This window comes from Limanda limanda, chromosome 9 (assembly GCF_963576545.1).
Source record: "Limanda limanda chromosome 9, fLimLim1.1, whole genome shotgun sequence".
NCBI lineage: Eukaryota > Metazoa > Chordata > Actinopteri > Pleuronectiformes > Pleuronectidae > Limanda > Limanda limanda.
This window is the reverse complement of record NC_083644.1, coordinates 10,423,891-10,566,732: the sequence shown is the minus strand read 5'-3', so window position 1 is coordinate 10,566,732 and position 142,842 is coordinate 10,423,891. Positions and strand designations below refer to the sequence as shown.

The 142,842-nt window shown below is 41.0% G+C and overlaps 8 protein-coding genes, 1 long non-coding RNA gene and 2 other non-coding genes across 12 annotated transcripts; 6 read left to right on the top strand and 5 right to left on the bottom strand.

Moving 5' to 3' along the window:
- The first annotated feature begins 18,222 nt into the window (after window positions 1–18,222).
- On the top strand, window positions 18,223–18,357 carry LOC133011245 (U11 spliceosomal RNA). The gene has a single exon (XR_009680732.1). It is a non-coding gene; the product is annotated as a U11 spliceosomal RNA (small nuclear RNA).
- Window positions 18,358–21,955: 3,598 nt separating this feature from the next.
- Window positions 21,956–22,090, top strand: LOC133011244 (U11 spliceosomal RNA). The gene has a single exon (XR_009680731.1). It is a non-coding gene; the product is annotated as a U11 spliceosomal RNA (small nuclear RNA).
- Window positions 22,091–37,784: 15,694 nt separating this feature from the next.
- Window positions 37,785–81,428, bottom strand: kdm4b (lysine (K)-specific demethylase 4B). Of its 2 annotated transcripts, none has more exons than XM_061078480.1 (22): window positions 81,320–81,428; window positions 77,918–78,334; window positions 76,384–76,559; window positions 75,570–75,684; window positions 74,892–75,085; window positions 68,435–68,484; window positions 63,875–63,978; window positions 61,443–61,580; window positions 55,645–55,841; window positions 54,863–55,122; window positions 54,376–54,611; window positions 53,966–54,086; window positions 52,912–53,072; window positions 52,165–52,363; window positions 49,607–49,683; window positions 49,290–49,345; window positions 48,270–48,378; window positions 44,869–45,057; window positions 44,484–44,660; window positions 43,850–43,969; window positions 40,744–40,836; window positions 37,785–39,888 (listed from the first exon to the last, which is right to left on the bottom strand). In XM_061078480.1, exons 2-22 carry the CDS (start codon window positions 78,305–78,307, stop codon window positions 39,358–39,360), a joined length of 3,693 nt encoding a protein of 1,230 aa, XP_060934463.1. In that variant the 5' UTR covers window positions 78,308–78,334; window positions 81,320–81,428; the 3' UTR covers window positions 37,785–39,357. The 2 variants fall into 2 exon arrangements, with proteins under 2 accessions (XP_060934463.1, XP_060934464.1); XM_061078481.1 differs by having other exon boundaries at window positions 54,376–54,608.
- Window positions 81,429–83,028: 1,600 nt separating this feature from the next.
- uhrf1 (ubiquitin-like with PHD and ring finger domains 1) lies at window positions 83,029–92,446 on the bottom strand. Its single transcript, XM_061077975.1, has 17 exons — window positions 92,371–92,446; window positions 89,904–90,066; window positions 89,355–89,621; window positions 88,739–88,893; window positions 88,017–88,232; window positions 87,641–87,756; window positions 87,342–87,528; window positions 87,029–87,152; window positions 86,710–86,817; window positions 86,476–86,580; window positions 86,227–86,333; window positions 85,978–86,140; window positions 85,729–85,866; window positions 85,295–85,406; window positions 85,046–85,194; window positions 84,492–84,590; window positions 83,029–83,944 (listed from the first exon to the last, which is right to left on the bottom strand). The coding sequence occupies exons 2-17, from the start codon at window positions 90,054–90,056 to the stop codon at window positions 83,798–83,800; spliced, it is 2,346 nt and encodes a 781-aa protein (XP_060933958.1). The 5' UTR covers window positions 90,057–90,066; window positions 92,371–92,446; the 3' UTR covers window positions 83,029–83,797.
- Window positions 92,447–94,224: 1,778 nt separating this feature from the next.
- On the bottom strand, window positions 94,225–99,872 carry LOC133010631 (small conductance calcium-activated potassium channel protein 1-like). The gene is made up of 9 exons (XM_061078224.1): window positions 98,748–99,872; window positions 98,188–98,622; window positions 97,456–97,551; window positions 96,538–96,956; window positions 96,173–96,314; window positions 95,756–95,866; window positions 95,143–95,270; window positions 94,938–95,007; window positions 94,225–94,512 (listed from the first exon to the last, which is right to left on the bottom strand). The coding sequence occupies exons 1-9, from the start codon at window positions 99,870–99,872 to the stop codon at window positions 94,225–94,227; spliced, it is 2,814 nt and encodes a 937-aa protein (XP_060934207.1).
- Window positions 99,873–102,636: 2,764 nt separating this feature from the next.
- LOC133010630 (small conductance calcium-activated potassium channel protein 2-like) lies at window positions 102,637–103,827 on the top strand. The gene is made up of 4 exons (XM_061078223.1): window positions 102,637–102,645; window positions 102,731–102,858; window positions 103,013–103,082; window positions 103,540–103,827. Exons 1-4 carry the CDS (start codon window positions 102,637–102,639, stop codon window positions 103,825–103,827), a joined length of 495 nt encoding a protein of 164 aa, XP_060934206.1.
- A 2,607-nt stretch (window positions 103,828–106,434) lies between these two features.
- Window positions 106,435–108,769, top strand: LOC133010925 (uncharacterized). Its single transcript, XR_009680703.1, has 4 exons — window positions 106,435–106,621; window positions 106,709–106,876; window positions 107,366–107,467; window positions 107,838–108,769. It is a non-coding gene; the product is annotated as an uncharacterized LOC133010925 (long non-coding RNA).
- Window positions 108,770–115,728: 6,959 nt separating this feature from the next.
- Window positions 115,729–118,638, bottom strand: ccdc124 (coiled-coil domain containing 124). Its single transcript, XM_061077849.1, has 5 exons — window positions 118,570–118,638; window positions 117,587–117,764; window positions 116,626–116,815; window positions 116,394–116,499; window positions 115,729–116,258 (listed from the first exon to the last, which is right to left on the bottom strand). The coding sequence occupies exons 2-5, from the start codon at window positions 117,743–117,745 to the stop codon at window positions 116,054–116,056; spliced, it is 660 nt and encodes a 219-aa protein (XP_060933832.1). The 5' UTR covers window positions 117,746–117,764; window positions 118,570–118,638; the 3' UTR covers window positions 115,729–116,053.
- Window positions 118,639–119,668: 1,030 nt separating this feature from the next.
- smim7 (small integral membrane protein 7) lies at window positions 119,669–121,878 on the bottom strand. The gene is made up of 5 exons (XM_061077902.1): window positions 121,806–121,878; window positions 121,546–121,587; window positions 120,653–120,705; window positions 120,467–120,557; window positions 119,669–120,350 (listed from the first exon to the last, which is right to left on the bottom strand). Exons 1-5 carry the CDS (start codon window positions 121,829–121,831, stop codon window positions 120,335–120,337), a joined length of 228 nt encoding a protein of 75 aa, XP_060933885.1. The 5' UTR covers window positions 121,832–121,878; the 3' UTR covers window positions 119,669–120,334.
- A 1,504-nt stretch (window positions 121,879–123,382) lies between these two features.
- tmem38a (transmembrane protein 38A) lies at window positions 123,383–130,413 on the top strand. Its single transcript, XM_061077822.1, has 6 exons — window positions 123,383–123,562; window positions 126,466–126,622; window positions 127,346–127,530; window positions 128,287–128,374; window positions 128,983–129,100; window positions 129,743–130,413. The coding sequence occupies exons 1-6, from the start codon at window positions 123,439–123,441 to the stop codon at window positions 129,944–129,946; spliced, it is 876 nt and encodes a 291-aa protein (XP_060933805.1). The 5' UTR covers window positions 123,383–123,438; the 3' UTR covers window positions 129,947–130,413.
- A 4,067-nt stretch (window positions 130,414–134,480) lies between these two features.
- Window positions 134,481–142,562, top strand: comp (cartilage oligomeric matrix protein). Its single transcript, XM_061078221.1, has 19 exons — window positions 134,481–134,541; window positions 136,613–136,686; window positions 136,871–136,922; window positions 137,121–137,269; window positions 137,532–137,669; window positions 137,778–137,855; window positions 138,179–138,331; window positions 138,618–138,722; window positions 138,992–139,099; window positions 139,204–139,363; window positions 139,554–139,672; window positions 139,957–140,009; window positions 140,099–140,292; window positions 140,370–140,548; window positions 140,658–140,706; window positions 140,879–141,075; window positions 141,321–141,493; window positions 141,945–142,084; window positions 142,504–142,562. The coding sequence occupies exons 1-19, from the start codon at window positions 134,511–134,513 to the stop codon at window positions 142,560–142,562; spliced, it is 2,211 nt and encodes a 736-aa protein (XP_060934204.1). The 5' UTR covers window positions 134,481–134,510.
- The last annotated feature ends 280 nt before the right edge of the window (window positions 142,563–142,842 follow it).

The window sequence follows — 142,842 nt, the reverse complement described above, 5'->3', positions numbered from 1 at the left end:
CCTGCTGTATTCTCACATGGGTTCACCCGGATGTTTTCTGGACATCTTACCAGGAGGCTGCCAGGAAAAGCTCTGAAAGATGTCTGCAGCATCTGACTCAGACATTTGCGTCTTCACAAGCAGACCCTCAGGAAAATTGTCCAGACGTCAGTGACTGTCTGAAAGTAGCATCTATATCTTTTATCTTCAACAGCTTGCCCAGTTAAAAGAGACGCACACACACACACACCAACAGACATACACACACACACACACACACACACACACACACACACACACACACAAGCTGATTCATCTGAGCACCTAATCAGACACAGTCATAAAGAGTGACTCAGAGAAAGAGGAAAAAAAGACAATCTGTGGCTGAATTTCAGGGCGTCCGATTACCAGGAGTGGTCGACAGGGCTGAACTTAAACGATTTGAGTGTAAATCTACTTTCAAAGTTATTTCCTTTTGTATAAAGCTTTCTGCCATCATCTTTAAATGCTTGCATGGTTAACGCAGCATCTTGCAGTGCTAAATATATTCTGGAACAATCTGACAACAACCCTACGATGTTTCAAATCACATATTAGAAGCTCAGGATGGTTTGGATGGGGAAGTTTTTGATTTGCAGCATCCTCCTCTGTTGTTATCACCCTGTATCTGAGCTGATACAGTCTGAGAGACTAATTACAGGACATTGCAGCGTGATGCAACGGGAAACTCCCACCTCTCTTCTATTTATTCCCACTTTTCCCCTTTTTTCCCCTCAAACATCCCGCTCCCATACTCCCACACCTCCAGCAGCAATGAGCTCAGAAGGAAGAAGTCGCAATTATCTGTCCGCAGCATCCTTGTCTTCCTCTCTGTCTTCATCTGCTGTGCCCCGCAGAGGAAAGTCTTTTCGAAGTGTTAAGGTCCATACAGGGAGTTTTTTTTCCCCCCCAGAGCAGTGTTGAGGTGGGCTGCCACCGACTCCTCAAACAGGAGGCGCTGAGGCTAAATGCCTGTTCCTGCCAAGGGAACAAGGAAACAGAAGAGACAAATCCTGGACTTGAGCAAACAACACATCACTGCCTCCTGCATTTAGGTTCTTTACAACTGTAAATGCGTTTCGAAGCACTGAAAAGGTTGAAACTATTAGCGTGAAAATCCTGCATTTATCCTGCCTACATCTTTACACTATGTACACTGCACTCGTTTTTCAAACCTCCATCTTCTCTGCGTTTATCTTTCATTATTCGTACATCAGTGCTTTGGCTGGTTATTTTTCTTAGAATAAAATGAGCTGTAAGAAGAATTGTTGTCTCTCTCATCCAGTGTATTAGTTCACCACTATCCCAATACATTATTTATCATCAGAGTTGTGCAGATTAATTTCTGCTTGATAAACATAACTTGCATTACAATGACCTTCTGTAGGTTTATTTGTAGTATTACAGTACTTCTGATGTTGTAGCTGTGCAGTCCATTTGAGCACTACCACAAATGTTTTTATGAATGTATTACAGCTATTTCCCAAAATACAAGTAAGTACTGTAAATGACATATTGCACCATGTATTTTACCCATAATGCCATGCAAATTGCAGTAACTTTCCTTATTTTTTCTGTTTTTGTTATTAAACTGTAATACTACAGCAAATGTTAACATTGTGCTATCAAGGCCAAAACTAAAGAGCGACACCTAGTGGCCACCTGCAGATCCCTCTCTCTCACCTCTGCTTTGCAGGGATCTGTGAATGTTTACATCTGTGTGCCTGACGGTGAACAATCCCATCTGTTGAGCCTGAGCGATCATTAAAGATGCATTACTTTATAAGAGCGATCGCTCTCAGACTGTGATCATCATGCAAACAGTCCGTGTCCTCGTGTTCATCACATACTCATCTGCTCGGGTCTGTCCTCCTTTTTTTCCTCCATGCTCATTCCTCGGTTTGCCAGCTATTTTCATCACCAGCCTTCTGATGCAACAGCTCAGCATCCATCTCGTCAGTTCTAACTATCTGAAGTAACACATGAATCGAAATCGATGCTGTTGAATTCCTTGCTTTGATCTATTATTTCTAACCTTAAGATGAGCTCACATTACTTAAGATCATTTATGCACGTCGCATGTGAGCTGAATTTTAACTTATTTTGCTGAACACACACGTTTATAAACGATCAGGCCTTTTGCATCTGTAAATGTATATGACCTTGGTAATAACAGCTACAAACTCTCAAACAAATCACTGGCCATTTTTTAATAGTCTGCGACAGTAGAGGGCAAAAATCGAATAAAGTTTTATGACAAGTAATTATACGTTGAAAAATGATGTCGCCCAGAACAAAATGAATTAAGTTTATATACAGTTTATAATGAGATGTGCAGTAAACAGGTTGCATTTAAATATTTCACCTAAATATGTTTTAAGGAATATTGCAATTGGATGTTTGTTTTTAGTTCGTTTTTAGTCCTACTTTATGTTATTAAATCCCAAACCCCTGACCACCTATCCACAATTTTATGGAAGATTCATCCTATAAAATAAATGTTAGGGTTAGGGTTATTTGTGTCTCAGGATGATGCTTACAGGGTTTAACAATATCTATCTATTATAAGGGAATAAAACGCTTAATAGAACATTTTAAATCCTACTGCTTTCAATACACCTGTGCTCAAATATGTGCATTGGTTATTTTCAGGAGTGATCACCTTTAAATTCTCCTCCTGACCTCGGAAAATAGTCTTATATGAATAAGCAAGACCTCTAAGGTTTACATCATTGGCCTAATAGCTGGACCTCAGAGTCCAGTGTTCAAATCCTGGTTATGGTGTGGAAAACTCTATGTAGGAAAACCTATACAGGTAGATAAATATGGATTTCGCCCAAGCTAGTGGCAGAAACTTGGACTATGGGCAGAAAAGGTCTCTGGTTCATCTCTGGTTCGACTCCACGGAGAAACAACAAAAAGACGAACCTGGATTGATCTGTCCAAAAATCCAAGAGGATTCTCCCTACCCTGTCTAGTGCCCCTGAGCAAGGCACCTTACTCCCCCAACATCTGCTCCCCGGGCGCTGTACATGGCTGCTCACTCCTCTGTGTGTCCTGCACCAGATGGGTTAAAAGCAGAGGTTAAATTTCCCTACAATTGCATAAGTGTGCTTGTGCATGTCTGTGCATGTGTTTGTTACAAATAAATGTATCTTAATCGTAATCTTAATCTTAATACTTTGATGTCCCTAACCTAACCCTCCAACCCTGTGGTGTATTATTTCTTTTGACGGGTTGTTCAGGTCTAACTTTCAGGAATTTCCACCACACGGCGCGTCTCAGTTACCTTAATTAGTCTGAATTGTGCAGTTTAGCTCAGTCAGTTGTTGATCAGTCTTTCAACCAGAGGGTTGATGGTTCAAAACTCAATGAAGGCAACTAGCCCCTGACCCTATTGACATAAACAAACTCATCTGGATATCTTATTATTAACCTGTAACCCTTTTAGGCAATAATCAATTGTGATCTTAAATCATCTGTCTCAATCACACAACCCTAACCCTAACAGCAACCACAACCCCGATCTCTGTCATGGAGTGAGCCCATGACAACATCACGTTTTATTAGATTTCTATGCTTGGTCCAATCTGTGCATCAAAGCTCTATTCATTAATTTAGAAGTTATTTATGCATGTAAGTCAAGTAAACAATGCAGAGTTCATAATTATAATTTTTTTTAAGTAGTGGCGGCATACGTTTTTATTAAATTACCCTGGAGTGGTGCCTGGAGCAGTTTGGTATTCTGATTTATTTTGCCATCAATATATTTCGATAAATTAAAATGTTGCGGCTGTTTGAAGGAAAAGTTCCTAATAAATTTGTGTCTTTGCATATTTTGAATAAATATTTTATGTTGTGCAATAGGAGTAGACTTGACGTTGGCTAATTATTAATTATCATGAAATATGATTATTAAAATAATAAAAGATTATTTATTAAAAATAATTAAAAATGATAAGGCCATAACTTATCGTAGAGGGGCACCACCCTGGTTTCCAGAGACCAACGATGTCAAGCTATAATTATCATAATGATAAATGTCAAATTAATAATGTCAATATTTTAATATTAACGATTACTTAATAAACAGTGAAGGCTTCTAAGTTCGAGCACAGGCAGTCATAATCCAGCTGTATTCACACACTTATGCACAAATAATCACAGACTACAGATACTTTAATTACAAAAGTATTTATTAAAAAGGGGAAATAAAGTTATAATGTTATTCAATGATTCATCATTTTAACAAGCTCCAATATTTCAAAGATAAACACAGCAGCAGCACTTATCACAATTCAGAAAATACATGTAAAACCTGCGGTCTACCTATGTATGTCTGTCTCTGTGTGTGTGTGTCTGTGTCAAAGTGTCTCTCTGTGTATGTGTGTCTATGTGTGTGTATGTGAAATAAAGTTAGTGTTATTAATGATTTATCATTTTAACAAACTCCCATATTTCAAAGATAACAACAGCAGCTTATCACAATTTATAACACGCATGTAACCTCTGGTCCATCTATGTGTCTCTGTGTGTGTGTATCTGTCTGTGTCTATCAATGTGTGTGTGTGTGTGTGTGTGTGTGTGTGTGAGTGCGAGAGAGAGAGAAAAAGAGGGGGCGTGGCGATGACGCAGTCACGTAGTGACATCACATCTAAGATGGAGGCCGACAATGTTAGGCTTAAAACTACAAAACAAAATGGCGGGTTCGTTATGAATTTAGAGCCAGAATTGAGGGCGGGTCTACCGATGAATAATCTCCAATGGCCGCCGGACCACGTGTAAGACACAAGGAGGAGGCAGAACAAAGGGGTTTTTTGTTCTAGCTCAGTTTTGGCTTCAAAATGGCGGCCAGATGCGTTCAGGCCCTTTAAATATAGATTTAACTATGTTACATGAACTGTATTATAAATACAGATCGGAACGGGTGTATAGGTCGGTTTAGAAGGAGAGAGAGAGAGAGAGAGAAGGCATGCAAGGAGAGAAAGAGAACGAAGCTCTTAAAACACGCCAGAGATAGATTAACAGTGATTTAACCACTCAGCCCCAAGCGGACGTTGTGGGCTGAGTTTCTGATCGGTAAACTCACTGCAGACTAACACAGACGTTATCAGCGTGGCTGGAGGCTTTCCTCGCGGCGCTCAAACACTAACACAAAACCAGGAAATGAACCGGAAGTAGCGGCTCGTAGTAGCCGGTTAAACAATGAGACTCAGCGGTCTCGCAACAAATACAAACAAATATTAAACAATATGCTACGTATCTGCCCAGATAATCAAGTCTCTTACTGTACAACCCTCGCGATGTGCCTGCGCGTCTGCGCGAATGTGTCGGGGGCCAGTGAATTACGTGGTCTCTCTCACGAGCGGAGCTCCGGGCTCGGCCGCTGGACCGGAAAAGGAAGCGAATTATTCGTGCTGCTTTGATGGAATGAAACTTCGCCTTTCTTCTGTAACAGCGGAGATCGTGCTGCTTTACAGGAACGGAGTGAATTGTCTCTTACTCCTCAGCGGGATGAACGTCGCGCTTCTGCAGGGAACGGCTTTGTGGAAGCCGTTTGTGGGTCGTGGAAAAAGAAAAAGTCTGTGGAAGTGCCGTCCCGCGGGTGCTTCCTGTTTCGGCCTTTCAAGTTAAAACAGCAAAACGTCCTATCAAAATAAAAACGTCGACTGAGATAAAAGAAAATGAAACGACTTCAAATAAAATGATATTAAACAAACGTCTAATCGCCTCCTTAGTTACTGAGTCGCGTGGTCGGCCTCGGAAGGTCTGTTGCAACTTGAGTAGGGTGGAAAAGAGCGAGGACAAAGAGAGTCTCTTAAAAATACCGAGTTAACTAGTAAGACCCCTAGGGGTCTTGTTGTCGCTTGGGCATCTGGGTGAAAGAGAAAGGTTTCTGGGAGCACAACGGTTTTGTTGTACCTGGGAGGTACCAGCCTCCTCAGGAAGTGGTCATGAGCCTCAGTTGGCTCTCAGCCAATGAGAATGTCAGGGTCCCGACCTTAGTGGGCGGGGATTCGACCTCAGTGGGCGTTTCAGAGTCACAGTGGGGGTCACTGAAGGACACAGGAAATGCCCCCCTGCTGGGCGAGGCTCCAGGATGTCTGAAGAATGTGGGGATGCAAAGCAGAAAACTGGCCAAACTGGTTTCAGCTTGGCCTGGCAGGCCGCAGTCTTATTGCTCCCCTTTGTCTCAGGACTCTTCCCCAATATTTATTACCTCCCCACGTAAAATGAAGAAGAAATCATTTGTAGAACTTGTTGCAGTACATTGTAATCATTTAGAGGACTGAACGTTTTTCTTGTCATCTTTGGATTGGAATGTTTTCTTTCCATTTCTGTCTGCCTGTATCTCACATCTCCCCCCCTCCCGCTCTGACCCTCCAAACATGGAGAAACCTAGAAGCTGTTCCTCCTCTCAGGCGCAATGGAAGCCATCTGACACGCTCCATTACGTTGTGCTTGTTCCAATTAAAGCTGACACCATTTGCTGTCAAGAGCCCAGTGATACCCTGCAGAGAGGTAACCCACCCCTGCTACACCTGCTGCCCACGGGCTTTAAGTGTTTCTGGATGTATATTATGTTGTTACAAGGAGATCTATACCGTCAGATGACTGCCCAAAGGTTGGAGCGCCTCACATCTCCCTGTGGGGGAACGTGTGCTCGTGTGTCTTAATGAAGTTTTAAAGCAAAATCAAAGATTCGTCATTTGGAAACTTTGCTAATGTTGCAAAACTTCATTGCCACTTGGGTTCAAGGAATTATGATGATTTCTTAAATGTCAACATTGATCTCTCACTGGCTTCCCACTCACAAGACAGAGAATAAATACGATGTTCAACTGAACATTTAGGTTTTCATTGTGAGAACAAATGTTCCCCTTTTGAAAATCCTGATTCATGTGTTATTTCAATCAAATACACGAAATGTCCACTTTCTTTACATTTCTAGAGAAATTAACAGATTTCATGCTCTTTTTCTCATCGCGTGAAGAAACACAAGATCGATGAAGCCTGAAACTACAGAAGGAGCGAGAATGAAAAGATCATCAGCTCTAAATATACGAAGGAACTGGGCCAACAGGCCAGACACTCAGTCTCTGAATCCTTCATAAAACATCTGAATCCTTCATTAGACGAAAGTTGTGTTCCCTGAATCAGCTTTTCGACTTCAGCTATATTTCGTGACACTTTCTGCTGAAGCTACTTTTAGAAAACTCATCCGTGATGACTGTTTGCATAATTTTCTTTCGGCTGGAACTTTTCCTCTGAATGTCTCATCAAGCAGAGTAATGTTAATGTACAGAATCAGGGGACAGTGGCGCCCCCATGGAAACTATCTGTTGGGTACTCAAAGCAATGAGGCTGAGAGAAAATTAATCAGAGGGCCCCTCCTTTTTAATGAAATGACCCCAAGTAAAGTTGTGGAGAAGCTCAATATGTTTCCTCTGCAGCGGGCTGCAGTCCGCCGACCATCCAGAACCAATCTGGGGCTTATGACGGCAGCAGGGGAGAAGATACATTAGGCCTCCCTCCAGTGAGTAATGAATGGAACTAATAGGAATAGGCAATCCGGGTCCACACCACTAATAATATGTAGAAAAAATACGGGATGGGGCCCCTTTTGTTTGTTCCTAAACTAAACTGCAATGCAAGTTTTGAACACCACTTTCTACTTAAGAAGGTGTCACTTTGATTTATGCCTTTGGAGTTATAGTGAAGAAGTGACAGGAAGCAGGGTGAGAGTAGTGGAAGACACGCAATGAATCTGTATGTGGCGTGAGAAGTTAGGCTCTAGGATTGACAGAATTTGATTATTACTCAGATGATTGGAACAAAATTTGGTCCATACATTCAGTGTCCCCAGATGATGTATCCCAATGACTTCAGTGATCCTCTGACTCTTCATATAGCGCCACCATGAGGATAACACGTGTAGTCCTGAGTGAAATATCTCAATAAACATTGGATGGTGTAACGGCCGCAAACAGAAAATAAAAACCCAGCTCAACTTTGTTGCCACAACATACAATAAGGACTGAGTTTAAAAAATAGAAGTTTGAAGAAAATTACAAAAAAACAAACAGTTTATCATAATTTATCAAACTATGCTCCCATAGTCAATGGAGGTCTGGCCAAAAATAGTCTGGGCCAACCCACAGGGACCATAGGACCCAGAGCTTCCTCCCCTATACTAATAAACCCAAAGGTAAACCTAAACTTAAGCCCGGAAACTAGACTACTAGACCTCCAGCCTCAAAGCAAATGTTTAATCTGCTGCTGAGAGAGAGAGAGAGAATGCATCTTCCCTGCACCCGTACGTTAAGTTGAGCATTGAACTTTGAGGCTTTTAGGAAACAGCCACCTGGCAAAAAATTGGTTAATGTAAGTTCAAGTTGGAAGCACTCAATACAAAGTGTAGGGAAGTTCTAGGTTTTCTTATTTCGTCGAGACAAAAAGGAAAAAGAAAACACCATTTAGCATTAATGATACATCTTGGTTCCATATTTTAAAGATGTTCATACTCCTCATTACACTTTCTGGACAGTTCAATCCAAAACACACCCTAGACCATGTTATATCCACATCACATGCTCCTCATCATGCTCTTAAAAAGTAAAAATACTTGGATTCATGTCCTGTATCCACAGCTATGATATACATATATATGTTATGAACCGATGGGGCTCAGCTCTGCAGGTGAATTGGCAGAAGAATCAGATCCGGAGGAAAGAAGAAGGAACATGGGGAAGATAACATAACCCTGCCATCATTAGATATGCCTCCAACACGTACGCTGCTCAGAACCTGTCGACCTCTGACCTTTCTGCAGGGGGCTGTGGATGCATACAAATAAAACCCCCACAGCGTTCAATGAACTATCACATCGATATAATTGAGTGCAGCTCATGACACTGGACCTGACCAGAACAGGGGAGAAACCACAGCCGTGTTGCAGAACTGGTTATAAGGGATCAAATCAAACAGGTTACCTTAGCAATTTTTGTATCTAAAAATGAATGTGATGTAATAACACCTTTTATGAATGAATTACAACAAACACAATGTTATTGAAGTCTTCAAACATGCTCCACGATGTTTAAAAATACTTAAAAAGAATTGATTCAACCTGATAACTGTTGTTTCCCACTGGAAACGTTTTCTACAAGTTGGATTCATTTGTGCTGATGAATATTTCCCCCGATGCCCATGCAGGGTGGAACTCCGCTGCATAATGTACAAGCTCTCTTCTGAGATGTTTCTCTTCCTCTGGCTGCCTGTCGAGTGATGTAACCGATCTCTGAGTCAGGCAACTCAGTTTCCACTTTTTATTTATGAAGGCTCATAAAAGGGAATTTAGAATTGTCACTGACCGTTTGTGCGATTAGATATTTCTCTGGTTAATCTGACTCAGGCTTTTACAAAGAATGTTTCATGAAGCTCTGGTGGTTATCAGCTTGTGACCACGTGCTGCCCAGAAAACCAGTGTCTGATCACAGTATGAGAAAAAACAGCAAGAGAAAAACATGACTAGATATTGACTCCATCTGTAAAAATAGAGCTTCTCTGTTTCAGCAGGAACCTTCTGACCATTGGTTACTACTCAGACTGGAAATCCAAGATTATATTTAATCATCTCGTTCCTCATGGACAATCAGGGACCATTTCTGGTCTGATGTGATCACGAGAACCTCCACATCCATTATAGCCATTACAGCTGCAGATATGTTGATAATGAACGTATCAGGAAAACGTCCACAGACATCAGAACTGTTTCCCACCAAAATATCAGAACTTGTCTTGTAACAATAACTAGAACCTTATGAAACTTTCACATTGTTATATTTTCGTTTGAGAAGGACAATAGTCTTAATACGAAAAAACGAAACTAAAACTAAATAATATTAACCGAAACTAACCCTATTCAAAATAAATAAATATTTACCCCTGAACTTAATTCAGCCAGCTATTAGATTTAGTAAAAATGTCATTGTATATATGTATATACATGTAATATAAATGTAATTTTTTGAAAACGGGACTGAAAAAATCTCTGATATATATTTGTTTTTGGATACAATTTTTGCTCCATATTTTGACATTGATATTTAATATGCATTGATAAATATCCAACAAGATTTAAAAGCCATTTCTTTACAAAGCTCATAGTCAGTCCGTGGGATTTGCTTTGTTGCTTTTACAGGAATGTTTTTAATCAGGCGTGCAAACACTCGCGTGGCTTCACCATACTACGGTCACATCCTGCGTAGTCACATTCATGCTCCTCTGCAGAGGCGAAGAGAACTGATGTGCTAAAAAAAAATGTTTGTGGAGAAAATCCTTCACAGCAATTAATGTCCTGGAAAACCAGGAAGAGGAGCTCGTCAGTGAAGCACGGACGGCATCCTTAGGGCCGGCGGGTGAGCTCTGAATAATGCAAGGCCATGGACTCCATCACGACGAGCTTTAGTTGCATCCCCAACCCACCCATACCCCCTCCCCCGTTCTCTCCTCGGTTTTGCCGGTGCAGGAAAACAGCTTTGAAATGACTTGGGGCCAAAATCAATCGTCTTCCACTCGCAGGGAGGTATAAGTGTGCGTGGGTCTACAATATGCGCGTGTGAATTCACCTGCAAGTGTGGGCATGAATATGCGCGAGCCTGTGTTTAGCTTTGTGTGCATGTTCGGTGCCTAAACTTGCCGGAGCACAGATAAAGGCACCGCACCATCTGCCACCAGAATTAAAGAACAGGAACCTGCTTCTGACAAAAACTTTTTCTTGTATTTTTCATTTTTTGCACCTTGCACAGCCACAAAGCAATCCCTCAGCATGCGTTCTGCTGACTGGCTGCATCTCTGAGCAGTGGTAGGTAGAGAAGTTGAGGCAAAAAAGAGGAGGAATCAGTCCTTTGAGAAGTTGATGTCTTCCCTCGGCCCCTCTAGCTCTCAGTCTCCAGCCCCTCGTTCCCTCACACATGCAGAGAGGCTGAGCTTTATGGCTGCTATGATATGTGCATGCCAACGAGCTGCAGTCTTAAAATGAGACAAATGAGTCAAGGGAGGTGGCACTTTTAATAATGTCTACAACCAGGGGAACAGAGTGGAGAGTCCCCCCTCCATTCCTGCAATAAGAAAAACAAGGGGGATGCAGCGGCATTGCTTCTTCACCATTACACCCACTGGAGATGTGACTGAGGCTTGGTAGTCAAAGGGGGAGTTGAGTTGGGGGACAAGAGCTGTAGAGGGACGACTGACTTTGGGAATACGATGATCAAACCATCAGAGGAATCTTTGGTTTTAGCCTCTGCTTTTGGATTGTTTGATGCTTCCACAAGAAAACTGAGGCCACACAGACAGAATTCTTGATGATGTAGAATCATGGTTTTTAACCGAGCCCCAGTAACAGTGTGGCTGTGCCATGTCAGAGCAGGAGTCCCAGTGTTGAGTCTGATAGCTCATTGTTTATCTTTAGACAGGGACAGAGAGGTTGTTTAGCTGATGTACTCTCTCCTGTTTCTTCAGCCTCCTAATAACAAAGATATAGGGGGGAAAGTTAGTTCTTTATGTCGGAGGCTACTCTTTTTCCGTTTTGTTGTAAATATCTCTTGTTGTATCTGACGCGCTGAAATAACACCCTTTATCATTTCCCTAAGACGCAAGTTTAACAAGTGCTAGGTGACTGATGTTATGGTAACCATAGTCTGTATTTGTCTATGGCGCTTACATGTTCATCTAACAGAATAGACATGGGCAGTCAAACGTCATGTAAGCATTTGTCATTGTTAGCTTGTAAGCATGCCGATGTCAGCGTTTTACTTGAAGCTCCTGTGCCTAAGACACAAGCCTGTTCATTCAGTTTTGTTAAATATAATCAAATGAGAAGATAGAAAAGAAGAAGGAACATATGTCTGATTTGCCATTTTAAGTGGACAGAGGTCCATTAACAACCTGGTAATTAACTCTCGAAAAACCTCCTGACACTCACACCAGTGGAGGAGTGAGGTTGAACAGTTTGAATGTCAAGCAGGACGTTAGATTAAAAAATAATTCCTGCATCCTTCACAGAGGCAGAGACGTAATCCTGCCCTGCGGACTTTCAGCCCCGATGCATCAACATATACATTCATGAAAACGTCCGCCGTCGTCTCCGTGTTTTTGCCGCTGCCGAGCAAACCCTCTCTTGACATGTGAGACTGAGTGCAGTGAAACCGGGGATCAGCATAATGCAAACACTTATGAGGAAAATAATGAGCCAAACAGGAGAGCCAAACAAGAGAGATCCCCACTGAGAGGAGAATTACAATTCAGTATCACAAGTACGAGCTGATCGAGCTCTCACTTTCCACCACATTACTGCTCTCACCTCACCACAGGAGAGACACTTCAAATATAAATTGACTCCAGCGGTGTTTCCTTTATTTTGCCAGCAGCAACAGCGGTTGAGTAACAAGAGATTTAGTTTACAAAGTCTTTCAGCCGTCTTGTTACGTGTGGCTCTGAGACGAGTGGAAAGGCAGAGGTAGAAATCGATCAGGGCGAAAAGTCTCAATACAAATCTTCGGAGTTGACAGTGTTTCATAAAATCCACACGAACGGTAAAACCTGCATTGACTCATAATAGGAATAATGAATGAAAAACATCAAAACAAACTGTGACTCACATGAGTCCAAGATTGCGAATATTCTGTTTAATTTTTATCTTTAACTCCACTCCAAAACTGTTTATCAGCTTGTTATGGCCGTGAGTGATTCCTGGATATTTTATAAACATTTTAATGAGACCAAAGTGGCTTATATTGTTTTTATATTTCATTTGAATATCAGAATAAGTCTACATTATACCTTTATTTCTATCTATTCTTATCATTTATTTATTATTTTGTCTTTGTTATTTTGTGTAATTTGTGTATAAAACTGGTTCAGTATTGTCATTTTTTAGAATGAAAATGTTTGTTTGTAGTTTAAATAAATAATCTGAAAGCTCAGTTCATCACCATTCATTTATTTCATTTTTTATGTTAAAAGTATTACACACTGGGACTAAGCTTGAAGTACTGACGAGGATGCTCTTCCCCTCTTCAGATTGATGTCAAACCTATAGTACTGCACCTTTTATCATAAAAAAAGAAACATATCTTGAGGTTTTCATTTGACCTCTGAAGTCCATCAGTCACTGTGGCAGATGCAACTTTATCATTTCCTGTTTAGCTTATCGCCATCCCAGAGGGTTTGTTAAATCTCCGCCAAGGCAAGAAGCGGTGGATGATGCTTGGTCGAGGCTGATTATTCACAGACACACTTCAACAGCTCACCTCAGTAAGTGAGAGCGATCACATCAATATCACATCCTCCAGGTTGTCGATACCATCCTCCTCTCCAACACTTTGCACATCAGGTAAAACACGGAACAAAATGTTCATTTCAACTCGGTAGAATAAATGGATTGACTGGTTTGTTTAGTAAATTTGATAAACTCAACGTGCTCGAACTGAAGCAGAGTTTCCTGCTCCTCCTGTCAGCTGGTACATGCATGTGATTCATCGGGATCATGTCTTATCTTTGTGTTTGTTTCCGAACGACTGGTGTCAACAGAAGAAAGACCTCATGTATGGAGCCGCCATTCATCTGGATGACGTCCTCCTTAATTCTGTAATGAGTTGTGATGATTATATCAATAAACCAGCACCAGCATTATGCAAATATTGGGTATCACACTAGTGTAGAAGTATGGACTGGACTACTGATGAGGAACTTCAGGAGTTACATTCACAAAGAAATATATAAAACACACTAGAGGAAAGAAAAAGTAAAGTGAGAGACGTCTGGTTGGGGAAAACCTGCAGACAGGTTTTTGTTGCAGAATCTAACGGACTCTTACAATAAATCTTTTAGCTTTTTATTCTTTTTTTTTTCGTACCGCAGGAATATTGGATTCATCATTTGTTTGTAAAAATATTTATTTATTTATTCATTCATTCATTCATTTATGTATTTATTCATTTATTTTTTCATTGTGCCATGGAGTTTATAAAACAGGTAAATTTATTCAGCTTTTATCTTTCTACTACTTCTCTATGGAGAAAAAAGACAGTTTCAAACAGCCATAGACTGGCAATAAAGATGGAAGACATTACAGGTCCCAAAAGTGAAGCCAAAGAGTCTCAATCGCCCCCTGGAGGCTGGTTGCAGTACAGGTCATAAATCCTGCCTCCACCATGTCAGAAGATGGATCTAAAAAGTCAAAGTAAATGTCAAAAAAGGATTTTCCCAAAGATGTGTAGTTCAAACGTCATTGGTTTTAATCTGGTATCTGATGCCAATAAAACGGGGTGAAAAGTCATGATTGACAGCTGAGACTGACTCGATAATGGTGGGCGGCGCTAAAACGTCTCCATCCCCCAGTCGCTTCTGGTTTGAAATGAATTAGTTGACGCAGGCCTTCAAATCCAGGATATGTTGGCTTCCTCCCTGGATAGTGGGACGTGGAGACGTGTTGAAAATCTTCAATAACAGTGTATGGTTTAGAAACATGCAAAAACTGGTTCCTAACCGAGAGCAGTTACAAGTTACTACAGCGCCAAACAGCATTTAAAATGAAACTACATGATTCAGCAAAAATTATACAATAGTGACAAACAATATTTATATTACTATAACTTTGTAGAAAGCCTTTTTGTGACAGATGCTTTAAGGTTGGATTGTTTTTATCTGAGCTGTGTCTTCATTCATTGATCAGGTCACAACCACAACAAAATGATTTTTAATTTTAAGAGTGTGCGAGAGAGTTTCTTCTGAGAAGCCAGCGGAGATGAAAGTGTGTGTGGTGAGCTGGAGTTGTGTATCGTGTGTCGTACACACACACACTCACCTCACATGAAATTGCTGTCGACCTGCGGCAGCCAGTCGACCTGTGACACAGGCACAGTGTGAGAGTGACGGCAGCTGGCAGCTCCTGTGCAGGCGGGTCACCTCCAGTTCAGTGGTGACAGAGAACATTACCTGATGATGTGACACTGAGTTTGAACCAAGCTTGAATCCAAAACTCGAAATTGCTCAGCTATGATTTTTTTTCTGTGAACAAAGAATACTTACTGGCTTTGTAAACTAAGCAAAGTATTTGCCTCATTTAACTTTGGTGGGTTTCATTTGGAAAGTAACCCTGAACAACTCTCCTCTCTGGACATAGACATTCTCTCTTTGCAGTAATGTGCAGAGGAGATAGAAGGCCGTCCACCAATCAGAAGGTTCTTTCAATCCCCTGCTCCTCCAGACATCATGCCCAAGTGTCCTTTGGCAAGATGATTGCCCCTGAAGGCTGAGTCAGCAGTGTGTGAAGGGTGTTGAATGTGGCTGTATATATGTGGCTGAATGTGACTTGAAGTGGTCAATGAGACTAAAGAAACGCTTTGTAAATGCAGTCCATTTACCATTTACACTTAAAATTTAATTTGGCAAACTACAATGTTGATGGTGAGAAACAAATTTACTACATGTAGAATAATCTGGTTAAATTCAGCGGAATGTTGGTGATATTCTTAAATTCAGGAGATTGCATTGACCTCAAAATAAGAAAATCTAGAGCACTGACGTTTCCAAGAGGAGACTGAAACATTAGAGCTGCAGCATTTACACAACGATCTTTATCTTTGACAAACCATCTGCTGAATGGTTCATTCTTAATAATAATGGATACAGTGCGTCTCCACTTTCAGGAAGAAGGGATCACCGGGGCTTAAGGCACAAAAGAACTTTTAAATTTAAACCACCAGGACTTCGCTGTGGATGATCTCATTAGTGTCTCGACAACTTGTGGGACAAATTGTCCAGATAAGTCAATCTCCACTGCCGAGAGGAGGCACCGTGAAGCATAACTAGATGTTTTAAAAGGCTCCCGTCTCATCCGGGTGAGTGCCTCGACAAATAGGGAGGAGAGGAACGACGAGGGAAAGAGATGGAGGTGAAGACAGAGGTGGCGGAGGAGGGGGAATCAGCCTGGCGGAATGGAAACCCTGTCGAAGGTTAATGAGCAGAAAGATAATGTTTTAGCTCCAAATTCGACCCTGTCACTATCTGGAGCCCCGGCAGGAGGGATTAAGGGTGTCAAGATAGGGAAGTTTATGAATGTGTGGGTGTGCTGATGGGTGTGAGTGCATGACTGAGTGTGAGTGTGTGTGTCTGCTAGATATTATTCGTTTTGCGGGGACCTGAATCGGTTTACTCTGTTTACTGCAGCTTTAAAAATGTTGTAAAAAAAACAACCTTTTAATATGTTTGGACATAAAAAAGCAGAATTCTTTAATACATATTCTGAACTCCGAACACTTTCCTGAAGTGACCCGGAGTTGTTCTGTGTGAGAACTTGAATCTCTGAGTCAGTGGCTGTGGAGTTTCCCCTGCCAGACCTCCAGTAAAATGTTGGAAGAATGTCTAATAAACCCAAAGTATGAATATAACAGAAATGTCTGAACATTTCGCAGCAAGTGTTTTGGTATTTTGATGATGTTTCTAATACAAAAATGTAAAAAACTAAAAGAATGCTAACATCTCATGATGAAAAGTAGGAGAGGAAGTATACACAGAGAATATGTTGATAATATGAAAGACGATGAGATTTAAGAGCTTTTGGTGAAAATCACCATATTATAATATAACACTGATGTCGATGTTGTGAACAAAAACAGGTTATTTATGTAGTTTCTACGTCATGTTCCTGCCTCCTGCTGCTCGACCCAGACGCCCCCCCTCCCGTGAGAGCCTGTTGTTCTGAGCCCGTCTGACCCCCGACGGTGTCCTGCTGCGTTCTTCCCATGTGAAAGACAAATTCTGTAAAATGTCCTGACGAGTTCATGTGTGAAACCAGCGTTTTATCAGGATTTTTTACAGGTTCGTGTTCATATAAGATAACTTTCAGGTTTCAGGTTTCCTGGACAAGCTAAATAAATTGAATGAAATAAATGACATGACTTGTGGAGTTTCACCAGAGGATTGGACTGAAATGTCAGTACTGTTTTATGGTTTACTGCGTCCCCTGCACATCCAGTTAGTTGCAGTAAATTCTACCAACAGGCATGTGGACTCTCAGATTACCAGACAGCAGTAATACACTGTGCCGGCCATATTTTCTTTTCACTGCACCTGCCATAGCAAACACAGTTGGACACTGTGTTCCTTAGCATTTATTCTGCTGTTTTCCTTTGTCTTATGCTGCTGATTTGTTGTTTTGGGGGATTCATTAGTGTTGTTCGGTCAGAAATGCAGGTTTTTGCAGCTGCGCCACTCGGCTGTTTATTCATGCAGATGCTATGGTGTTTTAAAATACAGCAGGGAAGATAGAAAAAGTGAATACAAATGAGAAGACTGAGGAAAAACTCAGATAATGATTGTTGTGCTTTGTTTGTGTTATACTGTTTGCCTCTTACTACTATACATAGAAACATCGGAATTTGGATGTTGTTGTTAATATTGGTATAGCGGCTCTAAATGTTTTGTTTAGTCCTTTCGTTTTATAAGTTTATATTTTTATTGCCACCCAGGAATGAATAATGTTGACATTTCAATCGTATATTTCGATGTGCAGAATCAAAAAAGGCCTTCAATTGAGTTGAATTTTTCCGACTTAAGACTCATTAATGCTTAATGTTAGATACTTATCTCGTTCACTAAAAGCTTACAAATACGGAAGAAAGAGACTAAATGGAGCAGTACCAACCGAAATCATGGGGGGGCACTGTAGCCAATAGGGATTAAATGGATTATCTTGTCATATTTTACACTTAAATTCTTAAATTTATAGACTATAAAACACTTCAGTTCAGATATAAAAACACAATGTGTGTTGATCATACCATTTAAATATCAGACAGTTCTCAGAGATGTTTGCAGTCGATCAGAAGTAATTTTTCTGGTTCCTGTTGATTTACCCACATGACCTGAACACATCAGTAATTCCTAAACCCCGCCCCTTTTACCCATCATGCTCTTCGGTGACCTGAGCCCCACAGACCGTTGTTCGCAATTTTATTAACAATAAGAACTAACACGTATTTGGGATAATAATTGTTATTATCACAGATAATAATAGTTATTATCCCAAATACATTCAAACTATAAGAAGCTCCACAGTGTGAATGTAAAAGATGATGAACCTCTGACTGAAGAGCATGTTTCCCACACACACATCACGTGGTCTTCACCTGACTCATTAAAAAGGGCTTCTGCTTTGTTTGGCACAGGAGATTTGGCGAGTGTCTCGTCTCCTGCGGAAACTACATCAAGAGATTTCGGAAGCACAATTTTTACAACACGGGGCAGCTAGTGATCGATCGTCCTGTCGCCCCAAACATAAATGTTGAATAGAAAAACAAAAACAAGATATTACTTGTAGTTTCGTAAGCAAGATGACCACAGGACAACAGGAAGACATTTCAACAATCGCAGAGCTTTGTGAGTTGGTAAAAAGAGTACAAATACCTATATGATGTTACTTTCCAATACTGTCCTGAGAAGTACTTCATCACAGCCTACTCCATCATCGCCAAGTTTTTTTCTTTCGGAAACTCTCAACTCTGGACACATTGCTTGCGTTATATCATTTGAAACGGACGTATTTCTTCTCTTGAATGAATGACTCTTTCATCCCCTCTCTCTTCTCTTGTTTTAAAGCCTGGCCACAAAACTCTTCTGTAAAATCTATAAGGGAAATGGATTATTAATGGAGTAGTAATTGCTTCTCGGTCCTTATATGAGAGCGAGTTTCAGTTTGTAATTAATTCAACTTCCGCTCTTGGAAGCTTCCTCATCATTTTCCACTTCAGTTTCATCCTGACAGAATCTCGTGACAGAACATGTCGCTCGCGCACTGTCAGATTTTAAGATTTACGGTTAACAGCTCCATGTATTTTACCTTCTCTTGCAGGTTTCTGTCTTGCATCTCATTGATCGATTAAACGTTCTTAAAAAGGGCAAATTGAGATGGACCTTCCAAACGTTGTCTTTGTATGTGTAGGACTGAAGAATGTGTTGTGGGCTAATGTTTGTCAGGTTTGTCTGAAATGTGAAGTTTGGTTCGAGTTATTTTTGCCAACCAATTTGAGCCGGCCACAGAGCAACAAGCTTCTGACCTCATAAAACGCTGATCCTCCAGAGACACGGAGGGAAAGAGAGGTGGAGGAAGACAGAGAGGAAGAGGAAGGAGACACAGAGTCAGCAGAGGAGGAATAACACAAAGATTTGGTCAGATGTGTGTGTGTGTGTGTGTGTGTGTGTGTGTGTGTGTGTGTGTGTGTGTGTGTGTGTGTGTGTGTGTGTGTGTGTGTGTGTGTGTGTGTGTGTGTGTGTGTGTGCGTGTGTGTATGTGTGTGTTTATGTGGACATTTGGAAACACAACATAAAATGAGAGGATGGAAAGTTGGACTATGAAACGCACGCACAAACTAGAAGTGGACAATTTCAGAGGATTGTGCAGACGTCTAAGCGATATGATTTCCTTCATTCTCTACAGTAACACACACACACACACACACACACGCTGTAGGAATGACAGCAGGGTAAATATTATAATGCTGTAATCAATGGAAACATCTCAGATGGCTTCAGCATGTTAATACTGAAAAGTCACTCCTTCTCTCTCTCACTTTCTCTCTTTCACCACCCCCCCCCCCCCACACACACACACACACACACACACACACACACACTCACACACACACACAGATGCAAATGCACCCACACAAACTCTATCTCTCCAATGTATTGATGGAATGAAAATAAAAGCTGCTAAAAGAACAAATTAGAGGGTTGGAGAGGGAACACTTCCCCTGCGGGCGAGGGGACTTCAATAACAATAGAGAGCCGTGTTTGACGAAAACAAAATAAATAAATAATCATAATCATAATTCAAAAAACTATACAATGAAAATTGTTTGGTGGATTTGCTGCTCGCCTCTCCGCAAGAATCAATTTGTTGTATTCAGGGACGTACGTATATATGAGAAGCAATCTATATCACATTCTGAAAGAATTACTCTTTTCCAATTTTTCTTGTTGACATTTGAGCCGTAGGGGCGGGGGCACTGTGTGTGTGCGTGTGTGTGTGTGTGTGTGTGTGTGTGTGTTTGTAAATAGCTGGAGTCCCTTTTTGTAATCCCTTCTCATTTCTATTTTCATCATCAAAGATACACCACTACACTCTCTTGAACACAAACAACCACAGACACACACACACACAGACACACACACACACACAAACACACACACACACACACACACACACTCTCTCTCGCTCTCTCTCTCTCTTGTCCACTGCAGTCCAGTACACAGCAGAGTAATTCAGTGAATGAACAAAACCAGATGACAAAATGAACATCACATAAAAACAGGTTTGTAGTTTCAACAACACATTAGAGTAGAAAATATATGATAATTAATATTTTTGTGCACCTCAGACACAACAGATAAGATTAGTGCAGAAAGGAAATCACATGAAAACATATGTCTGCATGTCACTCACAACCTCGTACAAGTGGAAGTGACAGGATTTCGCCGGGGTCATACAATTAATTTGATAAAGATTCTTCATTAACCTCATAACGAGAGTGAATTGCCACCTCATTTTCTTCCATCGTTCATTCTAACATGATGTTCATGTTCCCAGTTTTCTGGAAAAGGGAAATCATTTTTGCCTTAACCCATCATTCACAACCTCAAGCCCGTCCCTCCCCACGGAGGCTGCACCAGCGGTTGCTAAGAGACACTAGTGTTTGTCACCTCAGTAAAAGAAGAATGTGTTGATTTCATCTCTGCAGTTTTAGTCTTAATCCTCGACGACTAAACTCTGATTGGTTCAGTTTTTGGGGAAAATCATGAATCACAGAGCACAGATCAGACGTATTTTCAAAGCCGGAATCAAAGGTCTGGTCACTGGTGCACTCAAGTAGGAAATTATTTACATTTAATATATGATGTAAATCAATCAAACAAACTTGATTTATACAACACCATTCAAGCAGGTTAATGCATTTCAATCACATGTGGCTTTTTTGAAGCTAATGTACTTCCATGATTCTTGCTGCTCTGGGTTTGTTGAACGGTTGAATGTACTGATCGTGAGTTGCTTTGGATAAAAGCATCAGCTAAATGATATGTAATGTAATTATATGATTACACATGAACATAATGAGGAAAAAACAACACAAGCAAAGAAAATAAACAATTAGAATAATAATGATAACTAATGCATGGAGATAAGAATAATAAATGAATAGAAAAATTTAAAAATTAATGTAAAATAATTAAATGAATCAAAAACTAAATGAAGGAACTGAAATAAAATAAGATAAGCAAAAATAGGAAGATAAAAATTATAAAATAGAGATAACAGTCGAGATAAAAGAGATATAGATGTAGGTTTTATGTTTAAAACCTACATCTATATCTGTTAAGCTGATTCACTAAAGTTTGAGTCCGGCACTTTGGAAAGACTAAAATGTAAAATCTAAAGTGTAATATGTAACAGTTTGTCAGTAAAATGTGTAAAACAATTTCGACAATTCCAACAATCTTCAAATCCCAAATTTCATTCAAGGTCATGTGTCATAGTCGCCTTTTAATTGCATCATATCAGCTTCACCCGTGGCTTTGTCCGTCTCAGCTGTAACAAAGTTGTTTTTCTGGTTCCTGTTGATTTACACACATGACCTGGACACAGCAGTAATTCCTAAACCCCACCCCTTTTACCCATCATGCTCTTCGGTGACAGATTATTAACAACAATAACTAACACGTATTTGGGATAATAATTGTTATTATCCCAAATACGTTCAAACTATAAGAAGCTCCACAGAACACGTGTGAATGTGTAAGACACAGCAGATGATGAACCTCTGACTGAAGAGCATGTTTCCCACACACACACCACGTGGTCTTCACCTGACCTAATAAAAAGGGCTTCTGCTTTGTTTGGCACAGCAGATGTGGCGAGTGTCCCGTCTTCTGCGGAATCTACATCAAGAGATTTCGGAAGCACAATTTTTACAACACGGGGCAGCTAGTGATCGATCGTCCTGGCGCCCCAAAAATAAATGTTGAATAGAAAAACAAGATATTACTTGGAACATCTTAAGGAAGGTTACCACAGGACACCAGGAAGACGTTTCAACAATCGCAGAGCTTTGTGAGTTGGTAAAAAAAGTACAAATACCTATATGATGTAATGTAAAACACACAGTTAGCCACTTAGCTGTTTTTACTTCCACTGTCTGTATTGGTCACTGACAATGGATCACGGTTATTCATTGATATTTGCTGGGTAATATGAATAAGACTTTAATTCATAATTTACATAATTTACATATTGTACATTTAAATGATTCATGTGAACAGATAAAACATTACTATTCATTCAGCTCACATGTCAACATCATCTGTAACGTCTTCCTCAGAGACAGTGTGTCCTCTCTCCGTATTTCACTGGCTGGACATGCAGTCGTTTAACGCTCATGACTTTCCCTGACGTCCTCTCCCTCACACCTCTCAGAGTCTTCTTCTCCTCCGCCGCCTGTTTCTTTCTCTGCCTGCACTCTCTCTCTGTCTCTCTCTCTCTCCCTCGCTCCCCCTCTGCTTGGCTGCACCGCCAACTGGGGTCAATTAATCATCAAATACTATTTGCATATTTACAGTGTGGCCGAGCTAAGCTGATTACCGCGAGTGCAATAGCCGCTGATTCAACAGGGCTTATGCTGCGACATAATGTGATGAGGATTTGGGGGAAAACGGCTTTAGAGAGATCTGATTGGATCTCATCCCTGAAAGCCGAAACAACAGAAGGCCGCAACATCAGCGACCTTCACAGACCTCACTGTCGCCCAAACCTCACGAACTAAGGAGTCGATTCCCTGTGAAAGGATTTGATGTGGTGGTGGTCGTCACAGGTCCGCTGGGGTGCTGCTCAAATTATATCAGCTCTGGATCCCAGTCTTTCACTTTGGGTTTCAGCTCTGTGTGTCAGTTTAAGTGCTCTCATGAATTGCAAGAACCGCATATATTTTCCTGTAATGTCCTCGAGCGGCTGCACGTGAGAACACATTCGTCCTAGTCCGTTGCTTCGAACTTTTCCCGCCAGCCCCCAGAGTAAAGTGAGAAACGTCTGTAAAATTCAAAGCAATATTTCAGGATGAAGAGGAGGAGCCGTACACGTAGAAGACATGAATGATGTCAACTTGGAAAGACGAGATTTTGTTGTTAAGGTCAATGTGCTGTAAACAAAAACATGTGATTTCCACAGCTCTTCCTGGACGCCACCCCTCACGGGAAGGTTACAGACATTGTCCTGTTGTTGTGACCATGCCTGAAAATTTCGAGCTGCTTGCTTAATATATGAAAAGCACATTTTCAAACCAAGCTGGTCAACTATATACGTGCATAATCATGGTCCATAGTAACGTCTCTCATCAGAGTGTATGCTAATTTGGAAATTGTTTATGGGGAAATCACATAGGTGCTCAGTGAACTGCGTGTTGTGGCAGACCTGCATCAGTAGTAATGTGATTCCAGTCAACGGTCGTTACTTACAGGAAAATTAAAAACCAGGGCCGCAGAACCAGATGTAGCTCTTCTCCTCTGGTTCTCATCCCCCCTTCTCTCTCTCTCTCTCTCTCTCTCTCTCTCTCTCTCTCTCTCTCTCTCTCTCTCTCTCTCTCTCTCTCTCTCTCTCTCGCCCTTTTCACCCCTTGCCTTTACTCACCTCTCCACACCTCCAATCACTCCCTCTCCCTCCTCTCCCCTGTTTCCCTGCTTCATAAAACGGGACGGGGAGATGGGGGAGGTGGGGGGTATTACGCTGGGATTAGGTCTCAGTCGGCTTTAATTCCAACCTTCTGAAATGAGATCCTCAGGCTGCTCACAGACCTGAAAAACACACACACACACACACACACATCTGTATGTGTAATAGATAACTAAAGAGTGAAGAGAAAGTTGTAATAAGAGAATTCACTAAATCACTACATTTCATTTGACTTCCTCTCTTGGACAGTTGGACTTACAGTGACATGTTGTCCTGAACAAAGTCAAACCAATTTATTCAATATTATAACTAAAACTAGAGTATCTTCTACTAGTACTAAATGTTAAAATATATAAACCATTTTTGGACAAAAGTTTAAGAAGTGTTGATAAGAACAGTTAAAAATTATTTGATAAATCCCCTTTACTTGAATGAAGGACGCCGATCATCTGGTTAACGTGAACAGCTTCTAATGTGAAGCTTTGTTTTAAACACAGAGACGCTGAAACAAACCCATTGGACAACACTGTGTTCAAATGAATAATGTAGTCAAAATGATCACCCGCCTTTCCAGTGAAAACATGTTGACCCTGTGATTCATGATTAAAAGAGTTATTTTTATTTCATTTTTATTTTAAATTCACACAACAACATATATTTTCGGTTCCAAAGTGTTTCTCCTCTTTATTCACTGTGTGTATGTGGAGGTTAGTGAGAGAGAGAGAGCGAGTAGGGTGGGGACACTTCAGAACTGTTATCATGGGTCAACATATGGAGTTTTACTGCCCCCTAGTGGCAACATATGTAAGAGAGAAGTGACCAGTCATGAAATGAGCACGTGGGAGTCTGTGTGTCAGAAGGTTGGAGCAGGATGGAGACAGAGGAGGTGCGGTTAAAAAAAGAAAAGAGTTCCCTGTGACCCCCAATCACTCGACGAATTCAAGACCGTGTTTCCAGTTCGTTCAGTTTGAGTCACGGGTCGAGGCTGACCTGTGGTTCAGGGTTTGTTTTTATTTAACTTTGTGCTCGAAGAAAACATGCAGCACGACAGAACAGATGCATTCTGGGTGAATGTGGGGGCAGGGACACTGATAACCAAACGTGTGTGATTTCCCCTTAAAAAGTGCATGGTTCACATTTTGGAACCCAGATTTGCTCACGACTCCACTGATGTCTGTTTTTTTTTATTTTGGCCCGAGCGCAGGAGAAAGATGAGAAGTATCTGAGACAGCAGGCGGCAAAACATATAAAGCACGAGGCAAAGAAGAGAGGAGAGAAGAAGAAAGAAAGGTGACGCTCACAGAAGCTGAGCCAGAAAAGGGCTAAATTTAGAGGAGATGGAGGAAGAGAGGGGCAGAGGCAGAGAGGAGGGCGAGCCAAAAATATAAAACTGAGAGGAAGAGGAGACAGAAAAACTAGAAATGCATCCGAACGAAACCAGTGCAAGCAAGTAACTGTGTTTAGAATTAAAAGAGCAGAGAGTGAGGGTGTCAGTAAGTAGCACACACACTCAGACACTCACACACACGCACACACACACACACACACACACACACACACACACACACACACACAAAGACACACACACACACACACACACACACACACACACACACACTGCACGACACAGGTCACACTTCAGGTTATTCGTTCAGAAGTTTTCCATCATTCGTGTTTTTTTACCCTGATGCTAATTGAACGAAAAGCAGACGCAGAGAGTCTGGGTTTACAAGTTTAGAGGAAGGTGGGTAAAAAGTTAAAGCAAAGAAATGAAGAGCTGAACTTTTCTTTATGCAAATCCGGAGTCAGCTACAGATACAGATACGGCAGCAGATATGTTCTGAGCCTGAAATGAACACGCAAACCTGATGCATTTTTATAGAGGTACATAAATACTGCAGTGTGAGTTATTAAGAATCCGGGTTGCCGGGGAATTTCCTGGCGTCCTGCTGCGATTTAACATTAATCTGTGCTGACTTCAAGAGAGAAATGTAATGATCCTCAATGAATTTCACACATAATTACCATTTACTCTGCAAAAGGAATCGTAAATGAGGCCGTCTGAAGGTGTTTCCCCCCAAGATTTCATTTTCGTGTGCTCAGGTAAGTGTTATTTATTTTGAAAACTAAATCAGTCTAAAAATAAAACTGTTACAGGACCTCATTTGTTTAAATTCTCCTCTTGGACGGGTCCAATGTTTTTGCCAAGTGTCAGAGGTCAAACTGTGCAGCAGGTTGGAGATGCAGCGCTGGCGGTTGTGACCGTTTGGTTTTGGACGAGACTCCTCTCTCCGCCGAGGCTTCCAGCCATCACTCCACGTCAAGCTGTGTGTCGCCTGTGTGTCGCCGCTCTCCAGTTGAGACAGCTGGTGGGGCGGGACTGGCAGCGACTGGTGGCCTGATTGGGTGCAGAGGTTGCCAGGTTGAGTTGTGATGTACGGACCGGCGAGCAAAGCCAACAGACAACCTCTACTTACTGGGCCAAAGAGCAGCTACCGTTCTGGAGCGTCCACGTTGGCAGGAGAGGACGCCAGGCTGTCGATGAGTCTCAATAATGAATAAATAATCGCTAAATATATAAATAAATATTACTGCAGCACCAGTCACCTTCAGTTGTCCTTCTCAGACCTCTTCTCTATTTCTGTTAAACCTCTGAAGTCTACAATTACACCTGGCATGTTTAAATCACGCTGTTGTCTGTTCATTGGAATGTGAACATTTATAATTTGACGTGTCTCCACTTCTTCGATTATCCAGAAATGAAGCCAAAATATCCTGGATTCGAAAGCTGCCATCATGAGCCGAAGACATAATTTGAGTCTGAGGGAAAGGAGCCTGATACACTCAGTGTTTTCATTACCTCAAGTTAGTAGAAGAATTGGAAAATCTGTGAAAATGTTATTTTACTTGAACTTTAGCTTTGGTCAAAGTAAAAATCCACTAACATGGAGGAGGCAGGGTTCATGACCTGTACTGTACCCAGCCACCAGGGGGCGATTGCTGCACTTTGGCTTCACTTAACAAACTCAACAAATCCTGCAGCTTATGGCCGCCCCAGTTTTTAAAGCTTGACTCAGTTGAATATTCAGGAAGGAAACAGCAGTAAAAACTAAGCCGCTTTGTTCTTCCACTGATTTAACGGATTTAGGAGGTTTGAGGATGGATTTTCCACGAAAGCTGCAAATTCCTTTTTCGCCAGGAGGTGAAATTAACATTTTCATTAGAGCAGAGAGGACAGGAGGTGTCCTGGCATTTCCTTCTTCATGTGGTGAGTAGCACAACAGTGACAGTCGGGATGTTTTATCACCTTGAAAATAATATTACTTCAAAAAGTATAAGAGAAATTAAGCATTTAATCCAACAAAACAAACATTTTGAATCATTTAGGTTTTCAGTTAAGGTCAAGGCTACTTTCTCTTTCACAGCTTTGAGGTATGAATCACATTAATCCCCATGAATGAATAATCTATGTATTCTAGTTCTACTTCCACCAACATGGATCCAAGGAAAGATTTTACTTTATAGAAGTTCAGCTGTTGCAGGTTTTAAAAGCTCATGTGCCAGCAGGTCTGTTTGGTTTGAAAGCGCGGGTGATTGGGATCAATAGTCGCAACTCGACGTCCAGCGATGAATGCAAAACACTTCCTGTCGGTAAGAGGAACTCGTCATCAGTCCAACAAAAGAAATCCCTGTGCAAAGTGCATTTCTTCCCTTTTTCCACTAGTTCGTACAAACCTAGCATGCATGAACGAACATGTGATATGTACTTTCTAATGTATAAGTACGGATGGAGATTATTTCCGATACTGAGCTGACAGTTTAAAACGTAGACTCATTAGTGTAGATGCATCCTCGATGATGTCGCCCCCTATGGGACGATCTCCTCACTGCAACACAGCTCTGTTCTTAGTCTGACTGGTAATTTGCAACCAGCACAAAGTTTCAATCTTACAGTGGATCAGCTCTTTGCCTCAACACCTCCAGAGGGTTTCAGGACGGTGGTTAGGACTCTCAGCCTTGACAGCACAAAACCGGGGGAAAGTGGGTGAGAATATTTCAGGCCATGAGGACGAGGTTGAGGAAAAGGAGGAGGAAGAGGAGGAGGAGGAGTATCAGTACGCTACCTGCTTCAGGGTGACAAGTAACAATTACAGCTTCGACTCATTAAACTGATTCCTTGGCATGAGTGAAAGAGAACAAGGTTAAACAAGGTGCTGTTCATCACGTCTGAAAATCTAAGTCGTCGGATTTCTGAGAGTTTCTCAATCCAGAAAAGATACTTGAAAGAACAGTTTACGAGCAGATTATTGGGAGGTATCCAAGTCTAGTTTGACACAATAGTAATGATGTTTTCACTGGTGTGTTTCATCTAAATTGTACAAATTGCTGTTTTCTTTACCCGAGAATAGGCCCTCAATATTTAAATACTTTATATTTACATTATGGGGGGACCCCTCTACGGAGGCCGCCATGTTTCTTACAGTAGCCCAGACTAGACAAACTAAACACCTTTTGAGTTTAAAGATGACTGAAGGCTTCCACAGGTTCTTATTCATGTTTGGAAGGGGAGGGTGAGGTGAAGGGGTACTCAGCTGCAACCCGCAACTTCACTACTAGAGGTCACTAAATTCTACACACTTGACCTTTAACAGGTGGCATATAGATATAGATACTATAGATCAACCCCATAGATCAACACATTCAACACGTTGATTCAGATTTAACTCATTTATCTAGATGGAGAAAACATCTTCATCACTAGGACACAAAATGTTTCACGATAAAGACTTTCTCCAACTCAAGGTGCACCTCAGCTCATTTGTTAAACTGAATGTAAACTTTTTGTTTGCAAGAAAAGTTCCGAGCTCTCACTTGTTTTAAGTTTCTTACCTCGCTGTAGTGATGCAGAAGTTTATCTCAGGAAACCCACCAGCGGCACAGAGGAGCCTGATGTTGAATACATTTATGTAGTGACCTTTAAGTCTGGGTCTTAAACCCATCACCTTACTGTTTGTGACAGCCTGTGCAGGATGCCTGCTGTGCTGCACATGGTATTCTGAGTTAAAGAGCTGGATCTTAATCTCTTCGGACGTTAGATTTTGCTATTACACACTTTTCCTACAGACGGACGATATCACATTATGTTCCGTGAGCAGCGCAGCGCTCCACGACAAGCAGTGTCCTGCTCTACAGCTGGGAGGGACGACCAGCCAATTACATCTTCTTCCCTCTTAAGTCCATTAATCACCTCATTACAAAGGCCTTCTTCCCTTAAAGGAGAGTTCTGTCCTGCTATCACACTTTATCACATTAAAGCTTAATTAAGAATTATGTTCGAACATCTTGGCTTTAATTATGTGAATGCCCGGCTCCATTTATGTGTGGTTTCATGCAGCAGCAGCCACAGCGAGGCCTTTACAGGCTGCGGCCTTTAATTGAAGTAATGAACTTGGTTTAATGATGAAGGAACGAAGGGCAGAGCTTCCAGGCAGCTGTGGCTCATTTGATAGAGGTGACTATAAACATTTAAAAGTTTAAGGGGGTCGTGAAGTATGCAGGACGTCACCTTACAAGGCCGGCGCTGAATATAGACTCCACAGGCAATAGTTTATTTCACTGACATCAGCTGCTGCGATACTATCATGACAGCACAAGAGGATCTTCATCGCTGCTCCCTCTTCTTCACGTCGACATGTCTGTTTTGAGGAGCGGGGATAAGGGTAATTCCCAGGGAGGTGGAATAACGCTGCTGCGTCTTTGTCCTCGAAGGGTTTGGACTCCTGCTGGATTTGGTTTCCCGAGCAACGAGGTTCACTCTCAGGTCGGGTTGACACGGCAGAAAGAGCAGCGTCATTTAGCAGACACGTGTTTTCCGATGTATCTCTTTTACAGTGTTAATACAAGATGGGTCCAGTGAAGATGATTCACTTGGGTGTGGGGGCTCTGTGTACAAAGGAAGGTTAACAGCAAAGAATTAGACAAAGGTTAAAATTGACAAAACTGCAAAACATGAAAATAAGACCAAAACAACTTTAAATCTATAATTCTCTCGAGTCAAAGCGTCTTCAGATACTGGCTCTGAGACAAAACTTTTGAATAATGACCTCAATGTATCTCCACCGTATATAAAACAGCACAGTACAAAGCAGCCACTGGTCTTTTTGTTTGCAGATTTTTGTTGAAATGTACTCAAGAGGCTTATGTCTCTATGATTTGAGCCACATTATTTTCTCATTATCCACCAGAACGACGCTCTGCCACTGTTTTTCTCCCAGTGAGGAAATAGAGTATTGAAATGCGCTTGAAGATCCAGTCATTAATTAAGTCATGTTAGCATATTAATGAAAAACGAATGGAACGGTCAAAGTTGACGTGGTGACATTTAGGGCGTATTGATTGACTGACATTGTCAACTCATGAATTGAGTTTCGACAACATTCAATGTTGACATTTTCTTCTTCTTCAGTCTCTCTCACATTTGAACGTTCGTCAATTACTGTTGACTAATGATCATTGATCATATATTTACTTCAAAAAATGCTTCACACGTCTGTGGTTACCAGAAGGGTAAAGAACTAGTAGCGATGATTGACTTGTGGATGTTTGCAGCAGAGAAGTGTTAAGTCGCTTTCAATTAACACCAATAATAAAGCTCCTCGCTGAAGGGGGCGGAGACTGGAGTGTTGGATGTGATAATGATCCAGGGGATGATGATCTAAGGGTAGGGGGGGGAGTGTTTCCTCCCAGGGTGCACTTCTGTTATATGTTAAAGGAGCTAAAGCTGATGTCTGCATTCTCAGTTTCCTAACCGGCGGCTCATCATCGGTTGTGTTTGCACAGACCGTCGTTCACAGGAGCTTTGAAAACAGTGTGGATGGATCGGATGTTTTCTTTGTTGAGTATCAGGATCTGCCATTTGAATGAGATGTTACCTTTTAATACATTAGACATGCACTGACCCCGGAGAATGTCCAAATGAGTAGATGGGAGAACTCATCGCAAGCAAGTGGGTGTTGATTATGATTCATGTGACAGACACACAAATGGATCGATGAGATGTTCATCTGCTAAGTTCACTTCTTTCTTTCTTCCCTCCCAAATTGGAGGCTGATTCAGAGTAACTATTGTTAAGTGTTAACTTTAAATATAATTAAACACCTAAAGATATTTAGTGACTCTGAATCACCCTCCAATTCTCTCAGACAATATCAAAGACACGACCTCGACTGTTTTATCTTCCTTTGAGAGGAGTGTGAAGATGTGTTGCTGTTGCTTTGACGTAAATCCTTATTATAATATTGTTTTGTTCCACAGCCAAATCAACACCTGCTGAAATCTTTATTTAATAAACGTTCTCATTACCAATTAAATAACTCAGGCACGTTGGGGAGGTCTGATCATTAATGTTCACTGCTTCTCAGAAAAGATGCCAATTGTGTGTATGTGTGTGTGTGTGTGTTTTTTCACATGTTTCTTTTTCTCCACATTAATGTGTGAACTGTATATCTGTGTTTCTGAATATTAATGCGCCCATCCTTATGGGTAAAAGTCTTTTCTGTACGTAGGTGTGTTTGTGTGAACATGCAGTGGTTGTGTGTTTGTGTACGTTTGACAGCGGCAGCGGCTGCAGAGTGAGATTTCCTTCCTATAATTAAAAAAGCTGAGATGGAAGAGGAGAGGGAAGAGGAGAGGGAAGAGGAGAGGGAGCACTTTAAATGGCGTTAATTATCCTCCTCTTCTCCTTCACCACACCTGCGCTGTCGTCGGAGGGAATTCATTTGAATAAAACTAAATTAAATCAGAATCACTGAGAAAATGTGTGTGTGTGTGTGTGTGTGTGTGTGTGTGTGTGTGTGTGTGTGTGTGTGTGTGTGTGTGTGTGTGTGTGTGTGCGTGTGTGTGTATGTGTGTTGTTGAGTCTCCTAGGGTCAAAATTAACAACCAGGGAATTAATACAAGAGAATATATTTGTTCCTATTGAGAAGACTGTGACAAGCGCTCATCGATTATTTGTCATTATCTTTCACCCGGAGTGAAAAGCTCTCCGTCCTCCACGTCTTCTCCCTGTGACATCACTCATTGACTTGTGAGCTGCAGTAATGAAGCCTCAAGACATTTTGACTAAAGGGCCACACACAAGTTTCCCATTTGGCTTTAGGTCTTTTATATTCTCTGGGATTCTTTTAACATTTCATTTTTGGAACGAGAACTAGAGATGATATTGTGACATTGTGACATTGTGATGTCAGTACGACCCTGTAAATAATCCACTTCACTATGATCCTCCATGTTGAGGATTTTCAGATTGCTGTATAACAAACATTATCAGGTAGCTGAGTGACTTCCTGCTCAGATGCTTTATAGACAAAGGTAGAAACAAACAAACACAGACACACACACACACACTTCAGGCACTTAGCCAAACAAAAATTACCCAAATGTGCATTTGAAAAATCAACCAATTTGCGTACAGCTGCAGAGCAGATGCAGTGAAATTATGCTGTGACTCGCCTGCAAAGTAAAAGTGATGAGCGTCATCGTTCTGCAAGCTCTGCAGTTAAGAGTTTCCTAAAGAATAAATAACAGCGGCGGGGCCTGGCTCTGCTTCACCGCACAACTCTCTCTCTCTCTTCACATGTAAAATCGTATGGCAAAGGAGTGAATGAAAGTGTCACAGTGTCGATGCCCCTGGTGTGGCAACAAGCGGAGGTTTTAACAGTCTCCTAATGGGCCCTTTAATATGTTTTCTCTCCTGTTAGTGATCAAAACTCCTTTTCACTAACCCCAATAATGATCCTTATCGGGGAGAGAAAGAGAAAAATTTCACAAAGGATGAGAGAGAGAGAGAGAGAGAGAGAGAGAGAGAGAGAGAGAGAGAGAGAGAGAGAGAGAGAGAGAGAGAGAGAGAGAGAGAGAGAGAGAAACACAGGTGACGGCACATCGCTTGGGCTAAAGGCTAATTGTGTCTGAAATGAGATTTTAAGCGGCTGAATTAGCAGAGGGTGCAGCGAGAGGCAGCTGAGAAGTGGGAGAAAAATGAAGGGAAAATAAGCGCAGGTCACATGTAGATAAGCGAGCCAGTTCCTCACTGAGCCTGCCTGTGTTTGTGCAGCTCTTTAAGCCGTGCACGCCGCCGCCCGGTGATTAATTAGGCTGACTTAGAGCAGCAAACCCAGTCATTACTCAGCATATTCATCTTCCTTTCCAGCCGTTTAGACACTCGCTTTACAGTCACGGAAATGAACGGGATGGAATTCATGTATCAGCTAAAAAAAAAAAAGGTCACTGCAGGGAATACAAATATTTCAGAAAACAATCATGCAGGTTAAAATAACAGCGGGAAAAAAGCGGTTTCACAGGAGGTAGAAGAGAAGCAGACGTGATGGAGCTTCTCTCCGACGGATGAGTTTCCAGGTCACTCGTGAGGAGGAGGAGTAATGTGAGTGTTTAAATGAAGGAGAGAGAAGGGAAACAGGCCAGAGATGTGGAGAACAGTGTTTATTGCGCGAGTAAGGGAGTACATATGATGTAGCGTCTCCAGCTGTGCACTCAGCTCCGTCAGCGCGTGTGGTCCGCATGCAAATACGAGGTGATGGATGTATCTGGACTGGTCTAAAAGGGAAAGAGTCACGGAGAGAGAGAGAGACAGAAAAAAAAAGAAGAAGAGGAGGAGGCTGTGGTCGCTAGAAGACTAATGGGCCGATTAAGAGCTTCAAGGGGGCGGCCATTTATTTGTCGTGTGTGACTGGATGAAGATTCACTTCGTTAATAAGGCCCGGCACTTAGCAACGCTGTTTTGTTTTTTTCCTCCCTATCCCTCTCCAAAGAGTGTCTCTCTGTCAAATCAGTCATTTGTGTCTGAATTAGAGGAAACTTTACTTTGAAAAATGTCTTAATCTAAACAGTAAATATGTTTGATATTCAATATGTAGGTAGTCAGAGAGGTCCTGAACACAGGTATATCAGTCTCTCTCTGAATTTATTGAGCAAAGTGTTTTTATAGTACTTTGAAATATCCAGAAATGAACAAATTTGATTGTACACATGTTGGACTTTACTTTGAAAAATCTCCATATCTATACAGTAAATATGTTTGATATTCAGTATGTAGGTAGTCAGAGAGGTCCTGAACACATGCATATCAGTCTCACTCTGAACTCATTGAGCAAAGTGTTTTTTACAGTACTTTGAAATAAAAATGTGTGACTTTTATTTTGTAAAATCTCTAAATTGATACAGTCAAAATGCTATTCATAAAAAAGACACTTGAGACAATATATACTTCTATGACTTTATCCAATCCATTTCATTTTTAATAATGCACTCTGTATATGCTCCATGTCAACAGTTAATTTTGAAAAAACGCTTTGGACGCGTTTACCATAAATGTCAGTGTATGCGCACAGTAGAATTGCTGTGTCGGCTGATTTGACCACAGTTGTTGTAACCATAGGTTGTGTCCGAAATCACCCAGTGACCCACTATCCCTTCTTCACTATATATAGTGACTTCTAGAGGATTATTATAATGAGTATATCTTGGCCTCATTTTGTACAGTGGGAGGAAGTGGAGACATGCGGTCCATGTTTATATATCATCTGTGGTTGCAACCTTACCATCCATCAGACTGGATGAATGGTTATAGTTACCAGGACATCTTAATGGACAATGTTTCCATGGTTACGCCACTTGTGTCTGTGGGAGTTCATAAAGATCAGCCACCTCCGACTACCCGTCCCTGTCCCCTTCAAACGGGGGACACTGTTGACAGATTGAGCTCCACTAAGTCATTATGATAATACTCCCTCCGTGATGTGATTTACTAGGCAGACATGTAATAAAGGCTTAAGGCAATAATGGAGCCTGTCATATCAACCAGCTTGTCAACATAATTGCCACTTCCATCTGCAATTAGATCCCACTGCATTCACTGATTCCCATTTCCATGTGAGCCGCTCGGCTGTGTGAGAGCCATCCAGCAGGTTGGAGGTTTTAATGTGATCCTGAAGGACGTTTGGGTGGAGACGGTCTCTCACTGGCTTTCACCACCTTTTGAACTCGTGGTTTCTGTCGCCTCGAGGACGCACACTTTTGAGCTTCTTGGTTACTCGTCTCTGAAGCGATGAAAGTCCCGGGCTCCTTTCCTCGTCTTTCACTACAGTTGGGTCAGCATAAACTTTTGTCCTTTGGAGTCCTTTCCCTCGTGTTTCTCCTCAGTCTTACCCCTGGCTAGGTTCAACTGAATAAAGAAATCAAACTCTGGAGTTGTTAAAGTAATTGCCAAGCTGGCACATCCCCAGTTCCTCTGCAAAGACACAGCAGGCACTTCAGAATGTTAATGGCCGCCCTGATCCAGCGAGGGCAATGCAGCCTTGGCATATGCACAGCTCGTAGTGTTGAGAGTGTGTGTGTCTGCGTGCACGTGTGTGTGTGTGTGCGCGTGTGTGTGGGTGAGCTCATGCCCACATTAACAATTTGTCCATAAGACACAGATTTCTTGTTCTTTCTGTGACCTTCTCCCGCTCCACTTCTATCCTCTTCTCATTGGGATTCCAGATTTAGAAGGTCTTAACACCGAGGAGTCAAAGTGAATCCCGTTAGTGCATCAGGACACAGAGGAAGGAAACGCCCAGTGATCACATCATGTCGAGCCGTTGTGTACTTTTGAGTCAATGTCAAACATATCACGTAACTTTCTGATGTTTGATGACAGAGAATGCTTCAACAACAACAGATTTTTGGTGTTGTTCGAAGTATATAGTATATATATATATATATATATATATATATATATATATACAGACCATTTACATTCGTATAAAACATTTTTTTCAGGGAATCAGTGCATCCTGTACAATTAAAGACATGAAATAGGGTTTAAATCGAAAATAAAGATTCTTGTGACCATGTGATGGCCGTGTAGTGAATTGTCATCCGTCATTCGTTGGGGATCTTTGGAAAGCAGCGCTCACATTTAGATATGAAACACTATGAAACGGTTGGATTTCAGATAAATCAGTAGAACATCAATGTGGAAAACACAAGCTGAGGATGTGTTGGTATGTAAATGAAGACAGAACGGTGTATCTGAAGAATGAGCAGGTGGTGTTGCTATTTAAATACACTGCTTCTGCTGCAGTGACCTCTGCCCACCCGTATGTTGTTGTGGTACAGAATGTAGAAAGCGAAGAAAATATCTATTACATTCTGGACTATGTAAAAACACAGGTCTTATTGCACGTTCCTCTTCCTGGTGTGGAAAAATAACATGGACTTATAAAGCACCGTCCAATATAACCAAGGCCTCTTTACAGAATAAGGAAAATAAAACAAAATCAAATCAAACAAAGGACAGAAAATAATAAGAGCGGTACTCAATGGAGACAATGGATCTATTGGTCAAAAGCTTTTGTGAACAGACGAGTTTCAGTTTTTGTAATAGTCCAGAGATGTGGCCTTGTGGATGTCTGCAGGGAGAGCTCCAGAGTTGTTCATCTCATCTGGAGTCCTGGGAAACCGAGTGAAGTAATTTAATGAATTCTACTTCTGAAAATATAATGAAATTGCGGAATTAATTTCGGGTGGGGAGGGGGGATTTCCGCTGGTCTGGCTGCCGGTTCCTGCTAATTAAGCTCTAAAAATAACTTGCACGATGAACCCAGCAAGCCAGTGCAAAGACATACCTCCCCGCTGCGTGCTTAATGTGCGACGCCAGGATTCCTGCCAACGAGACGCCGCAGAGAGGAATAAACAGCACTGCTGCTGTTTGCACTGCCAATTATTGAATATACACTAAACTCTCTTTGTCTGAGGAGGCGGCGACAGAGGATCTTGTCTTAAACATGCGATTACATGCCACAGACCCGGGGTCACCCTGGTGGCCTTAATTAAATTTCACCATTAGTAAGTGAATAAATAGAGGAAAATAAAAAAATTCCCCCGAGGCCTTGCACGGAAAGCTTTTCAACGCTGTAAATGTCACGCTGAAACTGGTGATATTCTCTTTTGAGATGCAAAATATGGGTTTCCCACAGGCACAGTGATGGCTCTGACAAACCATTAGGTTGGGTTATTACTTTAGTTTTAAAATGGTAATTCATGAAGACGGCTTTGTTTAGACTGCAGGGCCTGAATCTATATTCCTGACATGCACACTGAGACTCAAGTCAAACTTCAGTCACACAAAACAGAAATTGGAGACTTCATCTGATGCGATATTTTCAAAGATGCCAAAAAAGTTTCAGGTGTTTTGTTGTTTGGACCAAAAAACATTGAATCAGGTTAAAAAATAATTTATATTTCATTACAAACTTCTACACGGCTTATTCCTCTCGGCTGGATTTTAGGATTTGGGTTGGAGATTTAATTTGTGCTATTTAACTTGAAATCTCCTGTCAGGGCTGGCTAACATATGAAACCTCTCCGTCATCAGGCTCCATGACGTCAGGGCCCTGTTGATTTTAACCTCCTTATATTTACAACCTGTGGATTAGAATGTTGGGTTTTTGTTCGGATTAAACGAAATATAAATGCATGGTGTTTTTTACCTTTGGACCGAGCGGATAATATTTTGCTATATCATACACTGACAATTCTCGTTTTAATATCTTCGGCTCATATTAAGGCTTTGACAATAAGATAGGACAAGAAAAGTACAGTTTAATGGTATGATTGGATTTATGGGATTATTAAATCAATCACAATCATCCTGATTCATTCAATTCACTGGATTAACCAAACCAGAGCTGTCCGTCTGAGTCTTTTTGCTATTACTGAGAATTTGAGTTTCCACAAAACTGGATCGGTATCTGGATATAAACTTACATTAACAGTGATTATTTTAATGTATCTCTGTAACATATAATCATCAGATGTTAGTGGTTATTTAGGAAAGTTTGACTTTATCTTTCTATCCGAGGGTTTCGACTCAAACGACTTATTCAATCCCTGCGCTGTTGAACACACAAAACACAGAAGAGCTGGCAACTAGCAACCCACTTTAATCCCTATGAAATACGATTTCTTGATGGATTTCATTCGGATACAGGAACACGTCTGCGTTCCAACATTTCAGTTGATGTGACAGGCAAGAAAAGGAAAAGAAAGTTACAGTATATTCAAGACATTTACAAATTTGATTCACAATAAACGAGGCCTGCGATATGTACAAGGTGACAGTGTTGGGAAGTGTAGTCCGTCAGTAGTTTTAATATCTTTGTAGCACCTCTGCAGCACAAATCGGCCACATCCGGAAAAAAAGCAAAGAACCTGTAGTTGTCAGTACAAACTGAGAAATATGCCTGAAAAATTCTGTCAAAAATAAACATATTTTTGGTTCGGCCAAGTTTGTGAAGTTCAGAAAATGAAGATAGAAAGAAAACAGTTATAGAAAAACAACAACATTAACAATATAGATTAATACAATACAGAATTTCAACCAAGAATGGTACAAAATATCTCCAGATTGGAGGGTTCCTACGTAAGTTCCTCTTTCCAAATATCATACCTTCAAGCTCATAGAGATAATGTGACATATACAAAAAGAAATCACTCAGTGTCGCAGAGAAACTGTCGCCAGAAGCAAATATGACGAAGCAACAGATATTCATGTGCCATGTTCTTCCTCGACTGTGTGACTTGTTACAACTTAATTTATTTTCCACATGTAGGAACCCTGAGACAGTTTTGGGTGAGAAGCCGTGGAGCCGTTTGAATGACGTCAAATACATAAAGATCTCGTCTGTTACCTACGGTGACACAGCTTCACACAAATTTAATGCATCCTGCAGACAAATCTACCCGTGTTTGCATTCAGCATGTTTTTTCCTATTACAAATAATTCTTTCAATATTTGACTAAGACATTTAAATACTGAGTTCACCCCTACAATACCTTTTTTACACCCTTTCCCTCCTGCAATCCAGAAATAAAACCTCACAGTAAATATCCTTTTGTTCCACCGTGCCACAGACCCGGGGTCACCAACGTCACAGGAGGCCTGGATTGATAGATAGATAATTTGCTGCTGGTTATTTGATTTAAAGTAGAAAAAGAAAGAGATCAGGATAATTATCTTCCTGTCGAAAAAGAAAACGGGAGTGTGCCGTTACTAGATTAATGCAATGAGGTATGGAGTTGATACCACCCAGAGACGTATTCATATTAAGATGGAGGAGAAAAGCACAGCAGCTGACCAAAAAACAAAAAGAACATAAAGACCTTTGCAAAAAATAAACCGACAAAATAATAATAATAATAACATTGTTAAAAATAAAAAGCCGTTACCTCTTTAGCGACTGCTGCTTCAGAGCAAGCTAAAGCACCACTGCAAATACATTAACTCAAAAATGGAAAAGCAACATGCATTAAGAGTGCTCATGTGTCCGTGTCTCTTCCTGCTCCTGCCCTGAGCGCAGAGCTGCTTCCGGAAATGTCTTTTTGTCCATTAATACAGCACTTAGCACAATCCAGCTCCATTAGCTTACTTCCTATTGGCTCAGCCTCCGTTGACCAAGCCATAATTTTGTGGAGTTCTATTTATTTATTTATATATTTTTTTAATACAGGGGTCCGGACCCGTCATCCTGAGGGAAATGTGAGTTGAGCAGAGTCTCCATGTAGGAAACGTAGCTGCTGCTCGGCGTGTAGCTGTCGGACATGTGCTGGGGCGGCGGGGGAGGGGACGGGGCGGACAGGAGGGGGTCAGAGTTTAATGTCGACCGAAAGGGGGTCGACTGAGGAGTCAGCGTGGGGTCCGAGGCCAGGGATGACTCCCTTAGAGCTTTCCTGAAGAGGACGCTCGTGTCCATTGGGGTCTCTGCGTCCACATGAATACTGCTGGTTGGGGCGGGGGGCTCCAGTTGGTACATGCCGGACGGGGACAGATGTTGTGAGGTCTGAGGCGTAGTAATACTCTTGCGTGTTGCTGCTGGTGCGTCAACCAGGGCTGTCAGTAGAGGGCAGGAGGGCGGACTGATTATATTCGTGGGGGTCTCAGTAGGTTGGGCTGGGCCAGGCGGCAGACAGCGGCGTTTGGCTGCTTTGACTTCATCTGCTGGGGGGGCCTCCTGCTGGGGGGCATTAATCGCCTGCAAACAGACAAGTACATACTTAGAGAGGACACATCACATCCTATTTAGTGCTCTGCAATAACAGTCCTCTGTGTTAGAGTGTCTGAACGAGAGGATGTACATTTATGCACTTTATCGAGCAGTTAAAACCTCCACAATGGAAATGGCAGGTAAACTGTTCCACATTCCCACAATGCAATAAGATGCTTTCTTAAATGTGACGCTGGACGATCACGATCAAATTAGTGTCAACAATTTCAATTTACTTCTTCTTAATATCAAAGAGTTTCAGTAGCTATAACTGAGCGTTTGAGACAGAGGCTGAAAAGAGGAGCAACTGTTTCTAGCGATAATTCCAACTAAAATGATTAATTATAGATATGTGTCCTTTTCCTGTCCATGGGAAGAGATGCATCTGTTCACCTTCCCCTGTCCTCACTCAGAACATGTTCGTGATCATATTACTCTTTTTGAATGAGGGAGAATCACCTATTGTATAATCAGGTTCTAACCAGTTACACTTTAAACAAGCTGCATCACTGTGGCACTTTTCTTATTCACTCGGTTTGAATAATATAAAGCAATGAATATATTAAAACACATTGATGTTGAACTGCATGAGTTACTGTGCATGTGTTAATGAAAGATCAGAGCTCATGATCAGTCCTGTCCGATCAGTTATAAAAGTGAACCCAGCCTTCATTTCAATAAATATTCAAGGACTGTGGCTATTCTGTGGGCTGCAAAGCATCAGCCGTTTACTTGAATAAAAACTTGAGCTTCTTAAGTCTTTTTATTGAACGATACAAGCTGTGGGCGGCCTCTTCTTCTTCTTCTTATTTGCAGAAGCAGAAATTTCAGCAGAATACTCACAAGTCGGGCTCGGACCCTTTTGGGCAGCTCCAGGTCCAGCTGGTGGATCTCTGAGTGTTTGAGCATCAGCTGAGTCTGGTCCTGAAACTCGACCTGCACGGATGAAATAAAATCAGGTATTTAAAACGTACAATATGTAATTTCATGCGTTAGCGATCTCTCATTCAAAACAATATCAAAAGACCTAGTTCAGGAGCTAATCATGTTCACCGATGATGTAACAGATTCAAGTTTTAACCTCTTAAGAGACGGGTGAGATTCGCCTAAAACGCCTGTCTGAGGAATACCCAAAGTAAATTGAAAGCTGTTCTTGAACCATTTGGAGAACATGCATGGTCTTGGTTTCTTTTGAAAGGTAACAATCTGAACTCCCCCCCCCAAAACGTTTTTATGCCGCATTTTAACAGCAGAAAAGTCGTAAGTTTTTTTATGCCGCTTTTTAACGGCAGAAAAGTCGTACGTTTTTATGCTGCTTTTTAACGGCAGAAAAGTCGTACGTTTTTATGCCGCTTTTTAACAGCAGAAAAGTCGTACGTTTTTTTATGCCGCTTTTTAACGGCAGAAAAGTCGTACGTTTTTATGCCGCTTTTTAACGGCAGAAAAGTTGTACGTTTTTATGCCGCTTTTTAACAGCAGAAAAGTCGTACGTTTTTTTATGCCGCTTTTTAACGGGAGAAAAGTTGTGCGTTTGTATGCAGCTTTTTAACGGCAGAAAAGTCGTACCTTTTTATCCTGCTTTTTAACGGCAGAAAAGTCGTACGTTTTTATGCCGCTTTTTAACGGCAGAAAAGTCGTACGTTTTTTTATGCCACTTTTTAACGGCAGAAAAGTCGTACGTTTGTATGCCGCTTTTTAACGGCAGAAAAGTCGTACCTTTTTATGCTGCTTTTTAACGGCAGAAAAGTTGTACGTTTTTATGCCGCTTTTTAACGGAAGAAAAGTTGAAGGTTTTTATGCTGAATCACTCTAAGTGCTACTGGCATTGAGTAATAGCAGTTGGAACACAGTGAAGTAAAAGATTTTTATTTCCGCCTGAATATTTTTTGGTGAACAGATGCCTGCAGATGACTCTAGCTGGGACTTATGAGCTGGAAAACACAATGGGACCCTAGCATAAAGCCTTGACTAGCCCAAGTTCAAATTTGATAACAATACCACAGAAAATGAATATTTGACAGATTTTTTCTAAGGCCATGTCTAGGCATTTTCCACAAAGGCCATTTGGAGACTCCAAAGGACCCTTTGTTACCAACCAGGCTAAAGAGGCTATTTTTACACTAAAAATCATACTTTTATATAAAGGAGACAAAACATGTCATATGGTTTAAAATGTATACAAATAAACATCTTTCCTTTTTCCAGCAACATGTAGCAGTCACGACGGGGACGATTAATATGATTATTCTTAGGTAAGTGACGACAACTTTGCGATCGTTTTTTTCTAATTTCCGGTCTGACTGACGCTGAACTGAGACGTTGATTGTACCGGCTGTGGTGATCGGATCTTGAAATCAGTCAAATCAGAAGAATCTTAGCTTTCTAACGATATGTTGCATTAGTACCTAGCTGTACGACACAGTTTTGTAAATAACAATGTTTGACACTGATCGGTAAAACAGCGAACCTGTAGGGCGCCCTCGGGCGGATGCTGCTCAAGAATGCCTTTAAGCAGCAAACCGCAATGAATAATCATGATCCATCACGAGCGACCGATACAAAAGTAGGAAAAAAAGCCAACTACAGTAAATATGTCCTTTGCCACGGAAGTTACAGCAGAAACGCACAGAAACACGAGCGAAACAGAATGAAACACAACCAAAATGACACGTCCTGTTACCTTGATTGAAATTGGGAAACAGGACACATCAGTGAGTTATGAAGAGAAGAGATTAATGAGTGAGAAATACAAACATGTACCCAGAAAGTCAGAGGCTGGATCTCAGCCATGAGAAATGGTTCGTCAACAACTGTGTGTTCAGTGAAAATGTCCTTGACCGTGGCACTGAACCCCAAAGCTGCTCAGTGGCTGAATAAGACCATCAGCTCAGTATTTTAAATGTAAATGTAGATATTTTAAAGTCTTAAGCAAGGTCAGGGCTGCGGCTGTGACACAGCGACCAGCTGGAGGATTATTTTTTAACTCATGGTCACAGTGTTTCTCATCAAACAGGACTCTCAGAAATGCAGCGACTGAGCAACTCGGGGTCATTAACACAGAAAGATGCAACACTGACATAATGAGGGGACACAGATTTGATATTTTAAGAAAACAAGATTGAAACAGTAAAACTAGCCTGTAACACCCCCCCCCCCCCCCCCTTCATAATATTTTTGGCATTTAACTTATGTGTTTAATGCAGGCTGTTGTTCAGCAAGATATCTCTGGGCTGCCTGTATAGTGTACAACATTTCTGAAAAAATAAAAATTAGGAATTAATCCCAGTTTCCGAGTTCAGAAGTGACTTTCAACACTTTTCTGACACAACTTCCAAATTCGTATGCTTCAATTCTGAAATTTCCACTATGCATGCGCTCATCATATTTGCCCCATGAATCCCACAGCATGCTCCGGTGAAATCTCCACTCTACGTTTTGATGCTGCGCTGTTTCCAAATGTTTGGCCATAATCTGTAGGGGCAGCCGAGCTATTTCTCAAGCTGATAAACACAAGACCCAGGACACCAAAGCAGAATGTGGTAACCACGAGTTAGCTCACAGGTTCAATCACTTACATTCACACTGCAGAAGAGCATCAGATGAGACATTCAAATTATCCCATTACTCAGTTTTGTCTGCACCACACCTGAGTTGAGGTGCAACTGTATTTGGAAAATTATTTTACAGCTTGACTTCGAAAGGTTTTTACATTTACACAAACTGCAATTAGGAACTTACAGCTTGAACGTTTTCTGTTTTATTCTCACTTGAATCTACCACTCTTCTACGTGATTCACAGATTTTAACTATGATTTATATTCCAAGAGAATCATTAGGTAATTTAAAAAAGTTTCTCGAACCTCCAGTTGACCGAGTTTAAAATCACTTTTTAGCAGGTTTGATTGTAACTGAATGAGGCTCATTTCCAGAGGTGGTGTTTCTCCCTCACCTGGTAGAGCTTGTGGACATGCTGTTTGATGAAGTAAGCGTTGAGGACCTGACCCTCGGACGTGCAGACCACGATCAACTCCCCGATTTCGGGGAGACCGTTCCGCAGGCAGTCGTGACTCTGGAGGAGGAGCGAGGGAAGGAGAGGAAGAGAAAAAAGGAGAATGTGAAGGAGATGGAGGATGGAAAATTACTTTTAAGAAATGTACTTATGTCATTTAACTGAATATTGTTTTTTAAATTCTGATGAACCTGTGATTCATAAAAATCATTATAAGTAATTTATCTGAGGCAGCAAGCAGAAAGATTCAGTAAATAGAATTATGAACTTTGACTTATTACGTTTTTAGTACGATTTTCATAATGTTCTCAAATTTTTCACTTTTACACAATTTAAACTGCTCTTAAGTGTTTTAGTTGGCAGCAGAATGTTAAGTTTAAGTTCCCTGAGTGCTTATGTTTTCTTATTTTCCAACATTAGATTGCTTGGGATCATCTTGCATATATTTTAAGTGCAACCAATTTCTTATAAACATAAATGTCATTAAGTTATGCTTGTGGCTACAAAGCACTTTATTTGAGGAATTGTCTCGATCAATTGAATCAGTGTGTAACTTAACTGCTAGAGAACTCACCAGTAGGTTTTCTGGGTGCAGGTTGTCACAGTATGAGCCGTCCTCAAAGTTGACCTCGTAGAACGTCTGCGTTGCCGTGCCGATAATGGTACAATGGTAGTACCAGCCGTCAACGTTGCGGCCAATCACTCTCTGGCCCAGGTTCGGACAGGGTAGGGCTCTGGTTGCTGGCCGCGACTGGACGGAGAGAAACCAAGACAGAGGTTGAGGTTTTTAACTGGAAAATCAAAACTTACTAAAGAGCAGCGACATGTTCAAATATCAAGTGAAATGTCTAAAATATAGATGTGAGGCAGAAGATTGTTTTAACACAAGAGATGATGGTTGTAAGGGGCCCAATAATATATATCATCATCACCGACCCTTTCCCTGGATGTGCACTTACCTTCGTGGGGACCTTGGTATGCCTGTGGCAGGTGACAGACACCACGTAGGGCCAGTCCGCAGGCTTCATGACCACTCCGGCGATTTGGGCGCAGGTGACGTGGAAGGAGGTGGCGCAGTTCTCATTCGAGCACTGGATGCAGGCGCCACGGTTCGTACTGGAGTTCTTGCTGTGGCAGTACACGCACTTCTGCAATGAGATCAAAAAATAATGTTGGTTGGTGATTCATGTTGGAGACAAATCCCCCCTTGACCTCATTAGCTTTATTTTTTACTTCTTACAATATATTTTCATGGATGTTCAGAGATCACAAGAATTATTTTCTGTCCCTTCAGCTCCAATCTCTCACAGCTAAAGGTTACTTATGAAGCCAGGCAAACATGAAACTTGTTTTTTTTCCTATTCAATGAAAATGCGCTGTAAAAGATTCAAAGTTTAATATATACTCAAATCTAAATCTTAAATGTGTGAAAGGAACAAAGCCGAGTAAAAATAAAGCTTACATGCCTACAGATGCTTCTCTAACACGCATTTCTTGTTATAGTATGGAGAAACACATGACATTTAGAAATGATGAATGCATTCACCTGCATTCACTGCCTGGGTCATATCAGTCATGATAAAGGCAAAGCTTTGAAATAGTTCCACATTGTTGATCTATAAACAAGAATCCTTCCATTTAGTTTTCAGCACTGTTGTTTTAGTTTGTTCCAAGCACTGACAATCTGTTTCCTGTCTCCACTGGGGTGCTGGTGTGTTAGAATGGATGGTTTAGAATAGCATTGTGAAATAGAAATGTATAGTATGGATGTAGTGTGGCTCATTGAACCTGCTGCCACACCTGGGATGTTCTTCCAATGGCCAAAACATGACACCAAGTGGATGAAAGACCAACCACAACAATTTAGCTACAAAAAAATATTACTTTTTGTTTCAGGTCTTAAAATTCCAGGTACTGAAACAATGCCTATGAAGGATTTACCAACAACTTCTCTAAGATTTTTGATTTTGTTTGGTTTTATTAATCACTACAAATGGAAATAACTATTTTCAGGCTTTGCCCACAACATGTTTGTTCATTTCTCAGCGTCAGTGCTGTGGTGAGTTTCTCTTCCTAACTTAAACACAGCAACTTTGTATTTGTTAACAGCAGCCTGAATTGTCGCTGAGGCATTGGAAAACAGTTTTTCCATCCTTTTTTTTTTGTCTTGCATCACTTGCTCAACCTCCCCCCCTGCATAATCGTACAGGGACATTTCCGTTTTCCCTCGGAGCCCTTTCACTTTCAAATCCTCCTATTCCGTCCCCATATCCTGACTGTGAAATTACCACCAGCCGACCACATCTGTGAACCAGGTCTGCTTTTCTGCTGAGCTGACTCCACATGTAGCACAATGCACAACTTACAACCCAGTCCCCTTCCTCTCATTCACTTCAAACCCTTCAATCCTCCATGTCTTCAGTGGTCTTTACACCTTCCCTCCCCCATCTCTCATTTGTTCCCCGTTTCAGTTAAGACAGAGAGAATAAGGGAGAGATGGATGAATAGCCGAGACACAACAAGGGAAGAGAGGACCATTGTGTAAGGGAATTTGACCTGTCAAACTGAGTTATAGTCTCAATACAGCAGGGCAACCTCAGGTGTGTTTTAGAAAAATCATCTTCCCTCAAAATCCTAATATAAGGATTTATTTTTGAGAAATCTCTGGCAGATAAATAATTTTAATTTGAACAGAAATTATTCACATTACACTCATTACTCAATGCTTCAATCGAACAAACAGACTCAACCCTCTTTCCCAACAGCTGTGACAGCTGCCTCATCTCCTGTGACTGGTATCTTTCTGTGTATTTGTGTTTTTTGTAATCATCTATCACATGGTGTCTACATCTTCCCACTCGCTCCTTTTCTCTCACGCCCTTCCCTCTCCATCCACCTCCTTCTGACAAATCACACGGCCAGCAGCTGTAGTGCAGCGCTTGGCCGATCAATACAAAAAAAAAAATTCTTTATTAAAGTGCCAATACTTCATTTCGGTACCAGTGCAGGAAAAATATACAACTGCTCTCAGCAGAGCTTTACTGAGTGATATTTAACCTACTGCTGCAGATTAAAGTTTTCGCCGGCTGCAGTAGTTTTCCACTGGTGAGATCAACGACATGAGAAATGAGACCTCAACGTCATGGGATGAAATTACGTATACAAAGTGTATGTCCATTTTGTTTATTCTCATTCCACTTCGCAGTACAGTTAACTGCAATTCAAAATCCAAGGGTTCTGCTGGTTTTTAAGACAATAATAAATTATATTTAAGATTTAACGACAGTTATGGATGAATATTGGAGGTCCAGTGTTACTCCCACTTGCCAAAATTGAAGTTAATCAGTTTCGTGTTGGTCTTGTTTGTAGTTTTAAATGTAAGTATCGCTGAGAAAGAATTTCAACACAAGGAGACATTACACACTGTGTATACAATTGAGATTATTGAATTTTAGACTTTTTAAGACGTATTTTTAATATATTTTGAGCGTATTTTGAGCATTTGTAGAAAATGAGAATCTATGACTTTGGCCCTGAAAACCATAACTGAAACCCAGGGATGGAGAAACGATGTTAGACTGCTGAATAGGGTTCGCGTTCACTTTTTAACAGCCCAGCCATCCAAATCTTTAGACTGCAGAATTTCTTCTCATGGCATTTTAAGGAGAGATGGGAGAAACCTGCTTTGACAGCACTTGGATGCAAATGTCACCCAGCTTGTCTTTGATAGATTTTCAGGGAGAAGGAGAGGGAGGTTTGTAGATTTGTGATAATGCACCAGCAGCACTGCTACTGTCTGTGAAGTGGGATGGGAGGGGGGGAGCAGAGACTTAGAAGGAGGGATGGCGGAAGGAAAGGAAAGGGTGGGGGACTACTTGTGTTCAAAGACGCGGCAGCAATAGGGAAATTGCCTCCTGCCCACGGGATCAATGCAGTTCATTTGGCACAGTGAGAAATGACAGCTGATTATTCAGCCATTCCCCCTCAGCACATCTGTTTTACCCCGTGTCATCCACAGCTCGCAAAAACATGATCTATCCATCCACCAGGGGAGGAGGGGGGGGTAATGGAGAGAGTGATAGATACAGAGGCAGCGGGCGGGAAAGACGGGATTCGCCTAAAGGTGGATGAAGACTGTCGGGGTCAAAGAAGGAAATTAAGTGAAGGAGGCAAGACAAATTAAATGAACAGCTGCTGAACAACGAATACCGAGAAGTTTTTTGAAAATGTCTTCAAAGAGAGATGTTGATATAGTTAGTATTAACCTAACGATTTTAACTGTGGGGCTGTTCAACATTAACTTGCCTGACTGGCATCACACTGTACACCGTATACAAATGAATCCTTTTTTTTTTCTTACCAGATTCTTGCGTGTTTCTGGAACAGCGCTGATGTCCACTGGCTCCCTTTCGATGGCGTTGACAAAGCGAGCCTCAGCCACAGCGATGGCACAGATGATGTGGACCCAACTAGTGACACACAGACAGATTGCCATCAAAACCTTGTGAACACCAGCAAATGTCAAAGTAGCAGACAAACCATGCTCATACCAACGTCAGTCATGGCACTCTTTCTTCGAAAACAAAAGTCAATCTTAATTTTCCATGCTGTCTCCTATGAATCCCCGAAGCAGTCCAGCAATACATGATAATGATTTGCTCTTTCAGTCCCACAACCTCTCCATCATGCTTTCTGCATTTCTTCAGTCTGTTTAAGTGCTGGAGTTATAAATGATCCTTCCAATTAAACTCTCTAAGACAGTGAACATTTATCCACTCCTTCACTGACATGGAAAAGTTTCCCTCGCTTTCCCACTGTTTTATGTAGGATGTATTGACCCTGCTCAGATCTTGAAGACCCTTGTATAATTTAGAAAATTGTTCTTCGACCTAGGTCAGCTCTGTATGCTGAATTAAAAACTCTTAAAATGCCTGGTACACAGATCATCATTAGGAAATACTTTATAGATATGGAAAAATTCTTAAATAAATAATTTTAAGCATTTCTACATGTTGGGTTAAAGGCAACAGACACCATAATAAAAAAGTATCTGAAAGAAAGTGATCTCCTGACACTGTATTTTTGTTTCGACAATGTGTGGACTTGAAATCCACAAAATCCACATCAGTTCTGTTAATTCTGTTGCTAAATGGGTCTTCAGCTGGGAGCACTATTTCCTGATTCACCACAAGAACACTGAGATGCTATCACAAAAAGTCAATACATTTGAAATCATAATTTTGTCATTAGAGTACCTTCTCTAATTGTTTTCAGAAGCAAGATATTTAAATAAACCCCTTGGGATTTTGTTATGAGAGAATTTAAAGCCAATTTAGAATGTGTAAAAAGCCATTTCAAGAACCAAGTGTGTGCCACTAACCAGTTGTCCAAGGTCCTCTTAAAAGCTCCTCCACGCAGGTTGCAAAGACAACAATTCTGAAAAAAAGAAAGCAAGCGAGGATTGAGTTTCAGGCAGCGAGGGACTCAGATCCACATAATTTATTCTATTACACAAATTGATTTTGTACGAGTAAATAAAGACTGAAATTCCCGTAAAATTAAAGGAGTGGTGGCCTCTGAGTTTTGGACCCCACAGTATTACAGATTCAATAATTATACTTGGAGTTCTGGGAAAATATAAGGCCGTTTTTGTTGATTTGAAGAGGTGGGTTTATGTGAGGTGGTTCTGCAACTCACCACTGTCCAGGCTCCTGCTGCACACCTGGAGCACATCCAGGAATCACTGACAGACTCTGGTTTGACACCGTAACAACCTACAAGAGACAAGAGATTAATGACTCCACATATCAAACCATCTCGCATTTAAAGTTTCAAAGGTATCATCTAGAATCACGTGTAATAATGATCTCTTTAGCAACTTGACTTGAATATATATTAAATACTTCCTACATTTCTACAATTATTTTGTTTTTTTGAGTCATTTTCTGCAGAGACCATGACACAGAACCTGCTTGTTTACGTTTCTCATCACTACCTCCAATTTGTACTTCTGGACCAAAAGACTGGCACATTCATGTAACACCTAGGCAGGTGTGAACGATTTTTAGTTGGATGCCTGCTCAGAAACAATGGAGAGTACGGTGCTGGGCTGCAGGGCTGGTGTTTTTGACAGGAGTTCTTTCTGCTTCATGTCATCTTATCAATAGCAGCACTGCTTCCCCATCTGAGCCCAGCTCATCCCTGGATGACTAATGAACTGGCCTTTTTGAAGGTGCACTTCAGCTTTAGGGATAATAAGAACCCAGGAGGGTTGGTGTGTGTGTGCGCTGTGCGTTTTGCTGGCTGCACATGTGAAATTATGTGGTTGAGTGTGTAGCCCAATACGAATCTGCCACACATGAAAAGGTTTGAAAAGTAGATACTTTATTCCTATAAAACCACGATTTAAAAATACACAACCAAATATAACTTTTTGTTATAGATTTTGTATAGATAAATAATGATGACATGTGGTGATGAGAAGCAGAGCCTGCAGAGAAACACCGATGCTAACACACTCTTACACACTGTTAACAAGCCGCCAGTTCTTTCACACTTTGCTGTGACGGAAGCCAAATGCCCTTGAAAGTCAATTTGCTCGATTTTGCAACGTTTAAGTGTGGAAACCAGGTTAAATAAGTGCCGGTAAAGTTTGTGTTCTGGCGCCTGCAGAGAGGTCTCTGCGTTGCTCGAGCAGCCTCTTAGCTGGTTTAACCCGAGTCAAGGAGAGTTAAACTACGGAGCCTCACTGAGCGCTGCAACAAGGGAATTGGGCTGACAGTTTGTTGCACTGTTGTAGTGGAGTCTTATCTTCGGTGTTTCATATTTTTCCAGGACTGTTCTCAGGGGTCCAGAGACACAAAAAAAAGTTGTGAATAGAGAGGAACAGTGGAATACCCAGTAGAGCTTGTTTGTAAAACTTGTCAGCTCATGTTTGGGCTTATAGCTGGCTGAGACCAAGATTCTGAGAGTTTTAAATCAAACGCTGCAGTGTGCCCACAGCTGCCAGCGTCTTACTGTTGACACTGAATCAAATCAAACTTTTCCACAACTTCTTACTGTTTATTTAACCATATCAAATTCACAATATTGTTACCAAAAATACCTCAGTTTTTAACATTCATGTTTTCGCAGCCATTAGGCCTTATCAGGTTAGATTTGTATAACTTACTTGTTACATAAATAGAATAAATAGAGATATCCAAACACCACCTTCTAGCATCCTTAAAATCCTGTTATCTATGCCTCAGTGGCCGCACTGACTTCCTGCTGCTGCTGCAGTGCAAAAGCTGTAATTACATTTCCTCTGCTAGAAAGCTTCATGCAGCTGCAGGACTGTTGACTTTTCGTGAACAGCATACAAACAATGTGCTGTGCTAAGATTTACTTTTCCTGCTCATCTAAAAAGAAAATATATATAACCAGTACTAGGGATGAGCATTCGATTAAATTGTCTTAATCGATCGTCGGGAGAGTTAATGACGAATTTTCGATTAATCGTTAATATCTTTATATCAAAATTCACTATTTATAGGCTGTTAAAATGCAGTGAAAATAGAAAAAACACAGTGTGTTTCCTCATTGAGATCTTTATTACAAGATGAACAACTCTTGTGGCAGATAAACGGGATCCGTTCAATGGTTACACTTGAAAATATGCGCTGCTGTACTCTTCAGCCCCGCTGAGAGAGCAGCTAGCCGCTGAGAGCTAGCTGGACTCCGCGACCCTCGACCTCTTACTCCGGTTGTTGTCGCGTCCTCACTCCCGGAGCCCCTTAACCAGGCCCGGCTTTGTCCGGACCCTCAGTCTACGGGGAGGGAACCCGTACAGACCCGGGTCTGGGTGAGGGGTTCCGGGATTGAGGACGTGACAACAACCGGACTGAGAGGTCGAGAACCTTCAAATCCAGCTAGCTCTCAGCGGCTAGCTGCTGGTCTTCCAGCGGGGCTTGTAGAGTATAACTCCGGGCTGCTTCCTACAGCTGCTAACATCCTCACTGTGCTGCGTTCAGGCAACTCATATATTCCGACCTCCTACTTGAAGAAGAGCAGTGGACTCCTCATGCGCTCATGGAGACGTATAGCTTCGTAGTGTTGGCAGTGAACGCAACAGAATTTCGTCGATGACAAAATATTGTCATCGACGAAATTCTTAATGATCAATTAATCGATTGTCGATTAATTATGCCCATCCCTAACCAGTACATTAACCATATGTTATTGCTCCTTTGCTGTATTGAGGGTATTTTACTTACTGGCGTGAACCTGCATTTTGCAAGATGAACAGCAAAGTAGGAGACTGGTTCCATCCTCTCCAATGTGATGGTTGGTGGGTGGAGGTTCGGTGTTTCCTGACCCAACGCTGAAGCACATCTCTGGGACCAGTGGGCGAGTCATGCTGCCTGGACGGGGGAGGGGGGTGACTGGGGGCTCAATGGACACATCTTTATGGGGCTGGAAAAGTTCAGAGTAGGAGTTTGTTTCTTTGTATTTATTTCCCACAGTTGTTGTCCTGTTTGTAGATTGATGGTGTTTTCACACCATGATGCAAACCAAACTTCACGTCTTTAACACATAAACATTGTATGAAACAGAAAAAAGCAGTCTCTCTGTTTAAATGGAGATGATGAACAAACCAGTTCCTTTAGTTAATTTTGTTGCCACTGCAATATCATCATGGTATCACAACCCTATCCTATTTGATCGAAAACCTTGCGAGCCAGCTGTACGTCTTTTTTTCAAACTATCCATACAAATATTATTATACTGCAAATGATTAGAACTATGATTCAGTGTGAAATCCAGACCAAAACAACTTCTGTTGGTCGGACTAGATTTTGGTCCGTTGGTCCGCATCTTTGAATAGTCAACTACTCTAAAACAATATTAATACGACCCCTAACCTTAGGAACTACTGCAACTCCTGGCTTTGGAGCTGTTTAAACTATCAATACCATCACTGCATCTCTAACATGTATGTACTCTTTAGTGTGAGGCTTTACCGAGTTGTAGGGACAGAAGAGTGAACAGACAGCACAGTAAGGTGGTAGTGGTGCCACTGCAGCGTTGAAGGACTTCTCTGCAAGGAAGTTGGGTTCGTGATTCTGCCACAGGTGCTCCTGTTTCTTCATGTCCCTTTCCAGCGGTCTGGGGGAGGACAGATCTGTGGGTGAGAAATAAGATACATGAGGTTTCTGCTGCACAAGCAGGCCATCATTCGTGGAAAGCCATCATTGGTATTGATTTCGTTTTTCTAGTAGATGCATAAAGTATAAAGTATTTTTGGGAAAGGGCAAGGATCCTTTCAACATGAGAGCCTTTGCCAAAAAACAAAAATAGCAGCATTCTGTTCCAGACATCAACAACATGACCACTTCTAAATTATTGGCTGATGAACACAAATAGCAGAGACATCAGCAACTAGCTGCTGTGGGTCTGAAATCCATTTAGCTGTGAAGCCCTTAAAGCTACTGATCCTTGTTAGACCTGAACAGAAGGCAGGACAATCTTTTCACAAGATTCCCATTTAACTCGCTTTTTTCCTCCCAACACTGGTCCTCTCTTTCTCCTTGTCCCCCCTGCACTCTCCTGAAGGACAGGCCCTCCGAGTCAGGTCCCTTGTTGCCGACTTAAAGTGACTTTGAAAGCAGGTAATTGGAAGTCGTGATCCCCAGATCAATAAGTGTCAATCAGAAAATGAAAAAAATCAGAAGGGAGGGGAGGAAAAAGAAGCCTTGTTGCCTTGATTTCATTATCCCCACAGGGAGCTTTAGTCCTGTTGGTTTTTCTTTCTCCAGATCGATAATCAAAACATAATGGGGGTTTCTTCATTTCAAGTGTCGTGGTGGAGAAGGGAATAAGTGGGATAAATAGTGACGGGGGCAGAGGACAGGAAGAGGGTGTGCATGGAGAGATAGATGAATAACAGTGGATAGAAGTTTTACCCATTTCACCATGTTTATGCAAATGAAAATGTCACACTTTCCATGCAAATGTTTAAAATAACACATACTAGAGTTTAAATAAAACTGCAATGACAGACACAGAGCCACATACCTTTGTCACTGGTCAGCTCTTGCTTAACGATGGACAGAGGAGAAAGCATGGGAGGTTTGCCGAGGGGATGTCGCCGACTCTTTTTCACCTCAGTTGGCATCTTCATCTTGGGGTAGCATGCCTGATAAAAGTATGTGCAAAATATATAAGTTTGTGGCAAAATGTGGCAAAAGCATCCAATGTTCAACAAGTTGATTGCCCCATTGTTTCATGAGGCAAATATATATAATATATGTAGAGACTAAAAATAGGCTAATTTGTTATGCAGCAACCCTACTTTGAATAAGGTACAAATTTGTGTAGTAAAACATCAGAAACTGTGGTTTACAAACAATAAAGTTTTTTACAAATAAAAAGGACTCTATCTATTGACTCTCAGACATGAGAAATATGACCTCGGTGTCACTCACATCCAGATTGTTGTCTGCTGTGATGTCCCTCTGCTGTGGGGTAAGAGGGTTCCCAGCCTGTGGATCACTGACCAGGGCGTTGTCTGAATCACTTGAGCCGCCTGTCGCAAACTGCTCAAACACCGCCTCAAATCCAGTGATGGCGTTTTGAACGTTTGGAATCTTTTTTAGCCTTTTCTGCTTCTTTTTCTCACCATCTTCTGTCAGGTTCTGCAGCTTGGCCTCATGTGCTTCTGCTGACAAAGAACAACAACTGAATAAAACTTCAGAAAAGGGTTAAGGGTGAAAGGGTAAGAAAGGGTAACTGGATGAGCAACAGTAACTGGATTTTTAGGATTCAGTCTGATTTATATATTCAATTAAAACAGCTTTTTAGATGATGCAAGTTTAAGAAAATTTGAGAAACAATAAAAGCAAACATCTGTATTGATTTTGATCTTACATTAATCTAGTGCAGTAGCTGTAAAACTGCTCATACCGTCCTCACCTTCAATGGATGGAGTCTCAGCTGCTAAAGCTGCCTCAGCTGCAGCTGCCTCAGCAGCCTTCTGGTCCTCACGCTCCATGGCTTCCAGGGTCATCATGGCCTCTCTGGCTAAACGCTCCTCCCTCTCCTGCTTGCGCTTGGCATCGCGTTCCTCCACCTGACGCTGGTACTCGGCAGCGTTCAGCTCAATGCCTTCTTGTGCCAGCACCTTCACTTCGTCCAGCTTCAGACGACGGAACAGTTTCATCTTCTGCATGGCCCTGGGGTAGTGCAGAGAAAGGTGAGTAAACACTTCATATAATATCCTTCTGAGAGAAGACACACAGATATTTTGCTTTTGGATTAGTTACTCTAGCAGTAACATGACAATTTAGCACATATCCATGTGGAGGTGAGGGAGCTGGGAGAGAACCCTCACCTGCACCACAGAGGATCAATCAGCGCAGGTGAGAGCTGATTGGTCCTCACACTTTAAATGGCAGCGGCTTCACTGCCTCATGGCGCCTCAGAGACTCACAGACGGAAGAGACTGAGAGAAGCCGAAGGAAGCTGGAAAGCTTGTCACTTTGTGTGTGTGATTTAAGTATTTGTTTGTGCACGTGTGTGGTGACAAAAAGATGTGGAAAAGCAATCGTTACGTCTCTGGCTGTGTGTTGGAGAGTCCCGTGGCAAGCACCACTGCCACAATCCAAAAGAGTGTGCAGTTACTATGATATGCAGGTAAACTCTACATGTGAATTAAAATCGCCAAACTAAGACAATGATATTATTTATATTCTCACCTTCGCAGAAGGTTTTCTCTGAAAGTGACGCGATGTTCCCTCCAGCGCTCGAGTTCGGGGCTGTTGAGCTCAGTGGCCTTGAGATGGTCCAACACCATGGAGTCCTTGCCCTGCTTCCACAGCTCGTAGCGATCGGGTTGCAGGCTGCGCACAAACACGTCCATGGAGATCTTCACCATGTCCTTACGGCAGGTGCACTGGAGGAAAAATACAGAGAGAAGAGGTGACTGTAAGATAAGACTGGGTAAAAGCTGCAGGAGGGAAAGGCAGGAAGGATATTTAATATTAATTAAACAGCTACTGGGAACTGGTGTAACATTACACAACATTCAAGTGTTTTAAGTGTACTCCTTCACAGAGCTAGAATACTGGTGTTTGTTTACACACAGGCCAGGTGCTACACTGGCCACTTTCAGCTACACTTCACAGATTTATGACTCTGTAGAGAGTGATCAAAAGAGGAGGTAATGTACCGTGGTGAACAACGAAAAACAAGCACGGAAGAGGCAGAAATCACAAAGTAAAAGAGATTTTATGTATTTATATGAATAATTTCTAATGTTTCATAATTATGAGTACTGTGTTATGCATTCAGCCAAGAACTTGTCTCTATTCTTCCTTTATGGAGAGGTTAGAGTGTGAAATGGAAGAGAAAATGTTCTCTGCGTTTGCAAATCACTTGAATTCTAATACCCCTGACTTTAATGTATGGAGCATGGACCAAATAAAATAATCCAAGTGCACATCAAACAAATGGTTTGACAGTCTTAAAGCTGGTTTCCATCATTTAAGGTAGTTCTTATCGTACCGATGTATGTTCAAGTGTTCCATTTTCTAGTTTGTTTTGAACTAGTTATTGCTTCAAAAACTGAGTGAAACTAAATGATTGACAAAGATTGGACTGGGACATTTTAACGGCAGGTTTTTGATACTGCGGCTCCACGCTACAATCCCTGCAGCACAGACTATGGCTCCAAATGCATCTGGGATATTTTAGCTTAATATTTGTTTAGCGGGAGGAAGTGGAGACGAGTTGTTGAGATAGACATATGGTTGCAACTATTGAAGCATCTCGCATCAAACAAGCAGGTATCTTAGATTGAAAGAAGTGGTCTTGAATGTTTTGATGGAAAATTACTTAAATCTCTATCTTTGTGAGCTACTGGTGCCTTATTGGAAAGATATAACACAAATACCACCAGACAGGCTGTGAGTGAGGAGAGGGGATTGTTGTTTACACGGCATGAAGGAAAGTTACTCCAAGGTATGGTAGAGCGTAACATACAGCACGTAAATTTGATATTGCGCTGGTAGTTCAGATGCAAATGAAACCGACATCTGCTTCTGGTAAGCAAAATGTCTACACAAACCTTCATTATGACAGTATCGCTGTATGAATCATTCTGCTGACTACGGATGGAGGAGCAGTATAGTGACAGAGCTGTTAAATGAAACCACCGTGCTGCATACGAGCGGGGGGGAAATGGCAAGTACAGCAAAAAGAAGTTTGGAAATGAAGGAAACAAAAGCAGGGAGATGAAACAAACAAGAGATGGAAGAGGAGAGAGAGAACTGAGATGAAAATATTTTCTTTTGTGCCTTGCTTCCTGTATTACATTCTGGCCCTATTATTATTTCCCGAGCTGCACTGAGAGCCTTATGTTCAATTACTGGAAACACAGCGGTGCTCCCTCCCCAGCAAAACAATATCCAGCCTACATTTCATCCAGACACCACTTGACAGACGGAAACATTAAAATATGGTGTCGGGTGGAGGCTGTTGGAGCCGAGAGTGGGAGGGCAGACACGGGCAAGTGCACATGGTTCCAGCTGATTGATGCCATCATGAAACATCATGAAAGTGGAAATAGCATCAGGCCAGGGAACTTCAGACGCAGAAGAACACCAGATAAATATTACACCTACACAGATTGTACTGGTTAAATTTGCTATTTTTTTTAATTTGTAGATGGATAAAAATACTTGTTTTATTTTTTCTGAAAGTATTAAGTGATTATGGAGATTGTTGCCATCCTCAAGGGCCAGGATGAGCAACACTTAATTATCATATAAATACTTAATTAAAGAATGGGAACACATTTTGAGGATGCAAAAGATTTAGGAAAACAAAAACTCACCCTGAGGCAGGCAGTCAATGAGCCCTGAAGTATACTTGGGCTCCTAATGAAGCTAAATTGCTGGAGCCACAGAAAACCGAGAGTGTGGGGACTCCCTATAGAGCTGACTGCATGTGTTGTGTACTAATGACAAAATTGGCCTCGAGTCTGGCCTGTCTGCCTTGACCCACGGCAGCCCTCGACTATGCTAAATTCTTTATGACTTCTTTCATCTTGCCGATACTGAGGTAGATGATTTAAAGAATGAGGAATGATCGGAGAGGTAATTAAAAATTGTTAAGATGCAAAATGCAGAATATATTTCACAGCAGGGCTTTGCATTACCCAGCTGCTAATGTTATTAAAGCCTGCTGTGAAATAGTAATCCTTATTTCTTTGTTTGTCTCTTCCTCAAATGGTTGAGGTTTTTAAATGAGATGAATATTGTAGAATTTTTTTGGAAAAGTTTAAATCCTACAAGCACTTCAAGTCTAATGTGTAGTAATAGGTGAGAAATCACAGGTTTCTAATGTGATAATGAACATGTAAGCTATATACTGTGAACTTCGCTTCCTATTGAACATGTGAGTTTTTTTCTTTGTGCAGTGATTGCGATAAGACGAATCCTCCTCTCTTACCTGTTTAATAATGCAAAAAGGAATCTACATAACTGGGAGAAAACATTGTGTTCATCAGGTATAATGGATAGGTTGCACCTAAAGTCTAATAAAACCTCAGTATGTCCAATCAAAGCTTGTCTGGGCCACAGCAAAACAAGACAAGTCTGCAAGCCCTTCTAAAAAAAAAAGACAGAGTGAGTGATCTGCAATTCACTTTCAAGATGAAAAAGTGATGTCATTTAAACTGTGAACTGTGAGGATGATTTCTGCACCTCCACCCAGACAGAAAGAAATCACCCTGGGAGCCTCGGGGAGCGGCAGCAAAGTGTGACGGAGCAGCAGAGGAACGGAGAAAGGCTTTCATGGAGAATACTACCAACCCTGAACATGTAAACTGTTAAGAATCACTGATGCAGATACAACTATTTTTAGAAATAATCAGCGAGATGCTTTTTGCCAAGCTGTTTTCTACCAAACTTGCCAAAAACAGTAAATATCCTGCCAAGACATTTTCCTGTTCCATCCAAACAAACATGTTCACACTTAAGGGTTTTTCTAAGCCCTGGTTGACACTGGGTAATCAGAAGTAAACAAATAACTTTAGTAAGTGCACACAGGCAAAGTGCAGAGTTATAGGTCTGCTTTGACTGCAGGTGTGTTCGCTCAGCCAGGAGAAAGATGGGTCTGCAGTTGAGGAGCTTGTATTTAAGAAGACTGAGACATGAAGCACACCCAAGCCGTCTCTCTTTCTCTCTTTCTCTCTCTCTCTTTCTCTGTGGTGAGTCGGCAGCCCCCAAACTGTGACAAATTCAATACCGGGCTCAATCTTTCACAGTCCTGTTTGGTGCTGACTGATCAGGGCTCGGTTGGGGAGGGGGAGGAGAGAGAGTGTCAGCGTTGGGAAGTGACTGCTTGAGAGAGAATGAGAGGGAAGAGAGAGGCCGAGAAAGAATGATAAACCAAGGAGGTGGATGATGTAGGTGAACCAGCATAGTGGTGGGGGTGGGTGTACTTGTACGCTTACATAGAGTGAGGCTTTGATTTAGTTTTAAACCATTGAACATTTTGTGTGGTCCTCTTCTTCTGACTTTTATAAGGGCTGTTTGAGTGTGAAGACTTGAAAATGTGGTTACGTGACCTTTTCAAGAGCTAAATTGTACTCAATGTACTTATTTTAAAACCTAGTGTTCAAGAGCCTTGAAAACATGTAATAGGACTCATGTTTTTACAACAAGGACATTTGAAAAAAAATCCCAAAGCAAGTAAATACAGTTACTAAATGGTCCACCTTGAAAGCAGTACTCAAAATCCACCTTGAAAAAACTGCTTTTAATGTTTGGTTATCACATGTATATTATAATTGAATGCATGATTATGATGTGTATTTTTAAATATTGTTTTGTATGCAGTGTCTGTGATTTTTTTAAAGCGCTATACAAATAAAATGTTTAATTGTTATTACTTTGTATTTGTTTCTTTAGATAGATGTGTCTGTTGTCACTGGTCACTGCAGAACTAGAACCACAGCAAAACACCTTATTATAGCGATTCATGTTGCTGCCCTCGGCCAATGAGCTCAGGCAGGCAGGCTAGCATTTTATGTTGCTATCGTTAAGAAAAGATAGAAACTTATACCTGCCCCAAAAATGTAAATGGTGTAAGGAGGTAAGGAGGAGCAGAATTTGGGAGGCATTCAGGGAAAAGCCTTAAGTAAACTTTCAAACCCCACTGTAAAAACACATTGAGCCAACCTTCAAACTCAGAATTATTCACACTGAGGAAGCCTGGATGGCTTCAGCATTCTGCTACAGTACATACAGAATGACTGCTGCTGGGACTGAATTTAAGCAGCACTGGTTACAAGACAATATAGGTTACCACTATGCTACCACACCAGCCCCACAGAATGAAAATGTGCGAGTCAGAGACAAAGAGATGGAGTGAGGAAGGTGGACGGGCAGAAAGAGCCCGTCTCACTGGCCTTGCTGCTCTCTCCTGACTTGCTGGGTGTGGTGCTGCGCTTTCGATTTGTCAAGTCGGATTACCAGCGCAGAATGGGCCACTCTTCTTTATAAGATGGAGAGTGAGGTGGAGAGTAGTGGTGATGCTCCCTTGGGCACTGGGTTGGGCAGAGGGGAGACTGGTGGAGCCTGGACTACTGGCTCTTAAATTACAACTGGCCACATGGGAAAAGTAGTAAGGCCGAAAACGAGAAAGAGGGAGAAGGGAGGGAGATGTACTTCTGCAAACTGGCACCTAATAAATCTGACATGCAGCCAAGTAAAGAGAAAGCAGGGAGACGAGGGGCGTGCACATACACACACACACACACATATTTGAACACTCGCACTGAAGGGAAGTGAACAGGAAAATGAAGTGGAATGTATTAAATATAGAGACAAGGGGGGAGGTTCTTCCAAGGGACATTGTAGTTGCGCTCCCGTCCACAACCAAACTATGCTCTGTCAATTTCATGCTCAGCAGCCCTCGAGCAAAGAGGCAGTTAGCATCAATGGAAGGATGCGAGGGTATGGTTAGTGTCGAGGGGGACCCCGGGAACCAGATGAGACTTGTATATTTTTAAATGATCTATTCAAAGAAATACGCCACTGCTGATTCACACATCAACATTTGTTAAGAGTTTCACTTAAAGGTTTCCATGTGTTTTATTACACGTTTTACAGACGCTGCTAGATTACTGACAACTGACAAAAATAAAAAAATCTTTAAATGATGGGTTTTCCAACTTGCCAATATAACATACCAACTGCACATGGCCAAAAGGCAGGGCTACATTCCTTTACTAGTGACAACACACAACAACACAGTGTTCTCTCTGTTCATATCGTTAAATCTGGATATTTACTTGAATGTACTGTATGAAGGAGATTATGCCAAAATAGTAAATCACTCTTCTTGTGGGGATGTGGGCACTGTGCAGTTAAAACACCAGTTTGGATGTCGCATTGGCAGTGCAACAGATAACACTGCGCTGTTATCTCTGTTGCTCTGATATCATTTCATTGCTACATGACGGATTAACCAGTCGGTCTTATCTTACCTGGGTGGCCATCTTGCCGTAGTCTACCCAGCGCAGGGTGGCAAAGTTCGTGGACTCCGCACAGTTGAAGCCGTGGTTGAAGCCGGCATGGTAGCCATACGGAAAGGTGATCATGAACTCCCCTTCATTCTGAGTAATCTATGGATAAAATGGAAAAACAATCTCAACCAATATACAAGAAGATTTAATTGAATAAATTGCTAATTAGTTCAATGGCCATGCATTTTCTGTGATGTTAATTCCACCAGAATCCCTGTCAATTCCATGAAGATGGAGGATAATACTTAATTTATATGAATCACTATTACATACACATTCTGTCTAGATCAGATTTTTTTTACAAAGGTTATTTTACTGATGAAACTAATTGAAATTGTCCAATAACTGTAATGGATAACCTCTCAGCCCCCACTTACTTAGAGAGGCCATTTTGCATTTCTCCTTAAAAGTGTTCACAATTTTATCATTAAAGAAGCGTATTTAGGCATTGGTATGAAGAGTTGGAGGAATACTAGGTTCAATAGAGCTGTAACTCTATGTCGGCCTGGCTACAATGCCGAAAACCAACCTGGGATTGTTTTTATTTTCTTCTATTAATGCGGAGTGGTAGGCAGCTCTTATATTGCGGAGGGCCTTCTCATATCTTGTTATGATATATTACATATATTGTTCGTGAAGCTTGCTTAGATTTGCACTTTTCTACCCCGGGTCTCCTTCCGGATGGGGGTGCCCAGTAAACCTCCTACAGAGGGCACCCAGGAGGCATCCTGACCAGATGCCTTTACCACCTCCACTGTCACCTTTTAAATTGAAAGAGTGGTGGTTCTACTCCGAGCTTCCAGATGTCTGAACTGCTACCACTATCTGTACGGCCCAGACCAGCCACCTGATTTATTTTTAACCATTTATTACTTGCAGCTATGCTATTTTCTCTCATTAAAAAATGGTCTGATCTCATTCTAATTAATAAAATATATTCCACTATTACTAATGAAGCTTATCGCCACATCAGTTGTCATTAAGGTTTTAAGGCTATACAGGGAGTTCAACTTCTCAGGAACAACTTCCCTCTTAACTTTTCTGACTTGTGAGCAAAATTAATTCAGTCTAACATGACTGCTTCTTCTCTCGCGTGCGTTCCCATGAGCTCAGTGTTACTCTGAGAATGTTTAAAAATGCGAGGACAAGTTAAGCACATTCATTTTTAATGTGTTGGCCCGAACCTTAAGCCCTCCATGTCTGCCGCGGATCTCAGAGTCTGTCTCGACATCTCTGTGAAGCCGGGATCCAGGCAATCAAGAGACACATCAAGCCAGACAAGGTGACAGACATGGAGGGGGAAACAGGGGTAGAGGCTGCGAGCGGGATATAAACTTTCTCTGCTAAAGGCAGTGGTTCATATATCAAACGTCCCTTTTTGCTCTCACAAGAACGGAAGAAGGCGGTTTTATTTTTACACAGAATCGAGAGAGGTACTGTAGGTGTGTTACAAGTAACATGTTCGCTGTGATAATGAAATCCTGAAGCGGGGGGAGTGAAAAGATAAATGGGATGGAGGGATGGAGGGGGGGGCCTCTGCCGACAGTGGAGAACTTCGTATGCCTGCTCTCTGACAGTTCTTTTCCTGTTTAATCTTCTATTAATTTTTGCTATGTGAAGATTTATTTTGTTGCTGAACAGAACAAAAACAGCAAGGTGGGGAAAAAATGCCAATTAATATTCGATGACAGACAAGAGATGATCATTACTCATACTGTATCATAACCACAGCCTCTAGCAGTTGTGGTGTTTTTTCGCAAAGCTGAGCCAATAACCTCCCTTGCGTAGTCATTAATCATTCAGAACAAGCCCATCGCTATTGTGAATTACGCAAAACACACTTCTGTGGGTTTCAGAGAATAGACGGTATCAAATGCATATATTTCAAGCTCCTTAATTATTTATCATCAATGCCAACGTCAATGAACCCAATAATGATCATCCCTTTTAATGATAAGTGTTTTTAAATGTTCAGGTGTATTGTCCCTTGGCTCATGTCGAAGAGCACTGGAATCATAAGGGATACATTTGTTTCATTGAATTTGTTTCCCGTTATTTTACATGGTAAAGTGATGAGAATGACCGTGACCTGTTTATTGTGAAGGACTTTATATTGAAAAACATGCAAGTTAATGTTGTAATGAACAACTGCTTCCACCGTTCAACTCAACATTTGAGTTAGCCCTCGAGTGAGGCATAACACTGAATGATGACTAACACTGTGTCAAGGCTATCCAAGCATCTTGACGTCATCTAACACAGAGTAAAGTAAAAAGTTTGTAACAAAGACTCTAATTAACTCCCTCTACTAAGACCAAAATGAGAACTAATTGCTCAAGGTGACCTTTAAAATGTCCTATACCGTCATGCACCATGGAGACGCTGCCACTTACCCTGTCAAATGGAATGCTGTATTTCTTTAGGATGGATGGAGATAACAGCGTCATCTTGTGGCGAAGGAAAGCATCGCAGCCTTGGGAACTGCCAGGAAAGAATCCTGCAGAGGGTCACAAAGAGCACATGACGTTCAGGGCATTTTACTGAACCAATTCATCAAAGCATTGAATGACAACAACAATACAAGAAGCAGTGGCTACGCATGACAAGATATCAGGAAATACGTGCTGCATGCAGGACTTAATCAAAAGTAAGAGGCAAATCGCAACAATAAAAACCGCTTGGTTCAACTTAGAGCCCTCGCTATTAAAAGCGTTCATTTATCATAATCAATTCTTGGTTCCTCAGTTTTTATAGTTTATTGTTGAAATGTGAAGTGAGCGCAGTGGAAGAGTGGAGGGAGGACACCTGAAACCTGAGGCAGCGGTGGTCATAATTATACAGCGCTGGGACATCGCAAAAGAATTAACGTAGTGTTCCGTCTCTGCACGTCCACCTAGCGATGCATCGAAAAAACAAAACATTTCTGCACCTCAAACTTTAGGGCAGTTTTGGAGGAGAGTTTAATTTGCTGATAAGTATTTGATGAATGCTTTTTTAAGTATTGACTGACACATGTTTCTTCAGCTGAAATGTTGTTGTGTTATTGTTAATCCCACAACTTGGAAGAGGAGACCTGGTTTTCCTTTGACATCGGCGTAAAATAATTTATGGCCTAGAGTGTGGCATAATCACATTACCTCAGTGCATAAAAATGCATTGTTTGTGAGCCTCCAGGTTGGATTTCAGGGGGAAATCTCACGGAACGCATTATGGCACAAAGAAAAACTGGAGGCACTTAACTGAAACTGGGGGCTGTCACTTCCAAAAATTGTTAACCCACTGAGCGCAACCAAAGAGAAAACCTTGCCTGGAGATGATCTGCTTTGCTGTGGAACGGCTGCGAACATTCAAACTGTGCAAGTAGGAGCAGCAGTTAAATTGAAATATGGAGGCATACAATTGTAACCATGATCCTATTTGTTTGCTGTGTACTTAATCCCAAGATAATACAGCGAGGTCCTTTAACTGTCCATTAACTCTGTCCACACACAAGAAATTCTGCAGTCGCAATACATTACAAGACCATTAATATCGTGTATTGGGCCAATGCGTGACTGCAACTACAACTGTTCTCATCTGCAGAAGCAACTCACAAAGCTGCTGGATTTGGCAATGTTACCGCTCGTGTTACAAAACAAACCCTCTCCTTAAAAAGCAGAGACCGCTTTGAGATCATAATATTCCCCTGACATTATGGGTTTTCAAAGCCCCGAAACTCTCCCTCTCTCTCTCTCTAAAACGAATGACTTGTGCTGTTGCAGACTGAGAAACTCAGATGGTCTTTGCATAATCAAAAGGGAGAGTTTCTCCTCACTTACTCTCCCTCTCTGTACTGTCTGTACCCACCAGCACCTCAAAAAGGGGGAGGGGAGTGGGGGGTCACCGAAGCATCCACCCAGTTAAACTTTAATGTGACTGACAGTATAATCGGTACCCATTTCATCCTTGATTTTCGCTGCATTGTTTCAGCCTCTGTTCTACTCTACAAAGCCAGAGAGGCAGAGAGGGTCTCTATTCTCCCGTCGCCCGCCTGCTTGTTGGAGCTGATAAAGGTGAATAATGTGCCGACACAGCCCCATTAAAATGCAGCTGGCTCTCTGAGCCCTCTGCGGGGTAATATTAACTTAAAGGCTTCATTCCGTCCTTTCGAGTTTGAAAATTAAGTTCCCACTTCCAACCTTGCTCCCTCCACCCCCCCTGCCCACTCACACCAAAAAACAAAAAAAAGTCTGAAGTATTGAATGAAGTAACGCGGAAATGAGGAGTGATGAGAGCAGCGTCTGTCGCTGTGTCAAAATTTTTGGAGAGGAGTTTTCAAGTAACAGGACCAATGTGCCAGCCACATTAGGCATTCCTACTACACTCATAACTGTCTTTTTAGGATCTCGTTAACAGTTGGCTGCCTGCGCTGACGATGGCTTTGATAGGTCAGTGGGTGCTTGTTAAATAACGTTGGTGCTGCTTCCCTCCCACTGCCAGCTGCTTAGATAAGAGAGGAGGGCTGCGATCTGACTGTGAGTGAACACTGAACGCCGATATGGAAAATGACAACAGATGCCTACTGCATGTATTTAAAGATCAGCATTTGAGAGCATTCTATCATATCTACAGTTCCAGTATGGAATTCGCCTATCAAATCTGAACGTGTTCAAATCCGATATCAAATCACTTTGTATCTTTATCTATTTATCATTCAACAATCGCATTGAAAAATCACGATTACTATGATAGAACATATTATCTGAAATTGGCGTTGGAGAAAAAAAAACATCCTAAATCTTCAATTTTACTATACTAACAACTACAAACTATAAAAACGTTAGTTTGGCTGATTACTGTGAAATACTCAAAAGGTTCAGCTGGATGATTTGACGACAAACAGTGAATAAGCCCATATCAGCTTGGGAAGATGAACAGTTCTCAATGACTTATTAAATTATCAGTATCAGTCAAACTGGCAATTTTTTTATGTATTCCAACCAAATTTGGAGGTCAGATTTTCTCAGTTGAAAATTACATTTCCAGCCAAAAAGTGTTTCAGGTGCACTCCAACCAACCATTGATTCAATGTTAATATGACGCGCAATTCTTTGAAGGAATGTTAAAAGTTTCAATAACAAATATTTTGTGTTCAGGGTAGTGAAGATATTATATATTACTTTGGGTAAATGTTGGCAAAAATAATTAAAGTCACCTTTTAGGGGTTTACATTTACAGAATAAGACAATGTTGTGTGACGTCAGACAACTGCTTCTTTATGGAGTACGGGTAAATTGATTCGACCAGAGTTCACCAGTGGGAACGTGGACTTTGAGACTTTAACAGACGTTCAATTGTACTATTTCAGTTGTCTGTCAGAGGGGCGGTAAATCAACACAAAGAACACAAGGGCTGTTGAACTGAGATAAATAAATAGAACCATCCGTTTTTTTTTAATGTCTGATACTAAAACTGGTCTAATTTATCCAAGGCAGTGGTTCTTCTTAATAGTGTTTTTGAAGTGTTTTTATCGTGTTGAACAGACACTAATGACAGTCAGAGTAACAAATGGGGCTTGCTCACTGCTGATGATCAACGTGGCTGCTTGTCTTTTAGGTCCACCACTTTCAAAAATGATTCTGTCACAGAAACATTGCCAAAGTTATGAGTTTAAACATTAAATCACTTCATAATGTTGAAGCCACAGGACTATTGACACTGTGAAAGGTGCTTCATATTACGTGGACTGTGCTGTTTTTCCTTTTTAAGGGAGGCTCACTTGTCTGTCACATATTGTGCAAAGCATATGACACACACTCTCGTATAAGTGAAAGATAGCAACTGACTGCGGCTCTGCATTGGTGATTATTGATTTGCTCTGGGCTCTTCGCAGTAACAAGGACAAACGATGTGTCTATTTCATGTAGTTTGGATTGAACAACTCTCTCTCATCGTCCCCACGTCTTCTACCGTGCTCTGAACAACATGCCATACACAAGTTCATCTTCAGTGATAAAAACAAGGACTAGGAGGATAATGTCTGTTGAAGAGAGTTGCAAGGAGACATCTTGTGCCAAAGAGAGAGGGGGGGGGCAGATGGTTGACGAAACACTCAGGGCAGAATGACTCAAGACTATCTCACTTCAGACCCCATTTATCTGACTCAGACACGAATGTATAAAAAAAACTCATGTTAGAACCATTCAGCAAAGCTTTTAATGTTCAGGTAAACTAGAGGTGAAGTCTGACACCGTCATGCTATCTGGTTGTAATGGGTTGGATTTGTCTAAAAAGAAGGTGTTTTGATCATCCCCAGGTGGCTGGATGCAGTATAGGTGATAAACCCCATCTCCTCTATGTTTGTGGATGGCAGCATTCTTATCCATGATTCATTTGATCTTCATTTCATGACAGTGGGAGGAGATGGGGGTACGTTGTCCGTCGATCAACGCACAGATCACCATTTTGCTTGGACTTTGTTGTAGAAGCTTTGTAGGTTTCATCTTCTTTGTGCCGAACAGATATTTGATTCTGTTGGCCTCAGCCTGCCTGTTCTCTAAATTTGGCATCTACAATTGGCTGCTTGTCCTTTCCAAGCTCCATTTTAGCACAGCCAGGTGACTAACAAATATATGTCTCTATACGTGGTTAGAAAAGCTGAATGTAAAACTTTTTCATCCAATGAATGCAAGCAAAACATTTTTTTCCACCGTGTATTCTTACTGTTCACTGTGAGGACCACTGTGTCAGCCAGACAAGAAACTGCAGAGAGGTTGTTTATTGTGAGTGGTAAAGCGTTCTTAAAAGCGTCACGCGTGCTGTGCTTAAGGGGGAATGAGACAGGATGTAGCTGAGAGCTGCTACTTTACTTTCTATTCTCCTGTGGAAGGCAGAATGGGGAAGTGTGCTTGAGATGTGTGCTATTGTGTATGTTTTCCAGGTATGAAGGATTTGAACTGAAAACAGTTCCTCACCTTGTGCCAGCCTCTCCAGCCTCTTGCCGTGTTCAGGTGGGATGGCGTACCTGCAAACAGAGGAGGGAAAAATCCTGATCAGATGGTTGAAAGATTGTCTTTCCTTAGATTTACTAAGGCAGAAGGACAAGAGTTTGACATCTGCATTGACATCAAAAACAATCTCACCCTAATTTCTAACCTGTTACATTTATAAATCTTCCTCTTCCAATATTCCCTCAAATCCCCACTGAACATTTTCCATTATTCCTCTCATGCAACTTCTAAAAGGTATTAAATAAAGCAGACTAAGAAATACATAAAGAGTCTTGCAGCTGCAGATGAGGCAAAGACACGACCATCTGAGCAAGACAACAATACTGCAATTATCAGAAATGAGAAGAACAAAGCAATGGTACTGAGACCAATAACAAAAAATTGAAAAATAAATATAAAAGAGCTGCACGATCACTCCACCAAATTGGATTTTCTCAAGAGGACACAACTCTGAACACACCTTAAGAATCAAAGCTAATACAATAGTATGAAAACACAAAACGCTGCCCAACATAACAGCCTTAAAACAAGTAATAAATTGCAGGGACGGAGGAGGAGAAACAGGAGGTTTGGTGGGAAAGATAAAAATGACTGGTGAAGGGCAGGACCAAGAGAAATGACTGTTTTGGGAGTGCTGGCTTATTTTACAGCCCTCAGCACTTACCGTTTTAAGAAATGAAATCACCCGAGCTCTACACCTCACCCCCCCTCCCTACCCAACCTTCCATTTTAGCATGCCATGCACACATCATGCACACCAATCACTGCCTTGGTCAATGTTTGCAAGGTGCAGAGGGAGGAAGGAATGAATTGTCTTTGTGTTTTTCCACTTGGATGTATTACTGTGCAAGTAAAGAAGCCCTGTGTTGCTGTGAAAGCGGAGAGAATATAAACATTACCAGGAAGTCAACATGTCTGTGCTGTTAATACAATAGATGGGAATTGTAAAGTCTGTATCATTACACCAAACATCAGATGCTGCATTTAGACAGCAACATTTAAAACAGCACGAAGCGATGGAGCCAGCAACTCTCAGCTCTCATCCCTTTGAGACGTTATTACAATGTTTTTGATTACTACAATTATTTCCTCTGGGTTGCTGAAGACTCCAGAGACCTTAGGCAATGAACTATGGGTGAAAGAAAAAGTCTACACTTCTGCTTTCTTACTAGAGCCTTAACAACCACATGAATGTTTGACAACAAAAAAAAGGGAGAAACAGAAGGAGAGCGTTGGAAAGTAAGAACGATTGAGTGATGGTGAGTAGCTACGACACGTAAGGAGGGAGCAAACAAAGAACAAACAGGAGCATGAGACACACAGAGAGAGAGGGATAACAAATAATAAACACAGAGAAAATAAAAGAGGAAGATGATTTCAGACAAGGGAGCCAAGACATGGTGCCACACTGCCACCTGTAGATGAAACCTGAGAACTTCAGAGAGGTGTAGCATCCCTGTGTTGTATTATTACAGCCTGGATTAACACAGCTAACCACCATCAGAAGCTCTTTACCCAAGTGCTTGATGCAATTTGGGAGGAGGCAAGTGACAAGGAACACGTGTATTTAAATACATATTGTTGCTGTTAATTACCCTCTCTGCCATTGCTGTAGTTTTGAGCATTTTTTATTTTGTGCATTCTGCACTTGAAGATAATGGGGTGTTGACTGAGACAATTGAATCAGGTAATGAGTTGCAATTTGTCCTGTGGTCTAAGGCGAATGTCAACAAAAGAAAAATGTCAGATGAGGGTTCATTTTATTGGTCTGAGTTAAGAGACGTGACCTTGAGTTTTTCATTGCATTAACTCAAGCTGTATCTGCTTCTTCTCGGGAGTTCCAATACGTGCAGATGGAGCACAGACTCATCGCAGGCATCACTAACTCTTGTTTACCTTCTTTTACTGTGCATTTGCAATAGGGCCGTGTATTGGCAGAGTGTGGTGGTACGCATCATGATACTGGAGGTTTAACTCTACATATTATGATATTGCGATACCAAAGCAAGGCAATATTATGCAATTTCTTTTAAGTTCAAATCATGGAAAAATTGGCATAGTATAAAACACATATATACCCCCCCGTATGTATATAATAGGATGTGTCCAGTGGTTGAAGATAGATTACAACCCTGCTTCCTCATGGTCGGGGATTTGAGCACAACAAAGAGAATCACCGAGCATATAGAATATTTCATAACCCACTACTTTGTCATCCCTTCTCATTGACCACCAGCTGCACCATGCATATTGTTCTGCATCCTGTTGATAAAGGTTTTAAATAATTCAGCTGTTTTATTCAACACTTGCCAAGTTTTGGTGCTACCTATGCGTGTTGTGAGGAATTGTTTGCATTAGTAGTGTGTACCACTTCAATGGCTTAATATACATTTTAAAACTCGAGGATGGCAGGTCAGAAGTTTGGTTGGGATGAAGTTGAAGTGTTTGTGTTCAGCTAATCTATAACCGTGTGCTGATGATAAAACTGATGGAGCTCTTCTCATCTTTTTTCACACAAGGCAGCAATTAAGTACATTTCCCAAAATGCTCAAGATTTCCCAAGTTGTTTTTGTCCACCGGGAGCCTCACGTTGCAGAACTTTCTGTGTAAATGTGCAAAAGTTCTGGAGCAGCCTGCGCCACAGAACATCCCTCAGACAATCCCTTTCATCCCAGCATCAAACTAAACAAATCAGCCGATCAGCGTGTCTCCTCCTGTTCCCTCCCTCCTAAGGCCACGGTTGCCATGGCAGCAGCACGTCTGTCACTCTAGTAGCAGAGAGAAACATACCAAACAAAGCAGTAAATGAAGGCCTGAAATATTCCCCCTCTCTGAGGAAAAGTATGATTTGTCAGCGGCGAGACAGTTTTCCTAGCAGCTGGAAATCAGGCATCTTTACGAGCGACACTGTGCATGTTTGTCACATTCACAGAGATGTTGTGTATTTGTGCATTCTTCTTTTTCAGGCTTTCACTGTTCAAGGTCATTTCTATCAAGAGCTGTTCCTATTGCTGCAGTAAAAAAAGTTTCTCCCGTATGCTAATCAAGTAGGTCATAACTAATTTTACAAATACAAGTTTAATTTAAAATACCAGGTGCACATGTCCCTGAGACCACAGATGGAGAGAGTTTTATAATAAGACCAGACAGCACACTGGGATCATTTGCTGTGGGAGAAGCTAGGATATTGAAAGCAACCGAAATGTTTGGTTGAATGTTTTATCGAAAAGGTGAGCAAATAATACCAACTACTCCCTCCATTTCTCTTCTGCATCTATCACTGGATCCAAAACTCTAAATATCTCCTTATTGTCTGTATCCCTCAACATGCCACACGATGACGTGACAGAAAATGCATCTGGTGCAACTTCATCACAAACTCAACTCTATCACTTCTCGATTACATTCTGGGATGTAGCTTTGGAACGTGACTGGTCCAGCCACAGAAAACTGTCAAACAAGAAGGACTCAAAAGCGCAGGAGTACAGAAGAGGCTGAGGACTGGAGGATTCATTAAAAATTCCTCCATTCCCTGAAGTTGCAGCTGGGCTACGCTTCCAAATATCCCTTTAAATTCTCTTTCGTCAGCCTTTGCCCACCTTCCCCTCACATGTTCTGAGTCGAATCTTTTATCTGACAGCCGATCTACTGCTGTGTGTGTTGGGGCAGAGGGTTGATTGACAGGATTTCAGCAATAAAAATAAAGAGAATGATGGAAGGATAAAGACAGTGACTGACTGCTGAGGCTGAGATAATTTACACATCCTTGTGTGTCAGTGTGTGTGTGTTTGCCAGTAATTATCCCACCACCCAAAAATATAAAAGTGAAAATGATTCAATTGCAGAAGAATAAAGATGAGATGCTTGGTGTGCACTGAGACAGAGAGGGAGAGGGAGTGACAGAGGGAGAACAAAACCAGGTGACTAAACGAAGAGAATCAGACAAAAACAAGGAAAAGGTGTTTAAAAATGGAAATTAATGCATCTGGGATTTAATAAGTCTGAGATGACAGAGACGACAGTCGGGGCAAACTAAATGGAAGAAAAAGGGAAGCAGGAAAGAGGCAGAGAAGGTACAATGCAGGGATGTGTGAAGACCATAGATTATTCTCAATATGGGTAAAAGAAGAAATCTCAAAACGTATTCCTGCATTAATGCACGGACAGGGCTCATCCTTAACATACTGTGCATGATAACAAATATTTACACCTCATATATTTTATCCATGGATTACAGTATTCTATATTCTGTCATTAAGTCACTCTGCTCATGCCAATAGGTGTGGGCTACAGCAACACATGAGAAAAAGGGGAGAGCAAAGCTGCCGCACAGAAAAGAGGCGAGAGTGACGTTGACATCAACAGATGACAAGCTTAAAGTTTGTTGGCCCAGTCAAAACATTATATTAATATGTCAGGTTACTGTGAAGGCTGGGGTTAATGTCAATAAAAATGGCTCTTGATCACAAAAGTAATTAGGTTACTATCAAATATTGAAATTTATTTACATTTAAAATGGATTAGAAGCTAAATTCTTCTTGACAACAATTAATTACATGTGTTGAATTAGGGAGGTGGAATGTAGAGTTGTTACTTTTTATTAATTTATTAAAAAAGGTCGAGCAGAACCAGAGATGTATATATTTTTTTTTAATTCCACACGTTCTTCTACCTTATCAAACCTACATGACCCACAGCAGACCTCAACCATCAGCTCAGTGAGACATTTTTGTATGTTATACTCAAGCAGCAAATGGAGCCTGAAGCTTCTAGCCTCAAGCAGATATTTTAAACTCACATCTTTCTGACTTAATACCCACAGATTAAATTTTATTTTTTAACTTGTACTAAGGAAGCATTAGTATTTCTCCACAGATCCTCAAGGCCCATGGCAGACCTTTAAATATGCTTGCATCTAGACTCTTACTAATGTTGGTTGTACGTTTTTGAATCATTGATTCAAACCATTCAAATAAGGTCTGTTGTTAAAGTTGGTACCATCCATGTCATGGTGTCATCAACTAGTTTGCCCCTTAAGCACTACATCTGTTAAACATCATACCAGAGTGGGGGTTCAACAACCACTATGGCTCGAGAGAATAAAGATTATCCAGGTCTAAACAACACAGGTTTTCTATATGTATGGTACAACCACCACTGCTCAGCCTGTACAACCAGACTGAGAATCACAGTTTGATGGATTTTTATCGACACACATCCAGATTCTGTACATTGACACGACAGTTATTTGTAATGATACAGAGCCACACTCCAGGAGAGGAGTGAAAACAAGACAGGTAGGTGGTTTTTAATGAGATCACATCGCAGGACCTGTTATATCCCTCACAAAGACAGACACATGAAGAGGAAAGGGGGAAACGGGGAAGGGAGGCATACTGTGACAAAAACGAAGACAGGTGAGAGAACAAACAAAAAATGGAAGTTTAGGAACACACACACTTAATAGGAGTTGGCTCTGCTTCCTTCCTGCAGTGTCAGGGATCAAAAAAACATTGAGGGAAAGATGCGAAAGTACGAGAACATGTATGCAAGTACAGGAGGAAAAAACAACAGACAAAAGCAAAAGAGAAAAGTATTTTTCCTTGGGTACCAGGGCCCTCCAGTGGTGAGTGACAGAAAGACAAAAGGAAATGTAAGAATGATGCACAGAAGAGAAAGTGAGCGAAATAACAGCTCAAATCAATAGAACTATACTATAACTATATATCATCTACTGTAGACCAGCTTCTAAATGGTTTCAGCAAAGTTTGTAGAAATCTTAACATTTAAACAACAGGAGTGTTTTTTTTTGCTTTTGTCTGATCTGAGGAGAAAACAAGAGGAAAACATTTGCAAAACAAGAGGATGAACTGAACTGATTTCTAGAATTATTCATGAAATGTTGGTTCTAAAATCTCAAAAGGTCAAAACACAGTCGTAACACAAACTGATTTCAAGCTCGATCAAATATCTCAAAAGCTTATTTGCCAAGTAATGACCCCACGGAGGGTGAAAATACCAGCCAGAAGCCCCTTGTATAGCAAGCAGAACATAACTTCTCAATGAAACACAACTGACGTCAAGAGCAAACACCAAATCACTTGATAAAGCAAGTATATAAAGGTCTGTTGTTTCAAAAACACAAGCATAAAACAAGAACCTCACTACTCAGACTAATAACAAATACAAAAGGATTGTAAACACATAGGAAGTTATGTTTATTTGTGAATGTCTGTATGTTCACTACCCAATTAAAACAACTACAGCCAACCATGTTAGTAAATATCTGTTAGCTATATTTACACACTGCTACTGTGCAGCAAGTAGACATTATAAAAGCCAATTTAAAATCTTAAAATTGCCATGTGACACAGGTGAAGTTGAACAGGGAGTTTCAAGAAAATATAAAAATGTGACTCACCAGGACTTGGACTGTCCAAAGTGCAGGTAGTTGATGCTGTAGAGGTCCATGTCCTCAGTGTGCCATGCAAATGTGGTCTTCCACATGCCGAAATACAGATAAGGAGTATTGACACCCTCAATAACGATGCCGCACTCCTGCTCCACCATGTCCAGCAACGTGTTGAGGTGGCCAATGTTCCACTCTCGAATGTCCTTGACAAAAAGAGGCATTTTTATGAACATTATGCAGGAAACACTATGATTCACAAAGACTATTTATTTGCTACCACAAGGTGGTGCTGTAGTAGAACAAAAAATGATAACATCTCATTCAATGAGCAAGGTAACAAAGTAACAGCATGTGGTGCAGAAAGCAGAAACATTTGAATTCTCAATGATCCATAAGTCAGTGTATTTAAAATAAGCATGTCTAAAGTGGACACAATAATCATGTTACATTTTGGATGAAGCTCTCATGTTATCAAATGATATTAATAAATAGATAATTCAAATTAGATAAGACAAATTAGGATTAAGTAGTATTTAGTCATAAAAAAAAAGAGTTAAAAGTTAATTTAGTAAATATGTTTTCCTAATATCACTTGGTTATGACAAATTACCTTGATCAAGATAAGATAAATAAGATGGGCTGGCAAATCCTCCTTTACCAATGAGTGCTAACACACAGGTTCCTCACCTCATCATAGATGGAGCCGCTGACATCTGCACCGTAAATGGGCGACACAAATGTCAAGTTTTTCCAGTATTTCCTCTCTAGGTCGTCAAAGTCTTTGTGGCGAGGTGTGCAGTACCTAAAAACAGAACAGGACCAGATGTGCTGTCAGTCGTGAGCAGAGAGGTGGCCTTTCAGCCACACCCTCATCTTGGCAGGCATCCATCATTGTAAGATCAGCAATGTGTCGGTTTCAATTACTAGCATGTAGCGTTTGAGTTACTTCACAGGAAACGGGACCAATACAAAATGCTCACAACAGGGTATATTTTACAATGACTGATTCATGCCAATAATTACCAATAAATACCCAACTGCATTCTTTACCATTGTTATCTAGACTGTGGTGGCCTCGGGGAGTTGGTACAGCAAAAGTTTCCCAATCTTTTTTTACACTTCTCATAGCAGCGTCCAATATATCTAACTCAGAGTTTTGTGTCGTTGAATCATTCTAGAGCTGTGTGCAGAGCTATTTGCCCAGCTGTCGTACTCCCTCTCTCATACAGGTTAACAGTTTTACATGAATCAGAAAAGAAGCAATAACATCTTCAAACGGAGATTTTTTCAACTAGCTGTTTTCAAATGATGATGTATCTCAATTACAAATGGAACAGAAAAAGTTTGAATAAGAGGTTGTATCAGCACTTAATATAATATATCAAATTTGACCTCCCAAGAGAAAACATCAGTTTGAGTTTCTTCTCCACAAGCGATGTCTAGGACCAAAGAAGAACTACCACATGTATAAATGAGAGCCCTGGACTGGGCACTAACTTACTTCTTGCTGTTGGCCAGCTTGCGATACTCGCCCACGGTCATAGACTTCTTCTGGATGTTGTATTGGGTGAACAGACCCGACTGACCAGTCACCACCTGCATGATGGGAGCTGGAATCACCATGTCCTCGATGCTGTCGTAGGATCGCCGCGGCTTCCAGCCCTCTGGGGGAATCACCTTTTGAAAAGGAGGAAATGGTTCTTATTACAGGCAGTGAGCCAACATTCAAACTGAAAGGATTGCAGTGACCTCCAAACTCAAAAATAAATGTTTCAATAAGATTATAATCAACCACCAATGTTTTGTTGAACCTTCATTTTGCATGTACAACTCTCTAATTCACCAATTAATTATATCATATTCCTCTGAAGATGTTAAACAATTAGTACTCAGGTAATCAAATAGTATTCATCTACTATATATTTGACTGAACATCAATGCTGTGAAATTTTAAACATTTGCTGATTTCTGCTTTTAAAATGTGAATAAATTGTTTTGTTTTTAATCATTACGAGGGCAGCGCCTCTTAAAAACAGGCTCTTTATCTCATTAATGGCTGTATATTTTATTCAATCATCTTATCATCAACTAATCTCCAGGTCACTGGTAGAGGAAAAACAATATTGGACGGTGCATGGTTTACGTTAATATAACAGCAGTGTTGCATAAACTACTCTCACCTGTTAATAATGGTTAATATTAAGATGCTTTCAAGTGACTATATGCCTCACTGGCATGCTGCTGTGATAAACTATGACCAGGCTTACCAATGTTGTGATCACGTTAATGAGGTCAGTTACATGGAGGAGTCGCCTCAACTGTAACCAAATGTTTAACGGTTTCTCTTTCTTGATAAAGGTTCATTCAAATATCTGTGAAGGTTCTCACTCATCAAGGTCATAGTATCACCAGGAGTCATACAAGTGTACATAGAGAACTGGACCTGCTTGTATTGCTTACATACGTTTCACCTGAGGTTTCTCCAGTTCTGACTGACAAGTGGGGGGTTTCAGGTATTTAACCTCTATGGGTCTTCACCTATGCTGAGAGTCATTATGTCCAACATGAAGGTTATTCAACCCCCCCCCCCCCCCGGCCAACTAGTGGGAAGTTGGGGTCCCCTGAGTCAAGGTGTGAATGGCTGTTGATACTTGTAAGATGTAGACCCAACCTTCTATTGTGTGAAACATCTTCAAGAGACTCAAGCAACTCAAGTTGCCACATGTTCATTCAAAAACTTAGAAGTTAACACTGCTCTTCATTCAGTTGTTGAGAAAAGCAAAGAACAGGCAGAGTCTCCCTCATTCATTGTCTTATTGATACAAACAAGTTACATTTTTATGGTCATATATATTTTTTAAAGGTTTAAAACAACAGCAATGAGTTTAGATGGAATCTTGCCTGTGCATCAATAGGCATGAATGAAAAGTCACTGCTGTTGATAAGATTGAAAAGCTAATGACAGCTTCCCATAACAGGACTGTGATGTGATAGTGTGTACAATATACTATACAGTATACGTCTGTTTTCCTCACCTTTGCCAGGCCTGCACGGTGAGCTCCTTGGCTCTCCATGTACACAACGTATTTGGCGAAGTCTTTGAACTCCTCCATGGTGGGCCGAAAGGTCATGATCTTGCAACCGGGGTTCTTGGCACTGACTGGTGGCAGTGGTTGCAGCAGAGGGGCTGGGGGCAGCTCTGGGTCAGAAACAAGTCCTTGGGCCATCTCTGGGTCTGCAGGCTGCGCTAGGCTGTGATCTGGAGCCGCATCGGGAACTGAGGACACTGCTGTGTGAGGGGTCTCAGCTACGGCTGGCTCCTGGGTGGGAATCTGGTCTTGGGTTGCACTGGAGCTGAGAACAGGGGGTGAGGTGGGGTCTGGGGATGAGGCAGGCACCGTGTCCATGGGCATGTCGGTAGCCATTTGGTCGTGGAAGTGCTGCAGGTAAACCTAGGGTGGAGAGCGTGGGAAACTGGGTCATATTCAGTTTTCAGCTCCTTTCGAAAAGTTTAGGAATCTACAATTCAAATTGAAACATGACTACAAGTCAAAGGTGGCATCTTTACCATGGTTAGGTGGTTAAAAATAGTCAAAATGACAATGATATTCTGTGAGGAACTCGTGGGACTCTTATTTTACTTTAATTACATCTTCATTTAATCAGACAGGATTATTGATATTTCAATATCTTCTACAAGAGAGACATGAGAATAGGAAACATTTACCATAAGCATATAAATACAGCACCACGAGTAACTAAATAAAAGCAACACAAAGTCACCAACAGGCTCAGAGCTGACCTTTAATCCAAATGATAACAGGAACTAAAAATCTTGTGTCTCACTCACAACTACCCTTTCCCACAGACTCCACACTCCAACATACTTGATGGTTCAGGGCCATTAGGGTTTATACAAGGTTAATAGATTGACCAGTCTCTGGTTCGTTCAGGCCAGTGACAGGTCTACTCATAAGTAGACAGTTGCTCTTTTTTTAGAGATGTGGGATCCTAATACATCACCTATGCAGTAAGTGACATGTAAACTTAAGTTAAGAACTAATATGAATATGATCATTGTATTGTTTAGACCCAAAACAGGCTGGGTTGTTAAGGGTCTGGACTAATACAGCAGTTTAACTCAGGTACTTGTGTTACAGGTAGCCGTGACAATTTAGCTATGGTAACTTCTGTTGTTGCTTCAAGTTTAATGTCCGGTGATGCGTTTCACCAACAGTTTTTCCTGTTAAATTCCCCTTGGGTTTGGGTTAGGATAAGATTGGGTTCAGGGTCAGATAAGGGGGAAAACATTCCGACAGTGACTACTACTTGGTACTACTGGTAACTAAAGTTTGTATAGTAAATGACAGTTGGAGAAATACTTCCTTGAGGCTTCTGCCTTGAGGCTACTGTTTGAACAACAGCAATGTTAGAACAGTAATGTTAACTCAGTCCTCTAAGAAGAACAACATCTTCAGCACAATGTGGGAGTGCCAACATGTATGAACTATAGGAACTTCAGAACTGAGATAATTTACTGATCAATCTATTAGCTGATCAAAAGTAAATTAATAAGCAATCGAGTTAAGGATCATTTTTATAAAGTTTTCATGCAAAACTACAACTTATGCCTAGTTCCAGCGTATACATTCTAAGGTTGTTTGGTTTTATACAATTGTACAATAGATGCCATATTTTGCAATAGGAAATTGCAACAGTTTGAACAAAATAATTAGGAAATCTACATTCGCAAATCCAAAAGCCTAATACCGTATCTCTATGACAACTATCTTCTCAACTACTATCTCATCAGTAACGTTTCAAAATTTTCTCTAAAAAAAAACAACCAACAGGTGACATTGAACACCAGTTTGTTGTACACAAACTCATGAAACTAGGTTTTCTGGTTGAAGATAAACTTGGAAGTCGTGTATAGTTTTTATCTTTAATTGCTGTGGTGATTTGGGTAATACTTTACCAGAAGGAGAGCTCTAGTGCTCCGGCCAAAGCTAAACACTGCTAGCATTCACTGTTGCCAAATTGCATTTGTTAACAGTCAGTGTCGGCTACATTCACCTTGTGGTGGTATTTGACACTGGATTTGTTTAAGTATTATTGTATTGTTCTTATGTGCACAATTGATTAGATTATTAAAGGCATCATTTTACCATAATTTTTGTATTATTAAAAGGAACACTTCTATATTCTTTACATCTAGAACTTATTGAAATTACTTCACTTTGTGGGTCAGCACTTATTTGAGACATTTTAGCAAATTTCAACAATACTGCAATAATACTGATAACCACGATCATTTTATTCAAGTCACTGTAATCATTTAATATCTAAATAGGCATATTGATAATATATTTATAAACAAGGAACGATTAACCTAGTTTACATCTGCATTTGTGATGCAAGAATTGCACATGGTTTTCATCATGTCAAGGGCTGCATATTATAAACACTTTATCTCATTCATAAATGTGAATTTAAGCAGTTGCCTGTTCGATGTCACACACCTTGTTTGGCATGAGCAGTGTAACAACATGGTTGTTGACTTTAGGTTCGTGCTGCAAAGTAAATGGTTTCCATTCACCCAGTCATTTGCATCAAACACAATCTGCCTGTGGAGCAGGTTGTGTGAGCAAGAGATGGGGGGGAGTCAGGTGCGATGTTGCATATTGCAAATAAACCCCACTGTTACAAAACACTGAGAAAGAAGTCTTAAAGTCTCAAACAACCCACATATTACTAGTTTATACATCCATAGCTATAATTGATGCTACCAATAAGATTGAATGGTATCTCACTAGACTCAATAACACGTCTCTTTCTAATGGGCTCTGACCTAATCAGTGAACTGAGGGGCCACATGACCCCCCCAGCTGTCTAACCACAACAGAAAGGGGCCTACACAGACCCTTTAACTCCACCTCGGCCTCAAACCCGGGTTAGTATTGCTGCAACCTCCCAGATAAAGACTGGCTCGTAAATACTCGAGTCGTGCAGTAGTTGACCTGCAGCTCGTATCTCGATAAGTGAAAGTAAAAGGACGCTGTCACAGGCTGATGCTGCTGCTGAGGGCGACGATAGCTCTGCACAAGTAACATCACCTGTTAGCATTTTACCCAAAAACCAACACAGAAGCGCAGCGGAGAGCATTTGGAAAAAGAGCCGAAAGCCAAACTCATGCAAATGTCAATGTCTATCCTACGAGGTCAGGCGTGTGCACACAAATGCGGAAGCAGCTGTTAGCAGCGTTCAATCAGCGCTGAGGTATGAGGCTAACACTTGCTAGCATGTTGCTAGCTGCCTCCATAGCTGCAGTAGAAAAAAACAAAAACACCGCGACGATACACACACACACACACGGATAGGACGCAGAACCCGGTCCCTGCGGGCGGATGAAACAAACCCTCCGTGGGGAGCCTCACCTCCTGCGGGCCACTGGCAGCGTCTCCCCGCTGAGCTCAGTCCAATTCCTCTCGATATGTAAGAATTCCCTGGATCGGTTTTCTTCTAGCATTAGCTAGCTGAGCCTACGACGGGGGTCACGCCCACACCAGGAAGCTACGTCTGGTGATTGGTGGAGCGACGCGGGTGCTGTGTATCTTTGGTAAGAAAGCCGGCGATGGGATTGGCTCGTTCGGTTACAGACACATGAATCAACCAATGGCAAGCGACGGTGGTAATTGGGCATGTACTCCATGCTCGTGCCTGTGTCCTGTGCACGCCACGCACGTACACACTGCCGGGTTTGGTGACGGCTGCTGTAGACAAATAAAACAGCCTCGGTGCAAGTTTACTAGATTTATTAATGTTTTCTAAATCCCTGTGCGAGTTTAAGAGTTTCTACAACCTCAGAACACCTTGAAATAATGTGCAGGGTTACCCAGTCCATAGTGGTGCTTTTAAAGGGAGAGTTCACCAAGAAATGAAAATCCACTCACCACAACGCTGATGGAGGGGATATTGTTGCTTCAATGGGTGACCCATCCGTTTAAAAATCATAAAACCATTTGGTCTTCTTTAAAATCATTGTCAGGGCTAAACACGAACATATCTAGTTACACATTAGCTCAAGATAATCTGCTCAAGTCTTCCAGGCAGGTGTTGTGTACTACCTTCAGTATCAGTATGACCAGTAGACCTCAAAGGGATCAAAGCCTGAGGCAAAACGTCATTGCTGAGGTCCTGGGTGAGGTTAGGTTAAAGTTAGGCATGAATGGACCATGGTTATGGTTGTTTAAGCTCAAAGTTAAAGTTTAAGACTTAAACTTAAGTCTTCAGAAGGATAGCCGCACCAAACCCTTGTTTGTCAATGTGTTTCTGTGTGCGTGTTGGAAATATAGAGAAAACATGATTTCACCGTTTTATTGAATAACACAGAAAATGTATTGACAAATTTTTGCACCAAACATGTGCAACCATTTCTAAAAACTACATATCAAAACCATAACGGACTAAAAATTATACAATTATAGAAAATATACATTTCCCGGTTTATGCCAATCTTTGTCTCTCCGTATAAAAGCTCAACATGCTGCACATGTCGATGGACATTATCACACACTGCCGCTGAAATTCAACACCAAACATCACATTATCCGTACAAAGAGTTAGAGGTTTAAGTAGTTAATGACACATTTGGATAATTAAGTTGATTCAATGGCAAATTTTAGGAGCAGTGTGAGATTTAATACATTTTTCAACTTAATGCAAGCATTTCCTGTTTTTTCCTCTTTAATGAGATCAAGTGACCTGCGGAGACACAAACATCTGACTGAGCACCCCCCCTCCCACAGATGGCAGTAAGATTATAAAAGATGAAAAAGTACACATTTTAAATTTTAGCAAAAAAATCAGCCTAAAATGTCAGGGACAAGGTCTAAAGAGCTAGATAGACGGGAGTTCTACATTACACTCTTGATTAAACAGGTGTCTTCCTTCAGACTTCAACAAACTTTTCAAAACGGGGGATTTCCAAATCTATGCCATGGAATAAAATTCTAACATGTTTGGCTTCTATATCATATTCATAGAAACTTTTTTAACCAACTTTGAGAAACTTCATATACAAATATAAAAATAACTTTATGAAAATATATAGGGAACCAATACACAAGCTAGAAAATCCATTCAAGTTTGATGACACTGTTTCCCAAACAAGACACTTCCTCCGAGACGGTTGAACCACAGAACAAAAACTAAAAACTAGTTCAGTTTGTTCTCCGTTTTTAGGCCTCATCTACGTTTCGCTATCAAAGCATCTTTTGTCTCAGAAAGACGACTTTGTTCTCTTGACACTGCAATGCAATTTCAAGATCGGATCATGCCAGGACAAAAACAAAGTGGTAGAAACCTGTGATGACGACTTTACCTGGTTAGTCTAGTGTAGCTGACCAATTTTTTTGATAGCAAATCAAGTTGCGATGCTTGCAAACACAGTAAACAGCAACAGGAGACAAAACCTCAACTGCATCATCAGATTGAGACTATTGCATCAAAAAGACAACCAGCAACAGGTCCACATTGTACTACTAAATAATAATAAGCTCCTAACAATTAATGGAAACAACTGAACGTTCTCTTAAGGAGTGCTTAACGTGGAGGGCGTTCCTTAAATCATCATGAATAATACTTGCGTTAACTAATGGAACATAACAAAACACAGTACAACAACTGAGGATTTTAGCGGAGGAGTAATGGCACAGGCTGTTATAAAGGAATTTTCAAATTATCAGTAACTACACATCAGAGCAGATCCAAGGTGAAAAACGGTAACATTGAAGTCCACAAAAATGGTAGTCTTATAAATCATAAAAAATATATTAAGAGAAAACTGATTCTTTATTGCGTCAAAATTCCCCTTACAGTTTACATCGGCTTTCCGCGAGGACTTGAGCCAATGATCATCGCCCGCTGCTGTACCCTGGGAAAAACTGATTTAGAATATCCTGCAGAGGTTTGTTGATGGCCATGGAGTTGTTTTTGCCCAGGTCGTGTCTGCAGGCCGGGCAGGTGTACACCTCTGCTTTGAAGGACCGCTGAAGGCATTCCTGAAATAAGAAAAAGAACAAGCAATGGCCTTAATTTCTCTAGGCCTCCACTCAATGTATATTTTCATCCAAAGTTATGTTTTGCACTTTAATATTTGAGCCTTTGTTTACATTTTGTTTTGTGCTGCATTATACAATGACATACAGTTTGTTGTTGTCAAAATAAAATTAACTGAAATGAAATGGTCAATTTGATTTTTTTGGAGGAAAATTAATCGTTTAGATTAATCGACTAATCGATAAAATAGTCGACCGATTAATCGATAGAAAAATAGTTGTTAGTGGCAGCCCTAGTTGTGACAACTGGCCAAAAGTAGTAACAGCTCCCATTCAAGATACTATCTCAGTACTGCATCACTTCACTAAAAACCTTATGGTTATTAGATAATCATTCCTCACAAAATATTCCTTTAAGAGGCGTGCTGAAAATACTCCATAGAAACGTATCATGTCCTAAGAAAAATACATTTTCAGTACTTTGCATTTAATTGCAGTCATGTGACCATGGGGTCTTTGTCATTATTCCAAATTTGTGACAGTTTCTTACTCGGCAGACGTTGTGTTGGCATTCTGTGGTGATGGGCTGAAAGACCACTTCTTGGCAGCAAATGCAGTGGAAAACTTCCTCAACAGTGTTCAAAAATTTCTGCAAAAACAAAATTGAAGGCATTAAAATCTTTTCTCTTAGCGACATTCCTGTACCTACAGTTATTTTTCTGAGTGAGAGATTTTACTGAACACCTCTTATTTATTACTTATAAATAAAACACTAATTTAGAGGTTTCTCTTTTTTAGTTAATCATTTAAAATACCACCAAAATCCAGCACGATGGAGCTTCAAACTACAGTCCTTTGTTTCACAAACCAAATATCTTCATACAACCATTTTTTAATTAACCTATAAATACATAATCTCTAATCACAGAGTTGTCAGTAAAATCTTTTATCCACATGTAGTGAGACAAATTCTGGATTAAAGTTACACCAGCGAGACATTGAGTCCAAACTTTGCTCTATACAAACTATTTACAACAAATCCTTTTTGTATTGACATCAAGCTTAAACTTATAAAAGCGAACCAAGCCAAAAAGTCATCCTCACCGGTCCAAGTGACAGTGATTCCATGGCTTCATCCCACAGCTTCTTGTTTGGCTTGTCATTCTTGATGAGAGTCTTCTGCTCCTGGGAAAGCTTGTACATCTCTAACTTGACTTTCTTCGCACTCTTGGCAGGTGAACTCTTAGCGGAGTCTGATAAAAAACAAGAGACACATTTTTCCATAAAGGTGTTGTAAAGATGAGGGTATATACTAAACAACAGTAAAAAAAAAAAGACCAAAAGACAACTTACCACTGCCCTGAGATTTTCTCTTCCTCTTGGTTTTACTGGGTGTTGCTGCTGCTGCTGCAGCCGCCTCCTCTGCTTCTTTGTTCTCCTTCTCTTTCTGATAGCCGGCAGGATACTGAAGACAAACATGAGCAAGTTTATAATCAGAACAACAACAAGCAGGCCATAGTTTACTTTAACAGCTATTAGCCTCTACCAAGTAACGTTGTCAAATGTATACATTAACATAATTATAGAACACTTGTTTAATATGTTGGTGTAACATGCTCATGTGGGTACCAGAGGTTGGTTGTTGTGACGTGGCAGTAAACACACATGCGATATGCTCTCATTCACTCAGTGACAGGTACACAGACAGGGCATAACACCCAGATAAACCAACATGTTATTATTTTGTATGCAAAATAAATAATAAAATGGATTTTGTCTAAATCTACCTGCATGATGAGACCATGCTTCTTGATGCGTTCCTTGCCATCTCTTGTCCACGGTGCCGGCTCTTCATCATCCCGTTTCAGCAGATAGCGCCACACCAAGAAGCCAGATTTGCCCTTTTCCGGCCAGTACTTCACAATCTGAGGAAAGTTTAAAACATGTGACGTAAACAAACGGTTGCTGGAAGTCACCATCTTATAAATCCAACATGTCAAATGAAACTGGAGGAAACGTGTTGTGTTTCTTCATACCTTGTATATGCCATCATATCTGTTTCCTTCCTCAGGGGAATATTTACTGTGCTTGCGCCCCTTGCAGCTGCGAACCACTCTAACTGGTTTGCCTTGCTTCCAGCTCCTGGACTCAGCTCCATTTTTGTCATTGACTGGGACGTTGCAGTTGAGTGCCAGTGCCCTGGTGTGAGTCAGAAAAAACTTTTTAAATATGCATAGTATACGGAGCAAAAAAAGTGTTATGCTTTATGTACTTAAGTGTCATACCTGTTCATGTGGGTAAGTGTCTGATCACATGACTGCTCAGCAGTCCTCTTATTTCCAGACAGATCTCGTCCTCCAGAGCCAGTGTAAGTGAACTCATTGCCATCGTCCTAGGATGTAAAATACATAAATTAAAACAATATAACAAACCTCATCTACTCTTGTGATTCCCTTAAATTATGGGAATTTTGACCTTATTAAAAGTTAGCTTAACTTTGAAATTACTGCAAAAAATCCAACTAATAAACATACCACGTCATCCTCGTAACCTCCAGCCAATACAAGAGAGTAGGCACCATCGTTGCTCCTGCCGTGAATTCCAGCTACATGTGGCCTGTGGACTCCAGACTCGCTGACCTAGAAGGGCCAAACAAATGAAACATTATCACAGGTCAATAAAACGTATGATCATTAAGTTTATAACCATGATCCAAGTTAATCTAAAGTTAGATACAAGATCTATTTTTGCTCTTTGCATGGACTGACCTGAACTCTGAACTTCCACAAGGAGCCAACAGGGATGCCAGGGATTGGGCCGTGGTGGTTGGACGGGACGATAGTGCACTGCTTGGTTCGACCAACACAGGCCATTCCCTGGAGAGGGAGGAGTCAAAAATGTTTGTAGGTTAAGACTTTGGTGTCAATAAGACACAAATCCCCAGACATAAAATATTAATTGTTTGCCAAAACTTATGCCGTAGTAGTTATTAATTACCAAGCGTGAAGCAAAACATTGAAAACATATGGATTAAAGTTCTTGCACTCTAAATAACATTTGACGTCTGGCCACTGTGTCAGTTCTCACCTTGCCCCAGTCCCTCTGACTGGAAGAGCTGGCGGAAGCCATCTTTGATTTCTTCTTGCTCTCTTTCAGCTTCTCTCCAGCCAACACAACCTCACTGGTATTTGTACGGCAACCTGGGCAATACCTGCAACAGCACGACATGTGGAGTAAAGGTCAATTTTAAAGTATTGAACACAAGTGATGAGCAAAATGTTGCACTTGGTCACAACTGCCTATTAATCATCAACACATGGTTGATATTTTCTAACTTTAATTTCCAAACAAATATCTGGATATCTGGAAACAGTGGCGTTCCACCTCTGCTCTTACTGACCAGTCCTCGTCTTCAGGGATGGAGGTGAGCGGGGGGTCCAGGCAGTAGATGTGATAGGCCATGTCACACTCGTCACACAGCAATTGTTTGTCAGGATCCTGCTTGATGCCGCAGATCTGACAGTTGCACAAGCGACAGTTTTTATCTGGGTCGTCCTTACAGTGCTTACACTCGGGTCCATTTGATCCTGGAGAATAGAGATTATGCAATATATTAAAAAAATATGTTTCAACATGCAATAACGTCACAAGTTGCTAGAGTAAAGAAGGTTTCATATTATTACAAGTGAAAAAATTTACTTTTAAGTGGGCTCTCAGAACCAGCTGGTGTATCCCCCAGAGAACCATGCTCCTCGATTTTGTAAATTTCAGTCAGGAACCTGATCCGGCAATCATTTAGAGAGTCACCAGCATCGCTGCAAACAAAGAAACAAACTGTCAATGTAACTCAGGGAAATGGAAAGTAACATACTGTAAGATCAAAATATAAAATAGTGGTTCATATCACAACCGCAGTAGAGAACAATTTTACAAACAAGTAAACACAGCTCAGCCCACCTGCAACTGTGGCTTCCAAAACCCCCAAAAAACGTTGAAATAGACACAAATGTTCCCCTTCACCACAGCTAGATCTTCAATTATTAGAACTCCACCATACATGAAACAATGTTCTTACCCAAGGATAATTTTGGCATAGATTTCTCGCACTGTACGCGTCTCCCTCCTCCTCTGGATTTCGGCATCATACCAATAGCCACGCTCCTTGGGGTCATCTGGGTTATAGTTGACCATTACAGTCATTCCTGGCTCCAGCTGGTGCCACTGGTAAACAGTGCGGGCCCGTGGACGAACATCCTTGGCAAGCAACGGAATCACCCCGTTTTCTGGGTAGCTGTAACAGTAAAAAGACCACATCAGTTTGTAGATCGCACACAAGCCACACACCATCACAGGTGCTTCCTGAGTGTAGCTGAATGTACAAAAGCACGTTTCAATGATGAGGACGGGCTACACCACTCAGACCCATGTTCCCCTTAACACTGAAATTAAAAAACTCAACATAAGATCGTCAATCAGTGAGACATAGACATCAATTAATAAAAAACACGACTTAACTGGCTTTTATCCACAATTAGCTAAAAATGTTGATAAGACAGCACTGTCATTAAACACCAACTAGGACTACATCCACATGCAATATGGTAGACGAAAAGGACCGGGCTTAAATTTAAAAGTAATCAAATAATTCAAATATCTACCGTTGATGTACAGATTGTGTTGTTTGCACAATTACCAATTTATTATTTTAAACTGATGAAGCAATTGTAAGCTGGGTTCAAGGAATGTGGATTGATTAATTGATAAAAAAATCATAGTTAACAGAACAAGGATTCTTACTCTTCATATTTAACGTGGTACAGTATCTCATCCTCTGCTGACTGGGCCTCTGCAGCCTCGTCTTTGGGCATCTTTGGCGACTTTGTAACATTTGTTATCTGGGCTTCAAACCACGCTCCCATGTTCAAGTCTCTTGCATCCACCATCTCATTGATCTTCAAACAAAAACAGAAAAGAGTTAGTTAGATCCTCAGAGACATCTCCATTAATAAAGATGTTTTTCAAACAGACTTTCATCCTTACAAAAACATTTTCAAACATAACAAAATGACATTCTAACCACGTCTATATGACACTAGTTGAAGAAAGGCTTTAATACAGCTGGGTCAGTGTAACTTTGTCAATCCAAATCAAATGCGTATGTATATTTGTGTTAAGCGTATAAACAGCCATGTTGTTGGGCAGAACAAATGGACAAATAAACCCATCTATAAAAACAGTCGCGGGTGACTAGAATTTCAGCACTAATCTTAACATCTAAAGCGCTTTGGTCAACACGTTTGTATGAAAAGGAACAGTACAAAAAGTGGAATTTACATAACAGCTGTTCTCCACCTATCGAGACACAAAATATTTAATTTACCCCTTCTTCACAAATACCTGTTTCGTAACTCACCTTGTAAAATCCAAATCCCACATCGACGAGGTCTGGGATGACTGCCTGGGCAGAGGTGCCGGCGGCCTGAACCTCTACCTCTCCGTGAGTGGAGTTCTTGTCAGACTCGCTCTGAGTTGAGCCACAGCCTGAGTCAGAGTCAGAGAGCTCGGCCTCTTTGTCCTTGCTTTTAACAACATCAACTGAGGTCACCTTCTGCCTAACCAGCAGCTGCACTATGTCGTTCAGTCCCACGTTGTAGTCGAATATGGTATGGCCGTCTTCCATCTGATCAAAGATGCATAATGAGGTTAAACACAAGACTTCTTGAGTTCTTCTGGCTAGTTATTATTTCAAACACGATATTCTCATCACTATTTAATACAAGCATTTTACTTAACTTCCATGATTTATTCATAATATATTTTGTTTATGAGCTCATGTCTGAACTACAACCATTGTGGAAAAATTCGTAACAAATGTTACTTAAATATTTGTTTGAGATAAAAAAACATGGTGGCCTCCATCAAACACATCTCTGTGAGCAAAGTATTAACCAGGTCGTCTCACCTGCTTGCCGCGGTAGAAGAGCCGCTGCAATTCAGGCTCCACGTTGAAGAGCTCCGAGATTTTGAGCCGCAGCTCGTCCACCTTGGTGAGTTTAGACAGGGAATCCACCCGGTGGGTTTCCTTCCCGTCCATTGTGCGCACCTGAATCCACATTGCAGCTGCCCTGTGTCAAAAGCAAAACCGGGACCCATTACAACCACAACAATCATTGGATTTATTTGACAGGATATTAGAAATCAGAGCGTGACCAGTGGCTGTTTGGGGCCAACATCAATAACAGGGAAAATCTTATCAATACATCGGCCACTCTTTTAATATATTTATACACAGTACAGCCTTAGAAGGGAAAATTATGGGGTTATCAGTTCATTTTCAAAGCAATCCATAAGAAAGATAATTTACCATGATAGCATTAACCATGAGGACACCACTTGAGTGTGGACTCCGTACTCTGCTACATGACATGCAGATAGTTCCTAGTGATGTAAACAACTGAGGCAGAGCACACTCTGCTGGACAAACTGTGTGATGACAGATGTCTATATTAGCCTATATACCCGTGCTGACTGATATATTGGTACGGCTGTAAGATTAAAATCTTTTTTTGGGGGTCATTTGAACCAACACATTTATAAAACAAGTAAACCAAATATTTCAAAGCTAAAGATCGACAGCTGTTAAGAATAACTGAACAGAAAGGTTTACGATGATGGTTTATTTCTGGCTTTCTCCAGTTAGTTGGGAAATCAAAACGCATGTCACATTGGCTGACATCAATTCAAAAAGCTACTTTACACATTCCTGCTATAGCTCAAGATTTATGACAAGAACTAAAAGGGGTCTGATACGCATGTTTTTATTTGTATTAAAGTGCAACTTTAAAAAAATTAATGCCTCAAATTTTGTTTAATTAATTAGTTGCTCAACTTACTGCATGTGATGGCTAACTGGAAGCAGTTATAATTTTGGGTGTTGATAAAAAACAGAAATGCTCAACCTGTATCTGAACACATGTCTTACTGTTGATATCTTGAAGCTGTTTGTGTAGTGACACACAATAATAACCACGTAGTCTGTCTATTTTTGGAGAATATTGGAGTAAATGTTACATTTCAGGATTACCATTTAAATGCAACAGGTTTTCTCTTTGTATGCATGATTGTGTTAATGTTCCCGTCCCTCATAATAGATGAGATTCACTGGTTCTATGCTTGTGCCCAAATGCTCACACCCACTTTGAATAATAACAACAATAATAATTTCTATAGCATTTACCTAAACAAATTTGTGTTTTACAAAACGAACGGAAAAACCCCTGAAAACAATTCAAACGAAAAGAAATAACCATGAACTAATGCCGTTTCAAACCACTGTGTGCATCCGGCCAAAGCAGAAAAAGGCTCCTGCCAGTCCCACCATTAACACTACAAGCATCTGCCCTTTGTGTTCCTCTCTTCAGGCAGAGAAAGAACGACTCCAGTGTTTCCCAGTGGCAGAAATATGAGTCGTGCCAGTGCATTGTGCTGCTGTCAGCACCGGGCATCTCACTCCTGCAGGCTGCAGAAAGGGAGGGAACAGGCTGATTTGAATACAGTGCGGGAAACCGAGCTGCAGGCCACTCCCAGTTCTTTTAAAAGCTGCCTGCACATCCGGACGCGAGGGAGCGCTAGCAAACAATGTGGCTCTGCTCTCTGACAATAAAACACACACAACGAAACCTCGGTTTGTGATCGGTTCAACCTCGATCACAACAAGAGGGAAAAGGCTCATTTTACATATGTATGGTGTACGGTGCCCGACGAGGGGCAAGGGACGAGCCCGGCGGCTGCCTCCCTCTCAGCTGGGGTGGTGATCCGCCTCGGAGTAAAAACCACGGAGCTGAACATGTGCAATGATAATATTGATAATAATAATATTAATATCTAAATGAAACCGCTTCCTCTCCCGGGTTATCCCACCATCCACCTGTGTTCCACCGGGCAAACCAGTAGCGTGACCCCCCGATTCGACCCGAGCCAATGGGAAATGGGAGGAAATGAGTTAAAGGTTAGCGTGTTTTGTTTTGCTTCGTAGTAAAGAGCGAAGTGACGAAGAATCCCACCGTGTTCCATTCAACATGGAGCCGGGACAGACACACACAACACGGCTGCAGCAGTCAAGTTCATCCCGGGTCTATTATCACGACCAGAACCACGTTTAACCCACTTACTGTCCCACTACGATAACACAACACGGTAACCCACGTGTACACACACTATCCCGGGTAGCTCGGTTCTAACTCTACCCGCAGCCGGCTTGGACAACCCGGTTTAAAAAGAAACCCAAAAAACAGGAACGAGGCAGGGACTTTGGCGAGTTAGCTTTACCCGGGTTAGTAAGCTAGCTACTAGGCGGTTAATTCAACGGCTGCAGGGGTTTGAAAAAAGTTGTGAGAGCGTGAAGGTAGGGGGGGGTAAAGTTGTTTCACCTGTTTGTTGGTCCGAGTGAAGTTTGGGAAGTCGACGGTGGAGGAATAACTTCTGAGCCGCGGGATTCACACAAGCAACTCTCTGCCTGGATGGAGTCGGATCAATGTGTTGTTCTTCAAGACTTTCACACCCCGCCCGCTCCCACAATGCAGCGCGTCCCATTGGCTAGCGGGCTCCGGGCGAAGGGCGCTGATTGGACGACGGAGCTGTCGATCCCGGATGTGACTGGAGCTTAGCCTCAGCGCGGGAAATGACAGTCTCGTGGGTGCAGCTCGCCTCCGGACTCAGTTATCGCGAGAGTTTGTGACGAAATCCCGTGTTCCTCCACTTGTTGTTTCCCCCCCCCCCCCCTGGAGGGACAGATGGTGGAGGTGGTAAACAAGTGGTTTCATTCAAACTCACTGTGTTATTGTTTGGAGCTCGTCCCCACCCACCTGACCTGAGTTACTACTACAACTTCATGAAACACCCAAGAAAGAAGTTGGGCCTAAACCACAGCCCAAGTTTTTATTTGTCATATATTATGCAAGTTAACACAGGGTCAAAAGTACAATGAATGGTGTTGGCCAAGAAGAAACCGGTCAGCTCAGCAGGGCACTCGTTAAATTAGAAAATAAAAGCAGCAATACACTTTCAAAGGTGCTTGACCTTTAACTGTAGGGAGTGTGTGTGAAGTTATTGCACGTTTGTGTGTAAAAAACTGACATTGGTCTGTGCAAGATAGAACTAGTCAATATTTTGTGAAATAATTTATTTTCAAATGCAGGCAACTCACCCGAGTACTGCCAAGGGATACAAAGAAGCCTCAAACATACATAAATACACAAAATACTTCATTTTCAGGGATTTAATACACAGGTTGTATTTTAGTATTTAAAATTTAATACTATGCAGCTGCTAAATATATCAGAACTTTTAAAATAATGTTAGGTTAGATACATGTCTCTTTAATGTCTAAAACCCATGATAAAGTGTGTGTTCGCTAATGCCAATGACATGAATCGAGGTTTCAGAATTAAGAATAGTGGTTCTCAAATGATTAAATATGAATTAATAGCTATATAACATTTTTGCTATTCTTTAGAACATTTTCATGTTTACAACTTAAAGACTGATGATATCAAGGAGATATATCAGTCTCCTTGATATCATCAAGGAGACTGATGATTCCACTGCTTTTAGTATATTGTATTGTATAGGCCTCTCTATCTATCTATATATATATATATATATATATATATATATATATATATATATATGAACACAAAAATCTTAATAAGTTATGTGAGACAATGAATATTAAGGCCTTTGAAAGAAGTTTCAGTTTTAAATGGATTGTTTCACCTTCAGGCAAACTGTTTTAAGGTGAAGATGTTTGTCTGCAAAGTCTGTACATCAAAAATGAATATTTGTTCATGTTTTATATGTGCATATAAAAAATAGTTTTACTTAAGCTCAAATTGAAACTTGAATTTGGATTCTGACACACATTTGTGAGTGTCCAAATCTAAACACACATTTTTTAAGCAGTCAGTGATTAATGAATTATTACTTTAATTTCTATGATCACAGCTGTTTTATCTTAACTATTCAGGAACAGTTTCTATGTCTCACTCTTCTGCCACCAGCAGTTTTTTTTCAGTTGAAACATTTATATGTTAATTCTCCATGAATATTGCTCACAATTTGCTCACAAACAGGAGGAGACCTGGTTCCTGAACCAACAAATTAGAGCAGAGGACACTAAGAAATGATGTTCATCCCTTCCTCCAGACTTGACTCTATAGCTGTAACTCCCAATGCTGGATGCTGGTTGGGAAAATTCATCCCAGCACAATTAAGGTTGTTGAGGTCTACTGGTTGTACGGTGTCTCTGGAGGGGTGGATCCCGGACAGAGCTCCCTGGCAGGGACGGTACAGCACTCAGAGCTCAGGGAGGACGACAGGAAGTGGACACGACAAGCCAAGTTGTCCAGGAAGTCCCTCTGTAGCTTTGTTATTGCTTGAGAAAGCACGATCGGCAGCGACTGCACGCTGAGGAGGATGGAGTCGAGTTTCGCCTCCAGAGCTACGATCCTCCCGTCCAGCTCCTCGCTCCGATGCTGCAGCTCCGACACCAGATCATACATCATGTTCTGAGTCTGAAGGCAGCAGGGAGGACAGGTCACATATCTGACCTTGAGGTCACTTTGAAGAAGGCATCATAGAGTCACTCAGCGTATTACATTGTGATAATAAAATACAGTTAAATCTTTTTCAGTAAAATCATAATTACTTATCTTACTTATTTATTCATTTGCAGAGCTGTGGACTCTTAATGCTTCCATACCAAAATGAAACTATACATCATGTGACATGCACATTTCTTTCAATTTGTGATTCCTGAAGAGGCATTTTTAACCGCAGACATTTCGAGAGGTCATGGAAGGTAAAATACAGGTTTTAGTTTTTCTCCTTCTGTTGAGCAAAGGAATTTTTCCTGATTATTACGAATGATTACTATTAGCTGACTCAGTTTCTCCTTTGACCATTTTTGAAAAATGTGAAAGAAACCACACATACAGACCTTGGCAAGGTCAGCGACTGTGTTGGCCTGGTCAGTTAATTTCCTTTGCTCCATTTTGACTCTTCGCAGTCTACGGTAAAAAAGAAAATCAGAAACTCGGTCACCTTCTTGACAAGCAAAATAAATGCAGAAATTTTGTTGTAACAATAGAACATTTCCCAAATTGACGTAGCATTTTCTACAAGTTATTTAAACTTATTCTTACTGGTGGATGGCTTGCAGGAATTTACGCTGATGGTGGCGTACTCTGGCGTGATCGATCTTCTTCACCAGCTTAGTGTTTTTGTAGATGAGCCACGTCTCCCTCAACACGTTGGCTGCTGTGTTTTTTATCTGGGGAGGAAAAAACACACAAATGAAACAGCAGAGAAGGAGAAGCTTCTACAGGCCAACATACCAGCATTTACACTAAGTACTGTTTGGGTCCTGTACTGCAAACTGTATAGAGTCTGACTGATTGGGATTCTTTAGGGGCAATGAAAAGAGTAAAATATTAATCCAATACCCAAAACATTTGCAGTGATTCCTAACAAGTTGTTATCAAACCCTAATGATGAAGAAATGTATTTAAGGTTTGTTGTTTTTCAATTTAACTTTATTATAAATAATTTATAAATAATGCAAAATTTACAGAACTTGAATATGGAAAATAAACATTCATTTTTAATATAAAATCTTAACATAAATGCAGGTTCCACTGTAAAGCTCTGAGAGATAAACTATACAAAACCTAAACTTGCCCAGTCTGGTCAGGTTAATTTGACCAATAATATTATGAATAACGTACAACAAATTGGCATCTCTGATCCTGAAGTTACCTTTTTGTAGAGTTGAGTGTCCATCATGAAATTATGGACGTGCTTTTCGGCTCTGGTGAGTTCGGACTTCCTTGCAACAACAGCAACAACTAAAGCAGTACAGCCCGCTCCCTGAGAAGGAGAGCAGTGGTTAGTGACAGCCACGTTACTTTAAAGTACTTTTAATTATAATACAATATATTTACTTATAGTTGATGTCAGCAGAAATAATTTAAACATGTAACAATTACTGACTGCCCTGTGATTCTTCCTGCATGTGATTTTCATCAGTTTGGTACAAATTACACAACTAAATAAGCAAATTATACAATTGTTGCTTCACTCATAGATGAAATCTGGATATTTGGTTGGTTTACTGTTTTTGTTTTAATAGGTTTACCTTGTGCTATATGTCTTTTTGTACTGTATGAGTCTCACCATAATTCCTGTTAATAGGCAAACACCTTTTCCACAGTAGGTGTGAGGGACCATGTCTCCGTAGCCGATGGATAGGAAGGTGATGGAGATCAGCCACATTGCTCCAAGAAAGGTACTAGTTACCTCCTGTGCATCATGATACCTGAAAAGACATGGGAACTGGGGATGAAGACTGAGGCTGGGATGTCAAGGGCAAACTTTACTTTACAAATTATAGATGAAAAATTTAAAGGATTGAATAGGTAACAGTTAAAAACAAGGTTGACTGGACTTCTATAAACCTTTTAATGATACTTAACTAAAGCAAGTTGTTTCTAAAAAGGATAAAAGAAGGTGTGAAAAGCTCAGAATTTGTTTGCTGATACCTCTCACACAGCCGCACGGTCCACGCTGCAATGATCCAACAGGTCACACTGAACACCAGAAGGACTGTCCCGGGGCAAATGGTCATCAGGGTCTTCATCACAAAACGAGTGTCGAAGCTGATCTTGTTGAGGGCCCCGATGCTGCGGGAGGTGGCGTCCGTGAACAGTTTGCTGTGGAGCAGCATGACCCGGCCTATCAGGTAGAGGCGCAGGAACATGGGCACGGAGAGGAAGATGTCCACATCAGCGTCGGCCACTGATGCCGTGTAACTGACGGCCAGTCGAGCCGTCCAGTTGAACACGTACCGACCAGGGATTGGATGGATGGCACAGACCAGAAGCTCCAACGTGACAATGAGCACACGCTCAAAGGTGATAGCTATCCTCCAATCGTCTGCTCCATTGTCCACCATGAAGAGCTGTAAGAGAAAAGAACAGAAGTCCAAAGGATTTAATAACATAGAGCGATATAATATAGTAGATATAAACTGTATATAATAAATTGATGTCAATTATCAATTTTAAACTGTAGTTTTAATTTCAATGTTTTATTCATATGATTGATACAGTTATGAACACTAGACTGGCACTCACCTCCACCAAGGATCAACTGTCCCCTTATCAAACTAAGATTAAATTAACTAAACCAGATTTATATTTGTATCTGCATCCAATTTCAAACACACATATCATAACTAAATATTCCTAAACATGCTTGTTTTATTTCATCAAGATCCAAGAATTATTCAAGGAAATCAAGGAATATATCGAAAAGTGTCCTATTTTGCAACGTTATACAATGTAAAAAAAAAATCAGTCATTGCCACTCTCAGATAGTCAGGTTTGTCAAGCAAAACAAAAAGACCACATGAAACTGAACGAAATGGTCTTTATTATTCATTTATTTATAGTATTTACCTGGATTTCCCTCGCGTGGTACATCCCAATGAGTCCAAGGAGAATAGCAGTAGAAAGGCTGATTAGACCTTTCATGACATATGAGTATATGGACTCCTGCAAATAATGGAAACAGAAACATTAAAGCTACACAAGTGACCAGTGCAAATTAACAGTGGTAAAGGAGGGAATTTCTTTCTTCTAAAAGCCATTCATTCTAATGACACATTAAATTGTTGTTGGCTTCAATTTCATGAGCATTCCCTTTTCTCGGCTGCATTGCTCAATGGTGTCAGAAAGTATTATGAATTGTGTTGTAATCGTTGTTTATCTGTATTTATTAAACAAATCACACTTTATAAGCTAGAATGGCTCTCAGTATAGCACATACCTCCGCCGGGGCCCAACAGTCCCCTTAAATTGAATCAAGCTGGACAAAATTACACAGAGTCTTAGATATAAGTCCCCTTAATAGGTTCGTATTATTAATCAAGCTCCATTAATTATTCGCCTGGAAATCAGTGAAAAAATAAAGTGACTCAATAAAATAAGTCTTGAATCTGCCCCCAAATTTAGAACATCCTTCCATGACCGATACTACATCCTGCTACAAAGTTTCATATTAAACCATCAAGTAGTTTTTGCGTAAACTTGCTTACAAACAAACAAACAAACAAACAAACAAACAAACAAACAGACAGGGGTGTAAATATAACCTCCTCTACAGAGGACGTAAGTCTGATGAGGACGAACCTTGCTGTAAAATCCCCTGGAAAGCTCTGTCTCAATCACCATGATGATAATGCCCAACATCCCAAAGACCAACGCGTAGTCACTCAGTTGTTTACGCTTCCCAAAGAGAGCTCTCCTTTGGCCCAGCCGGTAGCTCAGGTCCTTGGTTCTCTTCTGTGGGGCGCTGCCCTCCTCCCTGCTCAGGTTGTCGCTGTTGGCCTTACTGGACTCTTCTCTGAGGACTTTGGAGAACGCATCCTCGAGGACGGCACTATTAGGAAGCGGGAGAGGCTGTTGGCCCGAGTGAAGATCTGCAAGACTGGATCTCAGAGCGCTGTAGCTGCTCAGTGGTCGCACTGCATCCCCGTTAACTGAGCCACTGGTTTCTAAGTTGTCTGCTGCTCGGGGAGAATGTTTAGGGAGGGAGACTTTGGACCCATCGAGTTCAGAGGATGTCTGCAAGTAAGAGTCAGCACAGGGAATGTCATCGATCATACAATGTGCCTGGGAGAAAACCTTTAACAGAGTAAACAAGAGAAACAGGACTGCCCAAAAAGAAAATACATGATTAAGAGAAGTACATGTACCTGACTTTGTCCCTGTTTAGTTCTCTCCTCGACTAGATCCTGGTTCTCAAGTGAGCTGTACTGGCTGATGGAGAAGGACTGAACACTTTTGTCTGGAGTGGATGACCTCTTCATGCGTGAAGTACTGGTCAGGAGGTTGTAAGGGAGATGACGACACTTAAGAATGATTGAAGGATCCCCAGGTGATTTACAGGCCTGATCACCAGTCATGGAGCCACGAGAGTCTCGATTTTGACGCTGTTGAACCAACAGTGGTTCTTTACCAAAAATCTCTCTCCAGTTGAGGTCTGCAGTGACGCCTGGCTGAGGCCGCTGGTGAAGAATCTGATTTGTCTCAGCACACTCAACTGAGTTTAGAGGAATGTTGAACAAATTGGGGCAGGTTGCTTGGCTGCTGTCCTTGAGTTTGAAATGATTGCAAGGATGCTGCCGCTGCGAAAGCTCCTTCTGACCGTCATGGTCACTGCACTGAGGCATGGAATTATCATGTGGTTGGTTTGTTGCAGGTTTGAAAAGATCCCTATGGTTGGTTTGCTGTGGTAAAACCTGGCATGAGGTCGAACCTAGGCTGCTCTGAGAGAAAGACTGGGTATGTGGTGAGCGTGAAAGTCTTCTCTTATTTGTGACTCTGGAGGGACGATCCTTCACAGTGCCAAGTGTTGATGCCGCTTGAAAAGTCTGTGAATGCTGGTGTGCGTCAGGACAGGAACATCCACATCTGTCGTTGTGGTTTGGATGGCCCCCGCTGGTCCCTCCTCTCTCTGCCGAGGGCGAGTCATCCCCTACGCGGCTGACCTGGCCACAAAGCAGCAGCCACTCCTGATCACTCAGCTGGGATAAGGTTAGGTTCCGAGTTTTCAGTGGCGACATCTGAGCTGAAACTTGATGGATTCCATTTGATTTTTCATGGGGTGAAGGTGCTACGCAGCAGAGACTTGTCTCCTGTGGAGATGAAGATGCCTCGACTGGGGTTCCAGAGTACTGATCGTGCTCAGGGGTTCTTGTCGGAGGTGGCGGACCGCCCGAGGTGCAATGCTCATGATCCCCGTTAGGGAAGACTTCACCTGTTGAGTCGAGGCGTCGCGTTGCGTTGGCGGGTTTAACCAGAATCAACCTCATGGCATCAATGCAGAGCTGTAAAGAGATCACAAGCAGATCATGTTTCTAGACACTGGAAAGAGAAAAAGAAAATACATCTTTCATTCATGAACCATTTCTGTTTCTCATGTTGTCTTGTAAGCCTGATTTAGGCTGGATACATAATGTGCAGGACACAATAATGAAAATCAATCATATATATTTATATAAGGATGATACACTTTAACAACATGAACATATTATACATTAATTTATGATTTTCATTAACTGTGATGACATTTAAAAATGAAAACAAAAAATCTTTTGCAGAAACAACAGATAAATGTTTTTTCTCCTTCTCTCTTCTTAATGGCTTTTGCTAACCATGAAACATTGTTGGAAAAAGGTTAAGTAAATCTAATTATCTATGTAATAATTCACAAACTTGAGTATTTAATCAATCATCACTGATATAAAAGCAATGAATTTCTGAGCCTCAGATTGTGTGTTAAGCTGTTTCTGAATGAGAAACAAATGCTCATATGTTAGTCGACTGTGCATGGAAAATCAGCCTCTGATAATTACACGGATCAGTTCCACACATTATTCAGAGGAATAACAGGAAATACTTAATTTGGGATTAATGAGTATCAATGTACAGTCCTACATTTTTTTTATCTTTAACCACCAATATTTCATATAATAAAGCATTTATTTTGTATTCTAAAAAGAATATATAGATATTTTTAAATTGTATATATCCACAGATACACCTATATTATCAAACCCTACTAAATTGTCACTATAAAAAACATAGATTTTTATCCGTTTTATTTTCCTAAAAATAATTAACCTATAGTGACGACCATGAGGACTAATGTGATCTACACTGTATGTTAGTTTCTAAAGTTCTGCCCAAAATGTTATCGTCACCATCCACATGATCCCTAAGAAAATAAAAATACACAAAGACAACAGCTTGACAATTGTAATAGTTAGTCTTACCTTTTATATTAACTTCAATATCAAATTTTGTCATAGGTGAATTTTTGTTTAGGGCAGCAAATATTTCTAAATGGTGGTTACCCTATTTATAACCCTTTAACTGCAATTAAAATTATATAAACTTGTTTTTTTTTTGCTCATGAATTTGTCCTAAAAAAAAAATTACAACAAAACAATAAAATCCCCACTGGTGATCATTACCTTCTTCTTCCATATCTTGCTTTGTCCAAACTCAAAGAGGCAGCTTACAAATAGGAAGTTCTCCCGGTCTGCAGATCAGAAGTGGTGAGAGGAGCAGCCTGAGTGGGTGGTGGACAGTTGCCTCCCTCCTCCCAGTACGAGCAGTTGATAAAGGAGCTTTGGAGACGCTTTCCTTTGAAAGTGATGATTAGAATTCATCATGAAGAAAGAAAAGGGCAGCAGCAGCTGGCCTGGTAAAGGGTGGACATGCAAATGGACAGAGAGTGGGAGGGTTAGAGGAGCGGCAACAGGTTAGGATGCAGATAGACAAAAAAAAGCCTTGTAACATCAGACCGGAGTACGTGTGATGTTCAGGCGCAACATCATACGTTCACAAGCTCAAAGAAATCCCTATAAATCCGGGAGTGGGCTGATTGGTTGCTAGGGAAAGAGAAAGGGAACTGGTTTCTTTAATGCAAAATGGAAAGTAAAAGGTCAGTTGAAGTTGTCATTAAAGCTCAGTTTTTCAAAGGTCCTCACAGGGTCTCTTATCTCCTCCGCCACAAGAGCCTGGATGGACAAAAGTGTCCATTTATAAATCTGCCTCAAAGGAATCAAGCCAAGAAGCACAGGGATCGTCCCGTGTCCTCGACATCCAACAAACCAAACAGCAGCAGCAAATTTATATTAACACTAAACAACACTGTGCTCAGATTTGAAAATTCAGATTCAGTTTTTCTGGGGGTTATTTAGAAAAAAACTATAAATGCAAAACAGATCTTATGCCTCTGAATATGAAATATACCACACACACCACTTCTAATAAAATAATATAGTGGCTCAAAAATCATGTTCTGTTTTGTCTTTATTTTCCAGTTCTTTTTTTTGCATTTCCTAATAATTGAAAACCTGTCAATAGCTTTAGTAAAAACGTTTTGTGTGTAAAACCCAATTCCCCACATATAACAGCAGGTAAACTGTATTTATTTTCACCTTATTTACCTTTCAGTTTTTTGTTTATGTACTTGTGGTCATGCTGCTGCAGCCCTGTATTGTGTTTGTGGTCTCTCCACCTGGCATCAGACAAACCTACAAAGCAGTTCGCTGCCTCAGCAGCTCAGTATATGAATGTTGCTGCACTGGAGAAAAGCTTTGTGACCAACAGAGCCACTCGCCACAATAAAATTAAATAGTATATAAATCAGGTAACAACCAAGATAAGTAAATGTTGTTACGATAAGCTGAATTTAAGTTGAATTGTTGTGTTGTCAGAGACATCTCATGATAATATCGGTCATTTTGAAAAACAGATTTGTGATTAACAAGGCAGCACAATTCGGATTGTTCGATCACAAGTGTTTTCAGAATTGTTCACATTTTAATTCCACCAGCCCACCAGCATTTTAGAGGACACTAGCACAGCTGGCGAGAAGCCAAAGCGTCTGCTGCTGTTGATAAGAGAGGCCAGTTTCCTCCTGTACAAGATGAGGGCTTTTTTTGAGGATATATAGCTTGGTCATTTTAGTAATGTCAAAAGCTTGAAAGTCTCATTGACACAATAACTTTACCAATAAAATCCGTTTAAAGCTCATGCCAGTCTTCGTCTTCATCTTTCTTGTTGATGAAGAAGGTAAAAGAACTTGTAATGCTGCTATGTTGGCCTGTAAAAGCTTCTCCTTCTTTGCTGTTTCATTTGTGTGTTTTTTCCCCCCCAGATAAAAAACCCAGCAGCCAACGTGTTGAGGGAGACGTGGCTCATCTACAAAAACACTAAGCTGGTGAAGAAGATCGATCACGCCAGAGTATGCCACCATCAGCGTAAATTCCTGCAAGCCATCCACCAGTAAGAATAAGTTTCAACAACTTGTAGAAATTGTGCATGTTACCTCAATTTGCTAAATGCTAAATTGTTACAACAAAATTTCAAAATTGTAATCTGCAATTATTTTTCTTGGCAAGAAAGTGACCGTGTTTCTAATTTTCTTTTTCTACCTTAGACTGCGAAGAGTCAAAATGGAGCAAAGGAAATTAACTGACCAGGCCAACAGAGTCGCTGACCTTGCCAAGGTCTGCATGTGTGGTTTCCTTCACATTTTTCAAAAATGGTCAAAGGAGAAACTGAGTCGGCTAAAAGTAATCATTCATAATCATCTGGCTCAAACTGGGAGACCAACGCTCACATCTGGGGAAAATCCCTTTGCTCAACAGAAGGAGAAAAACTAAAACCTATACTTTACCTTCCATGACATCTCAAAATGTCTGCAGTGAAAAATGCCTCTTTAGGGATCACAAATGGAAAGAAATGTGCATGTGACATGATGTATAGTTTCATTTTGGTATGGAAGCATTAAGAGTCCACAGCTCTGCAAATGAATAAGTAAGTAAGATAAGCAATCAGGATTTTACTGATAAAGATATAACTGTATTTTATCATCACAATCGAATATGCTGAGTGACTCTGTGATGCCTTCTTCAAAGTGACCTCAAGGTCAGATATGTGACCTGTCCTCCCTGCTGCCTTAAGACTCAGAACATGATGTATGATCTGGTGTCGGAGCTGCAGCATCGGAGCGAGGAGCTGGACGGGAGGATCGTAGCTCTGGAGGCGAAACTCGACTCCATCCTCCTCAGCGTGCAGTCGCTGCCGATCGTGCTTTCACAAGCAATAACAAAGCTCCAGAGGGACTTCCTGGACAACTTGGCTTGTCGTGTCCACTTCCTGTCGTCCTCCCTGAGCTCTGAGTGCTGTACCGTCCCTGCCAGGCAGCTCTGTCCGGGATCCACCACTCCAGAGACACCGTACAACCAGTAGACCTCAACAACCTTAGTTGTGCTGGGATGAATTTTCACAACCAGCATTCAGCATTGGGAGTTACAGCTAGAGCGACAAGTCCGGATGAACATCATTTCTTTGTGTCCTCTGCTCCAAATTGTTGGTTCAGGAACCAGGTCTCCTCCTGTTTGTGAGCAAATTGTGAGCAATTTTCATGGAGAATTAACACATAAATGTTTTCAACTGAAAAAAAACTGCTGGTGGCAGAAGAGTGAGACATGGAAACTGTTCATGAATAGGTAATATAAAACAACTGTGATCATAGAAATTAAAGTAATAATTCATTAATCACTGACTGCTTAAAAAATGTGTGTTTAGATTTGGGCACTCACAAATGTGTGTCAGAATCCAAATTCAAGTTTCAATTTGAGCTTAAGTAAAACTATTTTTTATATGCACATATAAAACATGAACAAATATTCATTTTTGATGAACAGATTTTACTGACAAACACCTTCACCTTAAGACTGTTTGCCTGAAGGTGAAACAATCCATTTAACACTGCAACTTCTTTCAAAGCCCTTAATATTAATTTTCTCACATAACTTATTCAGACATTGTTTTGTGTTCCACTGCTTTTAGTGCTTTTCATTGTATAGGCCTGTCTATCTATATATACTGTATATACTGTATATATATCAGTGGTATCATCAGTCTTTAAGTTGTATACATGAAAATGTTCTAAAGAATAGAAAAACTGTAATATAACTATTTATTCATATTTATTAATTTAAGAACCATTTTTACAGTATGGTTCTAAAACCTTGATTTGTGTCATTAGCCGTAGCCAACACAACATTATTGTCATGGGTTTTAGACATTGAAGAGACATCCATCTTGACCTAAATTTTTTTTTAAAGTTCTGATATTTATTACTGGCTGCATAGTATTCTATTTTAAATACTAAAATACAACCTATGTATTAAATCGCTGAAATAAAGTATTTTTAGTATGTATGAGGCTATTTTGTTTCCCCTGGCAGGACTCGGGTGAGTTGACTGCATTTGGGGAAAAATGATTTCACGAAATATTGACTGGTTCTATCTTGCACAGACCAATGTAAATTTTTTACACACAAACACGTGCAATAACTGTTCACACACACTCCACGGTTAAATGTCAAGCACCTTTGAAAGTGTATTGCTGCTCTTATTTTGTAATTTAACGAGTGCCCTGCTGAGCTGACCGCTTTCTTCTTGGCCAACACCATTCATTGTACTTTTGACCCTGTCTTAACTTCCATAATATATGACAAATAAAAACTTGGGCCGTGTTTTAGGTAGATGTGTCCTCCGGTGTCGAGGCTTCGAAGCGTGTGTCGAGTATACAGGATGAGTTTTGTAAAGCGGGTATCGAGGCTTGTGTTGATGACCACATACGTCTCTTTCAAAATCCATACGATTAGAGTATTGGGGGGGGGGGGGGGCGGTATCTTTACTTTGTACCCCAGCTTCATCTGTGCCCTGTGAAAGGATCGTTTCTGAAGCAGGCGAAGTTATTTCAAAAATTTAAATTTAAATAAAAATTCATAAACCGTTATCTCTATTGTACGTGATACATTTTGTCCCCATACACATAAGTACAATCACAAACCAAGTAACACAAGCACATTCACATCACAACCCTCTCACCAATTTGTTTCCACTTTCCCTTTTGACCCCGCCATTGTATCATAAAGACAGACACCATATTAATAATAATCGCTTATGTATTGGCATCACAAACATCATTCATTCAATTATTCAATTCAAAGCTTCACACTACAAATCCATGGTGTCATTATAATTACATTTTACATTTAATGTCCACTTGATGGCGCAGTAGAGCAAATGAAGCCCTATGATGCTTCGGCCCATGAGCGAACCAATTGGATGGAAAGCTTCAACGCTTCATGAAGCTTCATCTCGCCATCACTAGGCACAACTACTTTCTTGGGTGTTTCATGAGTTGTTGTAGTTACTCAGGTCAGGTGGTTGAGTTTGAGCTCCACACATTAACACAGTGAGTTTGAATGAAGCCTGTGACTCTGAAGACAGGAGCTCCACCACTAGTTTACCACCTCCACAATCTCTGTCCCTACAAGTATGGAGGACCATACATGACATAAGTATAAATAAATAAATAAATAAATGTAGAAATAAATACAGAAATAAATAAATAAATTAATAAAAAAGGAAATTAATTAATTAATACAGAAATAAATAAATACGTTAATAACAACAGAAATAAATAAATAAATGTCTTCCACATTTTATTTATTTATTTATTCATTTCTGTATTTATTTCTACATTTATTTATTTATACTTATGTCCTGTTTTGTCCTCCATATTATGCAGGGGGGGGGGCGGAAACAACAAGTGGAGGAACGCGGGACTTCGTTCTGCATGGCGCCACCAGCTGCAACCACGTGACTGTCATTTCCCGCGCTGAGGCTAAGCTCCAGTCACATCCGGGATCGACAGCTCCGTCGTCCAATCAGCGCCCTTCGCCCGGAGCCCGCTAGCCAATGGGGCGCGCTGCATTGTGGGAGCGGGCGGGGTGTGAAAGTCTTGAAGAACAACACATTGATCCGTCTCCATCCAGGCAGAGAGTTGCTTGTGTGAATCCCGCGGTCCAGTGTGTTCCATCCAGTCCGCCTGGGTGACGGACTGCGTGTGGGGGGGAATGGCAGCCCGTCCGTCTCCGCTTCCGCCGGAGGATCCCGTTGCTACTGATCTCCTATTTATAATTAGTTTAGTGCTCATTTAAAATGATAACACAGCCGATTAAAAGGTAAAATGTGAATTGATTCAATCCAATGAGGCAGTTATTTGAAAATGTGTGTACTTATTTTATCTCTGTGTCTGTTGTCTTCTCAAGGTTTGTTGCAGCAGAGAGATTCGACCCTGGAGGAGGAGGAAGAGGAAGAGGAGCTGTCTCCTGAAGAACAAGATGAACACCGACTCGTCCGTGACAAGTGCTACCTTTTATTTATCGAGGTCCAGAGGAATATTGTGATAATATATCCTGACATCATGATATGAGCAGGTAAACAGGAGAGTTATATCCATCTCTATTCATTTCTCTTCTTACCAAAATCTCCTCGGTTGAAAGTGACATAAATGTGAACGCACATAAAGTGTCTTTAAAACACAGCGTCCTCTGTTGCAAAGAGGTTAACTAATGCAAAATATAGGGAAGTGCTGATGGAGGGGGTTTGGGAAAGGGCTGGAGTTTGCACATACGCACACACATAGAGCATCGGGTTGCTTTTGACTGTTGCTTTTCTGTATCACGTGACGGTCTCTGTTTTACTCTGCCGCTTTTTTCATTCACTTCACTTGAGCCAGGCTTAGTGGAAACAGTTTAACTTTATTCTCTGTAACATCTGTAACACATAATGGACAAACAGCCACAGTCATCTAGCACACTTAATCCCCCAGAAGCTCCGGCGATGGGTTTTCATGGGTGGTCAGTAGAGCTGCATAACAGTTCCAAGCCTGCCAGTTATTTCATATTTGTATCTGAACTATGCAGGTAAAAGCAGGGGAGCAGTTTGGAAACTGCAAATCCATTGGCAGATCCAGCGCTGACGACCTCCTGTGGTCACCTATGGAGCCCAAAGTGTTCCAAACTAAAGTAAGATGACATCATCAAAGTGGAAGATGAATTAACTTGTTTAACCCTTCAAAGTTATTTTAATGTTTGTGAAACAATCAGTTCATCATTTGAAGTTTTTCTCTGTTTTTATAAGATTGAAAATTGACTTGTGGGTTTTAAACTGTAAACAGTTGATTTTCAATAAATTATGCATGTATTTTTTTTTAAGTTTAGCTCTTAATGTCAATTATCAATATACTCTGATTAGTACAGTCATTTCAACACAGCCATGACACCAATGTTACAGGAACAGCAATGTAGTTTTACAATGCATTTCAGTACAGTTACTATTAATGTGAGTAACTGCAAAGTGCTAATTCTATGTACAACGTGTCACTGCCCTTTGCAGCCAGAAGGACCCAAAGACGAGCCAGAAGAGCAGAGAGACGAGGGAGAAGAGGCTTGGGACGAGGCATGGGACAAGGCGATGGACGCAAGAGGAGATCAGTTTTGACTAGTTGCATGTCTGGATAAATTATTTTTTCCAGTCCAGTTGGTTGTTCAGTGTGTGGAAAGAGTCTGTGACTCGAGTTCAATCCAGGAACACGTCAGGTGAACCGGACTCATCAGATCCCGTCCTGACATGGACGCTGTTGTCACAGCAACTCGCTCCATCTCTCTCCTTCCTGTCTGTCTGTAGTTGTTGAATTCACTGGCTGCTTCCCTCATCGCGTTCCTCCCCCTCCTCCTCATCAAACTCCACCAGAGGAGCGTAGCGATTGGCCTGAGAACCTTGGATGAAGCAAACCTACTTGATCACGCCAGACTTCGGCGCCCGGATCGTGTGCTGCAGACAAACACAGAAGAAAGAAGATATCAACTTTAACAGAATCTCAGCAGAGTGAGTTTTAAACTGGATTAAAGTGAGCTCCTGTGAAGAGGAGGAGGAATCAGCAGGAGCCTCTCACCTCCATCTTCATGGCGTTCATCACCATCAGCGCGTCTCCCACCGCCACTTTGTCTCCAACCTTCACCTGCATTTCAGTACAGTTACTTTTAATGTGAGTAACTGCAAAGTGCCAATTCTATGTACAACATGTCACTGCCCTTTGCAGCCAGAAGAGCAGAGAGGCGAGGGACGCAGAGGACATCAGTTTTGACCCGTTTAATTTATCCAGACACTGTCTGGATGTGAGAAACTGCAAAGTGCTAAATCTATGTACAACTTGTCACTGCCCCTGCAGCCAGAAGAGCAAGAAGAGGCTTGGGAAGAGGCGATGGATGCAGGATGACATCAGTTTTGACCCATTGCATGTCTGGATAAATAATTTTTTCCATTTCCAGTTGGTTGTTATTGAAATGTTATTTCCCTTTAGAAATAAAGTGTATTATCTTTATTTTTTCTCGTTAATGGCTTTTGCTCACCATGAAACATTGTTGGAAAAAGGTTAAGTAAATCTAATTATCTAAGTAATAATTCACAAACTTGAGTATTTAATCAATCATCACTGATATAAAAACAATGAATTTCTGAGCCTCAGATTGTGTGTTAAGTTGTTTCTGAATGAGAAATATTCTGTCAAATGCTCATCAGTGAGTCGACTGCATGGAAAATCTGAAAGCCTCTGATAATTACACGGATCAGCTCCACACATTCAGAGGAATAACAGGAAATACTTAATTTGGGATTAATGAGTATCAATATGCTACATTTTTAATCTTTAACCACGGATGGTGTAAATCTTTGTTCTACCTTTTATGTGTCTTGTTTCTTTCAAGAGAAAAAAAGATTACAAAGTTTAACAGATGAGGCTATTTCATATAATATAGCATATATTTTGTATTCTAAAAAGAACATAGATATTTTAAAATCGTATATATCCACAGATACACCAATATTATCAAACCCTACAAAATTGTCACTTTAAAAAACATAGATTTTTTTATCCTTTTTATTTCCCGATAAAAATATTAACCCTACATGACGACCATGAGGACTAATGTGATCTACACTGTATGTTTAGTTTCTAAAGTTATGCCCATAATGTTGCGCCGCCAACTCTCGCGATGGGTGAGTCCGGAGCTGCGAGCTGCACCCACGTGACTGTCATTTCCCGCGCTGAGGCTAAGCTCCAGTCACATCCTGTATCGACAGCTCCGTCGTCCAATCAGCGCCCTTCGCCCGGAGCCCGCTAGCCAATGGGGCGCGCTGCATTGTGGGAGCGGGCGGGGTGTGAAAGTCTTGAAGAACAACACATTGATCCGACTCCATCCAGCAGAGAGTTGCTGGTGTGAATCCCGCGGTCCAGTGTGTTCCATTCAGTCCGCCGGTGTGACGGACTGCGTGTGGGGGGGAATGGCAGCTCATCCGTCTCCGCTTCCGCCGGAGGATCCCGTTGCTACTGATCTCCTATTTATAATTGGTTTAGTGCTCATTTAAAATTATAACACAGCCGATTAAAAGGTAAAATGTGAATTGATTCAATCCAATGAGGCAGTTATTTGAAAATGTGTGTACTTATTTTATCTCTGTGTCTGTTGTCTTCTCAAGGCTTGTTGCAGCAGAGAGATTCGACCCTGGAGGAGAGAGGAGGAGGAGGAAGAGGAGCTGTCTCCTGAAGAACAAGATGAACACCGCCTCGTCCGTGACAAGTGCTACCTTTTATTTATCGAGGTACAGATGAATATTGTGATAATATATCCTTACATCATGTTATGAGCAGGTAAACAGGAGAGTTATATCCATCTCTTTTCATTTGTCTTCTTACCAAAATCTCCTCGGTTGAAAGTGACATAAATGTGAACGAACATAAAGTGTCTTTAAAGCACAGCGTCCTCTGTTGCAAAGAGCTAAACTAATGCAAAATATAGTGAAGTGTTGATGGAGGGGGTTTGGGAAAGGGCTGGAGTTTGCACATACGCACACACATAGAGCATCGGGTTGCTTTTGACTGTTGCTTTTCTGTATCACGTGACGGTCTCTGTTTTACTCTGCCGCTTTTTTCATTCACTTCACTTGAGCCAGGCTTAGTGGAAACAGTTTAACTTTATTCTCTGTAACATATAATGGACTAACAGAGCGGGTAAAAGTTAGCAGCAGGTTGGAGGTTGGATATTCGGATTAATCCAGCAATCGGCTTAAACAACACAATTGCACTATATTACGGGTGTAATATGTTGAGGACAGTATAGGACAGCGTATTGCCAAAAAATCACACCGAAAAAAAATCACACCGAAATTAGTTGTTGCTATCGATATCTGTGCAAGAACAGCGCTGTAATCTACGGTCCGGCTGCAATCTGTTTTAGGGACCGTCCACAAATTACACCCCACGGACTGGTGACATAGACGTCACCATGGAATTGTTTCAGGAAAGAAATCACCAATAATCAATAAAAACACATATTCTCATTCTGATAGCTGTAGTACTTGCCAGTGGGGGGCTTTTATTTACTACAGGTCATTATTTGTTGACATTTTGCATTATAGCGAATGAGGATGCAATTAATAGTTTCCAATATTCACCAAAAATCAATAGAAATACTTTTTCTCATTCTGATTGCTGTAGTACTTGCCAATGGTGGGCTTTTACTTACTACGGGTCAGTATTTGTTCATATTTTACATAATAGTGAAACAGGATGCAATTAAAAGTTTCAAATAATCACCAAAAATCAATGGAAATACGTTTTCGCATTCTGATTGCTGTAGTACTTGCCGATGGTTGGCTTTTACTTACTACGGGTCAGTATTTGTTCATATTTTACATAATAGTGAAACAGGATGCAATTAAAAGTTTCAAATATTCACCAAAAATCAATGGAAATACATTTTCGCATTCTGATTGCTGTAGTACTTGCCAATGGTGGGCTTTTACTTACTACGGGTCAGTATTTGTTCATATTTTACATAATAGTGAAACAGGATGCAATTAAAAGTTTCAAATAATCACCAAAAATCAATGGAAATACGTTTTCGCATTCTGATTGCTGTAGTACTTGCCGTTGGTTGGCTTTTACTTACTACGAGTCAGTATTTGTTCATATTTTACATAATAGTGAAACAGGATGCAATTAAAAGTTTCTCTGCTTCTGAAGTATAAACTAGGTGCGCCACACTTAATCCCCCAGAAGCTCCCGCGATGGGTTTTCATGGGTGGTCAGTAGAGCTGCATAACAGTTCCAAGCCTGCCAGTTATTTCATATTTGTATCTGAACTATGCAGGTAAAAGCAGGGGAGCAGTTTGGAAACTGCAAATCCATCGGCAGATCGTCTGAGCAGCGCTGACGCCCTCCTGTGGTCATCTACGGAGCCCAAAGTGTTCAAAACTAAAGTAAGATGACATCATCAAAGTGGAAGATGAATTAACTTGTTTAACCCTTCAAAGTTATTTTAGTGTTTGTGAAACAATCAGTTCATCATTTGCAGTTTTTCTCTATTTTTATAAGATTGAAAATTGACTTGTGGGTTTTAAACTGTAAACAGTTGATTTTCAATAAATTATGCATGTATTTTTTTTAAGTTTAGCTCTTAATGTCAATTAACAATATACTCTGATTAGTACAGTCAATTCAACACAGCCATGACACCCATGTTACAGGAACAGCAATGTAGTTATACAATGCATTTCAGTACAGTTACTATTAATGTGAGTAACTGCAAAGTGCTAATTCTATGTAACTCTCCTTCCTGTCTGTGTGTAGTTGTTGAATTCACCGGCTGCTTCCCTCGTCGCTCGTCGGCCTTGCAGCCAGAAGAGCAGAGAGACGAGCGAGAAGAAGCATGGGACAAGGCGATGGACGCAGGAGGAGATCAGTTTTGACCCTTATAATTTATCCAGACGCTGTCTGGATGTGAGAAACTGCAAAGTGCTAAATCTATGTACAACTTGTCACTGCCCTTTGCAGCCAGAAGGACCCAAAGACGAGCCAGAATAGCCAGAAGAGGCTTGGGAAGAGGCGATGGACGCAGGAGGACATCGGTTTTGACCCATTGCATGTCTGGATAAATTATTTTTTCCATTTCCAGTTTGTTGTTATTGAAATGTTATTTCCCTTTAGAAATAAAGTATTATCTTTATTTTTTCTCGTTAATGGCTTTTGCTCACCATGAAACATTGTTGGAAAAAGGTTAAGTAAATCTAATTATCTAAGTAATAATTCACAAACTTGAGTAATCAATCATCACTGATATAAAAACAATGAATTTCTGAGCCTCAGATTGTGTGTTAAGCTGTTTCTGAATGAGAAATATTCTGTCAAATGCTCATCAGTGAGTCGACTGCATGGAAAATCTGAAAGCCTCTGATAATTACACGGATCAGCTCCACACATTCAGAGGAATAACAGGAAATACTTAATTTTTGATTGAGTATCAATGTGCTACATTTTTAATTCTTTAACCACGGATGGTGTAAATCTGTGTTCTACCTTTATGTGTCTTGTTTCTTTCAAGAGAAAAAAGATTACACATTTTAACAGATGATGCTATTTCATATAATATAGCATATATTTTGTATTCTAAAAAGAACATATAGATATTTTAAAATCGTATATATTCACAGATACACCAATATTATCAAACCCTACAAAATTGTCACTTTAAAAAACAGATTTTTTTATCCTTTTTATTTCCCGATAAAAATATTAACCCTACATGACGACCATGAGGACTAATCTGATCTACACAGTTCTGCCCAAAGTGTTCTTCGTCACCATCCTCATAGAAAATGAGCCCTAAGAAAGTATAAATACACAAAGACAACAGCTTGACAATTGTAATAGTTTGTCTTAATTTGCATATTAACTTGAATATCAAATTTGCCATGGGTGAAATTTGTTTTAGGACAGCAAAGCTATCTAAATTGTGGTTACCCTATTTATAACCCATTAACTGCAATTAAAATAATATAAACTTCTTTTTTTTTTTGCTCATGAATTTTTCCTAAAAATAAATAAAACAACGAAATCCCCACTGGTGATCATTACCTTCTTCCATATATTGCTTTCTCCAAACTCCTATTACAAATAGGAAGTTCTCCCGGTCTGCAGATCAGAAGTGCTGAGAGGAGCAGCCTGAGTGGGTGGTGGACAGTTGCCTCCCTCCTCCCAGTACGAGCAGTTGATAAAGGAGCTTTGGAGACGCTTTCCTTTGAAAGTGATGATTAGAATTCATCATGAAGAAAGAAAAGGCCAGCAGCAGCTGGCCTGGTAAAGGGTGGACATGCAAATGGACAGAGAGTGGGAGGGTTAGAGGAGCGGCAACAGGTTAGGATGCAGATAGACAAAAAAAAGCCTTGTAACATCAGACCGGAGTACGTGTGATGTTCAGGGGCAACATCACACGTACATGAGCTCAAAGAAATCCCTATAAATTGGGAGTGGACTGATTGGTTGCTAGGGAAAGAGAACGGGAACTGGTTTCTTTAATGCAAAATGGAAGGTAAAAGGTCAGTTGAAGTTGTCATTAAAGCTCAGTATTTCAAAGGTCCTCACAGGGTCTCTGTGCTCAGATTTGAAAATGCAGATTCAGTTTTTCTGGGGGTTATTTAGACATTAAAAAAAACTACAAATACAAAACAGATCTGATGCCTCTGAATATGAAATACACCACACACACACCACTTATATAGTAATATAGTGGCCCAAAAATCATGTTCTGTTTTGTCTTTATTTTCCAGTTCTTTTTTTTGCATTTCCTAATAATTGAAAACCTGTCAATAGCTTTAGTAAAAACCTTTTGTGTGTAAAACCCAATTTCCCCCAGGTAAACTGTATTTATTTTTCACCTTATTTACCTTTCAGTTATTTGTTTATGTACTTGTGTTCGCGCTGCTGCAGCCCTGTATTGTGTTTGCCGTCTCTCCACCTGGCATCAGACAAACCTACAAAGCAGTTCGCTGCCTCAGCAGCTCAGTATATGAATGTTGCTGCGCTGGAGAAAAGCTTTGTGACCAACAGAGCCACTCGCCACAATAAAATGAAAAGTATATAAAATCAGGAAGTACAACCAAGAAAAGTAAATGTTGTTAGGATAAGCTGAATTTCAGTTGAATTGTTGTGTAACTACATTTTATAAACAGATTTGTGACTAATAACAAGGCAGCACAATTCGGATTGTTCGATCACAATTGTTTTCAGAAAATTTCATTTTAATTTCACAAGCCCACCAGAATTTGAGAGGACACTAAGAGAGCTGGCGAGAAGCCAAAGCGTCTGCTGCCGTTGATAAGAGAGGCCAGTTTCCTCCTGTACAAGATGAGGTTTTTTATTTGAGGAAATATATCTTGGTCATTTTAGTAATGTCAAAAACTTTAAAGTCTCATCGTCACGATAACTTAACCAACAAAAATCCATTTAGAGCACATGCCAGTCTTGTTTTCGTCTTTCGTGTTGGTGCAGATGGGTTCCAAATTAGCCAGGGTACAGCTTCTACTAAATTTTCTACAGTTTAATGAAAATAAAACTGAAATAATTGTTTTTAGAGACGAGGAAGAGCAATAAAAAATCTGTAAAGTTAAACACCACAAACCAAGCTAGAAATCTTGGTGTAGTCGTAGTCACAGGCCGTAACATTAACAGCCACATTAACACCATTGCAAAGTCACATTTTTACCACCTTAAGAACATGTCGAGGATAAAAGAATTTGTGTCTAAGCAGGATTTGGAAAAACTCGTCCATGCATTTATCTTCTGCTGACTTGTATTTGTGTCTTTAAAAATAACCCAAGAGCTAAAACTAAACATGGAGAAGCAGCGTTCCACTGCAGCTTCTTTTCAGTCAATGCTTGAGACTTCCTGTTTGCCACAGCCTTTTATTAAATCAAATCATTTCTTACACTGCGTTGTTTTCACTCATTTTATTTTTTGTTATGTTCTATGTAACTTTTTCAATGCTTCCTTATCTGTTTTGTCTTGTTGCTTGTACAATTTGTCATGAGGCCTTTCATATTTTAACTGGAATGTGCTTTACAAATAAACTCGTCAAACTAGACACACTGAGGCTCTGACACGATTTGAAGCCAATTTCTTCCTCAAATAACTTTTTAAGTGTTAAATTGTGCTCATGGTGATCACAGAGCCTTCAAATACTGGAGGGGGGGCATCAGCAGTATTATATCAGTAACAGTCACCTTGTGGATGGATCTGACAATAGAAATAGTTTAATCTCCAATTGATCTAACAGTTAATCTCTTGTCTTAAATTGACCAGTAAGCTGGTCTCCGTGAATGAATCAAAGATGGAACTCCATCGTCTTTTATTCGCCTGTGTCTCCAAACAAGAAAGATCGCAAGACATGACTGATGGTCGAGCGGTCAACTTTAATAAGTTACTCTCAAAACATAAAATTCCCCACTTTTAAAGAAGTGCTAAAAAAAAAAAGAAAAAAGAGATCTCATTAAATTTATTAGATGCACACAATCAAAATTAGAGGCCACGTGCACGGAAATGATGATTAGTTGTGTCGTTGAGGGGTGAGCTTCTCCTTGGAGGTGAGCGTCCTCTGGTACTGGAGATATTGTTTCTGAGCAGGTAGTGGCCTCGTTAATTTAAGGATGAAATTATTTGATTTTTCCAATTAAAGTCTCCACAGTGCTCAAATGGCGTCAAGATGGAAGGAGTGTCATCACTTTGAGTTGTATGAGGAAAAGCGCTGGTTCAAGGGGTTCTCTGGTGACTTCATCCATTCCTTCTTCAACTGCTGCTTCAGCTGCGACAATCTCATGTTGGGGTTCTCCTTTTTTAGGAGAGGCATGTTTGCCTCCTCATAGGCAAGAAAGGCTGCTTTCACCCTCCGCTCCGGGTGGCGGTCCAGGTCCTCAGGCCCCGTGCTAGAAGACGAAGAGGACAGAATGAATAACAATGAATCGTTAACATTCACGAGTCACATTTGCTGTCAATTAAAATCAGCATCGCAGTGATCACTAGGACAACAGCGTGTCACACAGAGCAAACTGTAAATGTACCTCAGCACAGCGATGGCATCTTCTATTGATCTGGCTTCCACTGCTCCTTTTTCAGGGATAATTATGTTCACGTTCTCCTCCAGTGGAGTCTCCAGGTGGCTCTTTTCTGTAGGAAACAATCATTTGAAACATGAAAAGGTGCTGTCATGGTTAAACTAAACATACTTTGGGTTTCAGCCACTGCTTTCTGATTTTATCGGATCCTGACCCATCTTGACAACCCAATCTTTACCTTTCGGTTGGAGCTCCTCTTGCTCCTGCTGCTCATTCAGAAGCGTCTCCTCGATCTGGGCCCGGGTCACTTTTCCTCCACCTGGAGACTCCATTGATTTGCCTTTAATCCTGGCGAACTCTTCATCTAGAAGACGCTGGTTTTCTTTTTTCCTCTCCAGGAGTTCCATCCTCTTCTTCTCCTTGTCATCCTGGAAAAGCAGGATGATTTTATTTTCTTACAGACCAAATATATTGGATCAGACATCTAAAATACCTCATTATTCATGGTTCTTTAAAACTATTAGATATAAAGTCTGTATGTGGATCATTAAAGATGGCAGAAGTTGTTCATTTACTCATCTTAATAAGTAGGTTAGCCACAGAACAATGACCCATAACAAAACACTTACAGAATAGTGTATTGTGTGCTTGACAAAGAGACATTAAAATAAATCCAAAGTTAAGTTCCCAAAGAAGTGAGTCCATTATGGTTTGTGAAGCGTCTGTGTTCACTTAACAAGATGAAGAGTTAAGTTGAGGTCCAGCTCAGCCTGTCTGGGAACATATTTTTTGTCCGTCTCTCTCTGAAATTAATGTAGCTTTACTTAAACTCATCCACTGTCGTTTTATACACTATGTACATAAAGATATTTAAGATAACTATACATGTCGGTCTTCCGATCACTTAAATGCTGATTAGGTTAAGCAAAGGGAATGTGTTCTCTATTGTTTCTCTGTTTGTTTGTGCTGCTCTGTAATTAGCTGCTAAAACAAAAATCAGCAGGGGAAAAGTTAAGCCTTAATCCCATCTAGACTTTAGACCTGTGGATTTATGTGTGTAAAAAGGGTAAGAGAGGATTCCTGCCCCACATCAAAAAGCTGTTTTCAAATATGACAGCACGTTGTCAACATTTCTGTCGTGTTATTTCTTCCTCTCTGAGCAGGCTACCCAGGGGGAGCCGGCTGGAGGAACAGCTCACCTTTCTCTGCCCCTTCTTGAGCACATGTTTGTCTGTTTCCTGCCACAGGGAGTCCTCCTCCTCCTGCTTCTTGCGGGCGTCTTCCGTCGCCTTGGCCTCGGCCTTTCGGGCTCTGGCTGTGACCGCCTTGGAGTTCTCGCCCTGGAACTTCTTTGGCATCCCAGCAGTTGCTCCTCGGCTGCGAGAGACACGGACAGACAAGTGTGAGACGCGTATCACTGGCAAGAGATATTTCAAGACTCATGCATGGTGATAGTGTTCAGGTCTTAAATGTCATTATTGAACTTGAGCTGAGACAATAAGCTGAGCGGTGATTCGGAGGGAACATTATCTGTTTTGATATTCACTTAAATAATATAAAGATGTCCCCTGTGGCTCTGCAAGAGGCTTGAGTGGCATTTATTCACGAATGTGGACACTTTAAATTCCAACAATCACAATAACGAAAACCAACGGATTGACAGAATATGAGAGGAACCATTATGTGAGACAGAAGGTGTTGGCTTTTCTCTTTTCTCTTTGTGTCCCTCACACATGTAGACGTGAACATCTCTGGTGGCTCAACGTGCAGTGTTCACACTGAGGTTCATGTCTGATCAGAAACTGAAACTGAATAGAAACATATATAGAAACAACCTGACGTTAATTTCGTGCACATGAACGAAGGAAACACAAGCTAGTGTATAACTTTCATGACTTAACATCGGTTAAAATGTGTGGGTTAGTTAACTAATGAACCAAACAGCCTGAGATAGCAGGTGGATGTAGCCTAGCCCTCATTCTGTGAAACAACAGCATCAGCAGCGCCCCTGCTTGTTGAGTGCAGCTGGTTAGCTTGTTAGCTCGTCGGTGTTAGCCTGGTGAACTGGACCAGTTTCACCAGTCAACGAACCCACTGGTCCCCAGTCGAAACCCGCCGAATCCAAGCTAAGGTTCGGACGGTCACTTAACACAGAGTCTGAGCCCAGCAAGTGGTTTCATACCGGGATGAGAAGAGAACCAGGTGGTAGCAGCACCACCGTTGTTTCCAGGAGGCGTCTCTGCCGGAGACGTCGACCCTGCGTCAGCCGCTGGACCGTGCGTCAGCCGCGTCGACGTCATCGCGTCGAGTTGAATGGGATTTTAACCCTTTGGATTCACAACATGGGTCAAAAAGGGATCCGGCTCAGATTGTGCTTCCTTTATCTTTATCATTCAGTTTTTCAGGTATTTTCCCCAAATTAACTTGTTTTTTCATCATCACAAGTCCTTAAATTTTTCCTTTGTTACTTAAAAACAGGCCTTTATTCATTGCCTGTGTTATTTCATGCATGAGTGTTGTGTTTTTTTGCTTTATGTTCTAAATAAATGTTTATTATTTATTTGAAAGTTTTCATATTAAATCTTGTTATTGATTACCACAAATCATTATTTTCCCTTTTCCTTTCTTACTTTATAAATCAACCTAAGCTGCTTTTGCACATCTGATGCATGTGAGTCTTATTTTACAATATATTACTAGAGGGAAAGAGAAATATGTACAATACTAACTAGCTGTTAGCTTGCTAGCTTATTTTCTGGCTGACTTACCATGAATATATCAACTAATTAAACTCGAAATACAACAATATATACTTTATAGACTGATTGATAAGCCTTTAAAAAATATGCTTTGGAATTTCTTCATCCATAGTGTCAGTATGGCTGGTCGCAATCATTTCAGACGTACAGTTTACTGTTCATAAAGATGCTGCATGGAGAACAGGATGAGGAAAATGAGTTCGCAATTCTTGGTCTTGATTCTGAGTCTGACATCTCTGATGCTGAGGACCTAGACTTTGTTCTACAGGATCGAGCTGGTGTTGTGGGTGTGTCTTGGAATCCAGCTTTCCTAAATGAAGAAGGCTCCCTGGATCTGAACATTCATCTTCTCTTTGAAGGAGCTATGAAGGAGGTATAAATAAGCTATAAAACAATACAGCAGAGAAACACCCAGACATGAATGAAATAATGAAGGAAATAGATAGGGCTCAATCTATCAAACATATTTATTGCATCATTCACTGAAAGGTCAGTATAAACAGTCATTTAACAGACACTGGATAAGAAAACTGTATTTTTATTGGAAAGAGCACAAGGACACATTTACATCAAAGTGCATATTTACTTACAGCCCAGGTGCCGAAAACCACAGGAAATGACAGTTTGTCTCGAAGAGGCTGCACATAACAACAGATGACTGTTGAGTTGTTTATATATTGTATCATATATGCACACAGGAAAAGGGACCATGGTAAGTTTGTGAGGCTTTGGGACAGAACGAGATCCTTCAATGATGACAGTCAGCTAACAAGCCACAGAAATATCAATTCTATCCTGTTAACAAAGGCTGTGCATCGTTTACAACCCAGGTGATCTTTTTTTTTTTACATTGGCAATGCTGAAGAAAACAAATCAACTTTTCTGTACAGAAGCTCGAGGGCACATGACAACACATGTCCAGCAGAGGGCAGGGCTATCCATAGAGTCACAGTTTACAGAAAAGTAAAAATGTGAAAACCCCAATCAGACAAAATAAATACAGTGATTCATAGGTTCCTGTACAGCGAGACCAGAAGAAGTATTTGAATTAGAGGTGGTCAAGAAAATAGAGTATACTTATAGTTTAAAATGGCGAAAGAAACAGAAAGGTTCTATAAAGAAGTAATTTATAGCATCCATCTTGAAAAACCAGGAGGGGTTCGGGATTCTCGTCCCTGCAAATGTCGATCATGATCCAAATAATCTGTGAGGATTGAAGACAGTCAACCAGTTAGATGAGCAGCAAATTCATATTTACATCCAATACTAACTCAGTTTAAGCACATGGGCAGCAATGGCCATCACCAGCATCTCACTCACACTATCATGCAGAACATGATGAAGATGTTCCAGAGAGCGATGAAGATCCGAAAGTATCGCAGGCTGAGCAGGAACTCTCTGATGTTGTCGCCTGAAGAAGATACCAATCATTTTTAATGGCCAAGCTTTTACATACTAGTGTTTTTGTTAATTGTAATTCCATATCTCTGCAACACTCATACACACCTGTTGTTGGCGCTCTGGAGTCATCTCCAAATCCCTGGGACTCCTTCCTTTTGCTGCAAAACATGGACAGTCAAACTCCCTCTTCAATAATTGTGTATGACCTCCTGTCGTTGTGTCTGTGCGTCATGGCCTATGAGTTACAGGTCGGACAATTTTCCTGACGTGTAACTTCTCCTTTAAGCATTGTATAACATTAACTTTATGATTGTTATTTCATTTGCCTTACTGATTATTTCTTGTATTTCTGTCTGATTGAGTCAATAATGCTTGGTTCTTGTTGTTTGAATGATAGATTCTGATGCTGTATTACTGTATTTATGTTTTTCTGTTTCCTCTTGCCCTGCGATGGTTATACATCGTCTTGACATTTCAGATTTTGCTGCTTTTGCTTCATTTTATTTCTGTGGCATGTAACCCTCACTTCACCGGCATCAGAGCATCTCGCCAAATGGTAAATGCAGTTTAAAGCAGCACGACACCTTTTTATAAAGAGTGTGTGGGATAATAATAAATAGCGCCATCCCTTCAATATATAAACATTTAAAGCTTGGTTTTATTTATATAACTGACATTATAAAGATTGAGAAAGTCGACTGAAAGTGGTTTTGACATGCCTCAATATCAGAACCTCAATACCCTTTGCTTATATAAATTATTTTCTTCTGTTCAACTTTATGTAGTTATTTATTTTGTTGAGCTTCTAATGATGACAAAATAAATACTATAACCATATATCTCATATATTTAAATACTGACAGATTAGTTTTTACAACCCTGGTCTTTTCTTTAATCACATTTTGATGGATTCACATCGTGTGTGGTTCTTTCCAGTAACTTAGTTGTATTTAGACTAAGTGCTGAGTCAGATGTGTGTCAGGGAGGTGAACACTCACAGTTTGAAGTTCAGCACGGCCCCTGCGTTCACCAGTAAGGTCCTGTGGAGCACAGAGAGAGACAAGGTGTCTACTGGTGAGCTTGTTTACCTGCGGGGCTAACGCTAGCTGCTGAGCTGGCATTAGCAACAGAGCTAGTTAGCTTGTCTCACCGCCATCTTACTGACGCCACAGTGGACGATAACACACACAGAAGAACAAGGCAGTTTAACGAAAGAACTGTTTCCGTGTTAAAATCCGTCTGACACTGAATCATTTACCCGAATATCAACAGATTTGCGATCATCTTGTTTCCCGTCACATCACAGAGACGCCCCACTTCCGCATTCAGCTACGTCATCAGGAATGTGACCAACGAGGTTCCAGTGTAACGACTGGCCGGGAAAGAGGGTTTTTGCTGCCCCTCAGTTTGACTTGTCAGGAAGCTGAGGACAAAAAGATCGAGCGCCACCATCAGACAAGAAATGTAACAACAGAAAGAAACATTGATTTCATAATAAGACATCAAGAAGAAACCACATTAGACTAGTAACTGTTTCAAAAACTGCTAGGAATATAATGATCAATACTTCATAAGATAATAACATGGTTTATATGGAAAAGCTTAATGTATTGAGTAACTAAAGTAGTTGTGTAAAAACTACAATATACTTCACCCTGAAAGTTAGTGCAGCATTAGTATAAAGCACCTTAAACAGAACCAGTGAGGCATCAAACGAAAACAATTGAAAGATGAAATTACATTGAGGGGGAAGTAGAACAGACAGACAGAAGCCGTCTAATTAATTATATTTATTTATGATAATAATATATTTATGCAGTACTTCTTAAAACATTGTTATGAGGTGCTTCACAAATAAAAAAACACAAGTAAAAAAATACGTTCAAACGTGCACACAAACAAATAACAATGACAATTTGTTTCAATAATAACTGATTATAGGTTTTTAAAGCTGAAGTGTCCTTGACAAGATACTGAAACCCTAAAATTGACAGGACTTCAACCACCTATTTATTGCACAATATCTCATACTATGTACATTTAAAAACAACCCAAAAAATTAATTAATGAAATAAAATAATAAAATATAACAAAAATGAAAAAAAATTAAATACAATGAATCCTGCGCAGTCCACTTCTGTGCAGGAGGTGCGCAGTCAACTTCTGCGCAGGATTAATTTAATTTAATTTAATTTAATTTAATTTTTTTACGTTTATATTATTTTATACCTTTTTTATTTACATATATAACATTACAATAAAAATATCTGATAAATATACGAGGCGTTTGAGGAGCACTGCACGTTTTACTGCAGCCTTTACACACGGTCTGTGAGAATGTAAACAAGCGGTGACATCAGCAAACGCTGCGGAGCTGCGAGGGGATTATACTCGGTCACTCGGCTGCATGTGAGTCCGCCTCGGTGCACGAGCTGATCCGGATTAATGGATGTTTATTTGTGTTTTTTTCTTGAACGAGTGAAACAGTCAGTTTCTGAACGTGTTGTGTCTCGACAGCTACAGACAAACCTCACCGTGATGCAACAATGAGGATAATGAGGATGATGAAGAGGAAGGCAGGAGAAAGAGCAATTGGTTTGTTCGTGTAATTCTCAAGCAGCTGGCATGAGGACCCCCCCTCCACAGCAGCTGGTACGGAGCTGCAAGTGCTGCTGCTGATGAAGATGATGAAGATGAAGATGCTGTGGACATGAGCGGTATTAATAGGTGGGCTTCAGTGTCACAGGCTTTCTCTGTCGAGACCTTGGTGGGCTTGGTGAAGAGTCGGTGGACCGGGTTAGGGGGGCTTCCGATCCAGAGTGCGCGCTTGGAATAACAAATAGACTCAAAACAAGACATTAAAAAACAAGGATCGTTGTCAGAGACTCATCATGGAGGTTCTGTCACTTCTCAATCTGGACGATTTAGCCCAAGCGTTCTCCAAAATGGGAATGTTTCCTGTTTTTGATGTCGCTTATTACATCGTGTCCATCCTGTATCTGAAGTATGAGCCAGGTGAGTTTCTTCTCTGTTTTCTGATCAAGTTATAATGTGTGTTTGAATTAAAGATAAACACGACCGATAAACCTGTTTCTAAGGTAATACACAGGTGCAGCGTCTGTACAAGCTTCACACTCACCAGACATGTGTGTACTTACAACTATTTAAAGTAAAAGAAAACACAGCTTAAATAACATATTTATAGAATAAATACAAATATTAATATATAAGTAATAACTGAAATTTAAACATCTAGTGTTTGTAGAATAAACCTAATAATAATGTTATAATACTCTGTCAGTTTTAACGTTAATTTCTGACATTCTTCTGTGATATAAACACTCCGGGCTCTTATATCCCAATATGGACTTTCTGCTGTTATCACTACAGTTGCCCTATATCCTTATAAAGCATGACCTGCATAAGCCGGAGCACCACAGCTCTCTGCTTCACTTGCTGTGAGGTGACTATGTGTGTGTGTGTGTGTGTGTGTGTGTGTGTGTGTGTGTGTGTGTGTGTGTGTGTGTGTGTGTCTGCAGCAGCCTGACCTCATTTACTCTGTGGGAAACCACTGGAGTAGATTAAAACCACTCAGCTTTGGGTCCAGTTGGACATTTTTCCAAGATTTGGCTCCTCTGAATTAATGTTGAGCGCCGTAAGGAGGCTGAAACCCGAGAGAAGGCCTGTGCATTCCAGCGACTTGGGGCAATAAATAGAAGATCCTGAAATAGCCAGTGTCAGTGGGCCTCCGAAGCACCTCATGCTGCAAGAGGCTACATTTGGGCTGGGTTTGTTATTTAGTGTTAAACATGAATTCAGTTGGTGAGCAAGAAGCACAGAGTGACCTTATTGTCCCTTGGGGGGCTAGAGTGTGTAGAATGTGAACCAAAGCTCACAACTTTTACTGGAAGTTTACAGCTTGGACAACATGATTCACACGTTTCATACTTAGACAACTGGGATGCTGGAAAACAAAATTCATCTTCACCCCCATCTTCCTCTGCAGTGATGCTCAAGCAACTTACAGAGAGGAAAGTACAGGAGCGTCCAGGAAGGAGAATGAACATTCATGCCCCTCCTCTTCATTATTTGGCTTCAGGAAACTGAAAAGAAATGAATGGATGTCAAAAATCGGCATCTACATTAACCATAATAGTTTGTTAGGGATTAACTATGAGGTTTAACTTCCTGTGTGTTTATTTACAAACACAGGAAATAGAAAACAGATGACTTTTTTCCTTTGAATGAACTGTCGCATCAATCTCATCGAGCTCACAGAGTCAGATACTCATCAGTCTGTTGACAGGTCTCAATTGGCTGATTGGTCTCGAAGAATGTTGGTGTTGAGTTAGAAATAAGGAACACTTCTCATCTGATGCTTTAAAATTGTGAGCATCTTACTTCACTGGTAAAAATGCATCAACATGTGTCAGTAATGACTTCTGTAACAAAGTAGTTTGTGTAGTGAGTGTGAAGCTGAGACCAACTTCTAAATTAGTTTACTTCAAGTTTAAAAAAAAGCAGATCTAACACTGCATTGCTGTTCACATGTCCCGTAGTATAGAGGTTAAGATGATTGTCCTTATAACATATTTGTTTTTTGTCAATTCATCCATCCATCCATCTATACCGCTTATCAATTTGAGGGTCTTTAGGGGGGGGGGGGGGGATTGGAGCCAGCTGTCATTTGGCGAGAGGCGGGGATCACCCTGGACAGGTCGCCAGTGTATTACAGAGCTGACATATAGAGACAGACAAAAATTCACACTCACATTCACACCTAACAACAATTTTGAGTCTCCAGTTAACCTGACTCCAATCTGCACATGCTCTGACTGTGGGGGGAAGCAGCTGAGGAAAACTCTCCCAGAAATCAGGCGAACATGCAAAGAACAATCCCTACAAAACCAGTATTTGAACAGGGAACCTTCTTGCTGTGAGGCGACAGTACTGCTACCCCTGTTGTGTAAGGACATTCATACAGTTGAAGGCATTAATGTGTGTTTTAGAGTTAAATCCATTATATCATTGGAGCATTCAAGCGGAGCCACAGTCTGTGTCTGTGTCTGTTCCCAAACTCGACTTCATGACTGTAACCGGACGACTTTGCATCAGAATATTTCACAGTCAAATGAACCACGCTGCCAACATTTGCAAGAACCCGCCCCCTTCCCCCCACACACACACATGTCGGCGTAGTTCACACTCTCGCTACATATCAGAGGAGCACATGATCGAGGTTTGAAATCTGCATTGACGGAGGGGAGAAGGAGAGAGACAAGTGTGGGGGTCAGAGGTCAAGACAGTTGCAAGGCAGGAGAAGCAGTTGAGCGGGTTCTTATTTATAGGGCCACATTTGTCAGGATCGGATTGCCCTCAAACCGAGAGCCGCTCGCACCACGACACCCTCGGCCACCTGTTGTCGGAGATCTGCGCTCGCATCTCGATTCACTGAGAGTCTCCCACAATGTTGTTACACTGGAAAGACCTTTCTCGTTTAAACACACATTCTTTAAATCGTATACTTTGCATTTAAACGACTCCTGAGTCAATATTAGATTATGATAAAGAGACATATTATCAGGGCGTGCACAGACATGGTGGACAGGGTGGGGACGAAGATACAGCAGGCAAACACACAAGGGATCCACAGATATTGACTCGAGAAGGTCATCGCCAACAGTTATGAGCTCCAAGAACAAACATTCAAAATTGTATATCTGAAAAAGGACAAAAATACATAAAAGAACTTTTTCCCCCGGTCACAGCAGAGAAGGAATTGAAAGAAAGTCTGTGTGGTATTTCCCATAACCCTATAATCCTAATCTATTTATTGAGTTAAGAAAAGACATGATAGGAAGAAAGAAAAGTGCTTTAATTGTTAAGCGCTCCCTGACAGCTGCTCCTCTGTGTTTCAGGATCGGTGGAGGTTTCCCGCAGGAGTCCCGTGGCCTCATGGCTCTGCGCCATGCTCTACTGCTTCGGAAGTTACATCCTGGCCGACATCTTGCTCGGGAGCAGCCCGGTCGACTATTTCCAATACAACAGCCACATCCTGCTGGCCTCAGCTGTCTGGTGAGAGAATCCTCAAAGTGTCTTCACCCTTCAAGAGGGGAGGAGAGATTCAGTTACAGAGTCGCACAAGGTCACAAATCTGCTTCTTTTAAATCCAGGTTTCTTATAGAACTTATAAGATTGTGTACGTTTTAAAATTGTCAATAGCTGGTCATTGTATGGAGGTGATTTCATTCCAAAAAATAATTTGGCTGATAATTGGTGGATTGTGACTGTACATTTAGATCTGACAGGACAAAATGGTCAAATGACTTCTCAATCAATCAATTACATTTTATTTGTACAGGCCATATTCACAAATCATAATTTTTCTGATAGGGCTTAACAAGGTGCAACAACCTCCGTCCTTAACCCTCAATAAGAGTAAGGAAAAACTACCAAAACATGGGGGAATAAAAACATAGAAATCTCAGAGAGAGACAAATGTGAAGGATACGTCCAGGATTCACAGAAGTGAAAGTCAGGGAAGGGATGTCCTCCACATGAATCTCTTAAAGACTTTTCTTGAATCCAGGTGACTCAGGGTAATTACCTCCACCAAGGAGCCTCTGTTTTTGCTGCTGTCAATTTGTTTGTCAGCAAGATAACAGAATTGTACAAAATGGATTCCCACAGAACTTAGAAAACATCCAGAACATATGTTATCATCAAAGCTAAATCTAGATTATAGTGGGTAAATCTTTCCTTGATATCTTATCTTCTCTCCGCCAAATCCAAACCCAGGTACCTGGTCTTCTACTGCCCTCTGAACCTCTTCTATAAATGTGTGGCCTTCCTGCCTGTGAAGCTGGTGTTGGTCGCCCTGAAGGAAGTCGTCCGCACCCGTAAGATCGCCGCCGGCGTTCACCACGCCCACCACGCCTACCACCATGGCTTCTTCATCATGGTCATCGTAGGATACGTCAAAGGTCAGTGTCTCACACCTTGTGTTCGTACAGGAGAGCACAACAGTTTGTGATACAATGTTGGCAGAATCCTATGCAGCACATTTCAGTGTATGTAAGTGTTTTGGATTTTTAAATCCTCATAACAACAAAGGTATAATGCTCTTTAACATTGAGGCCCCGCAAGGTCAAAAATCTAATCTCATCGATGTGCCTCACCCAGTTAATCAAATGTTGTGTTTAATCCCAGCAAACCTGGAACCAGATAGTGTTAAAAGGTGGAGAAAGTCAACACAAAAACTCAACACAACTCAGTCTAACAAAGATTTGAGGGATATTATGGTCCCAGCTGCTCATTTTTGTCCCCAGGGCCTCAAATCAGGTTCACACATCCCTGACAAATCTGACACTGACAAATCTTTAATCCTCACAATTAAATCAGAGCTTGGTTTATATTAAAAGTTTTTATGATTAAAAAAATGTCTCCATGAGCAGATAATGTTTTACAAGCCTTATGTTTAAAGTCAAAAAAACAAGAAAATGCTCATTAATTTGAACGAGAAAAGAACTGAAACCATTATCGTCTCTATGGATTGAGTAGTGAGATGTACAGTGTTCATGCGATGTCCAGTCCTCTTATCAGGTCTCATGTGTTTCACCTACTGTAAATCCTATTTCTCCCTGTTCTTGTTTGAAACTATCCCATGAAACAGAAATGGCCACAGACAACAGAACTGCAGGCGACCACGTCTTTTACACTCTCTATTTTTATCTTCTCAGGGTCGGGAGTCGCTCTCATTTCCAATTTCGAGCAGCTGCTGCGTGGAGTGTGGAGGCCCGAGACCAACGAGATCCTCAGCATGTCATTGTGAGTCTGTTTGAATGTGTGATGTTCGAATGCTGTTCGTTCATCACTGCCTCGTGCAGCACGTCATCAAAACCCAGAGGCAGAACAAACCAATAAATATGATAAATATGATCAGAGTCAAACACAAACTACAGTTGACGTGTTTGAATCACACAAGTTTGTTGAAGGAGCTGCTGCATGTTGAATTTCTTGATGTTGGCTCCCTCTAGTGGCAGCATCCAGAAGAGGCCATACATGAATGTCAGATGAAAATGTCTCCACCCCCCAAAAGGAGTTTTTATTGTGTTACAAAGTATTTCTTGCTTTATTACAGGGCTTTCGATAAACTTTAGATAATTTCTTTAAGCCTCAGACATGTAATTACACATCTAATAACAACATCCGACATTTCAATTTGAATAAATTAGCAAATAGTAAAAAGAAAACTTTCATTCTGTGTCATAAACATTTACTGTTGGTTTAGAGAGATGATAAACTTAACCCCATAAATATAAACGTGCTTTAAACCAAGTGGAGGAACTATTTACCCTGCGCTCCATCTGGGATTCCACTCGTGGTGAATATGATGAACAGATGTGTCGCTGACAGTTTGTCTTTTCCGTCTTTAGCCCGACCAAAGCCAGTCTGTACGGAGCGATCCTCTTCACCCTGCAGGAGGCTCAATTGCTGCCCGTGTCCAAGGGCATCCTCATCCTCGCCTTCACCATCTTCATGGCCACGAGCAAGGTGCGTTTAGTCGACGGTCTGAAATTCTGATGCAAGACATGTTACGTGGATTTTTCTGCTACTTTCATGTGGCCTTGTTGAACTCTAGTGAAGCTATGGATGTTTTTTATAGGCGTCACATTTTAAGGACAGTGAGGAAATTCAGACTACAAGATATATAAGAAACAGGAGACAATATCGTATGAAATTCAACGTATAATTAAATTGAACAAAACACACATTTAGCCGGGGACTATAACAGATAGTACAGCTACAGTAAAATGCTAAATAGAAATAAATAGCAAAAAAATCTTGAACGCAGCCATCTTGCCGTCATTTTTTTCTGTTCAGTAATGATCGTGGTGTAGAAACTTATCTGACGAGTACTTTGACTTTGAACTAATGTCCCATCCACTAACATGAAGGAGGAGGGATTTATGAACTATACTGCAGCCAACCACCAGGGGGCGATAAAGATGCTTTGGCTTCACTTATGAGAAGATTTCACGCTGTCCATCTTTATATCTATGTCTATGGTCAAGCACCAACATCTCAATCCTACAATTCCCATGATGCAACTCTTACGCATCTTTTGATGAGTTATTTTATGATGTTTTCACCGACTGAGTTGAACTTTCCAACTCTCTCTCTCTCCTCCTCCAGGTGGTGATGACCGCCCGACACTCCCACGGCTCCCCCTTCACCCTCATCGAGTCCTGGGTCTGCCACCTGCTGTTCGGCTCCCCTCTGGGCGGCTCTGAGGAGGACCACCACCACGCCCCTGCCGCCGCCGCCGCATCACCTATCAAAACCAAGGAGGAGCTGGGCGAGGGCACTCGCAAGAGGAAGGCCAAGAAAGCCGAGTAGGAACGTCGCGTTACACCGATGAAACTGCATCTGACTCGCCCTCGCGGCTGCCACGTGATGGGGACATCCCATTCCTTTCTGGGGAAAGGGGCAGTTTGATGAGGCCCTTCCTGTTAGAGCAAAACATGGTGCTTTCTGCATTTTACATGGCATGAGGACTCTGTAAATACCACAGTAACTGTTTCACGCCTCAACCCAACCTGGACCTTTTAGACCCATTTATGTAAGTGTCTGTGAACATCTGTGCCCAACACTGTGTGCTGATCCCTGTGTGTAGGAGCCGCGTGGTTTTGTGTGGGTCGGCCTCTCTTCGCACCACATCAGTAGTTGTGTTAGCAGGTGTCAGTGGTTTCATTCTAGTCCAAACCAAACCTTGTTTCGTTAAAGAAAAACTAAATACAAATTAAATTGAATCAGAAATTCTAATATGAATAAAGCGGTATGTGAAAGAACATTGCTACTTTTTACATTGGGACAAAGACAAATTCATATCTTTGAATAAAATCAAGAGAAAATTAACGTCTTGGGTGGTTTTTCATTTCAACTTTGGTGAATGAATAAATGTTTAAAATCAGTTTTCTAGATAGACTTTAGCTTTAGAAGTATGTATTTTGGTATTGGGTTGTAGCAAATCAGCTTTTAAATTTGTGTTAAAGGAACATAGAGTAACTCAAAGAAGGTTTTTCAGTAACTTAACTTTCTACAAAGCAAACTCAAATCTACGTTTACCTCAAGGTAACTTTTTAGAAAATTTTCAGGCTGTTATGTAGAAAAGAATTACAAGTGCCGACCTTCAGCCGAAATATTCCCTTAGAAAGTTGAAACCCACGATGAAAGACATATTCAGGCTTTTATAAAAGTAGAAAGTGTAAAAAAGAAATGTTTGAAAAAAGATTATAAAAATGAAAGATATAAAACCTATTTTTTTACAACAACTGCAACTTGGAACAGTTATGTTTTGAAAAAGTTGAAATATTCCCAGTTTTATGACTGAATCAAGACTTAAATTACTCAATGAGAAGGAAAAGTATAAACTATCATAAACTCAGATAGGTCAAAAGTTAAATCAATGTAGTTCTTTCAGGAATTTACTTAATGAGATTTGACTAACAAGCTTTTTCAAATCCAGTCTTGGCACAATAAAAGTATAAAATAAAGATGGACGACACGTCTCCTGTTCCACTATCAAGAAATGAATCCCAAATATCCAGGAGACGAGCGCTGCCGTCTTGCACATTTGGAGCTAGAGTTTGACCATTAGCAGTCTGGAGATGGAGAAGCAGCAGCGAGGTCCTGAGTCAGTCTTCGCTGTCAATCATGACAATTCACCTTGTTTTTAAATCGCATCAAATAATAACAAAGATCATATCTCATCCATTAACGTGGATGAGGTGGGATTTATGACCACTAGGTGGTGATCAAGAGGCTTTGGCTTCACTCTGTGGGGGTTGTCAAGTCGTCCATATGGTTTATGTGTGTTTTCATGCTGAGTCGATTCTTCTGGTTCTATCAGGTTATTGTGATGACCTTGTATCTTTTGATGAACATGGTAGTCTTAGGAACACTAATCAATTACACTTTCGATGTAACTGTAAAAACAAGACCTGTTTTACTACTCACATCTTTTCCCTGAGCTGCTTAAACACACACACACACACACACACACACACACACACACACACACACACACACACTGGTGCAGGAGTCAGCAGTAACAGTCCTCATAAAGTCTGTTATGTAACTGTGAGGCTGTTGAGAGGTGAGAGGTGAGGTCTGAGGTCAGTGGCAGGTCACGACCTGAGAAACTCTGAAGTCTCCTGCTGTGTTCACAAACACAGGCAGTAAAACATTGCTATTGAACTTTACAGGAGGTCGCCACCACCGACCTTTGACCTTAACATTCCTCACAGCAGCACAGAAGACCAGGGAAGTAAAAGATCATTTTCTTAAAACCTTTAATACATCATCAAAACAGAAAAAAATTATAGATTTATACACAATAAAAAAAAAATATAGATTTATACACAATAAAAACACAAGAATACATTAGAAGATATTAAAAGTGATGGTTCTTTGCAAACAACCCAGTGTGGAATAAAAGTCAAAACATAAAAGCAAGAAAACCAGCAACACAAAGAATGAATGAAGAATAATTAATAAATAAATAAATCTCGTAAAAAGGAACCCGGACAATGTTTAGTAAAACAGAATTGAGAGCTCCTACTACATATAAATAAAAACAATACAACCTCTTGTATCTAAAATGTATTATGGCTTCATAAAAAAATATTCCAAATTGTCATATATACAGTAAGTGAAAAAGCCGCAAATCATCACATGTAAGACGATGGAATCAAAAATAGATTTTCACTTGAAAAACACCAAATTTATATCACTTATAAAACTCTAAAAATTAATTCACTCATCTGATAATTGACTGTCAAAACTAATTAGTTAATTGACAAACAAGCCAAAGCAAAGTATCAGTAAATGTCGATTGTAAAGTAAATAGTAAAACGTAAAAAGTCCAATATTTCCCTCTGAATGTACTGGGCTAGAGATATTGTATGTCAAATAAAAACGTCTCTGAAAGTAAAGTATAAATTTCAAAGTATGTTGGCAAATGTACTAAGTTAAATTTGAACATTGCAGAAAAGCTGCTTAAAGGAAAGAAGAGGCCTCAACCTTAAATCAAGGGATCGTAAATGATCAGTGTTTCCCTTCACATCACTGAACAAACGGGAATTGAATTAAATAATATTCATTCTGTGTCTAAGGTTCCAGTTTTCCTGCACGATGACAGCAACGAGGTGTCGTGTTGTTTTTCCACGGAGTGAGAAGTTCCCTGCTCCTTTGGGCAAGGCAGCCAGCAGGCGAGGACCGAGCGAGAGTGGAGGTGGTGAGAGTCGGTCAAAGTGATCTGAAGCAAAGCCTCAATAGCCTTCACTGTGAGGAATGTAACCAACATCTGCTGCTCCCATTACTGACAAATACAAACAGACACACACACACACACACAAACACACACACACACACAGACACACACACACACACACACACATACACATTCTCTCTTTACCAACCCTGGACAATTGGACTATATGACAACGAAAAAATTAAATGAAAAAAACTTTCACTTAATTTTTTTGACAAATATCTATGTGATGAGATTCAACTTCTTTACTAACAGTAATAAGGGTTGAAATCTAAAACCTCAAACCTTCAAACTGTCCTCACACACAGTGACGACACATCCACTTAGTCAATGTCTCTGGATTTTTACTTTGGATGTTGGACATAAAATACTCAGAGCCTCATAAATATTGAACTCCCGCGACATCACTTATTTTTTCGCCCTGAGAAAAATGAGCTCCACTTTTTAAACTCTTTTGAAGCTTCACATGGGTGTAGCTGGTAAGTTCATGGAGGATTGAACCCACGACGTCAAAACGTTAAATTCACTGAGCCGCATGAAAACAAAACCACGGAGCTTCCAAACTGTCTTTAATAGGACGAGGTATTCAGTAGAAGGACAGGTCGTCTCTTTGTCTTGTCTAATGGCAAATGTCCAATATCAAAATCTACACTGTGTAAAAGGTGAAAAAGGCAATGATAAACAAAGTGGAAAAAATCCTGGATCCACCCCTTTGTTCAAATCTGTCCCAAGATTTTACGAGATCTTTCTTGGCTCATTTCACATCCGTCCACAGAGTTTCATGAAAAGAGATTTTTGCGTAATCATGCTAACAGACAAACAAATAGTTCAAGTGTCTCTGGAAATTAAAGGACTTCATGCTGGTTTGAAGACGTCGGTTTGACCTTCCGTGGATTTTTTCGTCCAGAACCTGTAGGAAACATTCAAGGAAATTTGTTTGACAAAACATCTTTCAATGTTATTTGGAAACACTAAGGTTGTTCCTTTTGAGGCTCAGTGACTTCCAAAACACAAAGTGACGATTGAAAAGAACTGGAGCGAAGGGGACTGGATCAGGGAATGATTTACATCCCGACTCTTGTGGTACCTGCAGCATCAGAAATCAATCCCAAGGCAGGGCGGTCCGACTATGACCCCATGCAAGACGAGAACACGACCGAGGTTGTGTCGTGCAAAACAACAAATCAACATGGAGGAAGAAGAGTTTTGTGAATGTATTTTGTGATTTGGGGAATCTCCATCTTTTCCAAAATGTCCAGAAAAGCAAACGACCAATAACCCAATTTGTATTTGTAAAAAACACAAAGAGACTAATGCCTCTATAATGTGTGATGGAACATGTTGTGAGGATGTTGTGCAATTCAATCCCTGTCCTTGTTTTCCTGGACTTCTCTACTAAGTGATTTGCAGGACTTGGGTTGGGGATGTGAGTCAGGGAGTAGGGGGTGTGGGTGGGGGATTTGGGGCAGCGGTATAAAACCCTAGCAGGGGACAAAGGACGAAAACTATGCTGGAACCAGGTTTGCACGAGGAGCACTGACACTGAGCTCCAGGACGGAGCGAGAGGGAGAGAAGATGACCAGAGGTAAAACCATCCTGTGGCTCCTGGTCCTGACCTGTGTGCTCTCCATGGGAGGACACGTCACAGAGGGACAGAGAGGTGAGACACAAAACTCTGTTCTACCTCTAATACTTGTTTTAGTAGGTCAGGACTGGTGCTGTCCCCATTTCACTATAAGGCAAAAATGATGATGTGACAAATCACAAAAGCACATCATCAATATAGAATCTCAACTGAAAAGCTAAAACACAAACTTTGTGCTGGAGAACATTGAAATTAAAACTGATTGATCTACCTTGCAAACTGCCGAACACGAGGACTGAAAACGTCCTTTATACTAATCAGAATTAAGCTGCTGTATTTATTTACAAAACGTCAGCTTATTCTTATTTTCTTTATTTCTTATCGTAACTCATCACGTAGCTGTGTATTTGACTTTAACTCGATCGCCGTGTGAAGGATCCCACCAACCTTTCTATTAGCAGAGTGATTTATCTGCAGTGCTGAGGAATTCATTCAGTAAACAGAGTTACTGCTAATGAGAAGAACACATTTCCTGAGCTTCACGCTCAGCAGCTCTCGGCCCTCGTCCGGCTCCTCAGGGGGAAGGGCTGCGTCTGAAGTGATTGAAGGAGGGATGCTGGGGTCTTTGGGTCGAATTAGTACAAAGCAAAGCGATCAGACGTCTCTTTAACACTGGTTCCCACCTTGATTTTGGAGATTTGTGAATCTGAGAAAATGTAAAACTCGTATAATCAATGTTTTTATAATGAGGATGTCTCAAATGGTAATGAGAACAGAAAATTATCTGAAACATGAAAAGTCTGCTCTGTAACCGACAGATTGAATTTCTGATTTTTTTTTATCAGCCAATTCCAAGACAACCAGGTCTTATGTTTCAAATTCATAAGAATTTATTTCTTTATTCTTCTTAATACAATCAAATTTTATTTGTGAAGCACCAAATCCTAACATGCATTTTCTCAGGGCACTTTACATATTTAAGGTCGAGACCTAAAAAATAACACAGAAACCAAACAGTTCCCACAATGAGCAGCACTTTGGTGACTGTGGAGAGAAGAAACTCATTACCAGAGCAGAACCAGACTCAGTGGGTCCGTCTACCTCCACCGGTCGGGGTGGGAACAGAGGTTATTGTAGGATAGTTGAGATGCTTGAAACTTGATATTCTTCATGGAAAATCCAGATCATATTGAGAGGTGGGACTCTTAGTGCGTTACACGTAGAAACACAACGACGCCCACGGACTGAAGTTCCTGTTAGCAGGCAGCTTGATATCTTCCAGAGAATCTTGTATCATTCTGTATCTGGAAAATCAATCAAATCGTCCTTGAGGCTGTGTGGGCTGTGGATACACATGAGGTCTGTGGTGACTCAGGAATGTCAGGTATTGGATTTGGTATCAGACAGGCAGTGGATCCTCTTGTTGAGGAGGACGTGTGTTGGACACTTGGCCGTTATAAGACGTTCACCCTCCTCCACCTTGAAAAGCTCTTTGGTTTCTTCAGTCGTAGGTTTAGGACCTTCATCCTGCGGAATGATGAAATGTTGTCCAATGGGATTTGATGCAATTGACTGAATTTGAACGCACACACTTTCCTGAAATACCTTTTCACATACCTCTTGATTTAGTAACTGGTCACAACTGAGTCATTGCAGAACCACCACCACCATGTTGGAGGTTTTGCTTTAGCATCATGAGCTGTTTCAATTTTTTCATGAAATAACACGCAGCTGCCATTTGAAACATCAAGGCAACCCCCTAAAAGTGGAGTTGAAGCGTCTCAATCGCCCCCTGGTGGCTTCCTGCAGTATGGGTCATAAATCCTGCCTCCTCCATGTCAACAAATGGGACATGGACCAAACTCAAAATTCAAAGAGCAAATTAAATACATTTTTCTGAAAGATCTTTTCTATCATTTTCGGAAGTTCTTTTCAAGTTTGATAAAGTGCTCATGTAATGATTGACAGCTGAGACTGACTCGCAATTGGTCGAGCGTGTGTATTGACAGGACCTTGCTTTGGCTCCATCTCCCGATCGTTTGCTCACCCATCCACTTATATCACCTATATTGCTTATTGGATGTCACATACACTTATTTCTGTATTGATGTCAGTCTAACCATATGTTTAATTTGTTCATATCCAGATGGAGAAATCATCAGTCAGATTAAATTGACAAACATTGCGCTGGCTGAGATCAAACAGCTTCTGAAACAACAGGTAAACCAGCTCCACCCTCTTGATCCGCTGTGTTCCATACGTCTTAGCTGCAGATACATGTGACAGTGAGCTAAATGGTTAACACACCTATGATCATGATCAATAAATAAATCAACAAATCATAATGGTTAAAAAGCAGGAGCAGTGTGTTTGATAATAAGTTATTGATCCCTTGTGTTTTCAGATTAAAGAGATCGTTTTCCTGAAGAACACAGTGATGGAGTGTGAAGCCTGTGGTGAGTTGATCAGTAATATACATTACTGTTTCCCTAGATTCAATTGAGATAGTGAAAGACTTACACCACAAATACATGAATATTATCAGGTGAGAAAACTTTAACAAGTATCTGTGTTAATGGAAGTTCAATCTCTTTGCATGGATTTGAGACAATGAACCAAGACAGAAGATACTCACCTATTGTTTCTCTCCTCAGGGATGGGAGGAATGCAGCCTCGTCCCTCCTGTGTCCCCAACCCCTGCCACCCGGGGGTGACTTGCATGGAGACACCTCAGGGTCCACAGTGTGGACCCTGTCCTGACGGCATGGACGGTAACGGGACCCACTGCTCGGACGTGGACGAGGTGCGTCAGAGGAAATAAAACTGTATTATATCATATTACAAGTATGATATGAGTTACATCACATTAAAACACTTACAATATTCAAGATATATAAAACAATATGAGATAAAATGAGAGTATTATGATATGAGACGATCTGAAAGTGCACTTATCAGGTTAGTTAGTTAGATATATAAACAGATAGATAGATAGATAGATACATAGACCCTTACAACATCCTGAGGTGTGTGGCTGTTTATTATTGTGTCTCTGTTGTGTGTAGTGTACAGTGATGCCGTGTCACATGGGTGTGCGCTGCATCAACACCTCCCCGGGCTTCCGCTGTGGCTCCTGTCTCGCTGGATACACTGGGCCCCAGGTGCAGGGCGTCGGCTTAGCATATGCCACCGCCAACAAGCAGGTCAGGCACGGTGAACTCTCACACACACATACACACACAAGCACACGCACACGCACACGTACACTCAGTTCATTTTTTTTGTAACTGCAAATTCCTCCCTGGTTCAAGGTGTGCAAGGACATCAACGAGTGTGAGGACCCCAACAATCGAGGCTGTGTGGAAAACTCAGTCTGCATGAACACACCTGTGAGTATAAGCATAAAAATCACTCACTGTCATGTTGGAGGGAAATCTGCTGCTAATATAAAACTTCATAGCACCGACGCCCCACAGCAAGAAGCTCCCGGTTCGAATCCCAGCTTGGCCCGGACCTTTCTTTGAGTTTCTCTTAGTGCCTGCATGAGTTTACTCCGGCTTCCTTCCACAGTACAAAGACACACAGATTGGAGTTAGGTTAATTGGACAATGACAGTTCAATCACAAAGCAGAGTCCCATCAGGAAGCAATTTGTCCTATTGGCTGAAAGGGTGGATCTCTTCAATGGACTCAGTACATGTATGTGTCATCAGGGCTCGTTCAGGTGCGGCCCCTGTAAGACGGGCTACATCGGCGATCAGCGACGTGGCTGCAAGCCTGAAAGAGCCTGTGGGAACGGCCAGCCCAACCCCTGCCACGCCAGCGCCGAGTGCATCGTTCATCGAGAGGGAAAGATCGAGTGTCAGGTGAACAAATTCAACCTTTAGCCATCTTCTCTCAGAGCAAAAGTTTTACATTTTCACATTGTCAGGTAGAGTATTAAATGTAAAACAGTAGCAGCTGAGCTCATATGAAGCTGAAAACCATTTGTGAGTCGACTCTTTGAAATATAACTTTCAGCACTTGTGCCAGATCTTGTAAAACCACAGGCCTGTTGGAAGACTTAAGCCCATCTGACGATGTTTGCAGTGCACAATAGGGCCAAAGAAAACAGTCTGCACAGTTCATAAAAAACCTTTTCCATCCTCGCAGTGCGGAGTTGGATGGGCTGGTAACGGCTACCTCTGTGGCCCTGACATCGACATTGATGGTTTCCCCGATGAGAAACTGGAGTGTCCTGAGAAGAACTGTAACAAGGTAAAACTCCTCTGTGTCCAAGGTACAAAAAACAGACTGTGTTAGTCATCTGCAGAGAATAACATATGCACATGTTGTATGTAGGTACACTGTGCGTAAAGTGAACTTTTGTCGACTTTGAAACGGATAATGATACTTAAGTTCTCTCAAAGTAAAAGTTTGGATGTAGTAGAAACAACACTGAATCTAACTTCTTTCTTTAATCTACATTTCTTAACTTTATCGTACCTGATTCTTCTTGAATTAACCGTGAGCAAATTTCTCCACAGGATAATTGTCTCACTGTTCCCAACTCTGGTCAAGAAGATGCAGACGGCGACGGAATGGGAGACGCCTGCGACGAGGACGCAGACGGAGACGGGATCCTCAACATGCAGGTTCATGAATAAAAGAATGGGATGAAAATGAATCAGGTTTAAAAGAGATGCAAAAGGAGAGGGATTCAACATCACTTGCAGAGACTGAAAGACCTGTGTTGCAGGATAACTGTGTGTTGGTGCCCAACGTGGATCAGAGGAACGTCGATGAGGACGACTTCGGCGACGCCTGTGACAACTGCCGTGCTGTGAAAAACAACGACCAAAAAGACACAGATGTGGACAAATTTGGTGACGAGTGTGATGAAGATATTGATGGCGATGGTGAGTGAGCCATATATACATCATGACGTCATTTGAGTCTTTTAGTCATTACTGACAATCCAGAATTCTGATGGTTGGAATAGGTTTTTTTGCCTTCACTGATATTATATATATTACATATGTAAAACTACAGTAAAACAACAAACCAGGCTGGACTTTGAATATTCACTTATCACCATTTTAATTTCAGGAATCCTCAATCACCAGGATAACTGCAAACGTGTTCCCAACGCCGACCAGAAAGATCGAGATGGAGACAAAGTGGGAGACGCCTGCGACAGTTGTCCTTATGTTCCCAACCCCGACCAGGTCAGACATCTCCTGTTTCTGGAAACAAAGCAACAACAAAACAACACAACACGTTATCAGCATATTGCGGGTTTCAAAACCAAGTTTGGCTTTCCATACTGGTTTATCCACTTTTGGTTGCGTATACCTCTCTCATACTGAAAAACTAATCTTAATAGTGTAAGTGTCCAAACATTGTAACAGTAATTTATACACCAAATTTCCCTGGAAGAATTTGTCATTCCACGGAGCAGTAACATCTGAGAGAAAAACTTAAATTCCTGGTTTTGCATGTTCATCAACAGAGTGACGCAGATAATGATTTGATCGGAGACCCCTGCGACACCAACAAGGACAGGTATCGTTTGAGCTAATCAGTCTCTTCACAGATATTTCTCTGGCTAACGAGGAAATACAAATGATCAAACCAAACTTTCCTCGATCCAGTGACGGCGACGGCCACCAGGACTCCCGGGACAACTGCCCAGCTGTCATCAACAGCTCTCAGCTGGACACGGACAAAGACGGAAAGGGAGACGAGTGTGACGACGATGACGACAACGACGGAATCCCCGACCTGCTGCCCCCCGGGCCCGACAACTGCCGCCTGATCCCCAACCCTCTGCAGGAGGACTCCGACGGTGGGTTCCTCTCCGGACACATTAACCTAGAAATTCTAATCCATTCTAAAACTCTCTTATTGCAATCATCTTCTCAGGCAACGGTGTGGGTAACATATGTGAAAGGGATTTCGACAACGACACCATTATCGACACCATCGATGTTTGCCCAGAAAACGCTGAGGTCACCCTCACCGACTTCAGAGAGTACCAGACCGTGGTTTTAGATCCAGAGGGAGACGCACAGATCGACCCCAACTGGGTGGTGCTGAACCAGGTGGAGTAGCTGGTTTTTCATTTTCTATTGTTGTATTTCAATTTTGTGTCCCAAAATATTTCTTCATCTGAGGAAATCCCGTTTAAACCCATGTTTACTGTTTGTGCAGGGACAAGAGATCGTCCAGACGATGAACAGTGATCCTGGGTTGGCTGTTGGTAAGTGCATTGTATGGTTTATTTAAAAGAATAGAAAGAAAGAATTTGAAAGAATTACAAATTTTGGGAGATTTAAGCTTTCGGGCTGTGAAACAATCTTTCTATGAAAAGTATCGACTCTCCAGTAGCTGTTGGTCCATCAAGACGTAGTGACACACGTATTCTATCCCAGGTTACACTGCGTTCAGCGGTGTGGACTTTGAGGGGACATTTCATGTAAACACGGTCACAGACGACGACTACGCAGGATTTATCTTCGGCTACCAGGACAGCTCCAGTTTCTACGTGGTGATGTGGAAGCAGGTGGAGCAGATCTATTGGCAGGCGAACCCGTTCAGAGCTGTGGCAGAACCCGGCATCCAATTGAAGGTAAGACCCTCCATAATTATTCCTTGAGACCGAAATACTTCTCAGGGTCAGAAGCTCTACAGTACATCATATCCTTGTTTGGGTTGTTAGGGTTTCGTATATTAACTTATTGCACGTGTGTTTAAAGTTGACAATAATCCATGTTTCCTAAAGATTTGAACAATAATGATCTGCTGTGATCGAAGAGTCAAGAAATCACTTCATCCAGAGACTCACACTTTGTCATTTATGCTTTTTAAAAAAAGGCAGTGAAGTCAAACACGGGTCCAGGAGAGAACCTGAGGAACGCCCTGTGGCACACCGGTGACACCAGCGACCAGGTCAAGCTCCTGTGGAAAGATGCTCGGAACGTCGGCTGGAAGGACAAGACCTCGTACCGCTGGTTCCTGCAGCACCGGCCCGCTGACGGATACATCAGGTGCTGACCTTTAGGGAACTGTATTTAAGATGGACGACATGATGGCTCCCCCAAAATGAAGCCAAAGCATTTAAATTCCCCCATGTTAACAGACGGGACACGGTCCGAGCGACACAGAATTGTTCTTTGAGATGGTTTACATAATTTTAGACAGTTGTAATCACAGCTCGGCTATCGCTATGCAGACTCCGGCTCCAAATGGGCACAAGATGGCAGCGTTCATATCTGGTATATTCTTCATCTCTGTATAGCTGGAGAAAGTGGACATATTTATACAGTCTATGGTTTGGTCCCTGACATGTTAAGCTTAGCTTAGCACAAAGACAAATTGCTAAGTGCTAGCAAAGAGAAAAATAAACAGATATTGTAGCAGTTTCTAGATTTGTCTTGTTTACAGACACAATAACGTAATAAACCCATGTCTGTTTTCTTCACTGTGTTGTGTTTTCAGAGTTCGCTTCTACGAGGGTCCTCAGATGGTGGCGGACACAGGCGTCATCATCGACACCACGATGAGAGGAGGCCGACTCGGGGTCTTCTGCTTCTCGCAGGAGAACATCATCTGGGCCAACCTGCGTTATCGCTGCAACGGTGAGTCCAGCGTCAGATTATCCACTGTGGCCAGAAACTACCTCTCTTCCTTTAGCCTCTAATGCCGTGTCATTTCTTTCACAGCTACTTCACTTTGATTCTGTACATTTCTAGAAAATGATTATGTTAAGTACTAAATTTAAGTCTATTTTAACTGAGAATACCTGTTGATAAGATGGTTTTTTTTCATCTTTAACCTTCAATTGTTATGAATCCAATTGCAAATAGTTTAATATTAGCTAAAAGTGTAAAATTATAATTGCAGGTTTTACTCGTTTGCCAAATAACGAGTAAATAAACAATGCAGGTGATAATGCAGCCGTAGTAGACGTTACAGTAATGTTCCAGCTCCATGTTGAGAATATTCCTGTCGGCTGCTCGGACACTAAATTAACCTTCATGTTGTCATTTTGTCTCAGATACTCTTCCCGAGGACTTTGACACCTACAGAGCTCAGCAGGTCCAGCTGGTGGGCTGAGGAGACAGGGGGACACGACCCGGGAATTCAGGGAACTCTCCACTGCACAACTGAGTCCAAGAAAGAAAACCGACGAACAAACGTCAGAGGAGAGTGTCTGAAGGAGATGAAAAGACTCGTGTTGGAGGAGAAGAAACTCTGCGGCTGTAAAAACTCCTCAGAGGGAACTAGTGATATAAAATTATCGGTTTTCTATAGAAATGTGTCTAAAATAACGTTGCAACTAAATATCATTAACTATATTTTTATAACTGTCATTGTATTCTTCCTATCAAATAAA

Bases quoted from the DNA above. Each gene is read 5' to 3' on its own strand.
- LOC133010630 (XM_061078223.1), top strand. The intron at 102,859-103,012 runs GTAAGAATAAGT...TTTCTACCTTAG, and splicing joins TTCCTGCAAGCCATCCACCA to ACTGCGAAGAGTCAAAATGG. The intron at 103,083-103,539 runs GTCTGCATGTGT...TGCTGCCTTAAG, and splicing joins GAGTCGCTGACCTTGCCAAG to ACTCAGAACATGATGTATGA.
- smim7 (XM_061077902.1), bottom strand. From the start codon at position 121,831: ATGATCGCAAATCTGTTGATATTCGG. The intron at 121,588-121,805 runs GTAAATGATTCA...TGTGCTCCACAG, and splicing joins GCAAATCTGTTGATATTCGG to GACCTTACTGGTGAACGCAG. The intron at 120,706-121,545 runs GTGAGTGTTCAC...CATGTTTTGCAG, and splicing joins GCCGTGCTGAACTTCAAACT to CAAAAGGAAGGAGTCCCAGG.
- ccdc124 (XM_061077849.1), bottom strand. From the start codon at position 117,745: ATGCCAAAGAAGTTCCAGGGCGAGAACTCCAAGGCGGTCACAGCCAGA. The intron at 116,816-117,586 runs GTGAGCTGTTCC...CTGCTTTTCCAG, and splicing joins TCAAGAAGGGGCAGAGAAAG to GATGACAAGGAGAAGAAGAG. The intron at 116,259-116,393 runs GTACATTTACAG...TTCGTCTTCTAG, and splicing joins GATGCCATCGCTGTGCTGAG to CACGGGGCCTGAGGACCTGG.
- comp (XM_061078221.1), top strand. From the start codon at position 134,511: ATGGGAGGACACGTCACAGAGGGACAGAGAG. The intron at 136,687-136,870 runs GTAAACCAGCTC...TTGTGTTTTCAG, and splicing joins AACAGCTTCTGAAACAACAG to ATTAAAGAGATCGTTTTCCT. The intron at 140,010-140,098 runs GTATCGTTTGAG...TCCTCGATCCAG, and splicing joins TGCGACACCAACAAGGACAG to TGACGGCGACGGCCACCAGG.
- tmem38a (XM_061077822.1), top strand. From the start codon at position 123,439: ATGGAGGTTCTGTCACTTCTCAATCTGGACGATTTAGCCCAAGCGTTC. The intron at 128,375-128,982 runs GTGAGTCTGTTT...TTCCGTCTTTAG, and splicing joins GAGATCCTCAGCATGTCATT to CCCGACCAAAGCCAGTCTGT. The intron at 129,101-129,742 runs GTGCGTTTAGTC...CTCCTCCTCCAG, and splicing joins TCTTCATGGCCACGAGCAAG to GTGGTGATGACCGCCCGACA.
- uhrf1 (XM_061077975.1), bottom strand. From the start codon at position 90,056: ATGTGGATTCAGGTGCGCACAATGGACGGGAAGGAAACCCACCGGGTG. The intron at 88,233-88,738 runs GTAAGAATCCTT...TTACTGTTACAG, and splicing joins TACCACGTTAAATATGAAGA to CTACCCAGAAAACGGGGTGA. The intron at 86,581-86,709 runs GTCAGTCCATGC...TGGCCCTTCTAG, and splicing joins TGTGGAAGTTCAGAGTTCAG to GTCAGCGAGTCTGGAGTCCA.
- kdm4b (XM_061078480.1), bottom strand. From the start codon at position 78,307: ATGGCTACCGACATGCCCATGGACACGGTGCCTGCCTCATCCCCAGAC. The intron at 53,073-53,965 runs GTATGTGGCTCT...TCTCACCCACAG, and splicing joins AGAGCTGACCAGTGACAAAG to ATCTGTCCTCCCCCAGACCG. The intron at 44,661-44,868 runs GTAAGTGCACAT...CTCTCCGTCCAG, and splicing joins ATACCAAGGTCCCCACGAAG to TCGCGGCCAGCAACCAGAGC.
- LOC133010631 (XM_061078224.1), bottom strand. From the start codon at position 99,872: ATGAGGTTGATTCTGGTTAAACCCGCCAACGCAACGCGACGCCTCGAC. The intron at 97,552-98,187 runs GTTCGTCCTCAT...CATTATTTGCAG, and splicing joins CCAGGGGATTTTACAGCAAG to GAGTCCATATACTCATATGT. The intron at 95,867-96,172 runs GTGAGACTCATA...TCTCCTTCTCAG, and splicing joins GCCTATTAACAGGAATTATG to GGAGCGGGCTGTACTGCTTT.